Source organism: Mercenaria mercenaria, chromosome 19, assembly GCF_021730395.1.
Source record: "Mercenaria mercenaria strain notata chromosome 19, MADL_Memer_1, whole genome shotgun sequence".
In the NCBI taxonomy this organism is placed as follows: domain Eukaryota; kingdom Metazoa; phylum Mollusca; class Bivalvia; order Venerida; family Veneridae; genus Mercenaria; species Mercenaria mercenaria.
This window is the reverse complement of record NC_069379.1, coordinates 32,990,670-33,111,478: the sequence shown is the minus strand read 5'-3', so window position 1 is coordinate 33,111,478 and position 120,809 is coordinate 32,990,670. Positions and strand designations below refer to the sequence as shown.

At 35.7% G+C, this 120,809-nt stretch overlaps 3 protein-coding genes across 7 annotated transcripts; 1 reads left to right on the top strand and 2 right to left on the bottom strand.

The window, feature by feature from the left end:
- Positions 1–642: 642 nt before the first annotated feature.
- LOC123542252 (high mobility group protein 20A-like) lies at positions 643–43,661 on the bottom strand. 2 transcript variants are annotated; one of them, XM_053531892.1, is made up of 12 exons: positions 43,590–43,661; positions 38,283–38,403; positions 37,157–37,215; positions 36,478–36,518; positions 34,886–35,089; positions 10,687–10,801; positions 9,404–9,435; positions 7,596–7,668; positions 6,479–6,573; positions 5,638–5,758; positions 4,391–4,529; positions 643–3,074 (listed from the first exon to the last, which is right to left on the bottom strand). In XM_053531892.1, exons 2-12 carry the CDS (start codon positions 38,390–38,392, stop codon positions 3,065–3,067), a joined length of 999 nt encoding a protein of 332 aa, XP_053387867.1. In that variant the 5' UTR covers positions 38,393–38,403; positions 43,590–43,661; the 3' UTR covers positions 643–3,064. The 2 variants fall into 2 exon arrangements, with proteins under 2 accessions (XP_053387867.1, XP_053387868.1); XM_053531893.1 differs by lacking the exon at positions 43,590–43,661 and adding an exon at positions 40,949–41,080.
- Positions 43,662–43,854: 193 nt separating this feature from the next.
- LOC123542942 (uncharacterized) lies at positions 43,855–101,379 on the top strand. 4 transcript variants are annotated; one of them, XM_045328989.2, is made up of 7 exons: positions 43,855–43,970; positions 56,960–57,121; positions 88,450–92,015; positions 93,036–93,117; positions 94,579–94,772; positions 96,051–96,842; positions 97,777–101,379. In XM_045328989.2, exons 3-7 carry the CDS (start codon positions 88,461–88,463, stop codon positions 98,635–98,637), a joined length of 5,484 nt encoding a protein of 1,827 aa, XP_045184924.2. In that variant the 5' UTR covers positions 43,855–43,970; positions 56,960–57,121; positions 88,450–88,460; the 3' UTR covers positions 98,638–101,379. The 4 variants fall into 4 exon arrangements, with proteins under 4 accessions (XP_045184924.2, XP_045184926.2, XP_045184927.2 ...); XM_045328991.2 differs by lacking the exons at positions 43,855–43,970; positions 56,960–57,121 and adding an exon at positions 63,918–64,032; XM_045328992.2 differs by lacking the exons at positions 43,855–43,970; positions 56,960–57,121 and adding an exon at positions 80,050–80,226.
- A 6,441-nt stretch (positions 101,380–107,820) lies between these two features.
- LOC123542518 (uncharacterized) lies at positions 107,821–115,059 on the bottom strand. The gene is made up of 2 exons (XM_045328416.2): positions 114,758–115,059; positions 107,821–111,504 (listed from the first exon to the last, which is right to left on the bottom strand). Exon 2 carries the CDS (start codon positions 111,501–111,503, stop codon positions 109,431–109,433), a length of 2,073 nt encoding a protein of 690 aa, XP_045184351.2. The 5' UTR covers position 111,504; positions 114,758–115,059; the 3' UTR covers positions 107,821–109,430.
- Between the last annotated feature and the right edge of the window lie 5,750 nt (positions 115,060–120,809).

Genomic DNA, 120,809 nt, shown 5'->3' with positions numbered 1-120,809 from the left:
ATAAGTACAGATGAAAAATCCTCTCGAGCTATGAATGTATGGACTAAACATTCTCACAAATAAACCCGGTTTGCTCCTCTTTGTGCTGTGTGGTGGTTGTAAGTAGTCTCCCTGTATTAGGACTCATTATTAGCTAGAGCTCATTCAATTCTATAGCTAAGCTTTAGCAAAGGGGCACATTTCATTTACCTCTTGTCACATTTACATCCTTTACCTCATTTCTCTTGCAGTTAATGAAGTAAATTGCCAACGTAAAACAAAACTGATCTGAAACTTTTCAGTCATTTGATAACTTGACCTGACCCAATGAAACAGGACTCCTTATTCCAGAAACAGGCAATTGTGAAGTTCTGGAGACAAAGGCCTTACAGGCAAAGAGAAAGACAGGAAATGCTCCTCCAGGGGGAAGACATTACATGCCTCAGAAGGCAGTATTTTAGGCAGGGTCAGGCTTCTAGGTAGAACCACACCTTCAGCAAATCTCATGATGATGGCTTTCTCATGATAACCCAAGATGATGCAAGTTTGGAGACCGTAGCTCTTTGGGCTAGTTTAAGTCCTGTAGTGATTTCTCACTCACTCAAGCAAATAGTCCACAGTTCATTACATGTGAGGGTACATTTTTTAATAGAACAACAAAACTATCTTTTAAATGAATTTAATTTCGTTTCCTGACTCAAGTACATTCATACAAATCACACAAAACAAAAGTAACTGGCAAAATTATCATAAATGCATAAAATAAACATGTAGCCCTCTCAATTAAATGCAACATTTCAAACATTACACTAATTTGTATTGCTTGTGCAACTTTCAATACCTTATTCTTTTACCATTTCTATCTGGAAAAATCTTTATTTTAGCATACACAATTTTCATGACCAGCAGTATCAAGTTGTAAACACGGTGATGCATTTTTTTAATGCAATCGTTTGTTTCTGTGATAATGTTTGTGTCTGTAATAGATGGCTATTTAAAATGAAGAACATGAGCTGTTTGTAAAACAAATATGCCCCCATGATGGCCTGTCTCATTTTTGAAGTTCTTTAGTTACTGAGCAGAAATAATTTTCAGTTTCAAGGTGACCTTGATTTTTTTACCTACTGACCCCACTACAATCTGGTTCATCTACTGACGCCAGGCAATCGCCCTATAATGCATGACTTTTAGTGAGACAAAGTCTTCTCTTCTCAAGATATTAATTGGAAACCAAATGGTCTACCAACTGACAGACAATAAGCAAACCAATTTACCCCCTCATCAACAAAGGGGGCCATAAACGAGTTTCATAACCTGTCTGCCATCATATGACTAGATTATAAGGTTCCAGCACTGGTCCCCATGGTATATACATGCCTATATTTTAAATCCTGCTAGCTTAAAAATACATACAAACAAGAGTGCAAGAATGTCACAATATACGCCCGTCACAGCAAATTTCTTTACTCTAGCACCTGTATTTGCAAATGGAATTTTAATTTTGTGGTTGTTTAGTAATAACTAAGTGTTTTGTTTTTCTAAGTCCACAAAAAAACTCCTTACCAGGTAGAGATACCTTAAAATACACCTAAAATTGGAAAGTAACATCTATGTTGTAACACAGAAAAGTGGTCTTGGTTTTTCCCTACGGTCAGTTATAAAAAAGTTACAATATAAGTTATTTATAGTAACAACTAAGGGAAGTTAATCTTAACAAAAAAAAAAAAAAAAAAAAAAAAAAAAAAAAAAAAAAAAAAAAATCAAAAAAAAAAATTGTAAGTCCTCACAAAAATCTTTACCAGGTAGAGACTGGTCAAAATACACCTCAAAATTGGATGTAGCATGCATGTTGTACTACAGAAAAGTGGTCTCGATTTTTCCCTACGACTAGTAATGAAAAAGTTACAATATAAGCTATTTATAGTAACAACAAAGGGAAGTAATTCGAAAGAAGGGAACTGCGCATGACACTTCGTCTCATGATGGTGTATAATTGTGTCAAGTTACATCAAAATCCCTCCATGCATGAAGAAGAAATGCTTCGGACAAAGTCATTCTTGTATCTGACCTTTGGCCTCTAAGTGTGACCTTGACCTTAGACCTAGGGACCTGGTTCTTGCGCATGACACTACGTCTCGTGGTGGTGAACATTTGTGCCAAGTTATATCAAAATCCCTCTATGCATGAAGAAGAAATGCTCCGGACAAGGTTTTCATTCTTGTATCCTTTGACCTCTAAGTGTGACCTTGACCTTAGACCTAGAGACCTGGTTCTTGCGCATGACACTCCGCCTCATGGTGGTGAACAATTGTGCCAAGTTATATCAAAATCCCTCTATGCATGAAGAAGAAATGCTCCGGACAAAGTTTTCATTCTTGTATCCTTTGACCTCTAAGTGTGACCTTGACCTTAGACCTAGGGATCTGGTTCTTGCGCATGACACTCCTTCTCATGATGATGAACAATTGTGCCAACTTTCATCAAAATCCCTCTATGCATGAAGAAGATATGGTCCGGACAAAGTCATTCTTGAATTTGACCTTTGACCTCTAATTGTGACCTTGACCTTAGACCTAGGGACCTGGTTCTTGCGCATGACACTCCGTCTCATGATGGTGAACAACTGTGCCAAGTTTCATCAAAATCCCTTCATGCATGTAGAAGATATGCTCCGGACAAGGTCTGTGGACGCCGCCCGCCCGCCCGCCAGGGGCGTTCCCATAATACGTCCCATTTTTCAAACGGGCGTATAAAAAATATATATGTTACAAGCTCAACCAAATAATTTTGAACCTATGGTATCTAAACCAGTCACAAGAAACAAGCTGGTAACGATTCTGACACAAAATTCTACAGTTCACGATCTTCTTGACATATTTCAACACTAAACTTTGATCCTAGTCGTGCAGAAAGTTGCAGTTTATTTGCCAAACTGACAAGTGTATCACACAATTTTCCAGGAAGATTATATTGTACATAATCCTTAATATATACTTAGCGGGCCACTGCACATCCAACATTTTGTCTTTTTCCTGTTGTTCATATGCTGCCATCTGAATACACGTCTGCACAGTCCCTAATTCCATTAACTTGTACTAAAACAGAAAACAGTTCCCAATCATTAATTGACGGAACAGACTTTTAATGTTATGAGCCGTGCCATGGGAAAATCAACATAGTGGCTTTGCAACCAGCATGGATCCAGACCAGCCTGCGCATCTGCACAGTCTGGTCAGGATCCATGCTGTTCGCTAACAGTTTCACCAATTCCAATTGGCTTTAAAAGCGAACAGCATGGATCCTGACCAGACTGCGCGGATGCGCAGGCTGGTCTGGATCCATGCTGTTCACAAAGCCATTATGTTGGTTTTCTCATGGCGCGGCTCATATTATGGTACAATGTTAATGCGATAAAAAGCTGAATAATTTATTGAAATTTACAGAATTTTTTTACAATTTAATACAATTGGGTTTAAAAACAGTGAAAGTTCAAAATCAGATTTGTTGTCCCATTCAAATACACGACTGAAACAAGAGCTGTCACTAATGGTGACAAATGCCCCCGCAGCACCTTGACCTTTGACCTGGTGACCCCAAAGTCGGTAGGGGTGGTGTACTCAATAAGTACTATCAGCATGTGAAGTTTGAAGGTCCTGGGTGAAGTGGTTCGCATGTAGTGCCTTCATGCAAAAAGTTAACGTTGGCCCCTGTGACCTTGACCTTTGACCTGGTGACCCCAAAGTCAGTAGGGTTGGTGTACTCATAAAGTACTATCAGCATGTAAAGTTTGAAGGTCCTGGGTGAAGTGGTTCGTGAGTAAAGTGCCTTCATGCAAAAAGTTAACGTAGGCCCCTGTGACCTTGACCTTTGACCTGGTGACCCCAAAGTCAGTAGGAGTGGTGTACTCAATAAGTACTATCAGCAAGTGAAGTTTGAAGGTCCTGGGTGCAGTGGTTCGCGAGTAAAGTGCCTTCATGCAAGAAGTTAACGTTGGCCCCTGTGACCTTGACCTTTGACCTGGTGACCCCGAAGTCAGTAGGGGTGGTGTACTCAATAAGTACTATCAGCACGTGAAGTTTGAAGGTCCTGGGTGCAGTGGTTCGTGAGTAAAGTGCCTTTATGCAGAAAGTTAACGTTGTGACAAACGAACGAACGAACAAACGAACTAACGGACGGACAGTTGAAAACTAATATGCCTCCCTTTGGGGGCATTATAAAAAACCTGAATCCCCTTGTTAGTATTATTTCAACAGAAAGTACCAAGTTCCAGTATACTATCCCTACCTGTCTTATTAAGATGTCGGATGTCAACGTCCTTTTTAAAAGTGACAAATATTTAATGTCGAAAATATTCTTCTGTTTTTTTAAACATTTTCTCTGTAATCAATTAGGGGCAAAATGCAAGACCTACCTGTCTATATTAAGACGTCCAACAATGTCTCTAACTTGAGCGATCAGCTTCTCATTTTTCTGCGGCTGTTCCAGAATTACGGTGTGAAGTCGTGCCATGTATGTATCTATCGTCTCCAGCGTCGGTATCTCATTACTCCCTGAAAAATAATCATATTATAGCAAAAGCTTTTAGTATACTTTAAAATGATATATATTGGTGGGAGATTTTCATGGATTGAAAGGTTGTGTCAATCTGCAGACTTATATCGTAATGAAGAAATGAAATTAATAATATACAGTGCAACCTCCGTGGAGCAACACCCTTTGGGAGATACAAATATTGACTGTGTATAGAGGTTGTTGTTCTGGAGAGATAAATTTGATAGTATATTTCAGCTTTGGGAAATTTTGATGATGGTGTTATAGAGGTTTTTGCTTAAGAGGGGTCCGCTCTGAAGAGGTTGTTGTACTGTATCAACTAAATCCACGAAATTGACGAGATTTAACAATGGTTGGATTTGGAATTTTAACCTTATTTGAACCAAACTACCGGTAGTCTGTTTGCTTTAGAAAAACCAGTAATACAGAGATGGGCAAGACCACGACTTGTAGGGTCTGAACTGAACTTTCAACCTCCATCTGTATACATGCTTAAGAAGGCTAGTTATAGAATCTAAAACATGATCATAATATAACTACCTTCCTATTAATTAATTTTATTTTGTGGCTTCAACAAAAGTGGCTACTGTGTAATGATTACTATTCAATGACTTTCATGGTTGCCAAAACTCCTCAGATATTTCATACGATTTTCGTTATTGTGACGATTCATCAGATATAAACCGGACAAAGAAATAAATTCCCGTTCATTTTAACTGTGAAATTGAAATAAAACAATTTATAGCCTAATGAAATAGTCACTTTAGCCAAATCCATATTTCATGCCCAGGAAATTAAATAATTTTGCAGTTTTTTGGTTGACATGAATTGTAGGTTTCAAAATTTGACTGTATATTAACCTTACTCTGCTAAATTTCTTTAATGAACTTGTCCTTCTTTCAGTTTGTACAGTACCATTAACTGTCAAAAGGGGTGCATACCAAAAAGATACTGACTGAATGGCAAACAGTGCAGACCTTGATCTGACTGCATGGATGTGCAGGCTGATCATGATCTGCACTGGTCGCAAAGGCAAAATCTATCAAGTCCAGCATAGAAAAGGTTAATCAGGCAAATTATACATTTCTGAAAACAACAATACTGTACCAGGAAGTGGTATATTATTGAAGTTTGCCGTCAGTGTTTGACGTAGAGCATCTAGATGACCTTGTAATGCCATGTTGTTGTTTCTCTGTTGTATCGCTTCAACTTGAAGTTTGTCAATAGCCTAAAATAATAACAATTCAAAAATAAAACATGTCTGGAAACGTTTCTTTGTTACTGATGTCCTTCATGTATAGGTTAACTTTACCTGTATCTGCATGGTTGTATTTGGTTTGTAAGGATTTTGCAAGACCTAAATCCCATAAGGCACTTGTTCGGGGTGTGATATAGTATTTATCAGTGAAATACTCACTGGCTGTATTTCAGATAGAAAATTTGTAGATGTATAACAAAAGAACATAAGAAATACCGTTCTTAATGTAACTTGTAAATTTTCATATTTATGTTCTAAGTATTTTCCAGTTTCATATTTTTGTGCCTTAAAATTATGAGTATTGCCCTAAAAATGTCTGCGAAAAGCACAAAGTGTGTCTTTCTCACAAGGCGAGGCTTTTTAAGTTAATAGGTTTTGTGCTAAACATACTGTACATCCAAGCTATACTTTTAAAGACGACCCCAAAAAAGTTTGTTTTGGCCAACATCCTCTTTCTTTTTTGAAGACGTGTCAAAGCACAAAACATCAAGAATGCTTAAGACGACTGTTATGTTTGAATATATACCTTACTACATTACAGCAAAATCAAAGGGGCCATTGTGGTTCAATTTCAGAAAAAAGGCCATCTTTCCTCAGGTTGCCTGAAACAAAGGATTGTTTTAAGTATTAATCCTTCTGACAGTCATAAAAATGTACTGCAAGAATTTAAGAATATGTGCCACTGCCTACCTGCTTCATATTTTCTATATGTTTACTCAGGATGGCGTTCTGTTCTTCCAACTCTGTTGTCTGCTTACGTAACTGGCGCAGCTCACCTTCTCTAGCTGTAACAGACATTTTTGTCCATTAAAATAGATTATTATTCATTTCACACAAATTACTGGGTATAAGTTATCAAATTTACAATTACTAAATCTGATGACTTCTTCGTTGGCTGCATTACACCAAGGTGCTGTAGACACCATATCAAACCTGGTCAGAATAAAACAAACAACATCTCCTTAACTGAAAGCTAAAATAAATGGCCGAAGACCTACTAAATCTGATAATATAAAATTTTGTTATACTGTAAAATCATTTAATTTCGTGGGGATGAAATTTCGTGGTTTTGGTCAAACCGCAATTTCGTGGGGATATGAATTCAACTTTTGAGCATAAAATTAATGGGAATTTTACTTGTTCCTTGGGATTAAATTTCGTGGATTGACTCAACCACGAAATCCACAAAAATTAGTCCCCCACGAATATTAATGATTTCACAGTAAGTTAGGTTTCTGTTAATTCCATACTAGATCTAGTCTGCTTTTGTAAAGGTAGGGTAACATTACGCTTCATCATAATTACTAAATACACTAAACTGACATTGGGTTTCTGCCCTCAGGTGTTTAATAGCAAGTCCTACCATTGAAATTCATTATCAGTTACATAGTGTACTCTAAGACTTGAAAGAGCATATGTAGGACCCACCTATTTTATGTCACATAGTGGGACTACTGTATAGCAAGCTTTGCAAGAAATAACCTATTTTCTGCCAAATATTTTGCAGCAGACTTTATCCCTTAATTCATGTCAAACAGTGGAACTGCTGCACAGCAAGCTTTCTAAGAAACAACCTATTTGCTGCCAAAATAATTTAATAATTTTACAGCAGACATAATTTTGCAGCAGACGTGATTTGCTCTTGAAGCCCCTGAATACTCTTTTGGAAGCTTTGTTTATACAATTGTAATATTTGTTCAGACTTTATTGTCAGGGGAACTCTTACGACTTGCTAAAAACCTGTTACAGTCTAATACACACAAGAAGGTATCCCTATCTCATAAACATTCCTGTGTTTACTGTTTACCTTTATTATGATCCAGGAACTCTTCAGTGAAGATAGGAATCTCAAAGGCACTCGTGTCATTGTCCTCCTCTTCCTGTAAAGTAAATTTACATGAAAGAAAATAGTCCCTGTAAAGTAGTCCCAAGACATTCTTCTAGATGATGTTATTGAAACATATTCAATACAATTAAACTTACTACTTCATATTTATCACATGGAAATTTTACAGATGAACTGCATTTCGATTCAACTTTCTAGAACAAAATGTACAAAATTTCTTGGTCCGTGAAGTGGTCCTTACAACTGATTTCAAACATAAATGAAATTTAATCAATACTATACTATGTATAATTTATTTCTAAAAATTAATCTAACCATTAATGAACCTTTGCTGAATTGTGTTTAATCAATGTATACCTGTTGTTACAACTGAATTTGACTTAAAAACAAGAGGGTCATGATGACCCTGGATCGCTCACCAGAGTAATATGTTTAAAATGTCAAACTGATGATTTTTAGAAATTTTTTGGAAAATTTTCCGATGTACAATCAAGTAACCCCTGGGACGGGGCCAATTTTACCCCGGGGGTCATGATCTGAACACAGTTGTAGAAGTCGACTAGGCAATGTTACATATCGAATATCTAAGCTCTAGGCCTTCTGGTTTATTTTTAGAAAATATTGAAGATTTTTCTATGTACAATCAAGTAACCCCATGGGGCGGGCCAATTTGACCTCGGGGTCATGATTTGAAGAAATTTTGTAGAGGTCTACTAGGCAATGCTACATGTCAAATATCTAAGACCTAGGCCTTCTGGTTTATTTTTAGAAATTTTTTGAAGATTTTCCTATGTAAAATCAAGTGACCCCTGGGGCGGGGTCAATTTTGACCCTGGGGTCATGATTTGAATAAATGTTGTAGAGGTCCACTAGGCAATGCTACATGTGAAATATCTAAGTCTAGGCCTTCTGGTTTATTTTAAGAAAATTTTTGAAGATTTTCATATGTAAAATCAAGCGACCCCGGGGGTCATGATTTGAACAACTTTAGTAGAGGTCCACTAGGCAATGCTACATGTCAAATATCTAAGCTCTAGGGCTTCTGCTTTTTGAGAAGAAGATTTTTTAAGGTTTTCCTATGTAAAATCAAGTGACCCCTAGGGCGGGGTCAATTTTGAACAAATTTTGTAGAGGTCCACTAGGCAATGCTACATGTGAAATATCTAAGACCTAGGCCTTCTGCTTTATTTTTAGAAATTTTTTGAAGATTTTCCTATGTAAAATCAAGTGACCCCTGGGGCGGGGTCAATTTTGACCCCGGGGTCATGATTTGAACAACTTTAGTAGAGGTCCATTAGGCAATGCTACATGTCAAATATCTAAGGTCTAGGGCTTCTGGTTTTCGAGAAGAAGATTTTTTAAGATTTTTCTATGTAAAATCAAGTGACCCCTGGGGCGGGGTCAATTTTGACCCCGGGGTGAAGATTTGAACAAAATTGGTAGAGGTCCACTAGGCAATGCTTCACACCAAATATCTAAGCTCTAGGGCTTCTGGTTTTTGAGAAGAAGATTTTTAAAGTTTTTCCTTTCGGTTGCCATGGCAACCAGAGTTCTGCATGGAATTCAATTCTTTGAACAAATTTTAGAGAACACCATCCAAGGAACATCCCTGTGAAGTTTCATCAAAATTGGCCTGTTGGCTTAGGAGGAGATGTTGTTTAAAGGAAAGTGTGGACGGACGGACGCCGGACGGTGAGCGATCACAATAGCTCACCCTGAGCACTTTGTGCTCTGGTGAGCTAAAAAAAAAAAACCCTGAAAAATCTTACCTCTACTCCACTGCTTTCTTTTTCCATTTCAGCTGAAATGAACACAAATGATCAAAAAATATTCGAAAAGAATGATTGTCTACCATAGCCATATTTTTCTATTGATAAAAATGAATAATGCACAAGATATATATATATATAGGGTATAGACAATTAAGTAAGATCTCTAATTTATACTGTGGAATCATTTAATTTTGTGGGCACAAAGTTTCATTGTGTGGGCAAAAACGTGGGCACAAAGGAGGAGGAAAGATTAATAATCCTTATATTTGGATTACTTGTGACTAGACCTGTGTGTGGCTTACTCTCTTCTTTAAACAAGACGGCCATGAAGGCTCTGTATCGCTCTCGCTCACCTGACCTACTGACCTAAAGATCATCAAGATTAACATTCTGACCAAGTTTCATTAAGATATGGTCATAAATGTGGTCTCTAAAGTGTTACCTAGCTTTTCCTTTGATTTGACCCAGTGACCTAGTTTGTAACCCCACATGACCCAGATTCGAACCTGATCTAAAGATCATCAAGATTAACATTCTGACTAAGTTTCATGAAGATACAGTCATAAATGTGGCCTCCAGAGTGTTAACAAGCTTTTCCTTTGATTTGACCTAGTGTTTGACCCTACCTGACCCAGACTGGAATTTGATCTATAGATCATCAAGATCAACATTCTGACCAAGTTTCATTAAGATAAGGTCATAAATGTGGCCTCTACAGTGTTAACTAGCTTTTCCTTTGATTTGACCTGGTGACCTAGTTTTTGATCCTACATGACCCAGATTCAAACTGGACCTTGGGACCATTAAGATTAACATTCTGACCAAAAATTCATGAAGATACAGTCATAAATGTGGCCTCTACAGTGTTTACAAGCTTTTCCTATGATTTGACCTGGTGACCTAGTTTCTGACCCCAGATGATCCAATATCAAACTCGTCCAAGATTTTATTTTGGGAAACATTCTAAGTTTCATTAAGATTGGGCCAAAATTGTGACCTCTAGAGTGTTAACAAGCTTTTCCTTTGATTTCACCTGGTGACCTAGTTTTTGACCCCGGATGACCCAATATCGAAATCATCCAAGATTTTATTGAGGGTAACATTCTGACCAAGTTTCATTAAGATTGGGCCAAAATTGTGACCTGTAGAGTGTTAACAAGCTTTTTCTTTGATTTGACCTGGTGACCTAGTTTTTTTACCCCGGATGACCCAATAACAAACTTGTCCAAGATTTTATCGAGAGTAACATCCGATTAATTTCGTATTTAATATGGTCTTACCTTTCATGCGTTTTTCCTGTTGCTGCTTGAACTGTTTGTACGACTCTGTTTTCTGGTACGCTTCCATCTCTCTGTTGTAACGTTCCTTGTCACGGTCCGCATCATCAAGGTATTTCTGTAAAAGAACAATGGAAATAAATCATTTTATTGAAATAAGCATCTGAAATATCAAAGCCTTGGTATACTGTACCATGCATTAACAAGGCAAATCTAACACATAGTAAGGCAATAGAAAATAAGTTTTTAGATTCTCATCCCCGCCCGCCCCTATCTGAAACCCCCGCCTCGAATTTTTTTATTGGTCAAAATCCAGATATCCAAAATTTCATGTCCGGATACTGGTACACTTTTATAAACATTGCATAATTCTAGAGTTTAAAGAAAATGTTTAACATATTATGGTAATGAAAAGACAATTTAATTAAGAAATGTCAGATTTTATTCAAGTGTAGAACTACTAGATTCCTCGTATTTTAAACTTTAAGCTCGAAAGTCAATATGATCATCATCGGTTCCACGGGTATATAGCTTTTAGCACATGCTCAGCAGGAATGACAGATTGATTGTTTTCTTTAAAAATCGTGACTGTACTTCGACAGAACTAAATATATTTTGAATTTGCAAATACAATGAACAGACAAATATTAATTTGTTGTTGTTGTAGATTTACTTTTTTGTATAGGATACAATCAAACATCAGACAAAATGATTTACTATTACATTATAAACAAGATAAAAGTTTATGACATAAAATTATTTTGTTCATTTCAAAATCATATCAAAATGGATTTTACATATACAAGCATTTCAAAGACACAGCAATACACGCTAGAATATCATTACAGTGATATTTTAAATATAATTTGTCAGATTGACCTCCACAATACCATATTTCCAAATTCAAAAATAAAAAATAAACAGTGCCCACCCGCCCCATTTTTTCTCAAAATTCGGATGAGAATCTAAACATTTATTTTCTCTGGCCTAAAATTGTCTGATTTGTACAGACTTAAATGTGTTATTTTAACAATTTCTGTTTCCATGGTAACCTGTACATATAATCCCTGCTGTTTTTTTCTTTAGTTATGAAAGCCAATATGAAGTGATTGCATGTATTCTTCTTCGTTCTGTTTTCTCTGACCAGACATCCAATAAAGGGAGATAATTCATTTACAACAAGAGCACTGTTGTGTGGAGCATGGTAAGTCCAAAGCAATGTGCCTAACATGTGTGAGAATTATAGGTGAAAGCATTCTGAGGCTGCGGAGCAAAACTGTCAATCCAGATGACCAACACCATCACATAACAATATGTCCATCTTCTCAATCTGCATGACATTGACCCTGACCTTTGACTAAGAAACATCAAAGTCAAGATGTGTATAATGAGAAAGTTCTTTTTTTTTAAACAGACAAACACTGTAACCTTTGACCCACTGACCTCAAAATAATAAGTGGCCATTCACTACCACAGACTTGGAATACCATGTGATCAAGTTCAGCCAATTAGATCAACTGATCTTACAGAGGAATTTTTAAAATGTGTAACTGGAAGTCTGATGTTAACAAGTTCTGTAGAAATTAGTGAAACTTTATTATGTGAGGTAATTCAGTTCAAAGTTAATATTGAGGATTTTATTAATTGCTCAAGTAAGTTTGTTACATGACTGACCAGTGAAACAATACATACATTTGTAATTATGCTAATTAATACATGCATGTATCTTTGTGTATCAGTCATTACATAGCATAAACAATGAATGCTAAAGTAACCAAAGGCTTCATAAAGATTTAATAAATAACATGCATACTGAAAACAATGACTTTAGGTACTCTCTTTAAATGATTTCAACATTATCTAAGTGTAACTAATCTTTGTTCACAAGTACGTATATGCTTAAAAATATTCTAATCAGCCACTTTTAACTGGCAAAGATTTTTTTTTCTTGTTCATATAATATATCATTATAGTGTTTGAAACACATGCAATAAACTCATATTGCTTGTATTGAAGTGTTATTGCTCACTATACATGTACTGCAAAAAAAAGTCCAATAAATCACATTTATTGCTATTGAATAATACTGTCAGCAGAACTTCCTGGAGGACCACTGCGGAATAACTCCAGAAAATTGTTCATGGACGTCCGTGGAATCACTCCGAAAAATCGTCCATGGAAAGTACTCTGGAAATCCCTGGACATTTTCTCCACAGATTAGTATTCCATATCCAGCTCTGGAGACTTTGTCCGAATACCCCAGAGTCCAGACTTCCATGGAAATTCACACATATTCCATGGAAACCTCTGGAATTTTCTCAGTCAGGTGGAGGTGCCCCTCTGTGCATTACTTCATCACGAGCGGGCACCTGGGTAGAACCACCGACCTTCCGTAATCCAGCTGGATGGCTACCTCACATGAAGAATTCAATACCATCAAGATGTTGTATAAATCTCCTTAATTTCCATGAAAAACAGGGAAAAAAAATATGGCAGCTGCTAAGGATGTTTTGCTGGCAACATATTTTTAGAAATTTCTACCTGGATCTTGACAATCATCTCTCTTTTGTTTGTAATTCAAATCATAAGAAAACTAACAAAATTGACAAGTGACAGATATTGATTCAACAACTGAAGCTACATGTGTGACACATTGTTAGAGTTACGACCATCACAAAACTGACCTTGAGCTTGAAGTAAGCATGTGTCTTGCACGACAAACGTCATCTGGTTGTGGGAGGTGTTTGAGTGAAATACCATTATATTTCCCCTAATAAACCCTCCAACCCCAACTCAATATTTAAAATAACTCATCATTTTTTTTTCTCTCAAAAACTCAGATGAACTAAGAAACATATTTCTTAAGTTACCCGGTAATATAGGTCATACAAAGGAATATAAGCATTATGATAGAACTATAATGTTAAAATTCATTTATTAGAAGCTGATATTAGAACAGAACACTAGGTGCACAACTTCACATGCTATATTTTCTAATTCAAATACTTTTAAGCCCTTTTCAGCATAACATCGACTTAGTCAAGGGCCATAACTCTGATCTGTCTGAAATCTAAAACAAAACTCCACACAACTTTAAATGCTGAATAATGTTCCTATTACGTTTCATAATCCTAGGTCAAATACTTCTGGGATACATGTTACACGAACATTTAGGCCTTTAAAGATATATTTTTTACTATGTCAAGGGCCATAACTCTGGATGTGTGAAATCCCAATTAAAACATCACATGCTGAATGACAATCCTAGGAGTTTTGATAACTCTGTGTCCAATAGTTTTGGAGATACGCACAACACAAATTAAGACGGACCGAAGGACAAGGGCAACTCTAAGTGCCCTGCTCCCCATTACGAAAAAAACAAAAATATACTCGTACCTATCTCCCTGCAAATTTTCAGGGTCTATATAAACAAAAGGCATCCATAAGGGACAACACAGAAGTAATATTAAAGTCCTTTGATGAATGGCATACTTAAGGACCAGATCAGACACAAAGCTAAAGCTATTAACATTTTTTGCCAACAAGTGTGACTGTAGAACTATAGGCATTAGTCTACTGTATGTCTTTGAAATGTTGACTGGTCACTGAGAACATTTGTGCTAACTTAAAAAATTCAATTCTTCTGGTAAGATGGCAGACGAACTAGACACAAAATGCGACTGATGAATGCGACCCATTTCTATGTCCTCTTTTTTCCCTTTGATAAAGTAAGAGAAAACTAGAAAATGCTTTTGTAAAAAAGCGCATGTCTCCCCCAATGCAAAGTCCTATAGGCAAGAAGTCAATAGGGGTCAAGAGCGAAAGTCAAAGAGACACTGATGGTTGGCTGCAATAGGGATAATCTACTTGGCATGTCCAGTCATCCCGCTAAATTTCAACATTCGTGGCCTAGTGGTTCTCATGTCACTGTTCAGGCTCCTGTGACCTTGACCTTTGATCAAATGACCTCAAAATAAATAGGGGTCATCTACTCTGCATGTCCAATCCTCCTATTAAGTTTCAACATTGTAGGTCAAGTGGTTCTCAAGTTATTTCCAAAAAATGATTTTACATGAACAGGCCACTGTGACCTTGACCTTTAATAGACTGATCCAGAAATCAATAGGGGTCATCTACTCTGCATGTTCAATCATCCTATGAAGTTTCAACATTCTGGGTCAAGTGGTTCTCAAGTTATTGATCGGAACTGGTTATCAATGTTCAGGCCCCTGTGACCTTGACCTTTAACGGAGTGACCCCAAAAACAATAAGGGTCATTTACTCTGCATGAAAAATCATCCTATGAAGTTTCAACATTCTGGGTCGAGAGGTTCTCAAGTTACTGACTGGAAATGGTTTTCCATGTTCAGGCCCCTGTGGCCTTCACCTTTAACAGAGTGACCCTAAAATCGTTAGGGTTCATCTACTCTGCATGACCAATCATCCTACAAAAGTTTTATCATTCTGGGTCAAGTGGTTCTCAAGTTACTGACCGGAAATGGTTTTCAATGTTCGGCCCCTGTGACCTTGACCTTTCACAGAGTGACCCCAAAATTGTTAGGGGTCATCTACACTTTATGACCAATCATCCTATTAAGTTTCAACAATCTGGGTCAAGTGGTTCTCAAGTTAGTGACCGGAAATGGTTTTCAATGTTCAGGCCCCTGTGTCCTTGACCTTTAATGGAGTGACCCCAAAATCGATAGGGGTCATCTACTTTGCATGTACAATCATCCTATGAAGTTTCAACATTCTGGGTCAAGTGGTTCTCTAGTTGTTGATCAGAAATGGTTTTCAATTTTCAGGCCCCTGTGACCTTGATCTTTGATGGAGTGATCCCATAATCAATAAGGGTCATCTACTCTTTATGACCAATCATCCTAGGAAGTTTCAACATTCTGGGTCAGGTGGTTCTCTAGTTATTGATTGGAAATGGTTTTCAATGTTCAGGCCCCTGTGACCTTGACCTTTGACGGAGTGACCCCAAAATCAATAGGGGTCATCTACTCTTCATGACCAATCATCCTAGGAAGTTTCAACATTCTGGGTCAAGTGGTTCTCTAGTTATTGATCGGAAATGGTTTTCAATGTTCAGGCCCCTGTGACCTTGACCTTTAAAGGAGTGACCCCAAAATCAATAGGGGTCATCTACTCTTCATGACCAATTATCCTATGAAGTTTCAAGATTCTGGGTCAAGTGGTTCTCTAGTTATTGATTGGAAATGGTTTTCAATGTTCAGGCCCCTGTGACCTTGACCTTTGATGGAGTGACCCCAAAAACAATAGGGTTCGTCTACTCCAGCAGCCCTACAACCCTATGAAGTTTGAAGGTTCTAGGTCAAATGGTTCTCCAGATATTGCTCGGAAATGAAGTGTGACATACAGACGGATGGACGGAAGGACGGACAGGGCAACAACAATATGTCTCCTGGGGGAGACATAATAATCATTTACCATAATAAAGTGCAATTTAGTTCAGTTCCATGCATGTGACAACTTAAGGAAACTTTATCATAGCAAGAAATTAAAATTCTAAAAGATTCAGAACCATAAGCACCTAAATGGTAACTAGGAATGCAGTGACCTTTATCTTATGACCTCTAAACATTAAAGGTCATCTTCAGATAAGAAACAATCATCGTGTGAAGTTTTGGAGTCCACAAAACAAAGGAGTAACTGTAACCTACAGACCCCAAAATTATCCGGTTCATCAAATGAATACAGACAAACATCCTAGAAAGTTTGACAAACAACGCACTTACTGGCTGGAAATGGTTTTCAGATCCAATGTCAACTTGACCTTTGACTTACTGGCCTCCGCAACAAGAATGGTCACCTTTTAACCATTAGCAATCATTTAGATATAAAGTTTGATATCTGTATGATCAGCATACGGAAAGACAGACGGACGGAAAGACAGACGGACGGAATGACTGAATGATTGAAAAGCGCATTCCTATAGTGCCCAAAACTGGTTTTCAACCAGTAGGGATTAATAAGTCAATCTTGAAATCAAAGAAAATAAGCTCCCAAAAAAATCAATGAAAATAAGTCATCATGAAATCAAAGAAAATAAGTTCCCCATTAAAATTAATGAGTTTACAGTAATCAAGTAGAAAATTTACACACCTCGATGTGTGTCTATGTTTAATGGTACTTTTTTTGCACAGTAAACAGCTTAGCCTATCTAATCTATAGATCACTGCATCTGCTGGAAACTTATATCTGCAACTTTATCTGACTGCAGCAACATGACTGCAGGACATACAGCTGTCAGCTGAAGGTTGTTTTAGTTAAAAAAGTTCATGTTGCAAATCTTTTTATAGATATATATATATACAGTCGACTCTCGAAAGTTTGAACACCGTCGTGGGAAGCCAAATTTGTTCTAAAAATTGGTAGTTCGAGGTTTCCTGAGCAATGTTCATACGAAGCAGTAACCGAGTCAGCGACATTCCAACTCTAGGTCGTACACGGTTATGTCCGAATCTGTGAAACATAATGAAGACCTGATGCATTATCGTATTATGCTATATTATTTTGTTCAAATGCATAGATTATGAACGAGAACAAATACAAACATTTTGCCTGGTACAAGTCTGAGCGTAATTCTTTTCTGTTTTTTGTCACAGTTGATTCTTCATGTAATACATGTACATGTGGATAAGTTATATTCTTAATGCGCCAATGAATACAATTATCACTATCGTCTAGGCTATATACGGACGTTTACATTGCATCAAAACACAATTGCAGATTTGATGAGTGTTTGAAAAGAGAATGAAACAATCTTTCAAGTTTATTTATTTTATTCTAAGAGGCCTTTAATTAGCAAAATAAGTTTCAATTAAATTGAGCTGATAATTAGCGTAGCAAACAAAAGTCACCTGTAATATAAAGGCATAAAAAAATGTTTGTTTCCGGTATCCCGACCTACCCTAAATTTTTGGCCCATCCCTAAATGTTTTTATGGCCATTAAGAATATTGTTTTCAACTTTTTAATAAAAAGTTGCAAAACTGCACTTTTTATGCTTTAAACATGGTCAATGATGTTAGAAATCAACTTACTAATGTTCTAAAGGCATAACACCCTGATCTGCATTCTTTTTTTGGACAAAAAAATTATTTCCGAAAAGTCTCACTTAATAAAAACAAAAAAAATCCCCCCAAAAAGCTTCCGACCTACCTACCCTAATTTTTTTGAGCATGTTACCGGAAACAAAGAATTTTTTTTTTTTTTAGGCCTAGATGTAATTAAGGAGTTGGCACACATGTCAGTTTTCACTCAGTTGATACTTAGCTTAGCGGCTTGACTCGGCAAGGTGTGAAGTCACACAGGCTAAGGTTCGAAAGAAAAGGTGTGAAAATATTGTTTATAGTAGGGACAACCATTTCAGTTCGAAAGTTCTGAATTACGGTGTTCGGATTTACGGCAGTAGAACATATGACATTATATAAGAATTCCATCGGGACTTTAAGATGTGTTCCAAGGATTGTGGTTGTTAAAAAAATACCCGTTCTAGTTTTCGAAAGTTGACTGTATATAGTAAGTAGTTTTTTCCCTAGAATTTATATGACGTAATGTTTTTAAGGTATCCGATCCACAAATAAGCAAGTTCTATATAACAGTGCTATCAAAATATATCAAATATTGATGCCTGGTAAGCCGACTATGCTCATATAATTTTGGTATCATTTGAAAGTATTGTCTACTGAAAAAGAAAATATAAATTACATGACAAAATATGTCATAGAATTTCTATACTAATTGCTCAACCTGAACATTTGATTCAGGTGAGCCAAAATGTATGAAGCCCTAGAATTTTAACATCTGATAAACAAGAGGGTCATGATGACCATAGATCACTCGAGTATTTGGGCCTACAGCCTCTTGAGTGTTAACAAGCTTTCCCTTTGATTTGACCAGGTGACCTAGTTTTGACCCCACATGCCCCAGATTTGAACATGACATAGAGATCATCAAGATAAACATTCTGACCAAGTTCATGAAGACAGGATCATAAAATTAATGTGGCCTCTACAGTGTTAACAAGCTTTTCATGTGATTTGAGCATGTAACCTAGTTTTTGATCCCACATGACCCAGATTCGACCTTGACCTAGGGATCATCAAGATAAACATTCTGATCAACTTTCTTGAAGACACGGTAATGAATGCGGCCTCTAGAATGTATAAAAGTATTCCTTTGATCTGAGTGGGTGACCTAGTTTTTGACCCCACATGACCCAGTTTTAAATTTGACCTAGGGATCATCAAGATAAACATTTTGACCGAGTTTCATGAAGACAGGATCATAAATGTGGCCTCTAAAGTGTTAACAAGCTTTTCCTTTGAACTGAGCGAGTGACATAGTTTTTGACCCCACATGATCCGGATTTGAACATGGCATAGAGATCATCAAGATAGGGTCAGAAATGTGGCCTCTACAGTTTTAAAAATCTTTTGATTTGAGCCAGTGACCTAGTTTTTGACCCCATATGACCCAGTTTTGAACCTGGCATAGGAATCATCAAGGTAACATTCTGACAAAGTTTCATGAAGATAGGGTCATATATGTGGCCTCTAGAATGTTAACAAGATTTTCCTCAGGTGACCTATTTTTTGACCCCATATGACCCAGTTTCAAACATGGCCTAAGAACCATCAAGATAAATATTCTAACCCAGTTTCATGAAAATAGGGTCTTAATGTGGCCTCTAGAGCGTTAACAAGATATTCTTTTGATTTGGCCTAGTGACCTAGTTTTTGACTCCACATGACCAAGTTTTGAACTTGGCCCAATGATCACCAAGATAAACATTCTGACCAAGTTTCATGAAAATAGGGTCAGCAATGTGGCCTCTACAGTGTTATCAAGCCTTTCCTGTTTTGACTGTGTGACCTAGTTTTTGACCCCAATGACCCAGATTATAAGCTAACCTAGAGGTCATCAAGACAAACATTCTGCCTCTTTCTTATGAGTTTCAAACTAATACTGTGGACTCTAGAGTGTTAATAAGATTTTACTTTGATCAGGCCTCCTAACCTAGTTTTTGAACCCACATGACCCAGTTTCAAACTTGACCTAGAGAGCATCAAGACAAACATTCTGACCAAGTTTCATAAAGACTGGGTCACAACTGTGGCCTATAGAGTGTTAACAAGGCAATGCACCAGTAACAATAGCTCTAAAAGTATGTTTTCCCCCTATTTCTAAAAAAACAATATGGTTACATTCCCCTGTCCGAAAGTATTTAAAAAAAAAATTTCCCTTAACAAAAAAAAAAAAAAAAAAAAAAAAAAAAAAAAAAAATATATATATATATATATATATATATATTTTTTTTTTTTTTTCTTTTTTACAACAAAACCTTTTCTAGATGTATATGATAATGTAAACTGTACCATTTAAAACATGAAACAACGTGCTTTTAGATTATTTTTTTTTTTAGTGTAACATATTTTTGAAAAATACTGCTTTTATCACAACAAAATTTTACCCCTATTTTAGTGGTTATGGTGCAATTTTCTGCTCCTTACTGGCCCCTCCACCACTCCCAAAAAACTATAAAAAAAAAAAAAATAATAATAACGGTTACGTATGTTTCTTGAATAAGGAATAAGTACCATCTTCAAAGCAGATTAAAGCATTGCACAAAAACAGTTTTACAGTAAATTTTCCAAGTGTTTCTTTTTTGCAAAGAGAAAATATTATATTTTTGCCACTGCAATTAAAAGTAACTGAATTAACTGTGTTTTATGTAAGAAAAACATGTACTTTAACTTTGCTCGCTAATTTATCCCATCTCCTGGCTGCCTCCATTTTTTCAATACTCCTGCTTCAAATCAAATTATCCACAGATCTGTAGCTTTAACAGACTGTATGATATCTTAAATATGAACAAAAGCCCAGGAACAGATCTCTCTGTCCCTACATGTTATTACCTCCCTTTATCCATTGCTTCAACAAATCAAATATAAAAAATCTCAACTGAGGTTCAATGAACTCTTATACAAGGTGGTATTGTCAGTCCCTACTTGTTATCAAGGCTTTTTTTTATACCACCCTGCTGTCACAGGGAGTGTGTTGTTGTTTTTTTGATTTTTTTTGTTTTTGTAATTAATCATACTATCAGATATAAGGCATACGGCCACTCTCTAGATTTTAATAATGGTGGAAGAAGGACCCAGGTACCATTCCCAACAGTACAGTATATCTTTAATATCACTATTTTCTATGAAAAGTAGCAATGAATCATATTTTAAAACAGCGATTTTTGGGGCCATTTTTGGGGCCGAAATTCAGCCCCATTCCCCTGTCCAAAATGTATGTTGTTTTCCACTACAGTAAAACCTATCTTAAGCAGCCAGCCAAGGGAGTGGGAAAAAGAGGCTGCTTACAGCAGGTGGCTGCTTAATGCAGGTAATTTGTAGAATGAATGACCATTTTGGGAAATGAGACACTGGCTGCTTAAGACAGGTTGGCTGCTTAATAGAGGTGACCACTATAGCAGGTTTTACTGTATTTCCAAAAAAAAAAACCTAATCCCAACCAACAAAGACCTTTCAAGATGTACATGATAATGTAAACTGTACCATTTAAAAATAAGACAATGTGCTTTTAAATAATTTTCTTTTTGCTTTTATCCCGGCGCAATTTTCCCCCCTTTTTAGTGGTTACTGTGCAATTTTCCACTCCTTACGGGCACCGCTAGTGGTCTCGATGAAAACTGGTATCTCCTTGACTACCGTAGAATTACCCTTTCAAAATAATTTTTGTAAATTCCATGGGAGTCAATCCAGGATATAAAATCCAAGCACACTAGTAAAATTTTGTTCCCTTCATTTTATGTTCCCAAATAGTAGAGATAGTACCTAAGTTTTTCAAAACATAGGTATGAAGTGAAAAGGGTTTGAAATGAAGACACATGTACATATATTTCTCAAAAATAGATATATTAACAATATTTTAACCAGAAGCGTAGAGTTATGAGCATTTAATATTTTCATGTAAAAGAAAATTTTGTGATCAAGGAAATGTAACTCTTCTTGGACCTGGAGAGCAGAAACATCAAAGGGACATAATATAGCAAATATTTTCTACTTGGGTGCATTTGATTTAACATTCAACTGTGATTTGGATTTCTAAATAATGATCCGTGATACTGTGTGCCTAAAATATAGAACAACTGGAACAGTCCTTTAACAGCAAAAGATGTTGTAGCAGAATGAAAATTGTTAAGCTCTAACTGGGACTCGAACCCAGGACCTCTCACACCTAAGGCAGACACTCTACCACTTCTCTATAACAGCAGTAGCTATAGCCAGGCAGTTTAAGTGCACCGATTACATTACGTGAACTGGAACAGTTTTGTGACAATAACAAATAATCGGCCGACTCCGGATTAACGGCGTATTTGCCTCGTTACCTAACGGCAATTTTCGTGTAAAGAAAAAATATAATCTAATGCTGCAAACGTTTTAATCGGTCAAAACTGCCCAAATTTCTCTGACGTGTTTTTTAGAGTATGAAGTTACTAACTGGTAGTACCAGTGAAATATAACTTACACTGAATCATATATATTTGCCTTTTTAGCAGCTGGCGAACGGCAAAGACAGTGGGCTTTGTTCTAAGATAAGCAATTATTTTACCAATTTTGACAGGATATTAATTGATAGAAAATTACAGTTACAAATTAAATACCTTTCTGCAACACATGGAGTCATTAGCATTCACTGTCAATCAGTTTTATGACTAAGATCGACGATCATTCATTCAAATAATTTATAGAGTCGGTTGTTTACATTTTCAATCGTAACCGGTGCTCTTGTAAAAACCACTTTTTTTTGAAAAATTGAAGAATGCGAAGAGCTATGGTACGGTCTCTACAAATAGCTCTTTTGGCTACAACAATGAAATATCATACCCAATGGTAAAATTATGGCAGACAATTAAACATCTTGACGTAAAATAATTTTTTGGGAGAACTGTACTATATAAGAGAAATTTTCTGGTTGGGAGATTGGAAAAGGCTTTTAAACATCAAACCATTACATGAAAACCCCCCCAAAAAAACCCTAACATACATGGAAAATAAGCCCTACCACACATGGGAAAACAACTGCCATATGGTATGTCATGTAATGCCATAACAAAAATTTAATTAGATGTTATCACAGCCAGATCAAGTTTTTCCCCATGTTTCAGAACCATATATAAATCAAAAACGATGCAATTTTTCCTTATTTTACGGTACTAATTTAAGAGTACAAGTGACTTATTGACACTGAAATCTCCAATACTTATAAAGTCCTTTTTTTGTAATAACACATTAACACTATTATTCAAAGACACACAATATCAAGGACACTGTCTTTCTCTGTACCAGTAATTTTAAATGTTTTATTTATTTGTTTTCAAATTAAGAGATGGCCCCACCTGACCCCACATGGACCCTGGAGGGTATGGTAATGGATAGTGATATTTTATCCTTTCCTTCAGTCCATGCATGATTTCACTTCAGATGGTAAAACACTTAACAAATGACAAAATTGTTGATGATACTGAGATATTGCTAATATATCTAACAAAGAATGAAAGATACCGGTACATTAAACTTGACACCTCAGGTTCATTCACTGATTAATTACACTGAGTGGAGTTAACTGTTAACCCTTGGCCTGCTGGCGGCAAGTGATTCTGCCTTTGCGACCAGTACTGTGCAGGCTGATCATCAGTCTGCACTGTTCGCTGTTCAGTCAGTACATTTTCTATGAAAATGCCTTCAAACAAGAGCACCGCCTTGCGAGTGCTGACGCTCATCTGATTTTTTTTTGTGTAATAGAAATATTGTCCTACCCATGATTTTCTAAGTCTAAAAAGGGCCATCATTCTTGCAAAAAGCAGGATAGAGTTATGTTTCTTGATGTTCAGTGTCCACTTATGATGGTGAAAAACTGTTGCAAGTTTTAAAGCAATAGCTTTGATAGTTTATGAGAAAAGTTGACTTAAACATAATACTCAACCAAGAAAATGATTTTCTAAGTCCAAAAGGGGCAATAATTATTGCAAAAAGCAGGATGGAGTTATGTTGCTTGCTGTACAGGGTCAGCTTATGATGGTGAACAAGTGTTGCAAGTTTCAAAGCAATAGCTTTGATAGTTTAAGAGAAAAAGTTGACCTAAACATAAAACTTAACCAAGAAATCTGATATTTTCTAAGTCCAAAAGGGGCCATAAATCTTGCAAAAAGCAGGATGGAGTTATGTTTCTTGCTGTACAGGGTCAACTTATGATGGTGAACAAGTGTTGCAAGTTTTAAAGCAATAGCTTTGACAGTTTAGGAGAAAAGCTGACCTAAACATAAAACTTAACCAAGAAAACTGATTTTCTAAGTCCAAAAGGGGCAATAATTCTTGCAAAAAGCAAGATGGAGTTATGTTTCTTGATGTACAGGGTCTGCTTATGATGGTGAACAAGTATTCCAAGTTTCAAAGCAATAGCTTTGATAGTTTAGGAGAAAAGTTGACCTAAACATAAAACTTAACCAAGAAATCTGATATTTTCTAAGTACAAAAGGGGCCATAAATCTTGCAAAAATCAAGATGGAGTTATGTTTCTTGCTATACAGGGTCAGCTTATGATGGTGAACAAGTATTCCAAGTTTCAAAGCAATAGCTTTGGTAGTTTAGGAGAAAAGCTGACCTAAACATAAAACTTAACCAGGCAACGCCGACGCCGACGCCAACAACCGCTCAAGTGATGACAATAACTCATCATTTTTTTTCAAAAAATCAGATGAGCTAATAAAAAATGGTACTGCCCAAATTGAATGATGGACAAGTTCATTATAGAAATTTAGCAGGGTAAGGGTTAAAGGTGGTTCTGCAAATTTTTTCTGCAATGTAGAATTTGATTAAACCTGGAGTTTTCAAAACTTTAGAATAAAATTAGAAAATTTTGGCAAATAAAAACGATAGGGTCGTGTGCTCGAATTTTTGCTAGACTGAAGTTTTGCCCTATTTTGAGTTCCAAGTCATAATTTTATACAGTATCAAAGTTATGTCCAGAAAACGAAGTTTGTCAAAAAATTTAACCATGAAAGGGGCATAATTATGTCCAGAAAACGAAGTTTGTCAAAAAATTTAACTATGAAAGGGGCATAATTTGGTCAAAAATACAAATCAGAGTTATCTGGATTGTTACCACACATGCAGATGATGATAATAAAGACACATTTTAAGAATCAAGTCATTATCCTATATTGTACTAAAGTTATATCCAGAAAACAAAGATTGCCAAAAAACTTTATGTATGAAAGAGGCATAATTCCATAAAAAATACAATTAGGGTTATAGGGATTGTAACCATGCGATACGGTAGTCTCAAGATACAATACATATCGTGATACAGATGCAACGATACGGTACGTATCGCGATACACATTGAGCATTCATGTGACAAAATGAAAAAGAAAAAACAAATTTCCTACACTTGTAAAGTACTTGAAATTTTGTATTATAGTTAAAGAAACTGTTATAAATGATACATTTGTTTAGTTACAATCTTTAACACTGACTTTATGGAAGTTTTTATTCAATGTTTTTATTCAATGTTTAATTTTACTTTTCACTGTATCGTTTCTGTATCGTGAAAGAGGGCTATGATACAATATGCGTTTCGCCAGACATAGGTATCGCAATACATCGTTACACCCTTAAAACATACAGGTGATGATTTTGAAGAAACATTTTAATTTCAAGTCATTATCTTTTAAAGTACCAAAGCTATGTCTATAAACAAAGCTTTCTAAAACAAGGAGCTGCGTTCAATAAACGCTTGATGCCCCCGGTGGCATCCTTGTCGATACAAAGCAACCTTAAGTCCAAAATGAGGTCAAGGTCAAGGTCAAACTTAGGTCAGGTGATGTTTGAAGATGAGAAATGGTCAAAGGTTACATCTGTATTAGTATCAATTCATTCTTGTAAGCGGTATTGATGCTAGACGAAACTGTCCCATTTGGTTAACCAAGTGATTGCACATATAAAGCAACCTAAGTCCAAAATAAGGTCAAGGTCAAGGTCAAACTGAGGTCAGGTGATGTCTGAAGATGAGGAATGGTCACAGGTTACATCTGCATTAGTATCAATTCATTCTAGTAAGGGGTATTGATGCTAGACGAAACGGTCCCATTTGGTTAACCTCGTACGGACAGGACAATCACTATATGCCTCCCGCATCAGTAGATGCCAGGGGCATAAAAATTGACGAGAAAATAATTCAAAGTATAACAACTTGGTGAACTTGACCTCGGGTACAATGGGCCCAGCCCCTGCACATACTTTGTTTGTACCCTGGACAACGTTTATGTGAAGTTACAGTAAGATATAAACAATAGTAACAAAGATATGACATATATAAGCAATAGTAACTTAGATATGACAGAAAAACAAAGGTTGCCGAAAAACTTTAACCTTTTAAATAACCTAAGTATAACACCTTGGTGACCTTGACCTTGTGTATAATGGGCCCATTCCCTGCACATACTTTGTTCGTATGCTGGTCAAAGTTTATGTGAACTTACAGTAAGATATAAGCAACAGTAACTTAGATACGACAGAAAAACAAAGGTTGCTGAAAAACTTTAACCAAGAAAGGGCATGCCAACACCAACGCTGGGTCGTGTAGAGAATAGCACATCCTATTCTCCGAATAATGGAGCTAAAAATGATTTTCATTCGTACTCCAAATCCAGGCTTTATTCTACTTTATCAGGATAAATGATGTTACGCCATCACTTCCAGTTTATCAAACGTGCAGAACTACCGATTAATAGAAATTTCTCTACTGGTAGATAACTACAATAAAGGGAGATTAATCCTGTTTCTATATTGTCAAACTTCAACACAGTGTTACTCCCCCTTATTGGTACAGTAGTAGGATGAAGTTCCCTCGTATCGCGGTACTAACAGTCGGAACATAAATAACATATCAATAAAGTCTGATCTTTATTTTGTTTTCTGCATTAAAACTTTAAACCAACTGTCTGTTATAACTTGCAAATCATCTTTCTTTCTCAGTCAGCGGAGAATGTGTTAAAAACACAATAAAATGTCAGCCATTCTTGACCTACTTTAACAATCCCACAGTTCTCAAATATCGCGGTATTTGATTTTGATAGCTGTGGGACACGCCTACTTACGTCATCATGTGACCGCAATAATTTCATTCATAAAAACAATGCATCAGACGAACTTTCTGAAGCTGTCCAGGTTGTGGATTTAGTTTAATTTAAATAAAAGCGTTTTTGGGCGGGAAGGGGTGATGAGCAGATGCATAATTTTGAGATATTGAATGGTTGCGATAAAACTAAGTAATACTTACCAATTACGATGGAATTTTGCAAGAAATATTTGTAAACAAAATCTCATAGTTCCGGTTTACAAATGTAAGTCACTGCGGTGCTGCTCGGCGAAGAATTTCCAGCAAAGGGAGGTTACCGCGATACGAGAGAACCCACGATATTACCGGACACCACTATATATAAATTGGGCTGAATTTCAGTCGAGTTATATTTTTCATTATTTAAATTTTGATGCACAAAGTTTTTATCTCAGTAGTTAAATAACATATATTTTGCTTGTAAAAGCAAAAAATAATGCAGTAATACTAAAATTACTTCTTTTTCCTGGCGTTGTGATGCACACCTGCTAAAAACGTAAACAATGAAATTACTTGATGATATTTCGAGTACAGTAAGAAAATTTGACGAATGGCAAACTGCAAAATATAGATACATAAAATACTTTCATTATGTTCTTAAAAGTTGTAACAGAAATGTCAATTTGACTGTAGATTAGGGCAATTAAGCATTTGATTCTCCCGGCCTTGTCAAGCGTGTCGCCATTTTAGGGTCACATGGTTGTATCATTGTCATGTGACTTGCTTGAAGGCAGGGATGATTGTTTGACAATATTCCTGCATGGAGGTTGCTTTTTTTTTGTGGCTATATAATAATAAATATCCAAAGCCTTTATAAATGGAGATAACTAACATTATGAATTACAATAAGGCTATATACCAATAAAAGAAATTGTTCTTTGTTTCATACAAAATTCAGCTACTTCAGAACAATTTTGTTACAGTTTCTAGATTTTCACTCCGTCGTAGACCTATTTTCCACAAGATATCCATACATTTGCTTCAAGAAAACGAAAAGAAAAAGGGGTGTTTAATAGTATGCAGTGAAATGCAAGTCGACTGAAGTCAGGTACCCTCATATTGCTGCATTTCAGAAAGCGGTTCGCAGAATAAACACCCTACTTTCGTTTTCAAGTAAACAACTTAACAAGAGGGCCATGATGGCCCTATATCGCTCACCTGTTATCATTGCACTTGAGGACAAGAAGGTCCTCAGAAAAAATGTCTAAGTCCAAAGGACAGGAACAACAAAGGAAAGAAATTTAACCAAAAAGAAAAACAAAATTCTTACAAGGTACAGATATGTCAAAATACACCTAAAAATGGAGGTACCATCCATGTTGTACCACAGAAAAGTGGTCTCGGTTTTCCCTACAGCCAATAATAAGAAAGTTACTAAAAATAGGCTATTTATAGTAACGTAAAAGGGAAGTAATTAAAAAGAAAATTATTGTAAGTTAGCAAAAGAAGGATCTGCCAAATAAATCTGTTGACATAAATGAAATTTCAGATCAGTATCTTCATTAGTTACAGAGATATACCCATTTTAATTTGAAATAAAGGTAGGTAATTTGACATAAAATCAGTCCATAGTTATCTACCCTGATTGGCTCGGTCCAACTAATGACAATAATGAAATTTCAAATAAGTCCTGTAAGTACTTACTGATATAAATCCATTTTGACTACAATCAGGAGAGATAATCAGATATAAAATAACTCTGGAAACTATGATTGGATCTGATTTGTCATGGAATCCAAGATTTATTGTTGTTGAAGATATTTTGGAAGTTTGTATCAAATACCATAAATGAAGTCTTTATATGGTTGCAAAAGCCAAAATAGCCAATTTTGGACATTTAAGGGGCCATAACTCTGGAACACATGATGGAATCTGGCCAGTTAAAGAAAGAAACCAAGATCTTGTGGTGATACAAATTGTGTGCAAGTTTGGTTAAAATCAAATCATAAATGAAGTTGCTATTGTGCAGACAAGGTCAAAATAGCTAATTTTGGCCCTTTCAGGGGCCATAACTCTGAAACCCATTAGGGGATCTGGCCGGTTCAACAAAGGAACTGAGATCTTATGGCAACACAAGTTTTGTGCAAGTTTGATTTAATTCAAATCATAAATGAAGCTGCTATTGTGCAGACATGGGCAAAATAGCTGATTTTGGCCCTTTCAGGGGCCATAACTCTGGAACCCATAATGGAATCTGGCCAGTTCAAGAAAGGAACCAAGATCTTATGGTGATACAAGTTGTGTGCAAGTTTGGTAAAAATCAAATCATAAATAAAGCTGCTATTGTGCAGACAAGGTCAAAATAGCTGATTTTGGCCCTTTCAGGGGCCATAACTCTGGAACATATAATGGGATCTGGCCAGTTCAAGAAAGGAACCGAGATCTTATGGTGATACAAGTTGTGTGCAAGTTTGGTTAAAATAAAATCATAAATGAAACCACTATCGTGCAGACAAGAAACTGTTGACGGACGGATGGACACACGACAGACGACGGACGAAGGGTGATCACAAAAGCTCACCTTGTCACTATGTGACAGGTGAGCTAAAAACATGCGAATATGAGCATGAAAAGTGTCCTATTTTATGTAAAATTCATTCCATGAGTGAAATAATGCCCATTTGGCCACCGATTTACGCGCAAATGCGCGAAAAAGGGAAAAATTAGGATCTATTTATTAGGGACTTCTTTCGACTACACCACGGAAGCACATTTTTGACAGAATTACTGCATTATGACCTAATGGGAAAATAACCCTTTTTCTGTTTTTGTGGCTGTATAATAACAAATATCCTAAGTCTTTATAAAGTGAGATAACCATAAATTATGAATTACAATAAAGGGAGATTAACCCTGTTTCTTTTTTTTCTGGCTGTATAATAATAAATACAATTATCCAAAGCCTTTATAAAGGGAGATAACAATACATTGTGAACTGCAATAAAGGGAGATTAACCATTTTTCTCTTTTGTGGCATATCCAAAACTTTTATAAAGGGAGATAACAATACATTCTGGAGTACAATAAAGGGAGATTAATCCCGTTTCTCTTTTGTGGCTGTAAAACAATAAATATCCAAAACCTTTATAAAGGAAGATAACAATACATTATGAACTACAATAAAAGACGAGTTTAACTTTGTTTCTCTTTAGTGTATGTGTGTGTTTGAATTTAGCATCTTTTTCAACATTTTTTCAGTTATATAAACGATGGTGTCTACTTGTAGAAGTGGGCCCAATAGTGCTGCCTCACTGAAATAGCTCCCCATAGACAAGTGACATAATAGTCCACCCCGTCCCATTAAACAGACAATGGACAGGCCAGTCCTAGTACTATCCTCTTAATGCTTAGCACCGAGCTAGAAAGGTAATAGTACCATTTTTACGTGTCTTTGGTATGACACAGCCAGAAATTGAACCCATGACCTTAAACACTTGATATGGGCTCTCTACTACTAGGCTACCAAGGTGGTTCAAGTTTCTCTTAAGTAGATGAATTATATTAAATATCCGGAGCCTTTTAAAGAGGATTAAAGTTTTTGGAGTGTCTCGTTTTCAGAGTTTTTGCTGAATTTTGTTGCTCATTGCCTGTTGGTAAACAATTTGGTTTCTTTTTAATTACTAGAGAATCCATGGTATCACAATGGTCAATCTCTAAAGTGATTGCCTGTAATCAGTATATGGCCCCATTTATTTGTGGGGTCAATAGATGTCTATTATACCAAATTTATATAGCACCCATATCATGATAAACATCACGGTGGGGAAACCACGTGACTAAATCGGATAACGTGCACGCAAAAGTGCTAAAAATAGGCCCGCTTCAGGTATGTTTTTTCACTATAACTTTTTTGATCCGCCATTGTTTTAAACGAGATAATGTGCATAAACCCCGCAATAAAAAGCTCTTTCATCGGATATATGTAACTTGATGAAACTCCCTCCCGTTTTTACGTAATCCTTGCCCAACCGATTCGAAAGATGCAAAATATTTTGGTAACGAACACGTCTGTTCACAAGTTACGCACCTAGCACAGATTCTGTAGAGAATTTTCGCTGGAATGTAGGTTTAAAATAAAGCTTGTCATTGTCCAAAGTCCTGTACCAAATATTTAACATGACTATTCAGGAATATTAAAAGATATCGTAAGACAAAGGGTGCGGTAACGTACACGTTGCGATTTTCAGGAGGTGACGTACACGTCATTTTCCCCAGAGGATAACGTACACGTCAAAAAACTATTTATCATGCTTGTAGAACAGCTTTGTCTTTAAATGACTGAACTGTAAACATTTTGATAATGTTAAAAAAAAAGATGCAGATGCTGGGAACAGGCTGTTTTTCTTTCGGTAGGTTAGTATATACAGAAATGCTACAGTGAAAATGAATAGCATTTGGAATTTTATGGTCTAATCGTGTATGTTATTTTGACAAGTAGACATTGTTAGCAGTTGCCATTTTAAATGTCAACTTTTTTTTCTCCAACTATCAAAAGTTAATTAGGTTTCTGGGAATAAACCATGTCCGTCTGTCAGCAGGGTTTAATCAAATCCATATGTTCAAATCTTCTTGATGACCCGTTGAACTGTAAACATTTTTTATATTGTTAAAAAGATGCTGAAATTAGTATAAATTCTGAACGATAACTGGAACGATAGCATGCTTGATAACCATGATTTTTCTTTATTAAAACGTTACAACACAGAAAATCTTTTTGTTTAATATGACAGCATGCACCTTATTTGAATCATTGACAAACTGTTTGAGTTCTATCATGCATGGGACCATAACAATCAGCCAATAATATAAACACGTTGTCGTTTAAATTATCGTGCGGGAGTAATGTTATTCTTTCTGTGGGTTAGTGACAGTTTGTTGGTCAGCTAGTTATTTATTTAGACCTCCTTACTGAAACAACATATCAGTATTGACCTAAATTTTGCATATCTAAGGACATAGTCATTCCATGGTTGATTAAATTATAAATGCTGACATATTCTGATAATATAGATCTATAAATGCATCAGTTACATCCAAAGCTTTAACGTAACAGCCTCGGTTATGTTTAGGCTGTTCATTCACAAAATCAAATACCTTATATAAGCATTAACGAGATTACAATTAACTATTTTACTAAACTAAGCTATATTGGATCGCAAAAAAAGTTAGAAAATGTCGCAAAAAAGTTGATTTTTTTAACCAAGTACAGTTGACTTAGACAGATTTTGTGTCGCCTACTACAAAGTAGCTGCGACATATAGGGATCAATTTTCCGTCGTCCGTCTTTCTGTCCGTTGGCGACCGGCTGGCGTCCGTCACGCTTCTTGTCCGGAGCATAACTTAAGAAGTAATAAAGGTGCTAATTTGTTACTCCATACAATGATCGAACACAGTGAGAGGATGTGCAGTATCAAAGAACCATAACTCTAGGTGGTCCCATTTTTCAATTATCTCCCCTTATCCTTATAAAAAAGACTTGTCCAGAGCCCAAGTCAAAAACTATTTGAAGAATTTGAAGATACTTTACACATTGACAGAGGAAGCGCAGTGTAATGGTCACATTTTTAAATTACCTCCCCTTATCATTATATAGAAAGCTTGTCTGAAGCCCAAGTCGAAATTATATAAAGGATTGACTTGAAACTTTGCACATAAATAGAGGTCCAATGAAAGGAAGTACAGTGTCAAAGAACCATAACTCTAACTGATCTTATTTTTGGAATAACCTCCCTTTATCTATGGAAAAACTTGTCTGGGGCCAATGTCAAAACCATATAAAGGATTGTCTTGATACTTGATACATTGATAGAGGTCAGTGAAGCAAAGTGCAGTGTCAAAGAACCATTACTTTAGCTGACCCCATTTTTGAATCACCTCCCTTTATGCATGAAAAGGAAAAGCAAGGAGCTTGACTGAAGCCCAAGCCAAAAGCTATGAAGGGTTGATTTGATACTTTGTACATTAATACAGGTCAGTGAAAGATAGTGCAGTGATAAGGAATCATAACTCTTATTGACTCCATTTTTAATTACCTCTCTGTATGTATAAGAAACTTGTATGGAATCCAAGTAAAATCAATGATATACAAAATATAAACATGTCAAAAAGAAAAGTAACACGTTTTTTTCTGTTGTTATTTTTAGAAAATGGGTCGTCCAAAAAAAGTTTTTCGCACAACAGTGGTAGGTTCACGCTCCACTATGTCTCTTCTCGTGCGCCTTTAAATTACTTTTTCTCCGAAAAGACATTTCGCACTCCTGGCAAATATATTCATTCTCCGTGCTATAAATAGATAATAGTTTTACTGCTGTTACTCTCGGTGCAACAATTATACCTATATGCGTATTTAATACTTCTTTTTGTTTGTCTCTTTCGAAAGTCAGAATCATATGGTGCGGACAACTAAACTAACTATCGTTACTGGAAAGAACAAGTACTAGGCTTCCATCACCCGTAAGCAACTGTCAACTTTTTCACTCAAAGATACATGGTCAGTTGCGCATATGATGGATTTAGAGCAAAATAATTTCAAAATTTTATCATCTTACCTATTTATGTATAGATATACAAGAGCTGTAAACGTGTAATTATTTCCAAGCTAGGATGAGGACCGACGCTACACATTTTCACTGTAGCATTTCTGTATATACTAACATACCGAAAGAAAAACAGCCTATTCCCAGCATTTGCATCTTTTTTAACAATGTCAAAATGTTAACAATTCAGTCATTTAAAGACAAAGATGGTCTACATGCATGATAAATAGTCTTTGACGTGTACGTTATCCTCTGGGGAAAAATGACGTGTACGTCACCTCCTGAAAAACCGCAACGTGTACGTTACCGCACCCTTTGTCTTACGATATCTTTAATATTCCTGAATAGTCATGTTAATTATTTGGTACAGGACTTTGGACAATGACAAGCTTTATTTTAAACTTAAATTCCAGCGGAAATTCTCTGCAGAATCTGTGCTAGGTGCGTAACTTGTGAACAGACGTGTTCGTTACCAAAATATTTTGCATCTTTCGAATCGGTTGGGCAAGGATTACGTAAAAACGGGAGGGAGTTTCATCAAGTTACATATATCCGATGAAACAGCTTTTTATTGCGGGGTTTATGCACGTTATCTCGTTTAAAACAATTGCGGATCAAAAAAGTTAAAGTGAAAAAACATACCTGAAGCGGGCCTATTTTTAGCACTTTTGCGTGCACGTTACCCAAGTTAGTCACGTGGTTTCCCCACCGTGAACATGTTCAAAGGCGCTTTACATAGCGCAAAGACAGTCACTCAGGATGCCAAATTCATCCTCCACTAGTACAGACACAGAGCGATCTGACCAGAGGGACAGAGTGAGACAATGCCCCCAGAACACAGAGAGAGAAATGAAAGGTCAAAGTTACAGTGATCTTTGGACTAAAAATTGGACAGGCAATTATGGGGGCATACATTTTTTACAAACAGCTCTTGTTCTTCATTTGGGTTTAGAGTCGCATCAACACAATTCCGTAAAATTTTGAATTTTCCAGTTTCTGATGGCAGATGCACCTCATGCCATTGTTTCAGAAGAATGCTATTACCACAAGTGAGGCTTTGAATCTGCATTCATTAGGGGCAACGATGATTCTCTACAACTACTTAGCTAAAAAAGTCTCCTTAAAGGGAGATTACTACAATTTTCCCTAATACTGATGCATCATCTTCTCAGCTATTGCGAAGAGATAGAATAAAACTAAGGGAAGAACATCCAAGAAATTGATACACAACTCAAGGAGATCACCCACAAACACAGAACAAAGGGATACTACCTTTAAAACAGACACAAAACAAAGGGAGACCAACCTAGAAACGTACACAAAACAAAGGCATACCAACCTAGAAACAGACACAAAACAAAGGCATACCAACCTAGAAACAGACACAAAACAAAGGCATACCAACCTAGAAACAGAAATGGACACACAACAAAGAGAGATTACCTGTTTCTCATGTTGAGGAAGTTTAGTCCATTCAGAACCAAGAAGCCGTGTTATTTCCACAAAGGTAAGACCTGGATGTTCGGTTCGTAGTCTCTCCCGCCTCTCATTGAGGAAGCGTATGTAACCAGACAGAGGTTGTTTAGGAGCGTTTGTGTCCTTTACTTTACGTCTCTTCTTTCCTTTTGGCCATCCACCTTTCCTTTTCTGAAAATAGAGTACATAAAATGATTGGGGCATATGATTTTAAAATCATAAACTTAACTTTAAATCTTAACTATAAAAAAATGGAGTTTTTATTTGACTGTTTGAATTTTGTGAATGATGCATCTGTTAGAAATACAAATATATATATGCCCTTTTCTCGTTATTCCGAGCCCCTTAATCGGTATTTCAGTTCTTGTCAGTAAAAGTTTCAAAATAGTTTTTGCTGTAGTCTGATACTCCAACATTTAATCTTAAAAAATCCCCAAGAAGAAATATTCTAAGGTTTTTGTCAATGAATAATCCAGGCTTTCACATGGTGCCCGTCACACTCTGAAACAGTCAGGTACTTTCTCGTTAAACCGAGACTTGTGATAATTTGTTTTTTTCCCCTAATGTTTTGGTTTAACGCCATTTTTCAACAGTATTTCAGTCATGTAATGGCGGGCAGTTAACCTAACCAGTGTTCCTGGATTCTGTACCAGTACAAACCTGTTCTCTGCAAGTAACTGCCAACTTCCCCACATGAATTATCAGAGGTGGAGGACGAATGATTTCAGACAGAATGTCTTTTATCAAATCGTCATGGAGAACATACACCCCACCCAGGGATCAAACTCCCGATCCCGCAATCTGTAGACTAACGCTTTACCTACTGAGCTAAGTGGTAGGGGTTTTACAATAAGTGGTTTCTGTTTCCTAGAAGAAGGTTATATATTACCCATGTGATTTTAGATAAGCAAATTTTGTGCAAAATCTGTCGTGTATATTTCTTTTTTAATGTGAGTAATACTATTTTATTTTTATATCTGTTTTACTGTCATATGATTTGCCACAACATGCATAAACTTTAGCAACAGGAAATAGCTGCAAGAGCAAATTTTCTGAAGACTCGGATCAATGAGAAGGCTTGGAATTACGAGAAAGAGGTGTAACGGCAAGTTTTCCAAAAACAGCATTAAACACCATCGTTTTTCCAAAACTATTATTGCATAAAAGTAAAATAAATAATTCTAAAAAGCTAAAAAAAGACCAGCCACTAAGGGTGTCAAATTTACTCTCTTTTAATACAGGGAGATCTGACTACAGGTACTGAGCAAGAGAAAGACCCTCACCTCGACTACCCCACTTCAAAACAGAGAAAATTCCATTACATACAGATCTTGTATGGCTAATTTTGCATAGCACTTTGTCTGGTTCTGTAACATGCTCAGTATATGGCACCAATACATGTAAAGATGTCTTTCCTGGAAAGTACTCTTAGGTTAGTGGGTGACACTCATGAACATTTAAGGAATTTCCAGTGCTGAAACCGGGATTCTAACCCTGGACCTCTGTATAGACAGTTAAGCATTTACCAGTTTACCATCAGGCATTATCATACAGCTTACCTCAACTTGCTGGTTGACGCTTGTAGCTCCTCCCCCAACATCTGCAATATATAATTCACTTTGATAATTCATCAGACAAAGTCTTATATTTAACACACTGGGCTTTCAGTATGTCAAAACATAACAAATGGCATCATATAAAAGTGTACCATAATTAGTACATCTAGTAAGTATATTGGGAGTAATCAATATTTCATAAAAGACTGAAAATTATTCTTGAATACTTTTAGACCTAAGTTTCACTGTGTCAAATATATCTGTCTTTGACACCTTGTATTTAATTAAAATAAACCAAGGTGGTTAATCAGATTCTGATTGAGCAAGAATTTGTTTGAAAGTTTAACAAATGTTCATTTACACTCATAAGTGTTCACAGAGTGCTTACAGGTAAAACATGTTAGATTTTCACTGGAGGTACTTTTAAAAGTTGACTTTCCTATCCTGGATAAACCCATTAACCCTTACCATACTGGACACGATTGGTTCTGCCTTTGCAACCAGTGCAGATCATGATTAGCCTGCACATCCATGCAGTCTGATCATGATCTGCACTGTTTGTCATTCAGCCAGTATATTTTTGGTAAACACCCCTGTAAACAGTTAATGGTACTGTTTAAATTGAAAGATGGACAATTCTATTATAAAAATTTAGCAGGGTAAGGGCTAAAAATACACCTACCTTCTGTTGTCTCGGTGACAGCCTGAGGTTGGATAAACGTGGCCTCCGTTGCTACAAAACTGAAAATAAAACAACCCAAAAATCTAAATTGTATTTCTGAATTATTTCTTTGTGTTTAAAGTTATTATCAACAGAATATCAGTTTTAGTATACAATATTGTACATTTAAGTCAACAAACCTTATTCCTTTAAAAGACTTTCTGTTACATGCAAACTTTTTTGCCACATGCCAAAAGAGATCTCTTAAAATAGTCTGGACTATTTATAACAGAAATGGGAAATCAATAATAAGAACATCTGCCTGGCTTCAGGATTCTTTAGGAAGAGAGCTTTGAAATACACTTATTCTACAAATAAGACAAGAGTTATGCCTAGAAAATAGATGTTTCTGTACTTAAAATAAATAAATAAATAAAAAAATGTTTTATTTACTTTTTTCTTACTTTTTTGGCCTGGATATACTGGAAGATGATAACCTTTTCAACATATGACATTTGTATTAATAGGAATTTTTAAAATTATCTGTGTCCTGCTGATAAGAAAATGAAACTAGAGCTGCTTTTGAGAAAAGCGCAATTTTTTTGTCTCCCACAACTGCCTAATCATCTAAATACATGTAGTAAGTCAGTCTTTATATACTGTTTACTCGCTATAAATATACCTTTACAGACTTAAAAGGCTGATATTGGGTAATTCAAGGGCCATGATTTGGCTAGTTATCAAACTTGGCCAAGGACTTGGTCAAACACATTTTGGTAAAGTTTGGTGAAGCCCTGATGAGAACTGTTTGACTTATGAGCGTGGACAAGCGTAAAATGGCAGATTTTTGGTTATTCTAGGGCCATAACTCCAAAAAGCCTGGGCTGATATGGCAAGTTATCGAACTTGGTAGAGGACTTATAGTCAAACACATCTTGTTTAAGTTTGGTGAAGATCAGATGAGAAATGTGCGGACAAGATTTGTGACAGACAGACACACAGACAGGAGTAAATCAATATGTCTCCCACACCACTGTGCGATGGGAGACATAATAATAAAAGGTAAAAAATTATCTACAGACCCTACTTTTTTCAGACATTCTACCAGAAACACAAGTTTCTTTTGGGTTTTTTTGCCTTAACTTACCTTGTTTCTACATTCAGATCATTGCCTTCTTTGGAAACATCATCTTCAAACCCGAATGGTAACTTCAATCCAGAAAGCATAGAATTTCCCGAAGATGGGCCAAGATCCATAGGTTACAAACCTGTAAATATAATAATATACATGTATTTCTATGATTTTAAAAGGGTGCAATGTTTTGTTTATACTAATTTATTTTAGGTCAATTGTGAAATAACTTCTACAATTTATAATGGTCACTCTTGACACCTCATTCCTGATGACGGTATGAGAGAAGAGAAGCCAGTCTCCCTTTTAATGCTGACAACCTAGCAGAGGAGCTACTCGTTCCATTTTTCATGTCTTTCAGGGTTTTTTCTAGCTAATTTGGGAACATAGCCTATACCCCCAAAATTGGGAATTTTGACGCGTAAATGTTCCAAATTGGGAAATATTTAGTCCCATAGGATAAAGTAAGGATGTGTTTAAAGACATTTCTCATACACTATTTCACATTTTAGAACATCTTTAACATACTTCCATTACAAAATTGTCCATAATTTGATCAATTTTTGTGCAATTTTGATGATTTTTTTTTCAGAATGTAGATTGGGAATTTTTGCACTCATTTTGGGAAAAAAACATACTTTTTGGCATTGGGAATATAGCCGAATAACGGCTATAAAACGGCAGAAAAAAAACCCTGTCTTTGGTAAGAAACGACAGAGGATCAAACCCACCACCTCTCACACTGGAAGCATAAGCTCTACCACTTGGCTACGAAGGCCGTTGTTATTATTCAATTTGTATATAGAAATACACATGATTTCTGCACCAGAAATACTGCCCGTCTTCAGGAGCCTATTAATATTTTATGAAAGAGCTTGTGCATATTTCTCGATTCTGCTCTTATAATCTTTTTGTTGCAAATGTGCTTGTGCAGCTACTCTTGTAACTATCATAATTATAAATAATGACTTTGTTCTTCAGTCAAGTAAAATTGAAAATAATGTCTTAATAGAAGTTCAATATTTGAAAACACATGAATCTGAGACCACATACTTGATATAAAATTTGAATGTCTATACACATATTTACAGTCTTTCCTAATCTCCATACCGGAACTGTACCATATTTGGGAACAATCAATTTTGTACAGACAATGGCAGAAAAGTACGAAAATTTAAGGACTATTTTTAGAAATAAATTTCACAGTTGTAATATGTTTATGTTTAATTATTTCTTATAATTGGTACAATGTATTAATGGTGAAAAATTTTCATACTTTATTCAATAAATGAATCAAATTTTGACCGGCAGACAAATTAAATGAAGAGAGATTCACATGTTCCTCCATATTTTATACTTGTATGTATTATTTTCTCAAAAGATAGACTGCAGCTCCTGTACTTTTCTCAGTACTTCCTAGGATCGCATCAAATTTGTTTGACTATGCAAAGAAGTATAAAATACACAGAATGGCAACAGGAGATAATCTTGCGTGAGCTTGTGTCAGCGCGTTATCTTATTGAAGTGTATGCCGACTTGATCAATCAATAGATGCTTATTAAACTAAGGTATTACACTAGTGATACGGCCGGCACATAATAAACTGAATTGGGTCCAATTTTCCAACGACAACAGTTGATTTCTTAGACTTCCAATCATAAATTGATTCCTTCCCCATGTAGAAAATACTAATAGCAAGATTTGCTCTTTATGCCTTTCAAGTTGCCGATCTATTTATTCTTATAGCTCTTGGGACTATTAGCTTCATCACAATATCTGGAAAAAGTAGTCAAAATAATTCGACGTTCAGATTGTTTTATATTTGTGATTGGCAATCTAAACATGAAAACTTTGAAGGACCAAAATAATGGAAGATAAATCACAGTACACAGTTGTGTAAAGTTATTGGTTTTATCGCATGCGCATATTGATGTGTAGTCTACTGTAGATACGGTGAGCGTTAATTGTGTACAGTACATACTTAGGTTTAAATCATCAGAAAATTTGTAATTTTGGATATTATTTGATATTTTTTGCATAAATCAATGAAGAATTGAATCCCCTTTCAGTACATGTAAGTTCTATTTGAATATACGGCTTTTTCGTGAAATAATCGGCATTTAAACCTATGGCATGTAAGGCGTTGGCAGCGATGAAAATTTCGTGGATTGCCTCAACTATTTTGGTCTTTTGAGAGTTTGACGCGAGTGGGGATATAGCCCCTATGAAAAAATTGTGTGTGTGTTCGGGTGTAACGTCTTTTTTCAACAATTTTCAGTCATATAAATGGTGGTGTCTACTTGTAGCAGTGAGCACAATGCCCAGCTTTATATTGCTGCCTCAATGGAATATCACGCTGTAGACACGTGACATGACACCCAACACAGTCACATTATACCGACAACGGGCTGACCAGTCCTAGCACTATCCTCTTAATGCCGAGCGCCAAGCGAGGAAGCTACTAGTACCATTTTTTACGTTGTATGACGTGGCCGGGATCGAACCCACGACCTCCCGCACTCGAAGCAGACCGTTAGCTGCTCTACCACTAGGCTACCAAGGCGGTATATATGAAAAAATTATCTCAAAATTTCCTAGGATCACGTCAATTTAGGTTGGACTACTGGAAAAAGGAGATCCATACTCATGTACAAACTCATATAGGCTTGTTATATCCGTACCTCTAAAATCAGATTCATGGTGTTTGAATCCATACCCCTGGCCACTTCCTACAGTTTTACATGATTACTAGTCCAAATAATTTGACGTCAAACTGATTCTGAGATATTTTCATGATTGGTCATAATCCCTCTCTTTACCAAATAATTTGACATCAAACTGATTTGGAGATATTTTCGCGATAGGTCATAATCCCTTTCTTTACGTCAAAACTAATAAAGACCTTTTCTGTGGTGAAAATAGATTTAGGTAAAAACACGACCAGGCAATATACTTCAACGATGAAATTGTAAAACAAAATAAAATTGAATCATTTTATGGTTTAAACATAACAGTAAAACACGTTAATAAAGCGTAAACACTATACGTTTCATTTTGGCTACCTCACTGTATTTACAAGTCCGCCATTACACTTGGTACACGCTGACAGTGCGGTTGGTCATTATCAATCACGTGACATGAATCGGAGCCATGTAAAATTTGTGTAAACTTTAGGGTATGTTGTTTAAAACAGTGACAAACTTGTGTTTTGCCTTTTATTCACATAAACATCAATTGAATGGAAGGAAAAAATGGATATTCTTTCCAGGTATCTTAAAATTTCACTAATGTTTTTGGTTTTTAATAGTTAAAGTTTATGCTATTTAAAAATCGCCGCCTCGCCACCTAGAATTGTCGCAGAAGGTACACCACAGAAAAGGTCCTTCCTATGTTGTATGTGGAGGAAAGATATTGACCTATGCAAAAATTATCACAATATCATGACTCGCGTACAATTAGTTGGACTACATGATTATACCCCCATCACACCAAGCCTGTTTTCAGTACGTTCTAAAAATATGTAGCCACATGGGCTCAAACTGTGTAGCAATGGAACAGACGTGGAAGCGATGTTCTACAGTCTGTCTAAGAACTTTATGGACTGGCTCGGACCGGGTTGAACGGAAATGGTGCTCCAGAACTTTGAGCCTGCTCAAAAGTTTCTGCCGATCAATCTGTCTTGCATTTAGACTGACTTACAGCATACTTAAAACGAGATGGACGTACTAAGAACTGAACTGCCGTACTTCGATCGTACTAGAGACGTGGTATGACGTAATTGTGATTGGGTGTCAATTTCAGTATGTGTTCACACCGACCGCATCCGTCTATATCTCGTTCAACCCTTTCACGGACAGGTTTAACTTGACCACATCATCCTTAGTGAGTCATTATTTCATCTGATTACGATCAAAATAAAATACTAAGTTTGCAATACATTTCTAAACAGGTCTAAGAGTTTGCAATAGGTTATCAGTACGCTCTGCACATTTTAGTGCGTTTTCTACGTTTAATAACAGTTCCTCCAACGTCTATCCCGTCTACAATTACACAAGGAAGGATGCAGTACTGGTTCAAGACTTGGGCACAAGGATTAACAGAGTGTATGCCTTTGTTTTTCTCTTCTTGGTTTCCAGCTATATCCTCCTTCATACCGAGTCGTCAGAAGGTTCAGGGGATTAATTATGACCCTCATTCCCTTGACTTTCAGGTTCAAGGGCTGACTCGGAGGCTCTATATTGGCTTCTTTTGTGCAGGAGCAATGAGACACTTGTTATTTTACTGTTTTAACACCCTCCTCTGTTCGGCCCCGTTTTTCTTTGGAGGTATATTGATACTTGCCTATTTCTGTGGATTTTTTTCTTGAGAGATTGAAGAGACAAACGAGAATGAGAACTGGTCGAAACTGGATGGCTTTTATAGCCATCGGGCCAGAACGTGTTCACAATTTACGTTTTGAATGTACCAGCAGGGGCGGTGAAATCTGATTTTGACTTGCTTGTCCGTTTTTGTCATTTGATATTTTTTACTGGTCCGTATGATAGTTATATAGTAAATTCTGGTCAATTTTCACTTGTCCGTACAATATGAGGACGTACTCAGAACGAGTTAAACTGTCTGTGAACGAGTTGGTCGCCTTAAAAACTAGTTAGAACGTATATCAACGTACTCGGCACCAAGTAGGACTAGTTATGAACTTCTTTCATCCGACTAGACAGGCATGGGCTGCCTACAAACGGTCTCCATATGAGGTGAATGAGGCATTTGTTTCCAAACTGAACTTACTAAAAACGGCTTTCAGACGAGATAAAAACGCGATAGGCGTACCGAGAACTGTTTATGAACTAACTGCGATCGCATCATGGAAATTTCCCGGCCAAAGTTCAAAAGTTCTAGTCAGATCGCAGCCCATTGTATCACTTTTTAGGACGGGTTGGGACGTTTTAAGAACTAGTTTGGTGTGATGGGGGCCTTACTGAAATTAAGGACGGTACAACAGTCTTGTTAGTTACAAAGTTTTGTGGCCACATATTTTGGTTATCCAGCAATCTCGTTTGCAATGAATTTTCAAGAACAGTTAGAAACAAGTTTTATCTCTGATAAAAAATTCTTTTCATGCTTTGACCAGAAATTTCAAAATTATTTTGTCTACTGCATTTTAAATAAAATTAGGTTTAGAAATGTAAACTTTAGAAATCTAATAGTCCTCGAATATATAATGCATATGTGCCGTGCAATGGCGATGTCATGGACGTTTAATGTTTAGCACATAATTTTATTGTTGTGCCGGCGAAATTGTACATGTGAGTTTGTTTACATTACCAATTTCTACCCAGAGGGATCGTTATATATTCTGAAAATGGCGAAATTGCTCGAGCTGCGGAATGATACTGCACGTTTCAAAAGTAGTGCCAATTATAAGTCGTTCCTTAAATTTTATTTGAACAGATCCTTTTTTTCAGTAAAAATACTATTGCAATAGAAATTATACAAGATCTTTTGTTATTCGAATTTTAAGTCAGGAATAAATAACAAAAAGGTATATAAATATAGGTGTTTATTTACCGGAAGTAAAGGTTTTTGTAAACGGAAGTGTTGCTAGGTCAATGTTGTGGAAATGATAATGCGATGACAAAGAATCCACAAATTATTGATTTTTCGGTTGTTTTTTACCGACAGTTGTATTCAGATTAAATATCTATGGTGAGAACATTTTGTTTAATCTTTTTTCATTCATGGTAACATTTCTAGTGACTATGGTGTTGAATTTTAACATTTGCTAAATCCTTCAACATTATTTTGGATAATTTTATCTGTTTCTACTATAGCGTTTAACCTGTCGCACAGCCAGTAGTATTTTTTGGTCAGTTATGTTACACTATCTAATAAAAAAACATGCAAAACATTCCAGTACAAAAGATAAGTCCAGAACCCATTTACATCATAGGCATTCGGCACAATTTTTTTTATCAATAAAAACATCCATTGGCAGTCCAGGACCCAAAACTAAATCCAGCTCCCATTTATTATATATATAATATGAACTTAGGTGCTACCTAGAAGGCAGAGCTCCCTTGAAAAATCGCGTTCCCCTTGAAAATTAAAGGAGTGCTGCTGGAATGACCTGGAATTATGGATCCATTTTAGGAAGTTCATGTTCTTTAAGATCTATTAAAATTTTCATGAATTAATGATAATTCCTGATTTCTGAATGAATGTCCTAAAATGCATTAAGATTAAATCTAAAGAAAGTTACAGTTCTTTTTAGAAAGAATAATGTGTCCAACTTTAAGGCAAAATATTCATTAGGAAGAATTGACCTCATGACCGATATTGCAGAAAATCGATATCAGGGGAGACAACGGCTATTATGGTATTGGTAACAGGTGACCGGTATTGCGATGTCGATATCTATTGCCTCCGGGTATTGTCACCTGGATGTTTATTTCAATATCATGTGTAATAAAAGAGAAGGTTTTTCATAAGACTGATAGATTTTAAGTATGCATTGTCTCTTGTAGCTCTGTATAGAGCGGCTGTGTACTTTTTATTTGTTAAATAATTGACTTTGTTCTATGTATTTGATGTATATAGATGAGACGTAAATAAATATATAAGATAATTAAACAAGCTTAATTGAAACGTCACTGGAATTACAACCTATGAAAAAGGGATTTTTTATTAGAAATAAAAGAATGTTTAATATGTAATTTTCTGAACCATAGCATTTTTAACATGTTATTTTATAATAATTAAATTAATTTTTATATTAATATAACATATCTATCAGCAATAAAAACCATATTTTCATACATATTCTTATATAAGAAGAATGTATATTTTAACATGATTTAGAAATCGGGTGAACATTGCTAACTGTAAACCATTAAGATTCAAGTTAAAGGCAAATATCGATGAAGTCTTACTTTTTTTTCATTTTCAACCAAATCTGAAATGTAAATGACCCTTAATCTCTAGGAAAAAGGAGGTTCGTACCCCTAGACACTTCCTTTTATATTTATATAGCACTAGCTTTGATATTTTTACGGCGTCTCCCATCTATAAAATACGCTGTCGTTGAAAAATAAAATCTGACATATATATTTAAGAAATATGATCTGATTTTACAGTTGTTTTAAATAACGTTGTCTTTAAGTATAATATGTGTATAAGACCTAAGTACCCCCCCACCCCCCACCACCCCCCACCACACACACACACAAAATCGAACTATGTTTTTTTACGATTTTATAATTTTTAAGGTCATAACACATTATTTTAGAATTGACATTTTAAAATTGTCTGTTTAATATGTATTATGCCTGCTGCCACTACCACATCCATTCTTATGTCACAAAAATATATACGTAAGATTTTTTTTTTTAAAACAGCTGTTAATAATTACCCATGTGTAGGTTTTGAACTTTTTTATTCTGAATTGGTTGAACATCATACGTATATCAATTCAGTAATTCTTAACATATTGGAAAATAGGAAGTTAAATGAATCGAAAATTATGGTATGTTTGTAATATTTAAAAAAAAAAAAAAAGATAGTGGCAATTAGGGTTGTACAGGTATTTTGCCGTATTCAAGCAGATATTACTCATTTTAATGAAGCTACACATATTCCGCCAATATAATTATGAAAACTGTTTGCAAAATAAAAATTATGCGAAAGTTTAAAGTCACATGATAATTATACCTTGTAATTACAAAAAGAAAATACCCGTAATTCAAAACGCAACTATAGCCTTATCAGGGTTATAAACGTCTGTGTTGTTTTAACGTTCCTTATTTAGAGGTAATCGCCAAGCTTTATTACAGGTCCAATAAAAAGGATTTATGCGTGATGCATACAACATTTTATTACTTCTATAAACTATCATTCAATAGGATTACCTTATAGAAATTGGCTTCATGTAAAATTATCTTGAATTGAATATGTACAATAAATAATGAAAGTAAGTTAATCACGAAGACATTTATGATAACTGAAAAGATCATGAAACCAGGTAAAATTTTCACAAAAAAAAATATATCATTAAGTTAATGAAGTAAAATTCAATTCTGTTTCATGATAGACCTCTGGTATGGGAGAATGAAAACCATTTACATGTACAAAGCTTGTTTAAAAACCAAAAGACTAGCTTTGTACATGTAAATGATGAGAATTTTACCCAGAGAAAATCACTTTTTTGCCGAAATTCTCGAAAACTTCTGTTTTATTTACTGAACTGCGAAGTTAACATTTTTATGGTTAATCTTTTAGCACAACTGATACAGATTAGGAATGGTAGTTACTAGTATGAGCCTTTTTGATGTTTATTGATAATTCATAGTCAATAGTTTTTTTCCTAGTAATAAACTCTGGTCAGTGATTTTTAAGCTTGTGGATGAAATATATGTTAACAGGGAGAAGAGCATTTTGTGCTTTTCACAGTTCAATGCCTGTAAATTTTGATCCAAAAACCTTTTTTTTTTTAAAAGTTTTATCTACTGACTACTGTAGGCTACAGACAGTACTACATTGGAACCTGACATCACTAACAAAACGCTTGTTAAATATCACATGAATGACTTTATTATTTTTACAATACTTTCAAAACCCATAATAAATAAAATAAAAAAAACCTGAAATAAAAAAGAAATTAAAAAAAAAGACGCTTCTGGTGAGGATCGAACTCCCGACCTTTGGATTTCAACGTGACCTCGCTAACCACTGCACCAGTGTGGAAGTATGACGTCATCACCACAAATATAAGTATATATAATAAACTTCAGTTGCGGCAGCGTGACGAAAATCGTTTCACATTGAAAATATTGTATTTTACCTTTCTTTCTTCGTAGAAAATGTATTTAGCACTAAATTCTTATTATCAGGCGCTCATTTACATTTTTATTCAACGTTCAAAGCAGTAAGCGAAACGCTTTTGTCAACTGTAAACAGCAAGCGTCTATTGACGTCTTACTGATTAATTACTATGAGCATTGCGTACTGGAAGAAACCCGAACAACACCGATTCCAAAAACTTACCACGAATTTTCAACTCGATAGTAATGTCTGTACACAGTTTTATTCATTTTCTTTTTCACACGTCTAACCGTAATGCGACGCTGTCGGCGCCGCTTTGCGGCGCCGGTAGCTCTGCTATTAATAAATAAAGGTATTCAGTGCCTCAGCAAGCCATGTCCTTCGTTCCACGCTCTGCCATTTTTCAACCAAAACAGATTATTTATAATATGAATTAAGGCACTGCCTAGCATGGGGATTTACCTTTTATATATCCTTTTAAAAAGAAATATTCAACACTCAAAAGAATGTGAAACTTAACTCAAACTGTGAAGTTTACATTTAGTTTCATCATTCCTCTTTAAATACAGCGAATATCATACTTTGCAAAATTTACTGGAAGCCGTGACGATGATGTCATTCACAGCGTTCTCGCACTAGCTTTAGGATTTTTTTGTTTGTTTGCACTCCACGCAGAACCTTGACGGCCTTTAGACTTCCTTACTGTTTTAAAAGTGTTTTTCTGTTGCATGTACAGTTTTCATTACGAAAAAGAAGTAAAAGAATCATGTTGGCGCGGTTTACGAATTTCTGTGACTGATTCGGGGTGCTCAGATGTTCATGCAGACAACCAGTCTTCAGATCTTCATCAGACTTTGTCTGTAGTATAATTATAAGGTTCTCTCCTACTCTTGGTCGAATGAGGGTGTTTGATGATAGAGCTAAAAATATTTTAAGGTACTTCCGCCATCTTGAAATTAGGGTGACCTTCATTTGAGGTGTGAAAATATAGTGAAGGAAAGCTTTCAAATGCAGCTGTTCCAGAGTACAAAAACAGCTCAGTTTGCAAGACCTGAACTAAAAGTAGCTGTATAAAAAGTAAAACTAAAATTTGGAAATAAACAAAGAAGATATTTTACCTGTATTTTTCCAAATTTTTGGTTAGATTTATAAATCCTTTCAAAATACTTTATTAAAAATTCATGAATGGCAAAAGTTAGTTCAAAGTTTCAATTAGTGCATAGGAGAATTGTCTTACAGAATAGAACTAAACTTAGTACAAAATCTCTTTTCAAATCTGACCACCTCATGTATTAAAACGAAAATAAATCTGTACATATTGCTATTTTCAGCATACATAAAAGTAGTGCAATGTGCGGACAATGATTTTTCTACGTATGGTGTACCAAACTGCCTAAAATTGTAAGAAAAGTCTCAAACTTAATGTGAACAACATTTGGCAACGATCCAAAATTCTTTTCAAGGATTGTGCAAGTATAAGAAAGGTTTAATTTATTATAGTGGAATTTATGTACTTACGCGCTGTTTATCTCACGGAAAATGTGGTGGAAATGGAATTTTCGGCACTTCCTGCGGTAACTACCGAAATTACTTAACGTAACTTTCTCACACATACGTGATTGTATATTTATAAATTATAAAAACAATCGAAATATTTGCTTTGTCATGATATATGCAAATATTTTTAGACAATCTTAAAACATCTGGTATTTCCGCATACTGGTCCGGGACAAGTTCGATGTTTAGTGATTCCTTATTAGATGTTTCATGCGTCGTAAACTAACCAATTTTAATCTATCGACTTTTTATACAATATGAAAATTTATGCAGCATATTTTTAAAAACACAGTGAGAATAAATCGCAGAAAAAATGTACAGCCAAAATGAAATATGTTAGGAGGTAATACAATTTGTATACAATTGTAGATAACTACGAAACAATTTTTACAAAGTGTAATCAGTTGAACTTCTCACGCGAAAACCTGATGATTAAAATCAGCAATATCTCAAAAGTAACTTTTCTGTATCTTGGTTCTTCGTTAAACAATGATATTTTTTTCACACTTTCATAGATTTAAACTGATAATAAATGTGTATTGAAATTCCGGCATAGAAATGGACACTGACTTTACATTAGTTAGTGATTACTGCGGTGTTGACAGCGGAAGCAGCGGTCCAGTACTAAGACTGTCTACGAAACCAAGGATAACGAGTTCTTTATCTGAAAATTACGAACATTGGGATCAGTGTTCAGTATACACCTGAAAATAATAGCCTTGCTATTTGCCGAGTGCACACTTGTTTTCTATCGTCGTTAATATAAAGTAGACTAGTAAATATGCATAATCTTATAAACATTTCTTTAATGTATGTTCTCTGAAATTAACAAATAACTGGCTCAACTGAGACACCATACTTTAAAGTAAATTCAGTTTATTCATCACGAGGTTCAAAATGCACGGGAGTCTCGTGTTAGTACATCCTTTAATTTCACATGGTTGAAGTGTAAACAAATAGTTAAATTTGCTTCGTTTTATTTCTCACGGAAAAGATCGGACGGTTTTTTATATTGGAATAATTATAGAACATATATGCATTTAAAGTTGAAAATTTATTGTTTTCTACAGGACGTAAAACTGAAACAAGTAAGCACTTTTACTTTTTCAGCAATGTTCCTCAGGTGAACTTTGACATTGTTTACGAAGAGAAATCAGTTTTGTGTCATCTTGAAATGTGTTGTTCGGCTGAAACTTATAGTTCCCGGAAAAGTTCTAAAATGGTTTATTTTGGGGATTTTTGTTTTATTTATAAATTCAACACAATGCGCAATATTTCCAGTTTTTGAAAATGATTGAAATTCAACTTTATTTTAGAAAAAGTTCCGATCTTTCATTAATATTTTGCCAGCGGATGCTTACAAATTTTAAGTGAAACGGCTTTCTTGTCCAAGAGAGGTGTGTAAAACGAAAAACTATCATTACACATTGCGTTTATTCTTTAAATGTGAAGGATCGGTAACAGATTAAGGAGATGGACAGTGAAAAACTATACTAAATGGATATCTCTAACCATGAATAAGGAGACATACATATTTCAGTAAGGAAATCTGAGGTAAAAGAACAATCATATATTTTATTCCTTGAAATAAACATGGCGGCGAAATATTTTAGAAAAACTGTGCACGTGTTTTGCGCATTAGAATGTTTAACGACATTTTCTTGAAAAAGTAACGCTCGTGTGCACTATTTTGGCATTTCTTTGATTTGAAAATAAATATTTTATAGCAATTTAGGTTGCATACGATACCAAAATTTTGCACCAAAAATGTTCACTCATTTTCTTCCAAAGCTCTGTGGAGATAGGGTTCAGCGTAGCTTTCATGCTCGCAAGTTTACCTACAGATATATCTTTTCAACTTTTATCATATATATTTTATGTCCTTGCATTTCGAAAGCTGTTTCGAGGATTCTGATTTTTCACATAAATTTCTAATTTCAATTTGCGGAAGTACCTTAAAGACAACTGCTTCTTTAAATTAAGTGAACCGCTTGATCGATTTTCATCAGACTTTGTCTTGCATCTTTATAAGATCCTCGACCAAGTTTGATGAAATGGGGCCCTTGTCCCCTTTAAGAGGTCACTAGTAAAGGAATTCTAATGAACTGCTTGGTGGATCTTGAAGAACTTGGTCAGTAGCATCATAGTAAGGTCCAGATTGTGGCACTTGGCCCACTAGTTGATACTAAACCATTTTTTTTTGTTACCATTTATGATTTAGTGTGTCATACAGATATTCAAGGTCAAACAATCAAGGTCTTGGTATGTGACTTTGGGCCTGTGTGGCCCTCTTAATGCCCATGTCAGTTTGATTAGTTATTTAGCTTTTATATTGGTTTCTTAAAATGCGAGTTTTAACCTCCAATATGCAAGAGTATGTAATAATTATGATCCTGCTAAATTTCTGTAATGAACTTGTCTATCTTTCAGTTTAGGCAGTACCATTAGCTTTTAAAAGGGGTGCTTACCAAAAAGACACTGACTGAATAGCGAACAGTGCAGAACCAATCCTGTCCAGCATGATAAGGGTTAAGAGAGTTTTATGCATAAGCTATTAAACTGAAATAGAGAAAGAACATTAATCAAATTTCCAGGTAAAAATTAAATCAGATGCACAGTGTCTTGCATGCTCCTTTCACGTACCCAGTACTGTTAAACTCTTGGGCATTCTTCAGAAACTAGTGAAGTAAACTGTCACCTCTGTGCAAGAAGTGGATAACTGCATTGACTTAAAGAAGGACTTTTTCACTTTTTGCGCTAAGGTGAAGTAAATGTTGTTAACAATGTCCAGGACATCCCACGGAATGTATAAAGAATGATGGAGTAAACTGACGTCAGCTGCCAGTATGTCTGTCCATAAATGGAGAGAAATATTCATTTTAGCTTGTCTGTCCATCTGTCTCAACTGCTCCACTAAATCAGATGTTTTACTGGATTTCAGCTGAGCTTTGAAAGAATATTTAGTACCAAGGCTACTTTTGCATCTTATCTGCATTTTCAACAAAGATTTTAAAAAAAAATAACTTGTCCATACTACTTATCTATACTACTGATTACAAAAAGAGGATTCATTATTAGGTTATATAATTATGGTTTGACCCACAGTCATCAAACCTCACAGGATTGTCATTCAGCATGTGAAGTTGTGCACCTGGTGTTTTGATTGGGCTTTCACATAGCCCAACCAGAGTTATGGCCCTTCACATAGTCAAAAATATATTCATCCCAGTTTGTGTATTGCATATCTCAGGAAGTATTTGACCTGGAGTCTCCAAACCTCACAGGATTGTCATTCAGCAAGTGAAATTGTACAAAGGTGTGTAAATTGGGATTTCACAATCAGACCAAAGTTATGGCCCTTGACATAGTAAAAATATAGGAATGCCATATTATATAGCATACATAAAGTTGTACACCTTGGATTTTGGTTGAGATTTCACCCATCCGGACTAGAGTTATGGCTCTTGACTTAGTCAGCGATTTTTTTCCTTCTTTATAAAGCACCCCTAAAAGGACCTTTTCCCAATTGAAAAATGCAATCTTTTTTCCCAATTATCATCCAAAAATTCCCCAAATTACCAAATTAAGTTTGCATTTTGATGATTACAGAAGGAAAACTTAGTTACAATAGACATTCACCATGATTTAACCATTTAAACAGTTTGTTTGATGCTATTTACATGGAAATAAAGGAAGAAGCATTCTAAATGATGTTATTAATTAACTATAAAAATTCCCAATCTGAGTAAAAGCCTCGCTATTTTTCCCAATTTATCCGGTACCGGACCTTTTCCCAAAAGGGAAAAAAATCACTGCTTAGTAAAATATATGCATTAAAGGGCATATGAGCTTGTGTTTGCACAAATCTAAAAATGTAGTAGACCTACTGGTACAGCCATAAAACATTAGAGGATTGTTATATAGCATGTAGAGTTGTGCACCTGGTGTTCTGTCACTGAGAAAAAATAGAAAAAAAAAAAGATGTTTCTCCAACCATTTTTCCCTTTTTGGGTTTACAGCCCCAAAAGGGCGTTTGGGTTTTAGTTAAAACAATGAAGACTTGTCGTTTTGATACGTTTATTTTTAAAAAAATACTGTAATACACTTCTTTTAAATTATCGCATATGGACATACACATTTTCGAGCCATAATACGGAGGTAATCATAAATTTTCAACTGTTGTTTCTGCTATGTAAGTAAATATATACTCAAACCATTTTCAAATATACAAGAAAACAATTATCTAAAATAGGATTTGTTCATAACAAAATTTTTTAATACAAAAATTTTAAACATTTTGAACCTTTAAGTTAAATTAAAAACATTATTTTTTTTGGGTGCCAAAAAATATGCTCGATAAGTTTGCTTTTTTATCATTCCCCTAAAAAAACAGGGAATTAATCACTGTTTTACGTGCTGGTAAATAAATACTTTTTTTCCATGTAGCGAAAAAAACCCTTGTATTGTTTTTATGTTATGTTTTTGGCCATGGTTTTATTAAGAGGTTTTAGTTGATAACATTTTTTGAAGTAAAAATGGAATGTTTTTCAATACCTTTCTATCAAGATCTTTTTGTTTTGAATCACTAACTTGACTAAGTAAAATGCTCATTATCATTCTAAATTTTTTAAAAAAAAAAAAAGATAAAATTTTAATGACCGTGCCATGAAAAACCAGCAAAGTGGGGTTTTTTGACCCGCAGGATCCGACCAGCCTGCGCTCTTCGCAGTTGGTCGGATCCAGCTGTTTTTGCTTTCAGACATTGTTATTAAAAACCCTTTGTGAACAGCATGGATCCTGATCAGACTGCGCGGATGCGCAGGCTGGTCTGGATTCATGCTGGTCGCAAACCCACTATGTTGGTTTTCTCATGGCACGGCTCAAATATTGATCTCCCTTGAGGTATGTGAATTAAAGCTACTTTCTCAAAAATGATTGTATTAAATTTTAGTAAAATTGAAAACTGTTATGTAACTCTTCATGTGAGCAAACTGATTGTCGTAAGGTTGGTAGTTCTACCCAGGTGGCTGGTGCACATCCATGCCTCTGGTCTTCCAGGTATGGTCTTCCTACACCATAAAAAGCTGTAAAGATTGCCATATGGCCTATACTGTGTCAGGTACTGTAAAATCATTTAATTTCGTGGGCATGAAAATTCGTGGTTTTGGTCACAGCGGCAATTTCGTGGGGATATGAATTCGTGGATTTCAAATTTTGAACAATATATTAATGGGAATTTTACTTGTTCGTTGGGATTAAATTTCGTGGATTGACTCAACCACGAAATCCACGAAAATAAAGCCCCCACGAATATTAATGATTTCACAGTATACAGAGCAGGAAGATCATGTTCACCAACATGTACATTAATCACACGAGGGTGGTATTGCTCACACGAGTAGGTACCCGAATAACCAGTGTGACCCAGGTGGCTGGTGCACGTCCATGTCTTTGGTCTTCCTACACCATAAAAAGCTGTAAAAACTGCCATATGGCCTATACTGTGTCAATGTACAGGGGTGGCGAAATCTGATTTTGACTTGCTTGTCCGTTTTTGTCATTTGCTAGTTTTTACTTGTCTGTATGGTAGTTATATAGTAAATTCTGGTCAAATTTCACTTGTCCGTACACTTAGCTTTGGGACAACCTGGGCAATACGGACAATTGAATTTGCCGTCCCTGCAATGTAATTCTTAACCCGAAGGGGAATCAGATACTGTAAAAGTATATATTTTTGCTGGGTCATACTTTCGTGAATTTTAAATTTTGAGTATGTTTGCAAGGTTTAATATTCGTGATATTATAAAAATGGAATCCTACTTGAATTTGAATAAATAAATACTATTGGTTAATATCTATGCGAGGATTAATTGTCTCGATATGTAGGGCAAGTTGCAAATATAGCAAAATTTAAACCCTTGCGAAAATTTCTGCTTTTACAGTATGCTATTTGTATGCATGTGTCTATGATAGATATTTGAAATATGATTGGAAACTTGCCATTTCTGTGTACTATCAGCTTTTCCAGGAACTATTTTCTCCTTTTTTTCATCAGGAAATGTCAGGTATTCAAATTTGAAATATTCAGATTGAAGGTACAGAATGATAAATTTATTATATGCCAAGATTGCATAAAGATGAAGATTAGGTCATTACAGGGTTTGTTTCATAAATATGCACATACTTTCAGATAAATGATATGCAATTAATGCTTAGCAAAAATATATAGTACGAAATTATGCAAGTTTATTCAAAGGTAAACCGCGATTGTGCTGTAAATATAACTTTTTTCTTTGGTGGGATGTGTGTAAGGGTGGGGTGGGGGTTGGGGGGGGGGGGTGAGGGAGGATTTCACTGCCATTGAAATGGAACCAGTGTCCTTTTAAGGTAGTTGACTCAAGACTTTACTTGCCCGTCACTTTGTGGGTTTAAGAGCCCCGCTCAGGTTATCAGGTGAGATTGCCATAGAAAGACTGGCAACAGGTGTATAGTTCTGTACATATGCCTGGTCTGTCTTTCCATTGGAATGGAACACAAGACCTGAACTGTGTTAATGCGATTTTTCAATCCCAGCGAAACAATTTAGACCCAACTTCTTTCATCTGAAAATATACTATTTGGAAGGGCAAAGAATCAGTGCTTTCATAATGAAAAATAAAAGGCTTTGTTTAAGTTATGAAATTAGTCTATAATTACCGGTATGCGTTAGTTATACGTGTGTCAGGTTTTGATATTTTAGCGGAATAAATAATTTGGAATAAATAATCAAGTTGATTATTAATGGAAACAAAAAGGATAATAGTTTAAACATTTGAGCCACATCATGGGAAAACCAACATAGTGGCTTTGCGACCAGCATGCATCCAGACCAGCCTGCGCATCCACGCAGTCTGGTCAGGATCCATGCTGTTCACTAATGGTTTCTCTAATTGCAATAGGCTTTGAAAGCGAACAGCATGGATCCTGACCAGACTGCGCGGATGCGCAGGCTGGTCTGGATCCATGCTGGTCGCAAACCCACAATGTTGGTTTTCTCATGGCATGGCTCATTTCTCTTTATTAACTCCTTGATTTGATAATCTGCAAATCAAAAGAATATTATGTACATATTATTATTAAAGACAAGAATAAGAAAATTATTATTTGCATAGTTTGTTGATGTGTAGCATTTTACAAGTGTATCTTGTATCATAATTATATCTTTTAGGCTTTGCTGTAGCTAATTTTCAGTTGGTATAAATAATGTTTGAAGTTTTAATTTAAGCATGCCTGATGCCTGTGCCAGAAATAACATACAGAGGGGTACCTGGGGATGTTCTCCATCATTAAATGTTAGAAAGTGGCCGATAAGACCTACACTTGTGTCGTAGTAATGTTATACCCAACAAAAAAGTATGCATAGCTAAGCTCAGTAGGTAGAATACAAGATTATATGAAATTATTTTTCTGAATATTTCTGAAACATGTCTGAAAATTGACTGAACCCAGTCTGATTACTTTTTTGCAGTCTGAATCTTTATGAACAGGGTGTTCATATTCTGAACATTTCTAAATTGATCTGAATTATGTCTGATTATTTCTGAATTTATGTCTGAACATTTCTGAACTTGTCTGAATATTTCAGAATTTGTCTGAATCATGCCAATTTAAGCAAGTATTCAGAAATTAGCAAAGAAGGGATTTTCAGGCAAATTCAGAAATGTTAAGCAATTATTCAGATACCAATTCAGAAATATTCAGAATTTGTTTTTCATGAGGGTTACAAGTTTGATCCCCGATTGAGCTGTTGTTCTCAGTGTATTGAAAAGTCCTTGAATTGTATACTTGGCCGTAAAACTCCTTGAAAATAGCCAAAACTCTAAAAAAAAAAAGTAATGAATTTTTAAAACAAAATGCTTGAATTTATTGCAAAACTCCTTAAAAAATGTCAGCAATTTGTTTTATGGAAAGAATTTTAAAAAATATGTTAGAAAAAATGAAGAGAATTTGAAAGAAAATTATTATATTTCTTACTTATAGATCTAGTATGCACAACTATCAGCCATAAGTTAAAACATTATATCACAATTTACAGAGTACAATTTCTGCTATTACTCTGAAAGTTATTGGGACTATTTAGATTTCAAGACATGGTTTTGAAAATTTGAGAAAAAAAGTCCTTGAAAAAGGTAAAAAATCGGATTCGAAAAGTCCTTGAATTTTGTCTTGATGTTTTGTATACCATGTTAAACCATTCGGATGTGATATACTGCTGGCATTATACATGCAACATTATTACTCACTTTCAATATTCACAGGTTATTTTAATTTTCTCATTGCAGAAATTATTACATGTTCTACTGATCCGGTAGGCTCAGTGCCATGTGTTGTGTGTCAGACATAAACAAAATCTTTATGAAAGCTGTGGATTTATAAGAAATGGGATGTTAAACACAGGAATTATAGGGGAGAAAGAAAAAAGTTCGGCTGTCAGGAGTTATAAGGTTTGTTAAATACTTTTATAATTACATTTCATTTACAGACAGATTACAGGGATCTTGAAGGCATGGCATTTGCCGACACTACTGTTTTTTCAGAACACTCAAGTTTTTGTTAAGTCAAATAAATAGTACGGTCTTGTTGCAAGTTCCTGTTTTTCAAAATATTTCTCCTTGGGGGCACTTAACAAGATAAGAGAATGGCCAGTTGTGTTCATGGAATGTTTAGAGGAATGATAGTAGGGTCTGTTAAAGATGAAAATTAATTGCTATTCTCATTTTGTTTAGAAATTACTGGACTATAATATGGCATTGAATTCAGTCACAAAATGAAAGGTTTTCTCTAGAAGTTTTATAAAACTCCACTGGAGCAAAATCCCACCTGCTGATTTTTGATGAAGCAAGTAGAACTTGGCTGTTTTTACAGTAGGACAAAAAAAAACAATCCTTTTAAAATTTCAAGTTAGACAAAACCTTTCTCATTTAAATTTCAAGATGAAAGAAAAAACACGATGCTAAAATTCCTACAGACAGAACTCAGATTATGAATTAATTGTACTGCAAAATGTGAGGGATTTCATACTGCCTGTTCAAAATGGTATTAGAGTTTTTTCCATTTGTGGGTGTGTTGTTGTTTGCCTTGATCCCGTGACAGGAAGGGTTTTGTCCCATTTGTTAAAAAAAACTGTGGATGGGGTTTTGGCCACTAATCATACAAAATTAGGGAGGTTTTGTCATGGTGAAGTTATGTCTGGTAGAGGTTTTGTCAAGGAGAGATTTTATCAAAGAGAGGTTTTGTCAGGAAGGATTTTGTCAAGGAGAGCTTAACTAGTCTAGGAGAGGTTTTATCAGGAGGGACTTTGTCAAGGAGAGGTGTTACCAGTGAGGGGTTTTGATTGGGGAAAACTCTGTCAAGGAAAGGTTTAATCAGGAAGGGGTTTTGTCAGACAGTGGGTTTTATCGGGGAGGGGTTTTGCCAGCTAGATCTCGAGGTTTTATCAGGGAGGGGTTTTGTCTGGGAGAGGTTTTCCTTAGGGTGAGCTATTTTCAAGGAGAGATTTTATCAAGGAGTGGTTTCGTTTGAACAAGAGGGTTGTATCATGGAGGGGTTTTGTTAGTCAGAGGGTTTTTATCATGGAGGGGTTTTGCCAGGGAGAGTTTTTTTCACGGAGAGGTTTTATCAGGGAGGGGTTTTGTCTGGGAGAGGTTTTTCTTAGGGTGAACTTTTTTCAAGGAGAGATTTTATCAAGCAGTGGTTTCGTCTGAGCGAGAGGGTTTTATCACGGAGGATTTTTGTCAGAGAGCTATTGTCAGGGAGAGTGATTTATTAGGGAAGGGGTTTTGTCAAGTCCCATTTGTTACAGTCTTACTCTTTCTAGTGATCGCTCTATAACAAATGTTGTTTCTCTCTAAGAATGAATATTCTAAATCAGCTATGATGTTTAATATGATTAGGTTTTTGTAACAGAGCCAGATTCCTGCTGTTTGGAGTGCAGTTTCTTATTGCATGACAACCTACAAGACATTTGTACTGAGAACCGGAGAGTTTTTACAGTTTTCGATTTTTCGTTCTTGCAGGATTTCTCAGCTTTTGTAATTGTGAATGCCACATGTGTCTCATTTATTACACCATATAATTTCATACATACTGGGATAGAATTAATGTATATTTTCGGGGAATAGTTTTCGTGGATTTCTTGGTTTTGCCAATCAGCAAAATTAAATGACAATGAACAAATTATCAGGTTTCTGTTAAGGTAGTTCTGCACGTTTGAAAAACTGGAAGTGATGGCGTAACGTTATTTATCCGGAAAACGTAGAATAAAGCCTGGATTCGGCATACGGAAATGAAAATCAATTTATGAATTAATCGAAACATGTGAGTAAATTTATTACAATGGCACTGTTGCTATATTTCTAAAGTCAAAATATGATATTAAAACATATGGCACGTTAAAAAATTCAAAATAATGAGTTAAAATTAGCATGAAATTCCGGTTCACGTTAATCATGGTCAAATATCTCAAAAACAAGCACACAGACCTACACATTTTATTTCACCAAATTATAGTCCATATGTTTATTAACAACCATGAGAAGTTTCATCAAAATCTACATTGTAGAAAAAATTCTATTCGAGTAAATGTTATGAAAGTTATGATTTTCCCATAGACTCCCATTATGAAATATTGCATGAGGTCCAAATTTTTCAAATCGGTCTAGCAAAAAATCAAGCACACGACCTTTTTTATTTGCTGAATTTTCTAGGTATATTCTGAAGTTTTGAAAAATCTGAGTTTAATCAAATTCTACATTGTAGAAAAAATTTCAATTCAAACGTACAGAACTATCTTAATTCTGTATTCTCATTTGAAACTGAGAATTCATGTCACAGAAAAATATTCCATTTTGGCTGCAACCACAACATTTTATGGCAACAAAATTAATTGATTTTACAATGCCATATGGTAAGAATATGCACCTTGAGATTTGTATTCGAGTTGAATAAAGTTTGACTGAGTACCTGTCCTTGAAAAATCTTGCCTTTACTTTTTATACGCCCGTTTGAAAAACGGGACGTATTATGGGAACGCCCCTGGCGGGCGGGCGGGCGGCGTCCACAGACCTTGTCCGGAGCATATCTTCTACATGCATGAAGGGATTTTGATGAAACTTGGCACAGTTGTTCACCATCATGAGACGGAGTGTCATGCGCAAGAACCAGGTCCCTAGGTCTAAGGTCAAGGTCACACTTAGAGGTCAAAGGTCAAATTCAAGAATGACTTTGTCCGGAGCATATCTTCTTCATGCATAGAGGGATTTTGATGAAAGTTGGCACAATTGTTCATCATCATGAGAAGGAGTGTCATGCGCAAGAACCAGGTCCCTAGGTCTAAGGTGAAGGTCACACTTAGAGGTCAAAGGATACAAGAATGAAAACTTTGTCCGGAGCATTTCTTCTTCATGCATAGAGGGATTTTGATATAACTTGGCACAAATGTTCACCACCATGAGGCGGAGTGTCATGCGCAAGAACCAGGTCTCTAGGTCTAAGGTCAAGGTCACACTTAGAGGTCAAAGGATACAAGAATGAAAACCTTGTCCGGAGCATTTCTTCTTCATGCATAGAGGGATTTTGATATAACTTGGCACAAATGTTCACCACCACGAGACGTAGTGTCATGCGCAAGAACCAGGTCCCTAGGTCTAAGGTCAAGGTCACACTTAGAGGCCAAAGGTCAGATACAAGAATGACTTTGTCCGAAGCATTTCTTCTTCATGCATGGAGGGATTTTGATGTAACTTGACACAATTATACACCATCATGAGACGAAGTGTCATGCGCAGTTCCCTTCTTTAGAATTACTTCCCTTTGTTGTTACTATAAATAGCTTATATTGTAAGTTTTTCATTACTAGTCGTAGGGAAAAATCGAGACCACTTTTCTGTAGTACAACATGCATGCTACATCCAATTTTGAGGTGTATTTTGACCAGTCTCTACCTGGTAAAGATTTTTGTGAGGACTTTTGATTTTTTTTTTTTTTTTTTTTTTTTTTTTCTAAGATTAACTTCCCTTAGTTGTTACTATAAATAACTTATATTGTAACTTTTTTATAATTGAGCGTAGGGAAAAACCAAGACCACTTTTCTGTGGTACAACATAGATGTTACTTTCCAATTTTAGGTGTATTTTAAGGTATCTCTACCTGGTAAGGAGTTTTTTTGTGGACTAAGAAAAACAAAACACTTAGTTATTACAAAAATTACCACAAAATTAAAATTCCATTTGCAAATACAGGTGCTAGAGTAAAGAAATTTGCTGTGACGGGCGTATATTGTGACATTCTTGCACTCTTGTTCATGATTGAATTGAGCAATAATTCTGTAGTTATTGATACAGTGTACATGACATTCTACAATACTAGTTCTAGTCGTTACAAAAAAAATTGCTTTGACATTTAGTTTAAATGTCATTGACAAAGGTATTGCCCTTGCTAAATTTAGTGAATTTGCAGCAGGAAGGTAAGGGAGGTAACTTGATAATTTTTCTCACAGTTGTCTCCCTTAAGATGGATGAATCGGTTAATTGTTTTTGGTTTTTTTTTGCTGCAGACATGTGATTGTCATATAGTGTTAATTTAGTGACATCAGTAGTTGATTTACTGCTAGGGGAGGTAATTGTTGTAGGAAATTTGATAAGTAATACCATTTCTAGTTGGTCTGTCTGAAACTTTAGCTTGGTTTCTCAATTAATTATCTGGCATTTTATGAAAAGATTTGCTTAATATTTAAGTTTATACAAAGGTCAGGGATTTCACTAATTATTAAAGTAGAAGGTGGAAGTTGAAAAGTAGAAAGGGATTTTGCACTCCTCACATTAAGTACTTTATTATGTCTACCCCAGGAGACATATTGTTTTTGCCCTGTCCGTCCGTCCGTCACACTTCATTTCCGAGCAATAACTGGGGAACCATTTGACCTAGAACCTTCAAACTTCATAGGGTTGTAGGGCTGCTGGAGTAGACGACCCCTATTGTTTTTGGGGTCACTCCGTCAAAGGTCAAGGTCACAGGGGCCCGAACATTGAAAACCATTTCCGATCAATAACTAGAGAACCACTTGACCCAGAATGTTGAAACTTCATAGGATGATTGGTTATAAAGAGTAGATGACCCCTATTGATTTTGGGGTCACTCCATCAAAGGTCAAGGTCACAGGGGCCTGAACATGGAAAACCATTTCCGATCAATAACTAGAGAACCACTTGACCCAGAATGTTGAAACTTCATAGGTTGATTGTACATGCAAAGTAGATGACCCCTATCGATTTTGGGGTCACTCCATTAAAGGTCAAGGTCACAGGGGCCCGAACATTGAAAACCATTTCCGGTCAGTAACTTGAGAACCACTTGACCCAGAATGTTGAAACTTCATAGGATGATTGGTCATGAAGAGTAGATGACCCCTATTGATTTTGGGGTCACTCTGTCAAAGGTCAAGGTCACAGGTGCCTGAACATTAAAAACCAATTCCGATCAATAACTAGAGAACCACTTGACCCAGAATGTTGAAACTTCATAGGATGATTGATCATGAAGAGTAGATGATCCCTATTGATATTGGGGTCACTCTGTCAAAGGTCAAGGTCACAGGGGCCTGAACATTGAAAACCATTTCCAATCAATAACTAGAGAACCACTTGACCCAGAATGTTGAAACTTCATAGGATGATTGGTCATAAAGAGTAGATGACCCCTTTTGATTTTGGGGTCACTCCATCAAAGGTCAAGGTCACAGGGGCCTGAACATGGAAAACCATTTCCGATCAATAACTAGAGAACCACATGACCCAGAATGTTGAAACTTAATAGAATGATTCTACATGCAAAGTAGATGACCCCTATCGTTTTGGGGTCACTCCATTAAAGGTCAAGGTCACAGGGGCCTGAACATTGAAAACCATTTCCGGTCAGTAACTTGAGAACCACTTGACCCAGAATGTTGAAACTTAATAGGATGATTGGTCATGCAGAGTAGATGACCCTTAACGATTTTGGGGTCACTCTGTGAAAGGTCAAGGTCACAGGGGCCTGAACATTGAAAACCATTTCCGGTCAGTAACTTGAGAACCACTTGACCCAGAATGATGAAACTTCATAAGATGATTGGTCATGCAGAGTAGTTGACCCCTAACGATTTTAGGGTCACTCTGTTAAAGATCAAGGCCACAGTGGCCTGAACATGGAAAACCATTTCCAATCAATAACTTGAGAACCTTTCGACCCAGAATGTTGAAACTTCATAGGATGATTGTTCATGCAGAGTAAATGACCCCTATTGTTTTTGGGGTCACTCCGTTAAAGGTCAAGGTCACAGGGGCCTGAACACTGATAACCAGTTCTGATCAATAACTTGAGAACCACTTGACCCAGAATGTTGAAACTTCATAGGATGATTGAACATGCAGAGTAGATGACCCCTATTGATTTTGGGGTCAGTCTATTAAAGGTCAAGGTCACAGTGGCCTGTTCATGTAAAATCATTTTTTGGAAATAACTTTAGAACCACTTGACCTACAATGTTGAAACTTAATAGGATGATTGGACATGCAGAGTAGATGACCCCTATATATTTTGAGGTCACTTGATCAAAGGTCAAGGTCACAGAAGCCTGAACAGTGACTTGAGAACCACTAGGCCAAGAGTGTTGAAATTTAGCGGGATGATTGGACATGCCAAGTAGATGATCCCTATTGCAGCCAACCATAAGTGTCTCTTTGACTTTCGCTCCTGACCCCTATTGACTTCTTGCCTGTAGGACTTTGCATTGGGGGAGACATGCGCTTTTTTACAAAAGCATTTTCTAGTTTGCTTTGGGTTTCAGACAGCTTTAGCATGTCCTCAAACCCTGCCCTAGCCCACACTACCCCCCCCCCCCCCCCCCCCCCCCCCCCCCCCCCCTAGCCCTCAACGAAACTGAGCAGTTGACAAAATTTTGCTGACTGCTACTTAAGTTTACAGCGGGCAGGTTTATGACACTTAACCAATACATGTATAAGGTGTATCAGCCTACCTGATATTTTTGACACTTTTTCTTTGTTTATTCTTTGTTAGAGGATACAAAGCAAATACGAAATTTGCCAATTTGCTTTGTTAATTTAAATTACTCTCCATATAATTTCCTGGAGTTGTGGGTGACATTACCTTATGTTTGCTTGTAGTGTATGCTTAATGGTTATAATTAAGGCAATAATTATGTTAATTACCCTATCAAATTACTGTTTAATTATAGTATAACCGGTACATTGAGCTAAAAATAGCGTTAACTGCATTACAAAAGTGGTACTGTGCTATGGTTTGGTTTTAATTTTGAAATGGTATTGACAGGTTTTAAAGGAGTTTTAGGAAATTGAATGTAAGTTTATTTTAATACGTAAGGAAATTATAATGTTGTTTTTCAGTTTTATTAAAACATATGCCTTTAATTAAATACCAGAGTTTAGAAAATCCATAATGTATGATTTTTGTTGATATTTTAACATGGTTTAGTTTTAATTTTGAAATGGTACTGACAGGTTTTAAAGGAGTTTTAGGAAACTGAATGCAAGTTTATTTTAGTGAGAAAATTTTAATATTGTTTTTCAGTCTTATTAAAACGTATGCCTTTAATTAAATACCAAAGTTTAAAAAATCTATAATGTATGATTTTTTGTTGATATTTTAACATTTCTTTAATTAGATATCAGAGCATTTTAATGTTAATTGTTGCAACTGATTTAAAATGGTATATGCATTTCCTTATTTGTCATAATAAAGTTATGAATTTGTATATGAGCCATGCCATGAGAAAACCAACATAGTGGCTTTGTGACCAGCATGGATCCAGACCAGCCTGCGCATCTGTGCAGTCTGGTCAGGATCCATGCTGTTCGCTTTCAAAGCCTATAGCAATTATAGAAACTGTTAGTGAACAGCATGGATCCTGACCAGACTGCGCGGATGCGCAGGCTGGTCTGGATCCATGCTGGTCGCAAAGCCACTATGTTGGTTTTCTCGTGGCGCGGCTCATATATTTAGTATAATCTAAATATGTTTTCTTGCTGATTAATTAGGTATAACATATTATCACCCTGAAATTTATTTTGCTCATCCGTGCAGTTTGATCAAGATCTGCATTGTTCACCATTCATTCAGTATCTTTTGGTTAGCACCCCTTTTAACAGCTAGTGGTATTGTCCAAATTGAAAGATGGACAAGTTCATTATAGAAATTTAGCAGCAAAGTTAGGGTTAATCATTTTGTTATTAATTTTTATGCCCCCGAAGGGAGGCATATTAGTTTTCAACTGTCCGTCCGTTTGTTCGTTAGTTCGTTCGTTCGTTCGTCACAACGTAAACTTTTTGCATGAAGGCACTTTACTCGCGAACCACTGCACTCAGGACCTTCAAACTTCACATGCTGATAGTACTTACTGAGTACACGACCAGTACTGACCTTGGATTCACCAGGTCATAGGTCAAGGTCACCAGGTCAAAGGTCAAGGTGCTGTGGGGGCATTTGTCACCATTAGTGACAGCTCTTGTTATTTTGAAAAAACTTGGTCAGTATAGTGTTTACTAAGAACTTTAATCCATCATGTTATGATCCTGTAGCGTTCTGGACTATGTACATCAAATTTAATATGAGTTAAGGCCCTTACTTTTCTTCTGTTGTAGCAGGGGCTTCATTCAGTGTCCAAGTGGTTCAGGTTGCTGACTTCAAATCACTTGCCCCCTCACTGCTTTAATTGGGTTTGATCAAACTTTGCTTTTGGGTCTAGAATTCTTTTCAACCATCCGTCTGGCTTAATGGAAGGGCAGTGGTTATACCCATGGAGGCTCATGTCTTTACAATCACAATGAATAAATGTCTTCCTTTACTGTCTCAAACTGAAAGCTGCCAATTTTATGACCTATAGTTAGTGACATTAAATGCAACAAAAAATATATTTTGATAGTTACGATCAATTGAAAATGGACAAGAAAAGATTTGACTAGATAACATTGATACTCTCCTTTTTCAGACTGATTTAGGTGCATTTTCCTCTCACATTACATATTGTATCTTGATTTGAATGAACAAAAGGTTCTTGAATTAAGTTAATTATTCATTAATCAGCCTTTTTAGCTGTAACAAAGTGGGAAAAAACCTGTAAAAAGTAAAATGCAAGAGTGGTGTGCACTTGAACTTGTCAAGATAAAAAGATTATTTGTATACAAAATCAATGAGATAGAGGTAATCTTTATTGCACTCTTATCTTATATATCGTCAAACAATGTTTGAAGTTCTTTGTATAAAGTTTGATTAATTACACAGAGAAATGTTTTTTGGCTAGGTCCTGCAAAGCTATCTTTTAATCAATATTAAATAATTTATTTCTGACAATTATAGCAACTGTGTCATATACTTTTGATAATTTTTCACATTGCTAGATATTGTTTTATTACATCCTTTACTATACATTTCCAGTTTTAAAATTCTTTCTTTATTTTCGCAGCTATGTGATATTTCATTATCAGATATGTTATATAACACAGCTCCTATAATTATTATCAGAACGTTTCAAAACAACTAGAAAATGGGAACTTTTCAAAACTAGAAAATCGGAAGAAGTTTGCCAGCTGTGATGGTAGCATCTGCTAGTTATAATAATGAAATATTAATGATGCATGACTTTGTAACATTATGCAGTTAGACACCCATAACTTTCTCCTGGTTGTTATATAAAGTTTTTGAGGAGAAAAAAATGTTGTAGGATAGTTTGACACAGGTAGTGTTTTCTTTCAATTTACCTGTAATTATGTTTGCTTGTATTACATGAATGTCATTAATGGACTCAATTATCTTGGTTAAACTAAGTAGGTGTACAGTCTTATTTTTGGTGGATCTCTTTGTCAAATTGTTTAGGGGCCTCCATGGCCGAGTGGTTAAGGTCGCTGACTTCAAATCACTTGCCTCTCAATGATGTGGGTTCGAGCCTCACTCGGGGCGTTGAATTCTGCATGTGAGGAAGCTATCTATAGCTGGCTTACGGAAGATCGATGGTTCTACCCAGGTGCCTGCTCATGATGAAATAATGCACGGAGGAGTGACCAGTGGGGTCTCCCTCCACCATCAATGCTGGAAAGTCGCCATATGACCTAAAGTTGTGTCGGTGCAACGTTAAACCCAATAAAATAAATTGTCGAATTGTTTAAGGCCACTGACTTAAGAACCCAAACAGTGCCTTACGTGGGGGAAATTAGTTTGAAGCAGGTTCACTGGCCATTCAACACTGATGCTTGCTAATATCTATGATAATGTTGTGAGGGGACCCTGGAGTCTTTCTTCAATAATCTTGCAAAGCCAGAAAATTGACATATAACCATAAATTATGTTGATGTGACTTAAAGGTGGATAATCAGATTTTGGCCATGTAACGGATTTGTTCGAAACTTTAGCATCTGATCATTTACACTCATTTATGTTCACTTAACACTTAATACAAATTAGATTTTCTCTGGAGGTATTTTTAGAATTTCATTTTCCTATCCTGGTTGCCCAACCAAGATAGAGTTATTTTAGTATAAATTTGATAAACATACTTTGCCTAAGGAAATGTATAAATATTAGACGTATTGTAATATATTTGTAAAATATTTGCATTAAAAATTATGTATTTAGATGGAATTCATTAGAAACGCAACTTTGAAAAATTATTTTTACCTTCCTTTGCCTATCTTGGTTGCGCAACCAAGATAGATTGGAAATAAATGAATTCAGAAGCTACACACAGCTTTAAAACTTGCATTTTGGTTCAGATTGTTCAATAGTTGATATGTCTATCAAATGCAAATGTAAAACTAGACATTGTATCGAAATAAAAAGAAATACCCAGCTTTTTATATACTTTCATATTAAAGGGGAGTAGTTACAAACTTTCATAAAAATAATAAAATATACATTTCAAATAGGAATCTAACTCTATGTAATCGGTCTTTTTGTTCCTTAAATAATTCTCTACCAGAATATACAAAAAGTAAAAAATGTCATTAAATGTTGATTACATGTGATTGACCACCTTTAAACTCCAACAAAAAAAGTGTCAAACTTTGGTAAACTTGATAATCACTAAAAGACATTTTTTTATGTGGGGACCTCCTTGTCCGAATGGCTAAGGTCACTCAGATTTCAGATTACTAGCCCCTCACTGATGTGGGTAAGAAAGCTCACTTTGGGCGTAGAATTCTTTCATGTAAGGAAGCCATCCAGTTGGCAATTATGTAAGGTTATTTTACCAAAGAGCCCGCTTAATTGTGCCTGAAATCATGCCTTGAGGGACACCTTTGGGGTCTTCCTCCACCTTTATAAGCTGGAGAGACCTCATATGACTTGTAATTATGTTGGTGTGTCGTTCAACCCAACAACAAACATTAGAACAATTAAGTTATGAACTGGCATCCTACTCCCAACAATCTTCTCTTTGCCTACTTTATGAATACGAAACAAATTACTTCCGGACTGAAATGGAAAAAAAAATGTTTGCTGACCAGAGCAACGAACAGATGGAAGAAAATATTTGTAGCTGAAGCAATTAACTACAAAAACAATTTTTTCTGGTGAAACAATGATTTTTCTGGACAGAACTAACATACAAACCTTGTCTGGACAATCCGGAAGCTTTATGTAGAATGCTATTGATAGAATTTCTCTTTGTTGTGCATGCCTTGCATACAGATATAGATCTGCCGGAGGATTTTGTGGGCAACTATTTATGACAGAGTGTTATATGCTGTCAAAGCAAATTCAGCAATTTTTCGGATTTCCTCAATGTAAACTAACCTGATTAGGTATCAATTGAAGTGTGTTGCTGGATACTGAGATGAAAAATAGAACAATATTTTGAGGAACTTTACTTTATTGTGAATGTTTGGACATATCTTAAGGTAGTAAGTGTTAGGGATTGTGAGTTTGGACATAATTATCTGAAGGTATATAGTAAGTGTTAGGGGTAGAATATAATGCTTGTATAATGGCATACTCTGCAAGGATCTTGAAAGACTTATCATGCTGGAAACAATTGATTCTGCTTTTGGGACCAGTGCAGATTATGATCTGACTGTACATCCGTGCTTCCATGCCATTCAGTCAGTATCTTTTTGGTAAGCACCCCTTTTAACAGGTAATGGTACTGTCCACATCAAAAGATGGACAAGTTCATTGTAGAAATATAGCAGGATAAGGGTTAAAAGACTTACCATATGCTAAAATTTGTAGACAGTAGAAATTAACAATAGTGGTTGGATATTGTTCTAATGTTTCAGTGACTCCAGGGTATGTGTAGTTAATATTTTGCTAACACAAGTGGAAGAATTTTATAAATGTTTTGCTACAAAAATGTCTGCTGTCTAACTTGAGCAGCTAGCTTATCCAATGTTCACCAAACTTTCTCACAATGTTCATGAGCATACTACCTCGGCCATGTTTGATAACCAACTGGATCCAGTTAGGCCATACCAAATTGATTAATAGTTCTTCGGAAAATTTTCAAAAAAAATAGGAGCGGGCGAGCGAAATTTTTATTTTATTTTTTTTTCTCAATTTTGATTTTTTCTGAGGCGGGTAGATTTTACATGGAGCGAGCGGGCTTTTTTTATTTTTTTTTCCCACCTTGAACCCTTGAGGAGGCGGTTATGATTATATATAAAGTTAACATTTCTTTAGAAATAACACAGAAATCAAACATTTACAGTGTGGGTAACACAGTATATAGCTTTTCTATATGTTTTAAAGACTACATGAATGCTTTTGCAAATAAATTCTTGCCAAAACTCACTGAATCACTTTATTTTTTTTATTTTGTAATTTTAATTACTAAGAAATGAGTGTCTTATTTTTAATTTTGATTTTTCTACATTAATCTGAAGACGTGCCTATTTAATGGCAAAGGATGAGGAATATTTAAGACAAAACAGGCACATGATTGTGTGGAATAACATTTCTTCTGAAACACAGTTAGATGGCTTTCACACATGAACAAATTTGTGCCCCTAGTGGAACTCCAACCCATAGAGGTGACAGGGGAAGTAATAAACCACTTGACCAAACGGAGACCAAACGGAGTTGGGCATACAGATGCTTCAACATTGCTCGAATCCCTTTAAATAGAATAATTTCTTAACAGATCATGATCAGGCTAGCTTAAGCTTTAGTGGTAGAGATTCATTTTTCAGGCAAAAATAATAACAGACGGACAAAGAATGATCCCAATATGGCCACCCTTAAAAGTGTTGTTTGTTGTGCTTTGACTGAACTTGAAATTTAGAGTTGGGGAAGTCTGTTTTTTTTTCAGTTTCTTTCGTTCAATCAATTTACAGCCAATTTTAGATATATTCTGGCGTCATGTGTACAAACAGGCAAAACTGGGGTTACAAAAGGACAGATTTTGTTTGGAATTATTTTCATATCAACACTACTTACTTGAAAAGCTAAACAATTTTTAAATTGATTAAATGTGTTTTGAAAGAATATCTGACTGCTGTACTAAAGAAGTTACGTTCAAAAAGATTTGGGCCGAGACAATGTGATAGGTCGGTCAGGACCTGTGAACAAATATTTTTTTAAGATAGTAGTTGGCCTCAGCTTTGGGCTCTAGATCTAACATGCTGAATTAAACAACTGATAACAAATGGTTTGAAAACTTTATATCTGAAAAATATTTCCAAATATTTTTAACTGCATCCCCGTGCACGTCTTACAAGTCAGGGCTTTTTCAGGGGGTTTTGGGAAAAAGGCCCCTGGTCATATTGGGAATTTTTAACGCGGTAAATTGTCAAATTTGGGAAAATATACTGACAAATTAAGTGAGTTTTTAATTAATATATATTAGTTTAAATTTTCAGTTTCAAATTTTACTGGTAGTGGATCTATCCCCTTGTGAAATTTTGAGAATTTTTTTTTTTCAGGATTGTGTTCCAGTATTGCCTGAAAATACTAACTCTTTATTTGTCATGCTAAAATTTTTGTTTACAGTTTGATTTCACCAAAGTTATAACTGAAATTATCCAAAAAGTAGAAATGCAAAGTGCGTGTATTTTCGAGTGTAAAAACTGGGTCGCGAAAATATGTGACAATTGATTTTAATGGTATAAGAACTACCTGTCAACATGTTTTGGGTACTTTATTCAATTAATATTTGTGTTTTTATGCATTTTGAGAGGTTTTTGCATACAAATCATACATTTCCACAGCAAAATCTTGTAATTATTTTTTGCCGAGGTTGCAGACGGTCATGTTACTAAAAATAGAAACGAGTTGGTTTTTCCAACATTTTGTTTGATTTACTTGGCAAACAAAACTAATTGTGAAAGAATTATTATTGAAAAACAGAAAGTAACTGATTTCAGATGGGAAATTTTTCATTGGATTGGGAATTTTTTGCTCCAGATTGGGTAAAATTGAGCATATTTGGCATTGGGAATGGGGCCGAATATCGGCCCCGTGAGATAGGGTGAAAAAGCCCTGCAAGTCGGGCTTCGTTCTTTTCACTGTATTGAACAAAAGTAGAATGTGCCTATTTCATTACCTACCGGCACATCGAAGGCCATGTGTGGCACTAACAAAGACACTCCAGATTTAAAACAAATAATGAACAACACCATAATTCCTGACTTTTTGAGTTTGGATCATCAGCAACATGTATTACGGACGCATGAAATCCGATCAATATCAATTTGACGCATTAAAACAGCGATAAAACCTGTTTTACCGTTATTATTTCGGACCGCGTAATCGAAAAAAAAAATTTTTTTCGGAGATTTTTATGTACGTGCGGGCGGGTAATTTTTATTTTTTTTTCTCGGGAATGAAATTATTGATGCGGTAGTTCCGACGAACGACATATCAATTTGGTATGGCCTTATGGCCGTAAATATGAGTTTTCAAAGTTGTGAAAATTAAAAGTGTCAACCGTCTCTTACTTGAGAAGTTCTTATCCAAGTTCCTTACAGCTTGTCACTATGTTTATGGGCTTAGTATCCTAGACATGTTTGATAACCACCTGGTAATATCTTTGTGGCTGTGTAGTTATGACCCTTGAATAAGTTGAAATCGAGAAAATGGACAACTTGTCTGAGTCTTTTAAAATCTGTGACATGCTTATAATGTGACACTTTGTTACACTTGGTTAAAAATATTATGCTAGATGATAGATTCTTCTGCTGATCATTGTAGACATGATTGTGACTATAAAACCTGTCTTTAAGGGAGGTACCATCATCATTTATGTAGAATAATAATCACTTACAGGAAGAAAAAGGATTATTAAGTGTGACGAAGTATCCCATCATTTTTTTTCATTACAGACATGAGATTAATACTGATGCAATAATGTCAGGTCTCCAGATCTGATTCTTTTTTCGGTCTTTTTGTTCCAGACACCAGTCAATTTCCAATTTGTCCCAGGGATATCATACTGTACACTCCATATGACATGAGCAATTTCATTTTGATTAATTCTACATTGATGGACAATGGTCAATGTTTTGACTGAATAAGTAGGGTTTTTAGCTCTGTATGTATGCAGCCCGCCCACCTAGCTTACAGTAGGGAGAGTGGAGATTGTGGGGTTGTGAGTTCCATTCCAGGGTGCGGCAAATGTTCTCCGTGATGATTTGAATAAAGACATTGTGTGTGAATTCATTTGTCGTCCACCTCTGATTCATAGATGTGGGGAAGTTGGAAGCTACTTGAGGAGAACAAGTTTGTACTGGTACAGAATCCAGGTACACTACAGTTAGGTTAATTGCCCACGGTTACATTTACTGAAATACTGTTGAAAAATGCCATTGAAAAAACAAACATAATGTACCTACCAGACCAGAGGTTGTAAGTTTGGTCGCAGGCTGACACAGGCTGTAAGTTTGATCACAGGCTGACAAAGGCTGTTTTCCAGTTAGGCAATACCTCTGACATCATCCCTCCTCCGCCCCTGATAATGATGGGGGGAAATTTACAGTGACTTGCGACTGGATGTAGGAAGAAATCATAGATATGAATGGCGCCCCGAGGTATTAATCTTTGTGAATGTGTCAGAAATTTAATTCCAACAAACAAATAAAATAGAAACACATTTGAAAAAATAAATTATGAAGTCCATGAATATTCACATCTCCAAATACAGTTGAACCTGCCTGAGCTGTCACCTCTATTAAGCAGCCACCTGCCTTAGGAAGCCAGTCAGTTTAAGTAACTTCCAAAATTGAGTTTCTGTTCTAATTTCAACCTCTCTTAAGCAACCACCTGCTAGTTTAGCAGCATCATTATGCTGTTCCCTTGGCTGGCTGCTTAACACAGGTTTGAGTGGTTTTTTTTGTTTTGTTTTTTTGCAGAAAACCATGAAATTTTCATGCAAAGGAAATTGAATGATTTTACAGTACAGGTATGATTTGTATTTGAAAAATCTAAAAAATAACCATTGATTTCTCTTTGATACAAAGGTTGGCTTACAATCTTGCATGCTGCAGCACAATATTTGAAAGTAAATATTTAAACAACATGTAAATTGGCTGTGAAATCTGTCTTGTGTTTGCAGAAATTAAGTGAAATTACCACATGTTGCTAACGATTGAGGTTTCGTGTTTACTTGCACACACTGTTTTTGTCGATGTTTTCATTGAAGTGCATTTTTCCTGCATTTTGATTTAGTGCAGCTGCAACATAGCAAAAACTACGTGCTTAAAATCTGTCAGACTTCCACAGGAGAGATGGTTACTGCTGTTTTTCCATAACACTTTTTTTCCTCACCGTAATTTACATTTGAGCTGCGTTGTAGCCTAGTTGGAGAGTGTTCGCTTTAAGTTTGAGAGGCTATGGGTTTGATTCCCGGCTGTATGTCAAATGCAGAGACATGAAAAATGGCACCATTGTGTTTTGAGCATTAAAAGAAAAACTCCCAGGCTTCTATTCTGCCATAACCGTAATCTCTGATGGGATTCAATTTTGCGCTTTTGGTCAAAGTGGATTATTTTGCTGGAAATGAATTTGTGGATTTGAAATATAAAAAGATTATGTGAGTGAAATTTTAGTTTTTCATTGACATTGAATTGCATTCAAAATTATTTCTCTACACAAATATTAATCATTTCCCAGTATTATTGGTGGGGTAGAATTTTTACTTTTTTTTGTGGATTTCTGGTTAAACTGCTCAGATCAACAAAAATAAATCCCGTCAACAAAACATTTTATCTTAAAAATTGTTAATCTCATATGCATATGTCTTGGCAAAATAATAAAAATTAGCTGTATGTAAGGAAACCACGAAATTATATGCCCACGAAATTAAATGATTTTCATGGTATATTAAAACAACATGCTATGAAGCACACTTTATTGTCTTATGTGGTAAGAAAAAAGAAATTATCTAATTACCTTCACATAATACCGGTAGCTAAAAAGTAATTACCGTACCAGCTGTTTCATAGAGAGAAAAAATGATGAGATATTATCCTGAATTCAGTGTATTGATACGGTTTGTCAGTCAAAGTACTTTTTATCTGATTGTATCATAATATAATAGAAGATTGTAACAGCAAGGCTGTCCTGATGAGCTCTTAGTTTCGGTAATTCAGTTTTGTAGGTTTCTAATTTACCTTTAGCCTCCTGGTTGGCAAGTGATTCTGCCTTTGCCACCACTGCAGACCAAAATCAGACTGCACAGAATGCAGTATGATGATGGTCTGCACTGGTCGCCATTCAGTCAGTAACTTTTTGATAATCACCCCTTTTAACAGTTCATGGTACTGTCCAAATTGAACAATGGACAAGTTCACTATAGAAAAGAAGGGTAAGGGTTAAGTCACACCAACATGATCAAGGTCCAGTATGGTGTCTTACCAGCTTTTCATATGATAAAGAAATATTCAGGCCCAGGCAGACAACGGGGTGTTGCAAGCAAGCTAGATTTTCTCCCCAAGTGAGGTTTCCAACCAAGTGCAGTGAATAAGGCAACTAAAACCAGGCTAGTAATAAGTATCTAGATCTTTGATCAGAGGGTAACCAGATATGGTGTTGAGTTTGTTATAGATATTACATTGACAAAACTACAGTCTGCTCAATTTTTTAGCTCGACTATTCGAAGAATAGTCTAGCTATTCTACTCACCCTGGCGTCGGCGTCGGCGTCGGCGTCGGCGTCACACCTTGGTTAAGTTTTTGCATGCAAGTACATACAGCCATCAGTGAAAGGCATATAGCTTTGAAACTTATTTCTTCTTTTTCTAGGTCAATTACCAACCTCTCTGGGTCAAGTCCCATAACTCTGACATGTATTTTGAGCAAATTATGCCCCCTTTTGGACTTAGAAAATTTTGGTTAAAGTTTTACATGCAAGTTACTATCTCCAAAACTAATGCAGATATTGATTTGAAACTTCACATGTGTCTTCGGGGTTATAAAACTAGTTGATAGCAGCAAGTCCCATAACTCTGACTTTCATTTTGGCCAAATTATGCCCCCTTTTGGACTTAGAAAATTCTGGTTAAAGTTTTGCGTGCAAGTATATACAACTATTTCTAAAAGGCATATAGATTTAAAACTTATTTTTTCTTTTTCTAGATCAATTACCAACCTCACTGGGTCAAGTCCCATAACTCTGACATGTTATTTGAGCAAATTATGCCCCCTTTTAGACTTAGAAAATTTTGGTTAAAGTTTTACATGCAAGTTACTATCTCCAAAACTAATGCAGATATTGATTTGAAACTTCACATGTGTCTTCGGGGTTATAAAACTAGTTGATAGCAGCAAGTCCCATAACTCTGACTTTCATTTTGGCCAAATTATGCCCCCTTTTGGACTTAGAAAATTCTGGTTAAAGTTTTGCGTGCAAGTACATACAACTATTTCTAAAAGGCATATAGATTTAAAACTTATTTTTTCTTTTTCTAGATCAATTACCAACCTCACTGGGTCAAGTCCCATAACTCTGACATGTTTTTTGAGCAAATTATGCCCCCTTTTAGACTTTGAAAATTCTGGTTAAAGTTTTACATGCAAGTTACTATCTCCAAAACTAATGCAGATATTGAATTGAAACTTCTCATGTGCCTTCGGGGTTATAAAACTAGTTGATAGCAGCAAGTCCCATAACTGATATGCATTTTGGTCAAATTATTCCCCCTTTTGAACTTAAAACTCTTTTGATATTTAACTTTTTTGGGTAATATTTTCCTGCTTCTGGGTCAATATTTCGAATAGTCGAGCTTGGCTGTCTTACGGACAGCTCTTGTTCTCTCAACAAGTTATGAAAAATTCATCATCGGTACCATTTAAAAACTTTTTTATATAAATTGATAGAAAATAGCAGAAAAATTGCAGCAGTACAATTTCAGCCCATCAAAAAATGAGACAAAATTGAATTACCGTATTTTGGTGTGTATAGGTCGCGGTAATGTATAGTCCGCATCTAATTTTTGCTCTGGAAATGGTCGGAAAATTAATTTCTAGCGTATTAGTCGCAGTTAAATTGCGGATTTTTTCCCCAGCAATATTTAATATTTACCGGCAAAAAAGTTTTGGCGGCGGCCATATTGATGCCGCGGACTGAATTATTATCAGAACCTGATTGGTGGAAATCGGACAGTGTTATTTTCGTTCCCAACCGTTTCGTACCAACAGTAGTATCGGTAACAGACTACATCAAAGAAAAGCGGCTTTTTGACACTAATTGGCAGCAGACGGTTTGCGTTTACATTCTGTTATCATGCAAGTTTAAGTGTGAATTGTTTGCACAGCAATTATAACACCTTTCCGTGTCATGTAATTAACTGCGTTCTTTTGATTCTGAGTAAAAAGCTTAACAAAATATCTCTTTTTGGATTTTTTTCTTTTATTTAAAAATCAAAAGTAAAAAATTATCTTTCAAGTTTTTTAATAAGCTAAGAATTAGTATAAACAATGTTTGGAATAGAGGACGGATCTGTCCGGATTTTATCCAACCTAGAGTACATATGTCAATGGCGTCCAGTAAAACGAAAGTAGAAACAAACGTAATTAAGACTGCAAAAACATTTTTGAATTAAAGTCATTCGTAATTTTAATAGTCTGTATGGGTTATTTATGATATATTTTATTGAAAGTAACCGATATTGATATTGATACTTTTTATCCATTTTGTTCGTTCGTAACAGATGCGCGTAATTTTGCGAGAGCTATGGCCAGAAAATTGGCCCGAAAAAAAACTGCTGGCAATGTTCTGTCGTATAGGTCGCAGGAACTTTTTCAGGCAGCAAAATGGGTAGAAAAAGTGCGACCTATACGCACCAAAATACGGTATCTCCATAGAGAGCTGTGCTACGTAATGGTTTCACTGTTTGTATAGGAGCAATAACCCAGCTTCAAAGTCATCCATTATTAATGAGAAAATGCAAATAAAAAAGCCCAGAATCAAAAATTCCCTGTAATAAACCATAATTAGAGAGAATTGTTTTGTTCAAGGACAGCATGCAGTATAACCAGTTGTTTTTGAGACTTCTTAATGGATGTAAAAATGAAAGAAAAACAAATGAGCCATGCCATGAGAAAACCAACATAGTGCATTTGCGACGAGCATGGATCCAGACCAGCCTATCCGCACAGTCTGGTCAGGATCCATGCTGTTCGCTTTCAAAGCCTATTGCAATTAAAAAAACCTTTAACGAACAGCATGGATCCTGATCAGACCAGACTGCTGGTTGCAAACCGATATGTTGGATTTCTTATGGTGCGGCTCAAATCATTTTAATACTTATTCTGCTTTGCAGAGTTTCATGCCACCAGAAGTTCATGCAAATTTAATGATTTTAGTTTCAATTGAGTTCATATTGTGGAATATTAAATGTTAGGTTTCATGCTACCAAAAGTTCAGGTTTCATGCCATCAGAAACAATGCAGTATATAAATGCTGGGTTTCATGCCATCAAAAAATTCAGTGCAGTGTAATGCTGAGTTTCATGCAACTATTAGTTCAGTGTAGTATAATGCTGGGTTTCATGCCACCAAAAATTCAGTGCAGTACAAATGCTAGGTTTCATACCACAAAAAGTTCAGTGCAGTACAATGCTAGGTTTCATACCACCAAAAGTTCAGTGCAGTACGTATAATGCCGGGTTTCATGCCATCAAAATTCAGTATACATTATAATAGTTTACCTGATACAGTCTATAAAGGCAACCCACAATCAAAAGTGGTCTTTATTTTTATCAATTAAAGCATTAAAATTCACTGTAAAAATTATAAATTGGAAATGAAAGTAGTTGTCCTTAGATGTTTTTAGCATGAGTTTGACTGCAATTTGAGTGGATGAATTTCTAACAAAATCTTCAAGGTTTGGACATAAATCATTCTTTGTTTTGTACTGGACTTAACTTTCTGTCAAACCTGTATAAAGCAGACACTAAAGGGAGGAACACATCCTGACTTAATAAAGGCAGGTGGCTACTTAAGACAAGTTGATATTGGAACTTAATTATATTGTATACTGTCAATTCGGGAATTTAATTGATGGGCTGTTAATAAGGCAAGTGGCTATTTAATACAGGTGGCCACTAAGACAGGTTCACCTGTATATTTTAAGATATGTTACTTCTTAACAAGGAACTTGACCTGCATAAACATAAAAGCTATTCTTGCTGTCTGTAAATTAAAAATTCACAGTAAGATCAAATAAAATTTGAAAATTTTATCATTCTTTTAGAACAATTTATCAAAATGGAGGTGTTTTATGACAACAATGGCACCTTTATGGCACCACTCTCACAAAAAACAAAGCATTTTTTTTGCTGTACAATCTGAAGTGTATATTCATGAGATAACATAAATTTTCCTAGTGAGATAGTGAACTTTCAAAATACAAAAATCATGGCATGTTTACAAAGCTATTTCATTACTAAGGTGTGCTCAGGTATTTTTTCTGGTAAAAAAGTTAGTTTTTTTCATTTACTGCCTGCTATCGTGCTGTAGATACTACATTTTTTGCACCAGTTTTACTTTGCAGTTTATTAGTCAGCAGATTTTTGCAGGTTGTATTTAGTGTTCGTGACTTGTACCGCATCCTCTTGGAAATAAAGTACAGTGCGCCCTCTCTACAGCGGCCCTCTGAACAACAATTCCCTCCTTGCAACAACACTTGCTACTGACTCCAAAATATGCTTATTCTTTATTTTACCTCTCTACAACAACTCCCTCCGAACAGCAACCAGATTTTCCGTCTCCCACAGGGTGTTGTTGTAGAGAGGGAGCACTGTATAGTATTGTTGAACCTGCCTTATCAGCCACCTGTTTTAAACAGCCACTTGCTTTAAGCAGCCAGTTGGCTTACTTCCCAAAATTGACATTATTTTCTTATTTTAAGTTGTCCTAAACAGCCACCTTAATCAACCAGATTTTGACACTCCTAAATTGGTTGTTTAATACAGGTTTGACTGTATTCAAAGATGTTTTAAATGCCTGACAAGCAGAAAAGTTGGCATCCTTGATAAAAGACATAAGGCCAAAACATAAACATAAATTGAAATTGATTGAAATAAAGGGATTATCAAAATAAACCAATCCTGGTAATTATCCAGTCTACTGTATTGTCCCAGAAAAGACCAGTTTATGTAATTTTCTGAAGATCTTTTTCAGTTTTTTATGATACACATCATTTTATGAGACTGCTCTGACCTGAAAATAAGCAAAATTCAAAGTTAGTGTCAAGAGCCACCATAAAGGTGTCAAGTGAAAAAAATTTGATGGTAAATTAATTTCAGTTAGCACCTGAGTACTGTTACTTAGTTTCTGCAACGTCCTGACAACTTCTCAGCATGAATCAAAGGTGGAGGATGTGAAATTTCAGATATATTGGCTTCAGAATCATTCCAGTAGCCTTGCCAAGTTGAGGTTTGAACTTTAAGCATCTTACCTAGTAATTACTGTCAATTACCTTTGCTCTAATACTGAGAACATCTGGTTCAGTTTTCAAAAGATCTCAAATTTAACTTCAGATATAAAGATTTGCAGTTAACTTTAAAAAAATAAAAGCCATGGAGTGAATAAAAAACCACCTGCAAAATAATAAAGATCATTTTCTGCACTCTTGCACGGGTGGTCTTTAAGGCTTCTACAGACCCATTTGACTTGATGTTTGACTTACTGCTGAAGTGGGCTTTGAGTTGTCAGGAGTTAAGACTTTCTGTTCTGTTGGAGAGCTTGTGAAGTATTTTATCTATCCTGTTTTCTTGGCATACTTCCACTCATGCTTGCTGAAAATGTTGATTGAGTAATGCAGTCTGTAAGAAACCCTGAGATTTTTTTCTCTATTCTTTAAAAGAAAGTTAGATGATGGATTTTTCATGTGTGCACTGAATAGTTTCTTGAATTTTTCCCCCACTTGTTTTGTTTCTTTTGGAGTCTATGTTCTGGAGGAAATTTAATTTTGAAATGAAAAGAGAGAAAAAGAAAAACGATATCTGTTTGGAATTTAAAGTGGTTAAGGTGTTCTTGGATTAAATTTGATTTTTTTCTCTCCTTTTTTGTAGTGGAATTATTAGTGATGTTCTACCTTAATCAGTCTTCAGGTTTGTTCCATTTCAAGGGGATTGTACTAAGTTATTTTGTAATTCTGTATTTTATGGGTGCACAATTTTCTTGGAAAAGCATTGAAAGTGATTAACAATATGCCTTTTTATTAATATTCTGCAAAATCATTAATATATCTGTGAGGGACTAATTTTGGCGAATTTTGCAAATGCTTCTAATATCCACAAAAACTGAATCCTGACAAATAGTTATTTATCTTGTCTTTAAAATTTGAAATCTCTGAATTAATGTACCACAAATTAATTGTCAATTTTTTGTTTTAACAAATCCACAACACAATTAAATGAGTTTACAGCAGGAAACAGGGTGACACAGTTAATTTCTGTTGAAAAAAAACCCCTTAAAATTCAACTGTTACAAACAAATTTGGGTAAACGTGTCTCATGATGGTTGTTTGTATCTGTACATACTCCTGTAATAATAATTATTATGAAGAAAAAGTCTTAATTATTGTTCATCAAGCTCAGATAGATAGTTATTATGATAAATGAGCTGCGCCATGAGAAAACCAACATAGTGGCTTTGTGACCAGCATGGATCCAGACCAGCCTGCGCATCCGCGCAGTCTGGTCAGGATCCATGCTGTTCACTAACGCTATAATTGCAGTAGGTTTTAAAAGCGAACAGCACGGATCCTGACCAGACTGCGTGGATGCGCAGGCTGGTCTGGATCCATGCTAGTCGCAAACCCATTATGTTGGTTTTCCCATGGCAAGGCTCAAATATATTGTTAGTGAAAGCTACTCACCCACAGTTAGGGTGAAGTTTTTCAGCATGTTTTTTTTTTTCCACCAAGTTCAGCATAGAACGTATACATGTCACTGTAAAATGATAAAGCTAGTAGAAATGAGTGTTAGATATTGGTAAAATTTTTTAGAAGAACATCATATCAAAAGGTTAACAACAGTTTACTCCTGTCTGAGCTGTATTTTTTTTGGTAATTTATTAGGATATCTCACAACATTCGTATGTCAATAAGTTTGTACCACTGGCCACTCATTTATCGAGTTTTGAGAATAAAAAAAAAATTCCGAAAAAAGTGTGCATGTGTCACTATAACACAAGTTTTTCGTAATTGTTTTTATGCAAGCTAAGGTGCAACAGTGATTTTTTTTTTTTGGTGTCTATGTGACAAGATCACCAGAATGATGATCATACTAAAGCCAGTAAGAAAAGTTGCGAGAGGCAGTGTTTTGAAAGAGTTTAGATACCATGGAGAGCATTTCGCATCACTTCAAGATTCAAACTCAACAGCCTTCGAATTTGTGGTCTATTTGTGCTTTATGTTTTGGAGTAAATTCATGATGATATTGTTAGGTTCAGTTATGATGAATTACAGTTGTGTGTTTTCATTCAGGAACAGACAATATGAATATAACTGTAAAACACATAAAAAGTATGTCCAGGACTTAGAGAGAGAATCAGGAAATACTATAGTTCTTAACCCTTAGCCTGCTGGCGGCAAGTCACTTTGCCTTTGCGACCAGTGCAGACCAAGATCAGCCTGCACATCCGTGCAGTCTGATCATGGTCTGCACTGTTCGCTATTCAGTCAGTAAATTTTCAGCAAACACCCCTTTTAACAGTTAATGGTTCTGTCCAAATTGAAACATGGACAAGTTCATTATAGAAATTTAGCAGGCTAAGGGTTAAGGAAGACACAGGCTGAATATAACTATAAAAATACATAATAAGCATGTCTGTGACTTGTAGAGTACCTAAGGTACACAGAGTATGAAAAACACATTGTAAGCATGAGTTCCTATTGAACACACAGTGTGAATACAACTGTAAAAAATATGTCCTTGTCTTGTAGAGTATTTACGAATTAATTCCTGTTGAACACATGATAATTTTGAATATAACTGTAAAAACTCATTGTAAATATGCCCTTGACGTACTTGTAGAGTTACAATCTGCTATTTTAAGGTAATAGTTCATAACAAACACATAGCATGAATATATCTGTAAAACACATCCTGTAAAATCATTTAATTTCGTGGGTATGATATTTCGTGGTTTTGGTCAAAAGGGCAATTTCGTGGGGATATGAATTCATGGTTTTCTACTTTTGAAGATAAAATGAAGGGGAAATTTACTTGTTCGTTGGGATGAAATTTCGTGGATTGACTCAACCAAGAAATCCACGAAAATTAGTCCCCCACGAATATTAATGATTTTGGCCTTGACTTGCAGGGTACTTAGGAAATAGTGCATAAGGAACACATAGTATGAATATAACTGTAAAAACACAGTTATAAGCATGACCTTGATTTTACTTAGTACCGAGGAAATAGTTCCTAAAGAACACACAACATGAATATAACTGTAAAAAACACATTGTAATCATGGCCTTGGGCTTGTAGACTATCCAGGAAATAGTTCGGAAGTGCTGCTGTATTCTTTCGTTGATTGATTTTAACTCCTACATGTGTTGGGAGACAGTCTAGCTGTGTTGTAACATGATATTCATTATTGATGTGAACCTTTCTGGTGATTAGATTTTCAAAATATTGAATTACATTCTTTCTGTTGTTTGTTTGTCGCCTTGAAATATGGAATATTATATTGTGGTGTTGGACAATAATGCTTAATATGGTAAAGTGATTTTGTTTGTTAGAAACTTGTAGCATACTTAATTTACCCTTATCATGCTGGACATGATTGATTCTGCCTTTGCGACCTGTGCAGATCATGATCAGTCTGCACATCCATGCAGTCTGATTATGATCTGCACTGTTCACCATTCAGTCAGTATCTTTTTTGGTAAGCACCCCCTTTTAACAGTAATATTGAAATATTTGTAAATATATATATTAATCTGCATTATGTCCTATGAAACAAAACACTTAAGTTTTGTGTATACTTAACATCGAACAAGGCTGCTAACAATGAAATTGCTAAATATAGCCTATGTGAAAATTAACCAGTCTGCAGTATGTCATTTTCCGTGAATGGAAATCTCTCTGATTTATAATACAGCTTTGAACACATTGTCCAAGTTCGAAATTATGTATTTTGCCAGAAATATCAAAAAGATTAACTAGTTTGAAATTCCAGAGATAGCATCAAAGTCCAAAGGTCAATTAAGGTCACATGTAAGATTCAAAGATTTTAATTAATTTTTTTTTTTTAAATCATGTCCTGCCATGAACTTTGCTTTGTTGGGATCTCAAAACAAAGACAATGTTTCGCATGAAAAAAAAAACATGTTATAAGCTCAAAGGTCAAGGTCATGGTTGGTTACTGACCTTGGTCCATTTTCTTGTAATTAATTTAGTGATAACAGTAAAAAAACTGTTGTTCATGCTCATGGTACATTGTGGGATTTCTCTTCTCTTCAAATGAAATCAGTTTTGTATTTTTGCAATTCCCAAAAAGCTATAATTGGTTAATTTTTTACAGAAGGAAGATTTTTTACCATTCCTTTGTTGTCATTGTCATCTAGCTAAATGAACATTGCCTTGGGAGTATTTGTGCCTGTCTCTGTTGCATGGCTGCATTTATAGATTGTACCATTGATTTTCCTTCGTCGTATGCTATTTTATATTTTCTTGGAACAAGACATAATTTGTTTTTTTTTTCTAATGTAGTGATCCTACTGTTAGAACTGCTGCGCTTTAAATAATGAAATGAGCCACACCATGAGAACACCAGCATAGTGCATTTGTGACCAGCATGGATCCAGACCAGACTGTGCATCCGCGCAGTCTGGTCTAGATCCATGCTGTTCTGTAACTGTTTCTCTAACTAATAGACTTTGAAAGCGAACAGCATGGATCCTGACCAGACTGTGCGGATGCACAGGCTGGTCTTGATCCATGCTGGTCGCAAGCCCACTATGTTGGTTTTCCCATGGCGCGGCTCAAATAATGTTTGAGGAATGTTATCTGAAAGGCACTTTGATATATATTTGTACACAAATTGGTGATAGAACTATTAAAAGTCCTTGATCTTTATCATAAGTTGATGTAGAGTCTGCCTCCAAACTGAACAGTCATTGGTTTGGTCCAAGTTGAGGTCTAGAGCAGTTCCTGGGGTTATAAACTTAAGGTTGGAGACCAGTCTCAAAATCCAAGAATCTGATTGGTTGCTTCTGAGCACCATTTTAAAATTGACCAATGGCAAGGCTGCATTTTAAGTATGGTTTCAATCTTGGGGCAAGCACAATGCTTTATCTATTTTTAGCTCACCTGAGCACAAAGTGCTCAGCTATTGTGATACCCCAGTGACGGTCATCATCATCCATCTGTTAACACTTTGGTTGAACCATAATGAAACAGTGTATTACCAGAAACAATTAGTATCATAGTACTCTTATATGATTTTACTCCTGACAAAAATCTCGTCTGCAAGTCATTAGTAATAAAAGCTTTATGCATAAACACTATGTGTAAAACATAAACTGATTGTTTTGAGAAAAAATAAACCGCAGATTGGTTCTGGTCTCTTGAGTCTGTGTGAGACTGTAGTACTGCAATCCAGTTTAAGCAAAATATGTAAGTAAAGTGTTATTAAACCCTCCAGAAACTAGAACTGAATAGAACCAAGTTCTAATTTTAGTTCCTTTCTGTAAATAGAAAATTATTTGCATCTGAAAACATTGCCTCATCTTCATGTGACTAAATTGTCATTTCTCAACTTTCCTGTATGAGGGGAAGTTGCCAATTGCTTGAGGAGAATATGCCTGATATCATTCATTCCTCACCTTTCCTTCATGTGTGGAAGTTGTCGATTACCTGCAGAAAACAAGCGTGTGTCACTGGCACAGATATCAGTGAACACTAGATAGGAAAATTGATAGTTGTAACATAATTGAAATACTGTCAAAGTCAAAGGTCAAGGTTAGAGTAATGTTGAGACTGAAAACAAGTTTCCAATCAAATAAATATAGAGCAAATTTGGCATTTGGCTGTCAAACTTAATAACAGGATTGCCTGTAGTCAGCTGATGACCCTTATTGTTTAATCAACATGGACTTTTACGGCCATCAAACTTCATAGCTCTGATAGGCCTTCATGGAGCACCCCAGTGAGGATATGTTTTACAAATGTTATTTGTTTTTCTGACAGTCATGGTTCCACATTTAATTAAATATTCAAAATCGGATTAGAGACTTGTCATTTTTCCATTGATATGTTAATGAAATTCTTGATCCGAATAATGCAGATCGAAGTCCTGAAAATGGCCAGAAATATAAGTTCGTCATCTAAAACAGAGACCTGGTTATAGTTATGCTACTCTTATTTTGTAATAAAAACATATAGTTGTCAAGCTGTCATCGTAGATTTATAAATACTTGAAAATCGGTGCACCGATCAAGTATGTCAATAGTTACTTGATCTGCGGTTCACCATAACGGAGTCGGGAGATTTATTTGAGATTAAGATACTTTATTATCGAAAATTGTCAAAGAAAAAAATGTGCTAACATCATTGTAGATCGTAATTTATTTATCAGGTACATTTTGGAAATATTAGACCACAATACTTGTTTATCCGTATTGATAAACTATAAAATACCTTGTAAGGAGTGAAAATATTGGATTTTAATACTTTTGGTCAAGTTTTAAATCAAATTTGGAGAGAAGTGGTATTTTCTGTAAGTAGGGATTTAATTTTAAAAAGAAATGTTTCTATTAGCAACTGTTGTTAAGAAAAAAAAATTAATACATTTCTGATTCATATTTCATTTTCATGTTTTGTTGTAGAGTTTTCAATTTTCATTTAATTTCTTTATTTGCTATGGTCTAGCTTTTTTTTTCTAAAGATCTAATGTATTTCAAAATCAATAGCAGATTTAATTACCAACCAATTTGCACAGGGGACATTTTTGTTTCTGGTTCACATGACAAAAAATACACTGTGGGTAAAATGTTCACAGGCGTAGACCTGAAAATTACAACCTGTGCAGTTGTTCATGTGTGTTTGTGGGGGGTTGAGGGGGGGGGGGGGGGGTGGTGATGAATGATGATCAATGTAATTTGATTTAAAGAAAGATTTGCTTTTTCATAGGCACAGTTAAATTTTGATGGGGTACATGAACAGCACTAAGATTTGCCCAAGTTGTCTGTCTGTCTGTGTGACAAAGTTTATGTCACACATTATCACCAAAAGTATTTGAGCTGAGTCTTGAAACTTAAGAAAATTTATTCGGTTTTTCAAATTGTGTAGCTGGCACTTTGTTTAGGATTTCTTTTGGTTTGACTAGAGTTATGACCCTTGACTTAGTAAAAATCCTCAGCAACTTATAAGATTATACTCTAGAAAACTTAAGTCTTTTTGATATGGCATTTCTGAGGTACATTATTATACCATGATTAATTTGTTTTTATTTTGGTGGATTTCATTGAAAATAGTAGGGTATATTATAGAACTTTTTCCCTACTGTTTGAGCCAGGGGTATTATTACTAGTTGAACCTGATGGACCTCCCGCAAGTTATAATTTATTGCTAGTTAGTTTTGTAAATGGACAGTTAAAAGGCCTGGTATCTGAGTGGATCTTTGTTTTGAAGTTCACCTGAGGTTAAATATACCTAATAAATGATTTTTTGAAATGGAATGTATTGATATCTTATGTATGTTTATCTGAAGTAATATCTAAATATTTGGGTTCATCTTCTTGTCAAGGATTTGAGTCTTTGTCATGTAGCTACATAAAGATATAGAAACAGATACAACAGTTTAGAAAGTACATTTTGAACCAGTAGTGTCTTATTTTTTTTTTTCAATTTCTTCAACATATCTTCATAACCATATTCACACATTTTAATATTCTGTTATTCTGAAGAAGAAAAAGTTCTTTTCAGAACAGATAAACTTTTGCCAGTTTTATGTCTCAAAAAATGTAAAATGCAGTTTAAAGGTGTATCTTTCCATATTAAAAAGAAAATGATCACATTTGTTGATAATAGGCCCACTTATATTTATGTTTACAGGCTATTCTCATGGTATAGATTTGAAGGTGTGGTCAAAAAATTACAAAATTGTGTCTGAAAAATTATATGTTATTTAATATGGATGTTTAAAATTTGGTTAAAAGTGATTGTCATCTTTCTCAAGTCATCAAGTTTAGAAATAAATCTGCTGTAAATTGCTTTAACAACAGTAATTTTATTTAAGAAAAAATATTTTTAAATTTACATTTATTTGCTGTTTTGTTCTGTTGGATATACATGTAATAAGATACTTATTTTCTAGTTTTGGAGTTTATCAGTAATTAATGATAAAGAAATTGTGAATTTTTTAACCAGTACAAAAATGCACACACATGTGTGCAGTCTGATTCTGCACTATTGGCCATTCAGTCGGTATATCTTTTTGGTATGCACCCCTTTTAACAGTTAATGGTACGGTCCAAATTGAAAGGTGGACAAGTTCATTACAGAAATTTAGCAGGGTAAGGGTTAATCAGTCACCAACCAGCCACATTGCATCAGTCCTTTTTTTAGGTTTCGCAAGCTTTACAGGTTGATGAAAGTAAGCCATTTTAACATATTAATTTTGTTGATACCCTTATAAATGTACAAATTATGTAATTTCTGTAATTAACATTTACTGTAATTCTGTGATATTACCATTATGTTAAGAACTGCCCTACTTGCTCGAGAATAATAAACAAGCTTACCATGCTGTGCCTAGGCAATTATTTAAATTGAATTTCCATATTTGTCAGTACTTTTTATGCCATGCCTGTATTGTTGCTGATTTGTCGACTAAAAATATGTATTTGTTTGGCTTTTGTTGCATTAGCAGCTTGTGATGCCAAAAATTATAGTTTATATGGTAGTGAAATTTTCATAAAATAACAATTCTTTAACACTGATACTGCCACTTTGTAGATTGGATAGTTATTCAGATTTGTATTTATTTTTGCTGATAGTTTGAAAATCACTGTCAGAGCACCTTGCTATTGAATAATTTTGAAGAAGTTGTTAGAAGTCATTGGGATTAGCGTAGTGTCTTACCATTGTGAATTTGGATGTGAATGAAAAAAGAAGTGGGGTGGAATGGATATGAGAAATATGCAGTCTAAAGTATTGTTTATTATTCGTAAACCAAACAAATTGGAATTATTTTTAGTAGTTTGCTTGTAAGACTTGTGGATATTTTTCCAAGGATTAGTTATAGCACTTGTGCAGCAAGTTTTCCCCAAAATGTTGACGATTTGAAATAACTTGTTCTGCTTTTTCTACTTGCAGAGAGACGATAAATGGTCAGTGAAAGAGTTATAGATGGCGTAATGTCTGCATGCGCCGAATTTACTCAGAATGCTTGGAAAAAAGACCTATGCATCAACTGTCAAAGGCCTCGTGCTGAACATGCAAAGACCAGAGAAAATGAATCAAGTTCGGCTCCCCACAAATCTGGAGAGTTGGGAGCTGACTCACCGAAACCTGCAAAAAGGAATTCTCTTATGACAAAATCTTGGACAGCTGCACCAGCAGATGGCAAAAATGATGAAAATGAAGATGACCAATGGAATGCCATGTGTTTACCTGACCCAGATCAGCCTGACAAACGTCTGGATGACACTGACACTATAACCAAGCCCCTGAATGATACAGGCAGTAATTATTATCCTGAACACAGTTATGAAGATATAGATGGAGAGGATTTGAAACAAGGTCAAAGGTTAAATAAAAGTAGTTTAAAATTTGAAAATAAGAAAACTGATAAAACTGTTACTGTAATACCTGTTGGAAATGATAAAATAACATCAAAAAGTGACAACAAAGGTGTTTCAAAGCCAGTTCCAAACCCTGAAGAAAGATTAAGTACACTGATACATGACGGAAATAAATTTCCACCAGATCGGGACCCAAAATCAAGATCAAGATCTTCATCAAGAGAAAAGTCACCCGCACCAGCTCCAAAACCAAAACTTTTTGAAAAACCAGTAATTGCTGATAAAACAAGATCACATGATCTGAACAAAGGTCATAGACATAGTGAAGGTGATATAACAAAACCAATTGCAGGAAGTTTAAGTCCAAGAAGTCGTAAAAAATTGAAAAAAGGTCAAAGGTCAATAAGCTTTAAGGAGGATGAATCCACCGTTATAGGTGATGACGGTGGTTTGGATAATCTTTATTCAGATCATGAGGATGACTTCCAAGGTGATGATAATGACAATAAAGAAATAATGAGATTTACTGAAGATGAAAAAGAGTGGGCATTACAAGCATTGAAAAATACAATTTGGAATACTGAACACATTAATGCCGAAAGTGATAAAAGTGATAAAAAGAATGCTCATAGTAAAGAATACGAGGATTTAAAGATGGAATCGCTATGGAAACCAGACCGGTTTGCGAATGTTAGGGAATGTGATCCCCTACCAGAAAGTGCTACTCAAAATTTTGGAACTTTTCCGTTACGGACTAAGTCTGAAAAGACCGCAATGGATAACATGTTTTCAGGCAATAGGTTATCCACTTTAAGTGAATCATTAGAAAACATGTTGGATGAGTCTAATGAAGATAAGTATGAGGCTGTTTTGAAATTTCTTGGTGCTGATAAAATTGACTTCTCTGGAAGTCCAAAACATAAAAATGCTGTTAAAGGAGATTTGAATGTTAGTGATTGTTCTGATCCCAGTTATGATGATCCTTGGGAGGGGAAATTTGGTTTTGAGAGTGAATCGGAAATGAATTTATTAGATGAGATTAAAGGTGAGATAGATCTGGACTCCAGCACTGCTGGTTTTGCTCTAGTTGATTTACTGAATGATGTGTTATCTAAATATAGCACTGGAACTCCTAGTGAGACAGACTCTGTGAAAAATTTAGATTCGCTTGAAGAAGACAGAAAGTCTGAAAAGGCGGATAAGTCGGATAAAAAAGATGGGAAAGAAAAGTCAGCTGAACTTGAAGCCAAAATGGTAACTCTTGCAGCAAGTTTGAGAAAACAAAGAGCTAAAGGACGAGCTCCAAGACCCCCAAGTTGTCCCCCTCAGCCACCTCCTGAGGTAACCAATTCTCCCCAGAAGCAGCTTGAGCTAAGAGCTGCTCAGAGTAAGGAGCCAACTTTTAAAATGGTTCCGATTGGAAAACCGATAGGCGGGAATCCCTTAAGTCAATCAGCCCCAGCACCTTCTAGTACTAAACCAGAAATATCTGGTAGTACAAGTTCTAGCAATAGTTCTGAAAATATTGAAAGTTACAAAATAAAAACTGAAAAAGACAAACAACCTAAAAAGAGTGGTGGTGGAATAGGTGGATTCTTTAGTCGAATTTTACGTCGTGGGAGAGATTCGGATACTGACCTGACGATAAGTTCTGAAACTTTAGTCTCCAACAGTTCTGATGGTCACAGTGATACTGACAGTCTTTCTGAGAAGGGAGGTAACTTTGAGAGACAAGGATCAGGAAGAGGCTCTAGCAGGGGAGATAAACATTCAAAGGGAGATAAACGAACCTCAAAATCCTCACCTCAAATGAAAATGAAAGTATTGCCAACTCGGCCAGTAAGTCCAAAGCCACCTGAAAAGCCTCCACATGTGGACTCTAAAAAGGAGACAGAAAAAGACACAAAACCTAGTCAGAATGGATCACCAAAAGTGGAATCAAAAACAAAAGATAATGTTAAAGCAGAAAAGTCAGAAATTAATACTAGTCAAAAGAACAATACCTCAAAACCAGAGCAGTCAGTCTCTAAGTTGTCTCCTTCTAAATCCAGTGAAAAAGAACTAGCAGCTAGTCCGAAAACCAAAGAGGCCCCACCACTACCACTACATCCACCAAGAGAAGGTATTGAACCAGGCTGTGGACCACCAAAACCTAGAGCAAGAGGGAATTCTGATGGAGGAGTTCCAAGGTCACGCCCAAGGATGAGGGACGCGGCTGATGGAAGACCAAGAGATACACCTAACGTTCCACCTCCTAAACCACCTGTTGCAGTGAAACCCCGCCCCCCTGCCACACACACAAAATCATTAGATATCAGTGATAATTCTAACAAACCAGCACCAGTTCAACCAAAAGAAAGACTTGCAAGTACAAGTTCTTTAGAGGAAACTGCAAAACAAGTCGAAGATGCAAATAAAAAACCTGATCCTAGAGTTTTACGTAAAAGGGCCAAGTCCCCGAAAAGATTTGCAGCCCCTGTTGCTCCAGTTAGGGCCTCCATGCCAAACATTTTGTCAGATTCAAATGCCTCCCTTACTTCCAACGCTTCAGAATCAAGTATTCAAAGTTTGCCTGAGAGTAAACCTGACCAACCAAAAGGTTTAGCTTTTGCTAAAGAACTTGAGCAAAAATTACAAAAAGAACAAAGTAGTGCTACATTAGATGGTCGTAAATTAAGTGCCCCTCCACCCCTTCCAACAACTGCCCCGAAAATTGATAGTGAAAAATCAAAAACATTACCAGCAGATAACAGAAAGACTGCTTCTAAAGACAAAGACATTCCAAAATCTACGCCAAAGGACCCAGAAAGATCAAGAAGTAATTCAAAGGATGATCTTAAAACCAGTCCACCAGCTAGTGATGACAAAGCAAAATTTAACAGTCTAGAAAGTGAGAACCAGTCACAGACAGCACAAGAACCTGCTGTGCCACCAATGGATATGCCCATTCATACAGAGAAGATTGAGTTGCCAAAAGCAGCAGGTCACAGCAGGAAGAGCTTCCTAGGGAAGTTGAACCGGAAAAACAAACCACCGGCGCCACCATCGGTAAAACGAACAAAGTCGATCACAGAGTCTCATGTACTTGCTGACCATCATATGAAGAAGATCGATCTAAAGGATATATCTGGACCTGTGGTAAGCTTTTACTATTTTCTACCATTGAAAAAATAGTCCAGTAGAGTTACCTTCCTTAGCTAGCTATATTGGAAATTGTCTCCCTTGAAATGTATAGTTTGTCACATTTAGGCAAACTTGCTTCAAAGACATGCAGAAGTGAATGAAAAAATTTGCAACAAACTTATTGTAAAAAAAATTGTTCTACAGGCCAACTCCATGCTCATATTTCTTTGAAAAGCTATTTATATTAAAAGGAAAATTTGCATTGCATTTCTTCAAATACAATGTTCAGTTGAACTTTATCTTTGGATTAAAAATCCAATTGTTTCTGGTTTCAAGACCAAAAATTTTAAGGATTAAGGTTGTTAAATTTATGTACACATCTGGCAGTTACCTCATTATTGATCCTGGGCTCTGTACCATTATTATTTTAACATGTTCTCTGTAAGTAACTTCTAACTTCTCCACAGGGGCCTCCGTGGCCAAGTGGTTAAGGTCGCTGACTTAAAATCACTTGCCCCTCATCGATGTGGGTTTGAGCCTCACTTGGGGCGTTGAATTCTTCATGTGAGGAAGCCATCCAGTTGGCTTACGGAAGGTCGGTGGTTCTACCCAGGTGCCCGCTCGTGATGAAATAATGCACGGAGGGGCACCTGGGGTCTTCCTCCACCATTAAAGCTGGAAAGTCCCCATATGACCTATCATGTGTCGGTGCGACGTTAAATAAAAAAAAAAAAACCAAAAAAAACCTCCACATGATTCAGAGGTGGAGGACAAGAAGACTCTTAACACAATGTCTATTCCTTAATCATCATAGAGAATGTAAGCCTTGCCCGAGTTGCCCGAGGGAGGAACTCACAACCCCACTACCTGTAGATATGCACACTCCCTTTTGAGCTAAGCGAACGGGCTATATTAGCAGTTAAATAGGTTTGTTAGCAAAGTTGAGATTTTCTGATATTTGACATCTTGTTTATACTGCAGTGTTTGTTATTGTCCTCCAAGAATAGCTGATCTTAATTAATGTTTGCTTTTTAGCTGATTACAGAAATGTCATCAAACAAAGTTGTCAACAGACGTAACACAATCTCCCTTGGCGACGACAATCCATTTCTGTCTGGTAAGTTATTTGGAAGTATATAGAAACATTTGGTTGGCTAGGGAATTTTGAGATGGAGCAAATTATAAGAGGTTGTCAGATGATATGCATCTTGTATATATGATCTCTTTGTTATGTTCCTCCAGACAGAAAGGACAGCAGTTCCTGCTTGCTATGGGAAAGTTGTCGGTCTGTAGACTGTAAAAAGGAAGTTTTATGAGAAAACAAGTCTGATATATCAGGCTGTAAGTGCATGTTTACGTCTGATGAATATTTATACACATAGGTTATTAGATTTGTATAAAAAATATGTAGAAGTTCTAATGTGGAAATAATACTCCATATAACAAAAAATGCATATTTTTCTATACAAAGCTAATAATAGAATATTTATCCTTCTGATCAAAGAAGAGGGGGTATATTGTTATGCGTACATGTTTGTCAGTGGTTTCCGACCAATACCTAGGAAAACTTCATCTCGTAATGAATGGTCAAACTTCTTTGGATGATTGCCTGTGGTCAGTCAATGACACCTATAGTTTTGGGGGTCAGTAGGTGTAAAAGGTCAAGGTCACAGTGACCACAAGACTGAAAACGGTTTCAGCTGTATAAATAAAAAAGCTTTGGCTTTCATTGACAGTCTTCATAGGATTGTTGTGTGTAGTCAGTAGATATCCCCTTCAGTTTCTTAGGTCAGGTTTCCAAAGGTCAAGGTCACAGCATTACAAAATTACACACCTATTTACCACAGACACATGGGGGCATATATGTTCTACAAACAGCTTGTCTTAAGTGATTAATGACTTTACAAAATCTATGTTGCAAGTGTTAACTTTATATTATGTGCAATAGAAAGTATATGCAAAGAACATGAGTGCTTTTTCATATTAATTTGTTAAACAAGTTGGATAGAACAACAGACTGTTAGACTGGAAAGGCACATCTGTAAGACTCTTTAAAAAGACAGCTTTTTCGGCTGACAGTTAAAATTTCTTCTTTCTTTAGCTATTACATATATAGACCAATGTCTTCCATCCTTAAAATGACATCAGCATCTTGAGGAAACAGTTAACAAAACTGGGATGTAACAAGAGAATAAATTATGTTTTATGTTCATAATTAAATTGGTGGCAGCGACATTATGAACAGACAACAGAGTCATTATGGCACTGTAGTAAAATTACCCAATCACTACCGAGGATCGAACCCCGGACCTTGTGATCTGTAGGGGCGGACACTCTAACCACATTGCTAAAGGGTTAACCCAACGGCAAGGCTGTTGAAAGTGGCCTTATTTACCTACAACCACTACAGCACTTTAAAGACTGTATAATTAATTAATACAGATACCCATCTGTATTCCTATCTGTATGAATAAAGAAGTCCCATTATCAGTCATTTGCAAAAAAAATCGACAAAAATTTCTTGATGGGGAATTCAACGTGTTCTATGATAGTAAATAAAGTTCTTACAATATTTCAGGTGGTTCTACATCTTCGGGATCAACTTCAGGGGAGAAATCTGATATTTCGCCTCGAGGTTCAGTGGAAAACCTGTATGAGTTTATCAAAACGGAGGCCCCAACACCTCCTGTTGGCGACAAGAAAAATCTGTATGATCCTGTTGTAGAGAATAACGTGGTTGGTCTGAGACCACCGTCAATGACGGGCAGTGAGGTAGGAAATATATACTGGGTGGTATATTACTATAAAAAAAATTATTCATGGGAGATTAGTTTAGACTTTGTGGTTGCGTCAAGTCATGAAATTAAACTCGTTCATCTTTTGAATTGAAATCCCAAGAGTATATATTGTCATGAAATACTTATTTTGACTGAAATAACAAATGAAAAAGAACTGGTGTGATCATGTTCATTGTTACAGGGGTGTTATTAATTATTGAAGTAGGTGATGGAAGTAGCAAAGTAAATAGTGGTCTGGGAGTTTTTCCGTTTGGAACAGTATTTGCTACAGGAAAAGTATCTTGGGGTTTTAGACCACTATAGCAGGGGGAAATCCCTGCCCCAAACCACTAAATTAGTTGTCAAGAAACTAGATCATAAAAGGTCATAAAACTGAGATTGGAGACCAGTCTTAAGCATCTGATTGGTTATTTGCAGGCACAATATTGAAATTGACCAACGGCAAGGTTGCATTCTGATACTGGTTCCCTTACTTATTCTTTTGTCAATCTCAGTCTTGTCATCATAAGGTAGTGGATAGGTAATGACACTAGGCAGTTTCCATGCAATTATGTATTTTCCAAATTCTGCTTTGGTATTCTTTGGCCATTTCTGTAGCTCAAACAAACACATGGCTGTGTGAACCATCGGGGAAATGCTGGAATTGCATACTGCAAATACAGAATATTTTCAAGTAACAGAGAATATGTAACCAGTTGATGTTACTGATTATGATTATCGGTCCAGTACCTTAAGCTGTTCGATCAAATACAAAAACCTATCGTCAGTACCTGTCATCAAGGTTTCAAGGAAATTTTAATGAGATAAAAGGTAGTGTTTGTATGAGGCTTCTTCAATTATTGGCAAGTTGATAGAATGTATTTAATCAGTTTTTAGCTGGAGCTAGTTCTATGAGCTGTAATGCCACTGAAAGAGGACTAAGAAAAGCACAATAAAAACTTAAGTATAGTTGTTTTAACTGCTCACAATTGATGACTGTAATCCAGAAGTAAAATATGCCTTGAACCACAATGGTTTTAAGTCAGTGTCTAATGTTAGGTGCAGAATATCCCAGGATGATACAAGTTTGCTGCCTGATTGGAACACGGACTAAAAGTGTGGTTGGTAAAACATATTTACTATGTAATGGAATTTTTTAACAAACAGGAACAGAACACACATGATTATTGATCTATTTACACTAACATCTGTTTTGATAAAAAAAAAAAAACATTTTGAAAGTTACACATTATCGTTTTCTCATATTTTTCAGGGTTACCTGGAACCAATCAAGTCTAACAGTGCTGGTGGGGAACTAGTCTTTCCCAACATGGCTGAATCCACGTCAAGTATGGGCTCCATGACAACCAGCATGGTTGCTATGGCAAACACTATGGCTGACATGAGTAAGTCAACAGACAGCTTTCAAACAACAACAGATGTGAACCAACACGGGCTGGAAGATTTGGACATAAGTCCAGAACGAAGAGAACTGTTGGCTTCCCAGCCAATATATGAAGAGATAACCAATGGATATGGAAAATTTGGCACAGGTCAGACATCTGCTTTGGAACATGGTGACGAACATTTTGAAAATGTTGAAGAGGAATTTTATGGTGTGCATGACCCGCCACAAAATAACGAACCCAATCAGATTTTAGCATCAAATTTGAAAAATAAAGAATCTTTCTCGTCAGATTCTGAACTGTCTTCTGCTAACAGTAGCCTTTCCCGCCCTCGGCCATTCCCTAGAAAACGGCCTCGCCATGTTGGGTCAGGTTTTGAACAGTACGTAGCTATGAACAGACCAAGTGTGGCAGTCTTTCTGAATGAAGAACAATTACGCGAAATGTTGAGTAAATTGACAGCCATGAATTTGAATACACTAAGAGATATATACACACAGCATGAGAAATGTTTCACAAAGGAGAGTCTACATTTAGGGTCGGTAGGGCCATTGAAGTGGCAAGATTTCGACATCTATGGCAAGCCCCTCCACACTTCAGAGAAATGTGTTGTTTACAATGCTAAAATGAGGACGACGATGTCTCCATGCCAAGTTATGGTGAGTATATATCTGACTAAGATACAAGGCAATGGGAGTCTTTTTGTAAGTTTACAGATTGGACTTAAATGTTATTTAGCCTGAGCAGAGCAGAAAGCCATAACGCAGTTTTATAAAAATGCATATGAACCAATGTGACATTCTTGATTTGCTGTATTAGGCAGAATAATTTGTATGCAAATGCAACACAGTGTGTGTAAATCATATAAACTGTGGAAAAAAGATTGAAATGGTGCCTTGAAAACTGTGTAAATGATATTAAAAAAGGAGGTATTTTTCCGAGCTCCCATTTACCTAAAAATCTTTAAAGGTTGACTTGAAGGACTTGTAGGTAAATTGAGCAGGAAAAAATACTCTTCCAAACATTTAACAGAATAGTCACAATTTAACACTTTATTAAAATATTGTTACCTTTCTACATCAACAACTATTTGCTAATGTTAAGTTTAGATATTGTTTTTGAAAATTAATAAAAAAGAAAAAATAAGGAAGTGGTTCATTGGACGGATTTTGACCACTTACTCAGAATTTTGTTTGGTAGAAGTTTTTATCCTACACTTTATGTAAACATGCCACTGGATTTAGTATTTCAGTTATGTCACTAGAAAACAGTTGAGGATGAGATTTGAGAATACGTTTTGTACAAACTTGTTGTACAGGTTTAATATATTACCATAAATATTTTACATTCTAAAGTAAATAATTGAGCCGCGTTATGAGAAAACCAACATAGTGCGTTTGCGACCAGCATGGATCCAGACCAGCCTGCACATTCGCTCAGTCTGGTCAGGATCCATGCTGTTCGCTAACAGTTTCTCTAATAGCAATAGGCTTTGAAAGCGAACAGCATGGATTCTGACCAGACTGCGTGGATGCCACTATGTTGGTTTTCTCATGGCACGGCTCATATAACAATTTTTACATTCCATTTCAGTTATTGCATTCCAGACCTGAAATCACGGCGGCCAATCATCCAAGTATGCTGAAACCTACATGTATATTCACAGACTCTGTTCCATTCAGTTACCTTACAGACGCATTCATAAAAACTAGTCAAATTCTTGAAACAACTGTCAATCAAGCAAACGCAAACATGGCAAAATGCTTCATTGTTGTTGGTTTGTTTGATATAACCGAAAGTTTAACCAGTCACATGAATTCCTTAGAAACAGTCTGCGAAAATCAAAGAGATTTTTTACGAAAAGTTTTATTTTTCGTCCTACAACTGTTAAGTGCAATATCTCACTGTTTGGAACAAGGACATCCACTGTCTGAGGCAGATTTCCATGACTTGTATTTAATCTCTAACCCATACTGTCTCGGTGAGACTGTATCCTTCTTACCACAAGTTCGGGCACCAGAAGACCAGCGCATTGATCGTGTTTGCCTATTTTTAGAAAAATTTATACTCGATATGTGTGCGAAATGTGAAGCAAATGCAGTTCTAGATGACTCAGCATTTTTCATATACACCGGAGTACAGAGAGTGATTGAACTGGTGGAATCCGGTGTAGCGGAATGTCTACCGATAGTGAGAAGTTATACCGAATTTCTTTTATGGGGACCAGGGGAAGGGGATTCTGAATTTCGGGATGATCGCCTAAGTAATCTCGAACCCAAATTGTCAATGTGGTTGGAAAAGGAAAGGGCTATGTTGATACATGATTTTGCTGGACGAATTCAGCGCGGGGCCAGATGTAACATAAAAGACTTCTATAAGATGAAGTTCCTGCTGAAAGCAAGTTCGGGAAGTCTTGCGGAATGCATCCGATGTCATACTGCGTCAGCATCCTAAAGTTATTGTGATTAACGATTAATTTGTGCTGAATTTATTTTTTAAAAAAACACCAAGACGTCAGATTTACTTGCTCATTGTGTACACTTTTGATACTGAAATTGCATCCTTTTTTTAAATATTTTTTAAGGTTCTTCTTTATCTTCAGTGCTTATATTATGTTGAAAGTTTTGTCAGACAAATTTTGTTTCTTGTTCGCAAGGAAGTATAGTACACAGAAAACCCAGAAAATTGTTACAGTAAGACTTCATACTGTTAAATGTTTTAGTGCTCAATTTTGATAAGGTATTTTCATTAATATGATTTTTAAAAATATCATGTTTTCAGTGTAGTTTGATCAGAACTGAATATAGTGACAGCATGTCATGAATTCAGCAAATTGACTTTGTTGTAAACAACATACAGAAGTGGCTTAGATTTTTAGTTTCCAGAAAATTTTTCTTACCTTAATTTGGACATTTTGATCTTAAGTAGGAGAAATATCATGATCCTAGTTATTTCTTTTGTGGAATCTACTATTGTGAAACATTTATTTTTGCTGGGTACTACTTTTCGTGGATTTTGTTTTTTGCATCAATACATGAAATTAAGGTGGCACTGGACCTTGGACAAAAAATATAAAATATTAACCTACAGAAATGAAATTTTATTGGAATAAAGATTAAAGACTGTATTTTCGGAAAACACACAATACTTTTTAGTATTTCCTATGTTTTCTTGTTAGGAAGAGCGCCCTCTAGCGGTACCTGCATTTCTCACGGAAAAGTTAGTTATTCTGCAGGTACCGCTTTTGTGGGGTTATGATTTCTTGGATTCTATTTTTTGAAGCAAAATGAATAAGAATTTTTATTTTTACATTGAAGTTTTATTTCATGGAATGGAATGACGCAATCATAAAATCCATGAAAATTATTCTCCACCCCATGATTTTACAGTAGTGTATCAGCTGTGTATATAACAGAGGTTTTAGAACTTAGTCTGAATTACCTGCCCCTTGACTGCTACATGCCAGGAACCAGACTGTTTTAAGACTTTGTAAACTGCTACATGCCAGAAACTAGACTGTTTTAAGACTGTAAACTGCTACATGCCAGGAACCAGACTGTTTTAAGACTGTAAACTGCTACATGCCAAATACCAGGGTATTTTAAGGCTTAGTAAAATGTTACATGCCAGGAACCAGGCTATTTTAAGACTTTGTAAACTGGAATCATATTTTACATATATAAACTTCTTGATGTTTATTTATATTCGTTTTTATGGCAGCCATAATAAATGATGTAACTTACATGCCATTCATATGCATAAATAAAGATGTTAAGATTTCAGTATGAATGTATGTATATGACATTGTGTAAAAACAATTCTTATATACAGTGTTATGGTTAAGTACCTTAAGTCTCACTACTTGAACATAATAATGGCCTAAGTGGATGTCCTAGCAAAGGCAAAAATGAAATTCAGCAAAAGTAGACCCAAGTTATGCACTGCATGTTTTTTTTTCCAAGAATTCTCTTGAGTATGTAGGAATGGCTTGAAATTTCACACTTTGGATGTTTAATGATCTGAATTTTTACGCTTTGGATGTTTAATGATCTGAATTTTTACACTTTGGATGTTTAATGATCTGAATTTTTACGCTTTGGATGTTTAATGATCTGAATTTTCACGCTTTGGATGTTTAATGATCTGAATTTTTACACTTTGGATGTTTAATGATCTGAATTTTTACGCTTTGGATGTTTAATGATCTGAACTTTGACATTTTGAATACATAATGATCTGAATTTCACACTTTGGATGTTTAATGATCTGATTTAGACCCTTTGGTTTGCGTAATGATCTGAATAGCGACACTTTGAATGCATTATGATCTGAATTTTGACAGGAACTTACACACATACATATATGAAATCTTAATTTCTCTATTACTACGGAAAATTTGTGATGTCCGGTGACTGTTTTTGTATAACTTGGAACAAATAAATGTGCAATATTTTGTATATATTTTATATCTATGTTGTCAATATTATTAAAACATTTGTTAAGAAAGAAATCCATACTCGGAAGAAAGAATTTAATCAAAATTAGTTTCACTATGACTCATTGAAATATTCCCAGTCAGTATTCAGTGAAAAAAGGCTGGTTGTTGAAAAAGACACTATTGCTTTTGTTGCAACTTGATGACAATTCATTTTACTGGTAAATGACTAAAGGAGAAAAATTGTTCATTTGAACTGGTCTCGTCAACTCAAAAAACATAATTTTGATTAGAGTCTTTCTTATTTATGTTTCTGTTTGTGTTGTTAGTGTATAAATTTGAAAAATGTATAAACTAGACTTTATATATGCAATCTGCTTTCATTCCTATTATGTTATGGCTTAAGAAAACATGCTTATGTATATTTTGTTGTTATTAGCTTACCTAGAACTACTTCTTAAAGTATATTCACATGGCTCCATTTGACTGTACTTTGGTTTAACTGTAGAAAAAACAACAACATTTTAATGACTTTTTAATGGATGTTCACTAAACTTGGTCAGAAGCATCGGTGTATGGGCTAGGGGAGGTGAGCAATTGAAGGACCTCAGCCCGGGGTTGTGGATTTGAGCCCGACTGGGTTCACAACCATGCCTTCTCGTATGAAACCAGTACTGGTTTTCCCTGGAAGCAGACTCGAGAGTCGTTCAGATTAGCTTGAAGCTTTCATCTTAGATGGACAAGTTCATGATAAAACTTAAGCAGGATTAAATATGATAATTCAATGAGGAGAATATCTTTGGCTATAAGTAACTGAAATATTGTTGTAAAATGTTTTTGATCTCAAAATCATATAAAAATCATTGACACCAAACAACTGGTTGTGTTTGAACCAAAATTAAGACTTGGTCTTGTACAATTATTCTGGAATAAACATGGTTGTTATTGACTTTTTGTTTAAATATTTAAGTGAAATTTTTGTTAAGATCATACTTTTTTATGTTTGTTTCATTCTAACTAATGGTGTCAATTGTTTATGCCATTAATTCCAGTGCTTTAAATGATTAAGTTGTAGATTTTTGTTTTTTGAGGTGCTAAGATCATGTTGTCATAATCCACGCCATGAGAAAACCAACATAGTGGGTTTGCGACCAGCATGGATCCAGACCAGCCTGCGCATCCACGCAGTCTGGTCAGGATCCATGCTGTTCGCTTTCAAAGCCTATTGCAATTATAAAAAGAGGTAGCTAACAGCATGGATCCTGACCAGACTGCGCGGATGTGCAGGCTGGTCTGGATCCATGCTGGTCGCAAACCCATTATGTTGGTTTTCGCATGGCGCGGCTCATATGTTTGTTTACTGTAAAAGCACATAATTTTCGCCGGGTTAAAATTTCGCAAATTTGAAAATTTGAGTATGTTCATGAGGTTAAATATTCGCGAAATTATAAAAATGTTATCATACTTGAATATGAATTATACTAATGGTCAATATTTATGTGAAGAATAATTTTTCGCAAGATTTAGGGCCTCGCGAATATAGCAAAAATTAAGACCTCGCGAAAATTTCTGCTTTTACAGTATATATTCTTAAATTTCTGTGCTTTAACTAACTTACTAAACCCATTAAGTGTACAAAGTCCTATATTTTTAGATATTTCAAAATTGAGACATGTAACATGTGGGTACGTTTTTACTCTCCTGTTTTATCCCCTTTAACTGATCATTTGCTTTGCTTTTAAGTAAACTGTTAGTGGCTTTTTTATTCATGTGTAACTGACACACCCCATGACTTATAAAGGTAAAGATAAATTTTATTTACCTTCGCTTTGTGAAACAATGAACATAAGCTCTGTAGAGCTTTTGAGCGATGCTATTTATATATAAGAACAGTTAAAACCAATTATACCTTACCTCCAGCAATTTGCTGGTACCCATTTATAGCTGGGTAGACTGACGCAATTGTGATAAAGCGCCTTGTCCAAGGACACACCACAATGGGAGTAGCCAGGAATCGAACACTCCATAGGAAAGCGTCTTGGCCCTCTCGACCAATGCATCCACTTATGTAAAAGAATGAGTTGTGCTTTCGTTAGTAATTTTCAGTAAAAAATCAATAAATGGTGGTTCCTTGAGGACAGTCCATACAAATATTTTACTTACACAAAGCCGTTAAAAAATATAGAAAAACTCTCAAAAGTGTTAGTTATGGGGTAGAAAGTGTTAGTCATGGGGTAGAAATTGGATGTAATGTATTATGTAGTAGGAGTTTAGCTCCCATACTTTTGTCTTGATAATCTAGTCTTAACCCTTATCATGCTGGAAATAACTGATTCTGCCCTTGCGACCAGTGTAGACTATGACCATGATCAGCCTGCACATCTGCCCATGATTTCTTAATATGATAAAAAATATTTTACCCTGAAAGTCACTTCTTTTTACTTTGCGATCTTCTGTACATTGAATTTTAGTTTTAGATCTGTTTTTCGTTTATGTTTATTTTTTTTAATACACGGGTATTTACTGAATAGCATATTTACCGATCAGTTATTTTTCATTTTATTTATTTTATGTTTTTAACATTTTCTGCATAAAATTGTGTAAAGGTAAAATAATCCTATTCCAGTGATAACAGATTTTAACATTAGCCATATTCTGAGTATTTGCCATAGACATTTTTACATGACTTCAGTGCATTTTAAAATTGTAGCTTTGGTTTTATTTTTATTTTCTAAGATTATTCTATAAAAGAGCTTAATTTAGCCATTTTTTTGCCAAAAAATGCCTTTTTACTCTCTACCTTTTAATGGAAGGAAACCACATTTCAGAGCTTTTTTGTCATGCATTAAAATTTTGAATAAAAAATTATTGACCAAAAGATTTTCATAACAATAGACATGTTGCAAGTCTCTAACTCATAACAATAGCCAAGTGACGGCTCTGGTATGGATGGCATAGGTAACTTACAGTGTATGACATATTTTGCTTTTCGTGTTGGCATATTTATATTCTTTGTTATATGTAATTATACGTGTTCATATATTACGTTATTTGTTTTGAAATAAAGTTGTGTCCATTTTATTTATTATAAACACAGACTACAGATTACAATAATCTGAAAATAAAATCATGATATCAAATGCATGTGTTTATTGTTGTTTTTGGCAATGAAATAGTGAGCAAAATAACTGGACTAATTCTTATGAAGAAACATATCGCCCTGACTAATTCATGTTGGAAACTTAACTTGACACTTGCACTTCCAAAGCATGTAGTTGATAAATGAGATCTCATTTGCACGAGATTTAGTGGTTAGATTTCACCCTAGTTATGCCCCAAACTCCCTTCGAAGAAGGAGGGGTATATTGTTTTGCAGATGTCAGTCGGTACGTAGACTAATCTGTTTCCGGATGATACCCCAAGAACGCTTGGATCTAGCATTATGAAAATTGGTAGGGAATTTGATCATAACCAACAGATGACCCCTGCTGATTTTGAGATCAGTAGGTCAAAGTTCAAGGTCACAGTGACCCAGAACCGTTAAACTGATGCTAACTTAAAAACGCTTGGGCCCAGGATTACGAAATTTTATAGGGAGGTTGATTGTGACAAGCACATGACCCCTATTGATTTTGAGGTCAGTAGGTCAAGGTCACATTGACACGGAACAGTAGAACTTTTTTATCACATATTACTTATGACTAGTAAAAGACCCATAATTATTGAGTTGAGGTCAAACATCCAGTCCACAGTGACCAAATAATTTCTGTTCTTTGTTCAGTTACTGAATGCATTAAGGGAGATGGGGGTGGGGGAGGCATTTCGTGTTCTACGAGCTCTTGTTTCATTTACAGTTTCAGATTTGTTTCTTTTAAACATTTGATTAGTTTCAATACCCTATCACTAATAGATTTTATTACCTCCAATACTCGTGAGCAACAGCATTCTTTGAAAATGCCAGTTGTTTCATGGAAGATTGCTGTCTATACCTTAAAGACCAAGGTCACACTGAGAATCAAAGGTTTTAAAAGTTTTATGTCGTGGTAGCAAGTCCATTGCTTGGCGATCTACTATAGTGTTCTGAAATAGCGATAGTCACCATTTAATTTAGGAGGACATGCCCCAGTAGCTCCAAGGTCAAGGTCACAGTGTGGGGTTTAATGCTTTCGTCCAGTAGGCTACAATATATAAATGCTGTGTTCTATGATATTTTGTACAAACATTTACCGTAAGTAGACAATGTTTGGAGTGCAAGGCCCCATCGAGGTCTATGTCAAACAGCTACATACCGAATCCAAAAACCGCTGCAATACAGCAGTTAAATGAATGGTTACCGACTTCTATCCGCCTGGCGCCTGCTATAGTGGTAGAAGTTGGGAAGTAATTGGTACGCACAATAAAGGTGTCTCATAAGCCAAATTGGCTGGCCCTTTCAATAGGGGTGACACTATTATAAACAAGACCTTTACCTTTACATCGAGTGAGTTTGATTCGGAATTTACCAATTGTCGTCATAGTTATGTGCAAGTTTTATTTATTACAAAAGTCCGCAAGTCTAAACGTCAAAATGAGTTGCACACCGTTTTGGTCAAACAGCACGCTTAAACTGACGTAGACAGTAAGCATATTTATATGTATATGACGTTGCGTACGTTGTTGGCGAACATCGGGAATGTGTAAGTTTCTTACACTGCAATGTTTCATGAAATTCGTTTTAGAACTACGGTTGTTTATATGCTTATATCACAAGAAAGGCAAAACAATCGCCCTGTTAGTAAATGTGATCACATCTGCGTTAAATAATCAGTAAAAATTTAATTCGACATAATATATTAGAAAAGAACACAAAAACGTCATGTAAGATGTAACAAAATTTACCAATGCGCATTACATAACGTCTTAGTAAATTCATAAAATTATTTTTTTTCGTCAAATAAGAAGACTCGGTGACGTGACGTCAGCTATATTTGACGTCATTTCAATCATTTGCTTTTCAATACTTTCTGTAACAAATCGGAAGCGAAAGACAGTTCCAACTGAAAACGTAAGATTTTATGTCGTTCCTCGACCGGATTTATTAAAATTTCTGTATTTTCTTTAACTATTGTATGCTTTCTATAATATTTATTTTGACAAAAAGTACATAAATTCTACTTTTGAATTAGTAAGTTTTTGTTCTGTTTTAACTTGGATAATGGCGTTTAATATATGTATACTTTAATCTAGTCGCGATGTCACACGTGTCAAAAAATGCAAAAAATAAAATTACGAAGTTGTTACGTGCCGAAATATTTACAGAAATATGTATTTGTTTACAAATCTGCGACTACAGTCTGAAAGTACATACAATTGTCTGCAAATTGATATGCATAAGTCTAACGTTGAATATAAATTAAATTTATCACATGAAAATTGCAAAATCTAGCCGAAATGTCACAAACGTGAAATTAATGTAACGTCGACTTATGTTTGAAAACTAAACAACGTATACGCATTAAAATTGTATCCGAACATTGCAATATAATTCACTGTCTGATAAATAATTTGATTGAATAAGCATCATTCGACATCTATATCGAATATTTCTTTTAAATATCGGAACAATATGATTTATGAAAACTGTAGCCCAAACACCCGAAGTAATCCCTGTAACGTCAAAGCGGTTAAAAATGACGATAACGTCAGTTACGCTAATGTACGCCAACAATGAGCGTAACGTCTTATGCATGTACTGAGCGCATGTCTTTAATTTGCAAAAAGAAATTTAACTTTAAACCCAGACCCAGACTACACCCAAACTATCAAAACAATAAATAGTGAAGAGTTTAGCACCATATATGACCTGCTGAAAACACGGGAAAATCCTTTTTAACGGCATGCTAGACTGCATAGTAACACACTTTCTTTAAGTACTTTAAAATAATTGCAAACAACAAAAATAAAACAGATGGAACATTGAACGAAATAAGAACAATTGCAATACTATAGTTTGTTACGCATGCGCAGTCAATGAAATCCATATCAGATGATATGGCGGGGTTAGAGTACAGATATCCGAAACAATGTACATCCTGTTTCCCGTCATCTGCAAATCTCGCGTATACTTAAGGTAGATCTGCACGTTCGGATCGATTTTTTTCTACAATGTAGAATTTGATTAAACCTAGATTTTTTCAAAACTTCAGAATATACTTAGATAACTCAGCAAATAAAAAAAGATAGGGTCGTGTGCTTTAGAAAGATAGTTACAGTGTCATTGTAATAAATTTACACACTAGTTGCCATTAATTCATAACTTGAATAATTTTCATTTCCATACCCCGAATCAAGGCTTAATTTTACGTTTTCCGGATAAATGACGTTACGCCATCACTTCCGGTTTATCAAACGTGCAGAACTACCTTAAACAGCCTACCTTAAACAGCCTTCGCTGATTTTTGTATCTTGAGTTGAACATGACTTTACAATGCACACAGAAACAATACAAAATCCAACACAAACAATGGCCGATAGAAACTTTGAGGATTCTATTGTCTTTACTTTTATTGCTTATAGTCACACGACACAGTTTAGATCATAAGGCGACCGCTCCATCATTTGATGGTGGGGAAAGACCGAGGTGCCCCTCCTGGCATAGTGTCATATTCCTGGGTAGAACCATTGACCTTCCGTTAGCCTTACTTCCTTACATGAAGAAGTTTACACCCCGAGCGTTGTTTCGACAATTTGGACAGGACCCTCGTGGAAGAGTGGTTAAGTTCAGGAATCATCTGCAACTCACCGTTGTGGGTCCGAAACCCAGATAAGTGTATACAGCCAAACCTGAGTTAAAGACCACCTCTAAACAAAGACCACCTGGCTCTAAAGACCACATGTATTGTTTCCCATTTTAACATTTAGTGTATTTTAACATGTGAATAAAGACCACCTCCCAGTAAAGACCATATTTAGGCTCCCAAGGGTTGTCTTTGTAGACAGGTTTGACTGTAGTTGTTTTCATGTGAAGAAGTTGGTTTATGAAAGTTTGGCGGCTATAACCAGGTGCTTGCTTCTATTTAACTTAATGCACAAAGGGACATCTGAAGATGTCGCCATGCGACCTATAATTGTGTCCGTGTGTCCTTAAACCCAACAATATTTACCACCCGTCAATGAAAGCCTTGGAACTTGTAGGAGGTGAAATATTTACAAATCAAGCATGATCCATTACAGAATGTTTAACATCAGTACACTTTTCAACATTCCCAAAGACAACAAGAAATAAGCATATAGTTACATCAGAAAAACACGAAACGGTCCAAACAAATATAACATGGAATAGCCATTACCAAACTGGACCGGTCAATCAACGTGGAATCCTAACAGCTATTATCATTACTATCATTATAGGCCTACATGTATTACACCATATTTATATAGTTTCATGCACATGTACAAGTTCAAAATAGCTTCACAGAATACATTGTAAAAAGAAATACAATTTCAAATTCAACACAAACAAAAATTAAAGAATTTTACATTAACAAAAACATTAATGTAAACCATATACATGTAGATAAACAAAACGAGCAAACATATATATAAAAAAAAAATCTAAAAGGAGGATACAATATTATTCTACGCTGCGACATGAAAAGAAAAAACGAAGTTAGTTTAAGAGGTGATGTACTCTTTTTTTTGAAATCTGTCAGACACAAGAATGTACGAACTATAAACAAGTTCGTCGCCGACCTACGCTCAAACACTAATGATATAGACTAACAGTAAACTGCTAATTAAAGGATGTTAAGAATCAGACACTTAAAATAATTTTAAAAGATAAAATGCAATTAATAAGATTTTTTTTTGCAAGTTAATAAAAATTGATTGACTTCTTTTTATGATTGTTATGTTGCAATAATTAAAGGGAGAATAATTCCCAGTTAAAATAGCTTTATCTTCTGAATTAAAAAAAATGAGAAAAATGAGTAAAAATGAGTGATGATAATTGCTATTTTACAGAACAAAATCTGTAACAACATATGCGTATGGCTAGAACTATGAAACCCTATATTAATTTAAGCATTCCATCCCAACTGTTAACTGTAGTATACAAGCACTTAGCAAATAATCCAAAACGGTCATTGCCAAATAAACTAAAATTTTCGGGCTATCAAACAAAAAGTATTGATAGCTACCAGTTAATGTACAGAATTTTAACACCCTGGTTAACCAAAGGTATCAACAAAGCTTGACTAAGGCAGAGTAATTTACAAGAGCATACTAAATAATACAAAGGTCTAAAGGACAATAGGTAATCAGTCCAATCGTTATCAAATAGATACAAGATCTTCGGGCTTCATTCACTTCACTGCCATAATTGAGCCGCGCCATGAGAAAACCAACATAGTGGGTTTGCGACCAGCATGGATTCAGACCAGCCTGCGCATCCGCGCAGTCTGGCCAGGATCCATGCTGTTCGATTTCAAAGCCTATTGTAATTATAGAAAATGTTAGCGAACAGCATGGAATCTGACCAGACTGCGCGGATGCGCAGACTGGTCTGGATCCATGCTGGTCACAAACCCACTATGTTGGTTTTCCCATGGCGCGGCTCATATTATTTTCTTCAGTTTCTTTTTGTTATAGTCAGTGTTTCGTAGATTTTTCTCACAAAAAAGCATGGTTCTAAACGACAAATCGATCAAAAGCATCATTAGTGTGTTATTCGCTGGTCCCATAACCCTTGCTTGAACCATATTCATCACTAGCTCTGATCTATTTCAAGAGTTCTAGTATCATATCCAAGGAACTTACGTATTCGTTCTATTACTTACAAAAGTTTGTAAGATTTTATAGAGTCCTTTGTAAACTGTCCAACATAGAGTGTATCCCTCTTATCACAATACGCAATACTGAACGGAAACGGCGCCATATTGTTGTCGTCTGCTACACCCATGGTTGATATCAGATCACACTCTTCAGACAAATGATAAATTTTATGGGTAGCAAAACTGCATACGAAAACTGCACCGGTCTGGTTGACACACAAACTACGTGGTTCTATAAGGTCATGGTCGGTAAAAATGGCCGTAACATCTCCTTCCGTTGTCATGCTGAAAACAGAATGGGTTTCCTTGTCAGAAATAAAAATCGTGTACCCTTCTTTCTCCATAGCAATGAACTGGGGTTGAAATAATTGCCCAATTGTTTCGGTTGTAATTCTTTTCAACAGCTCGCCTTGCAAATCAATGATTTCAATCTTGCCTTGAGAAGGAAATGTAACATACAGTTTATCATTGCTGTAGGTTATACCTCGGCATTGCCCATTAGTTTCAACATCTTGTTTGAATGTAAAAGAATCAGGCAAAACATATTCCATAAAACGCAATTTGTTTTCTTTTGGCAGCGTCAGAACAATTTGTCCACTTACTCTATCTTGGTCATGCGTGCGTTCTTGGTCGCTCACCAGTGTGACGTCAAACGGCGCGGGCGTTACAGGTATACTGGTTACGTCATTATCTCCGTCAACAATCTTAAGCGAAGAATTGCCATAATCTACTGCCAACAGATGGCTCTCTGACAAAAGGACCAAGCCACTGATTTTACATGCATGTTGGTCTCCATCTGTTTTCATTCGGATCGCATTAACACCTGATACTGTTCTTTTGGTTTTAGAATCGACGTTTTCTACGCTCCCTAACTCTGAGATATTCTTAGTAAATTCCGTAACTTCTTTCGCTGGCTTGTAGACATATCGTTCTATTGAATTTTCCCTTTCAACATCTGACAATTCATTTTTCATGTCCTCAGTAATTTTTCTTGACATTTCTATTTTAGTAAATACACGTGACGCATTTCCCGCATTTTTACGTTGGTAATAGTCTTCCAAATGCTCTTGCAACACTTGTTCAATTTTCACTTGCCTTGACATGAGTTTTTGCAATTTTTCTTTGTCACTACTTTCGATTTTCAAGAGTTTTGTGTCAAAATCTTGTTCCAGACAATCAAACTTTTTAGTAATTTCGTCTCGTTGTTTCTTGAATTCAGATTTAGCTTTGACCCTCATTCTTTCACAAGCCTTTGAGTTCAAGGAGACTTTTCCAATGCTTAACTTTAAACGTTTTTGTAACTGGTCCAACTCTTCTTCAAACTTTTTACATTTATCTTCGAAAAAGAATTCCGGCTTTGATACTAAAGAAGGAATAAATTCGCGGGAACTACAATTCTTGTGTTCAATATTCAAACAAACTTGGCAGACTGGTTTATGACAAGACATGCACATGTATTTTAGTATTTCTTCCACGTGGATTGGACATTCGTCAGTACAGGAAGTGCTTCTCTCTAGTGATGTTTCTTTTGCTGCGCGTGAACTCCATGCGTCAGGTAATACCTGATGTGCATTTTCACCTTTTCTGTTATAAATTGTTGTGGCAGAAGCTGTGCCTAAGTCAGCGGAATAAGAATCTTCCGGAATGTAATCGTCTGAACTAGAATTAAAACTCTGATGAATTCGTTTGCTGGGAGATTGTTTATCAGAATGAGATGCATTTGCGCACGAATCCTTTGCGTTTTGAACTTCCTGTCTAGTCATTACAGAACGACTTCCATCAAATGTTGATGAACCACTTACACTGTTTTCATCTATGCACTGGTTTTCTGCCTTATATCCTGTAGAAGAAACCGTGCGTCGCTTCGATCTACATTCTTTCTTCAGTAACGTTTCTTCTGGCGTACTTCTTACACCGGGGACACTAATATTTTCTGGACCAAAGTCATCCGCATGTTTTATCTCTAACGAACGAAATAACTCATTGTCATCGTCATTTTCGTATTTACACATATGTTCGAGTTCTTCTAGATCACCTTTCCGGTTTTCAAGAAAACGTTCATTACCTTCAGCCATTCTGAAAAAAAAGTGAATGTAATAAAAATGTAATAAAATCATAGAGCTGACTGGTTAGATACAGACATCTACCCACAATACTAAATACTTTAGTATTCCTGTTCTGACGCCTGAAAATTGTGACATTTGACCTAATGTACAGCAAGGCACAGTTAAATCGGTTTGAAGCTCGCGTAGAGATAAGGTAGCAGGCTACACTTTCGAATTTTGGCCCCCGTCAATATTTGTTATAAAGAGAACATCGTGATTTCGGATGTCTGTAAATTAAGGTGAGAGATAATGTTTATTAATTCTTTAGAATATTTATACAGCCGATACATGTAAAATTCTGATGTCAGTTGGAAAACTAACTGCTTGTAGCTTTGTATGATCAATGAGACACCATTTCGCGGAAAAATTCAATACACGGAAGGGTTCTGTGCTTGTTGATTGATACTCGGGAACATTTTCGTTATTTTCCGAAAAAACGAGCTGGATGGGCCCCCATTCCGTTTATGTCCCGACGTTCAGTAAGGACTATTAAATTAAGAAATGCAATAAAATAGGACAGTGTTCTTGCAGCGGGATCATTGTAGACTGTTCAAAAGGTGCAAAATTGATGATTTTGGCACGCTATTTTTCATGGATGATGTAAACCTTTCGCTTTGATAACTTTCTTTATTCTTGTATGAGAATCCTGATCTTGCCATTAATTAAAAGCACAAAACATGCACGCAATTTATAAAATAGCCACCCAAATTTTGCTCATAGGGGACGTGCAATATTGCGACTCGCTACATGTAAGACCATCCGTGCCCAAAACTTTCGCATCTAAGTGTACCTTACTACCTTAAGGAAAATCTGACAAAATTAAATTTTGAAAGAACTCTTAAATTTGTGCGGTTTCAAATAGTTTAGAACCTCTTCTTCGATATTCTAAACTTTCTGGGCACTTAAAACGCTACCTGACGGCACAGCAGCTCAAAAATGTTACGGTGAGGACACATAAAAGCATAAAAGTCAGTATACACGCATACGATTTTTTTTTATTCTAACTCCAGTAAGAAGGTTCTGGTACAGTAAAAACATCATTATTATCGTTATTAACCCACACAGCGCATATCTGGCCCACCAGCTATGCAGTTCGTCAATCAGGGGGATGGTCGGACGGTGGGGACCCCATGAAATAAGAAAATAAGGGGTGGAGACATTTTATTTTCGCAAAATGGGGTAGAATTGCCCTTATATCATTCCTAATGACAAAATACGTTAAATCGTGTCAGAAAATTGTAAAAACGAATGTATTGTACGTTCTTTGTCTCGTAGCGACGATTTGTAAATTTTGGCTAAATTTGTGCATTAGGGGTGGGCAAGTTTAGAGTCTCTCATACAGACTTCTTTTCATGCTATTGAAAACATTTTTATTTGGTTGAATTGGCGAAAGACATATAAAAGTTCAGAACAAGTAAAACCCTCTTTTGTTCATTAACTGAAAAATCTTCAGGTAGCAGGGTACACTTTCGAATTTTGGCCCCCGTCAATATTTGTTATAATGAGAACATCGTGATTTCGGATGTCTGTAAATTAAGGTGAGACATAATGATTATTAATTCTTTAGAAAATTTATACAGCCGATACATGTAAAATTCTGATGTCAGTTGGAAAACTAACTGCTGGTAGCTTTGTATGATCAATGAGACACCATTTCGCGGAAAAATTCAATTCACGGAAGGGTTCTGTGCTTGTTGATTGATACTCGGGAACATTTTCGTTATTTTCCGAAAAAAAAAAACGAGCTGGATGGGCCCCCATTCCGTTTATGTCCCGACGTTCAGTAAGGACTATTACATTGAGAAATGCAATAAAATTGGACAGTGTTCTTGCAGCGGGATCATTGTAGACTGTTCAAAAGGTGCAAAATTGATGATTTTGGCACGCTATTTTTCATGGATGATGTAAACCTTTCGCTTTGATAACTTTCTTTATTCTTGTATGAGAATCCTGATCTTGCCATTAATTAAAAGCACAAAACATGCACGCAATTTATAAAATAGCTACCCAAATTTTGCTCATAGGGGACGTGCAATATTGCGACTCGCTACATGTAAGACCGTCCGTGCCCAAAACTTTCGCATCTTAGTGTACCTTGCTACCTAAATATATTTGCCACATAAACACTTGTAAGTTCAAAGACCTAGCTTCATCATAAAACTTAGTAAGTACACAACTGATACGTATATTGATTTATTAAGAGATATATAATAATTTGTTTGATTCAGTGCGAGACTGAAATATCTTTCACGAGTGAACACCTAATGTAATATTTTCACAAGTAGAGTAGCCATAAACGATAATGAAAGATTGAAATAGTTTTGATCTTAAATGTTAAACAAAAAATTTTTCCTTTTATTTCATATTTTGATTTTTATTCATTTTATAGCTTTTTACCAGTGAAAAATATATTTGATTTTTTTTTCACTGTGAAAATACCAGATATATTTCACTGTGAAAATACCAGATATATTTCACTGGGAAATACCAGATATATTTCACTCTAATATTTCGATAATTCACTTTAAAAAATCTTGTAATAAAATTTATTTTTTATTTATTTGTTTTTAAAACAAAATTTTGTAATCAACATCTTTAATATAAAAGTACATAAAAATAAAAAAAGAAAAACTGTACATTTTTTAATATTTCACTGTAATCTTTTGTGTTACGTTTGCATTTGATAGATATCCGGATATTTAAACAATCAGAAATAAGGCAAGTTTTAACAGTGGCTTCTCAATCCATTTATTTCCACGTTAAAAACAGACAAGCTCTTTCAAGCCTGCATTTCCCACATTTCAGATAGATATATAGCTGTTTAATATAATGTGTAACAAATTTATTATTATATGTCTTAAACTCGTATTTATGTCATTCCATAGTCAAATTCTGCTTATCCATCTCTTTACCAAAATCTGAATAACCAGCCTTATAACGCGAATTATTCGCCCTCTTAGGGCAAATATTTAAATACGCCAAAAATGGCTTTCCATACACAATACTATTCGTCCTCCTAGGGCAAACATTTAAAAGCGTCAGAAAAGGCTTTCCATACACAACATACAATTCATCCTCCGAGGGCAAACATTTAAATACGTCAAAAAAGGCTTTCCATACACAATGTAAAATCAGTTATAATTAGAAACGTACAGGAAGTAACCACGTCATTTAACCCAGCTCGATGTATTTCATATTTTATGAAAAAAAAAAATGTTACTTACCTCTTCCTGTTTCAGCTGAGCTTCATGTACTAATATTCATTTCAGTTTAAAAATATCCTAGCTTATTTAGCAAAGTGAACGTTAAAGACATGCAGTACATATACAAATTGTTAAAGCAAATGTTTTGCGTCCCTGCGTAACTGATCCAGTCACGTACTATTCTTAAGTTTGATAAGGAAGCAGAAAACCGATGAATTAAATTTATGTGCCATAAAAATAATACTTTTTAATGACACTGTTTAACACCTATTAAAGACAACAGTGGAACTGACAGGGTTGCCAAACCACGCGACTTGTCCGATTCATGTTGTATTTTTATGTCCCCGAAGGGAGGCATATTAGTTTTCAACTGTCCATCCGTTCGTTAGTTAGTTAGTTAGTTCGTTCGTCACAACGTTAACTTTTTGCATTAATGCACTTTACTTGCGAACCACTGCACCCAGGACTTTCAAACTTCACATGCTGATAGTACTTAATGAGAACACGACCCCTACTGACTTTGGGGTGACCAGGTCATAGGTCAAGGTCACCAGGTCAAAGGTCAAGATGCTGCGGGGGCATTTGTCACCATTAGTGACAGCTCTTATTGTTCGTAATTTCCTTGTCACTTGAGGATTTTAATGAAATAAAAAGGGCCGAGTGCTTTCATCGACACAAAACTTCTGCTAGACTTAAGTACTTGCCAAAATTCCAGAGTGTACGTTACCTACGTGATGATCCTTTAAAACATTTAGGCGAAGTGTCTGAGAAAAGAATAAAGAGCTTTGCAGTGAGGAAAGCACCCATTTTCCTGTTTTTGATGCTTTTTATTTTCATTAAAATCTGTCAAGTAAGTAAGGAAATTTTAAGCACAAAATAATGTTACTTGAATTTAGCGATTTTCCAGTGCATACAATATTTAAAAGTCTCTTATATTGGTCACTTAAAATGGAGACTTCCGTTTCTTAATGGAGGGAAAGATTAGAAACTCAGATGCCACAACAGACATTCTTTTTGTGCACGCTTGGTAAGAGGACAACAAATGAAGAACGGAAAAGAACCATCGATTCAGTAATCTTAACTTCTCATTGATCAATAACCACAAAATAGATTATCAAAAAGAAAACATCCCAAACTATATAACACTATACAATAACTCCATGCTGGTCTGGCACTTTGCTGTATTCAGAAATTTCTTTTTGAGGCAAAATTATAAAAAAGAAAGATATTTCGTTTACAGGTATCCATAAATATTTTAACTGGGCTGTATATCTTATATATTTCTTCCCTATTGCATGTTATCTGCTAAATATTGTACACCCCAATTCATGTTTTATTTACAGATAACTGATTTCACAGGTTTTATGCGCGTTATATCGTGTACATACACAGTGCATATACAGTCAAACCTGTCTATAAAGACCATCCTTGGGAGAGCCAGAATGTGGCATCCATTGGGAGGTGGTCTTTATTCACAGGTTAAAATACACTGTAAATGTCAAAATGGAAAAGAAAGCATGTGGTCTTTAGAGCCAGTGGTCTCTGTACAAAAGTGGTTTTTAACACAGGTTTAACTGTATTGTTCAATGTTGAGTTTCCGCCAACTGTTTTTAACAGCCACACTGAATCGTCCCTTTGGCTGCCTCCTTTATACGGGTTCGGCTGTATACCATTAAAGGAGGTTTCCGTTTGAAATCGGTACAATGCAATTTTAGACCAATTAATTGTACTTAATTATTGTAGTTTTAAAACTAGGGGATTTGCTATTATCATAAGAGAATCTATCAAATTTAGATTTATAACTGAAGATAAAAATGTAGACAGTTTACAAAACAAGTATTATTATAACTTTCTGGATGCGTCGTCGGTTTTTCCAAATGAATACACTTTACACATTCTTTAAGATCGGCAAGTTGTTAAAACACTTTCTTAATCCATTTTTCAAATAATTTGTAACTAGTTAAGAAAGGTGGAAAATCAAACAAAGGAAAAATGTTGTAGCTTAATCAATTCTAAAAAACATCTGTAGAAACTGAAAACATTGGACAAACCCAACTTAAACGAACAATTCTATTTATATTCCAACTTTCAGTTTCACAAATTGGGAAAAATATGGTGGTCTGTTTAGGACACGGACTTACTTTTTTAGATGACGCTCGAAAAAATATGTCGTACGCTCGACATAAGACGTCATACGCTCGAGATAAGATGTCTTACGCTCAAGATAATATGCCACATTTCAAAATGAGGTGTCGTGTGCTAGAAATAAGAAGTCGTACGCTCGAGAAAAGACGTCGTACGCTCAAGATAATATGCCACAGCCGTGTGCTAGAGATAAGATGTCGTGCGCTCAAGACAAGATGTCGTATGGTCGAGGTAAGATGTCGTGCTATTGAGATAAGATGTCATGGCTTTAAGATAAGATGTCGTACCCTCGAGATATGATGTCTTACGCTCAACATACAGCCGACATAAGATGTCATGCGATCGAGATCAGATGTTGTACGCTCAAGATAAGATGCCATAAAATCGAGATAAGATGCCATGCGATCGAAATCAAATGTAATGGCCACGAGATGAGATATGTCGAACGCTCAAGATAAGATGCCGCACGCTGAAGAGAAAATGCCATACGATGGAGACAAGATGTCATGCGATTGAGATCAGATGTCATGGCCTCGAGATAAGATGTCGAAAGCTTAAGATAAGATGCCATATGTCGAGACAAAATGTCGTGCGACGGTGATAAAATGTCATGGCCTCAAGATAAAAAGGCGTGTGCTCGAGATAAGATGTCGTACGCTCGCAATCAAATGCTGTATGCTCAAGATAATATGCCATAAGGTCGAAATAAGATGTCATTCGATCGAGATCAGATGTCATGTCCTAAGATGTCGAACGCCCAAGATAAGATACCGTTCAATCTTTTTACCACCGGCGTTCCATATCCCAGCTGGATGGCTTATTCAAATGACATAATTCTACACCAAAAGCGATGGTTTCAAACTCACATCCAGCTGAAGCTGGCGATTGACTGAGAGTCCACAATATTAAGGGGCCGACCATTTGATATTTGGAGGAGGATCGGAAGGGGTAGAGAGGGGAAGCGGGATTAAAAAAAAATCTGACTTTGGATTTGCTTGAAAAAAAATAATTATATATTCTTGCTTCAGCATAAGGAAAAAAAGCATTCTGCCTCCCAAATCAATGAGAGAACACATCCGGCTACAGGTCAGATTAAAAAAAACAAATAAAAAAACAAAAACATTTCCATTACTCTGAAAGCATTGTTCTTTACTTTAGAATTGCTTTCAGATTTAATATTCTATATTTATATGTGTGCTGCATCACATGCTTTCTTTATTTCTAAAGAAGAACAGCATTTCCATCAACATTTAAATATTAAACACTGTTAAAGAATGCAAGATTTACTGAAAAAATTCAAGATAGATGATATAGCTTTGGTTGCATTATTTCAATATATGAACAGTAATGTTCACATAGGCATTAAAGTAGTGAGATGAAGGAATGGAGAACCCGCTTTTAGTGTATATATGTTTCTTTCGGCTGTGACTAAATACAGAGTTGGTGCACCTGTGATATATTACAGACTCCGGTATATACCGGATTAACTAAATTTGAAAGAAAATATCTTAAATGTATATATTTTGTAACCATGGTGATACTAAACCTAATCTCTAGTCAATATATTATGCATTTGATACACTAAATGCGTGCGGACATACCAAAAAATGAGTAATTTTGTCGTGCGCTCCAATGGATAATAATTCCGCGCATGCGCAGAACGGCTGCACCAACTCTGCAATGAGAAACATTCGTTTCTTTCTTTTAGATACGAATATACAGATAATTTTATCAAAACAGCTTTTTCGATTTGACTTTTGAAACAATCATCACTAATACAACTTCCTAAAGAGCCTAGCACCCTAATAAAAATTCCTGCTCAAAAATATCTTTTTCAAGGGTAAATAGACATAACATGACTCTCAAAACTCAGCAGAATGCAGGATTTAGTGTTTAAAATATCGAAAGTTTTGTAGAATGGGGTTTCCCCTCCCGCAATCTCCCCCACCCTATCACACCCTTGAAAAAAACTCTTATAGTCTGTGTATCTGATTCAGGGTTGCACTCAACGGACCAGCCTAAAAAATGGCGAACATATACATATATTTTGGAAAGCCTACAATTCAGACATCAGAGCATTTAAAAAGCCAGGTAGCAGTAGTTTTATATGCAGTCCAGGAGACCCGCTGTCTCGTGGTTATAAAATAACCTTTGCTTCTTCAACCTTCCTCTACCCACCAGACTGTTTATTCCTTGTTCTAAGTCTAGATATTTATGAACTTTGTTTTACCTAAAAGCATTCATTAAAAAATATAGATGAATTTTATCAGACAATTTTTGTTGAAATTAACATCAGTTAAGCCACACACATGTGCATAGGGAGGCTATTAGCATAATTTCCAATAAGGTCCAAAGGCCTGGACCTGCACATGATTTACACATGCATATATTTTATTTTATTCATTACCAAAAGGAGAGATAACATTTCCAAGCTAACATCAAAATGCATCTGAGTAACATGTACAACTCATGGGGGTGAGGAGGGGGCAGGGAAGTGGCGAGTGGGAGAATTTGCCCGTACACGTTGAGTTATTCCTCAACATCCATTTTTGCTGGCAGTGCCTCTTATGGCTCATGTATTTTTGAGGTATAAATCATATCGTTTATCTATATGAACATAAATAGCAGATGCCTTAAGGTTTAGCAGTATATCAAAAAACAACAGAATTTTTTAGCGAATGAACAGCACTGACACACAACTTTTCTGTCTAATACATGTTTTACTGTTCTGTCCCACGGCGTTGGATACATAAAATATTCTAAATGAGTTGTCCCCCTTTAAATAAGAATGCCATTTGTAAAGAAATAAATGTAAACGATTGTCTAAACGATGTTTTACTTAGTTATGTAAAGTTTAAACACTCGCGCGATGTTGCAAATGCATCAAAACGAAGACATGTAACAGCTTTTTAAAAATGGTGAGTTTTTAAAGGCGCTGGACTGTCCAGAAGTGTGGCCCCTTCATGTAGTCCCTTTCCGGAATTCAATACATATATGAATAAATTGACAATGGTTTTGTACAATAATATAAATGTTTTATGTGCTGATATATTTTTGTGTAAAACAATGCTTTCTTTCTATGATTTGATGACGTTCGAACTTTTTTCTCCGAAACATGAACCTATACCTTAAGTATTTTGCATATAGAAGGATACGACACTGCTCTAAACTGAGAACTATAATTTGAAACAAACTGTTCAGATCGCATTCTTTAATAATTCGTTACTTTTAGTAGTTGTTGTTCGAGCGGATGCCTGCGGCTGCATTGAAAGACGCACGTTACATTTCCTGCAATTTGTTAGCGAAAATTCAAAATCGCTTATAGTTGTCACAGAACTTCGAACATGAACTGGAGCACTTGTTCACCTATATTCCAAATCGTGTGTACAACTGACTTATCTTTAAAACCAGTTTCCGACAAGAATTTCGTTTCAAGTCTACCTTATCTAAAAAGAGAAGTGTTTCGATGACGATCTCTTGTATTGTATTCTTTTGACGCTGAACCCGTCTGTCTTGTGTTGTCATGACATTGTCAGCACGACATTGTCAGCATCTCGCGCATTAATGCTTTAGAAAAAAAAACAGTACGCTACATTTATTTTAATTATCCGAGGAATTTAAACTTTTTTTATGATTACGCTAAAAAGAACCACAAGACCTCTATTTATTTAAATTAAAGATTTACTGTTATATGTATTTATTTGCATTTCAGTTCCAAAGAAATGTTTCACGAGACAAACACCCGAAACAGTGGCGTTTCACGCAACAGTCGATGTACAAAATCATGTCACCAAACTCACTCAAGGTCAGACAATTGTATTCGATTCTGTTCATCTTAACGTTGGAGGCGGATATCACAGCTCGACAGGCTTATTCACTGCGCCTTCGGCAGGGATCTATATTTTCTCCTTATCTGTCATGCTTAACA

What these genes read in the sequence shown, in the direction of transcription:
- LOC123542518 (XM_045328416.2), bottom strand. Translation starts at nt 111,503, where the DNA reads ATGGCTGAAGGTAATGAACGTTTTCTTGAAAACCGGAAAGGTGATCTA.
- LOC123542252 (XM_053531892.1), bottom strand. Translation starts at nt 38,392, where the DNA reads ATGGATCTTGGCCCATCTTCGGGAAATTCTATGCTTTCTGGATTGAAG. An exon ending in ATATAGAAAATATGAAGCAG is followed by an intron (nt 5,759 to 6,478) that starts GTAGGCAGTGGC and finishes TTATTATTTTAG; the next exon opens with GCTATTGACAAACTTCAAGT. An exon ending in CAATAATATACCACTTCCTG is followed by an intron (nt 4,530 to 5,637) that starts GTACAGTATTGT and finishes ATTATTTTTCAG; the next exon opens with GGAGTAATGAGATACCGACG.
- LOC123542942 (XM_045328989.2), top strand. Translation starts at nt 88,461, where the DNA reads ATGGTCAGTGAAAGAGTTATAGATGGCGTAATGTCTGCATGCGCCGAA. An exon ending in CGACAATCCATTTCTGTCTG is followed by an intron (nt 93,118 to 94,578) that starts GTAAGTTATTTG and finishes ACAATATTTCAG; the next exon opens with GTGGTTCTACATCTTCGGGA. An exon ending in TGTCTCCATGCCAAGTTATG is followed by an intron (nt 96,843 to 97,776) that starts GTGAGTATATAT and finishes ATTCCATTTCAG; the next exon opens with TTATTGCATTCCAGACCTGA.